The sequence below is a fragment of the Nerophis ophidion genome, linkage group LG07 (genome assembly GCF_033978795.1).
Source record: "Nerophis ophidion isolate RoL-2023_Sa linkage group LG07, RoL_Noph_v1.0, whole genome shotgun sequence".
NCBI classification, from domain to species: Eukaryota; Metazoa; Chordata; class Actinopteri; order Syngnathiformes; family Syngnathidae; genus Nerophis; species Nerophis ophidion.
In genome coordinates, this window is record NC_084617.1 from 25,184,249 (window position 1) to 25,328,427 (window position 144,179).

General features: G+C 40.5%; 7 protein-coding genes across 13 annotated transcripts in view; 2 read left to right on the forward strand and 5 right to left on the reverse strand.

Moving 5' to 3' along the window:
- Positions 1–2,737: 2,737 nt before the first annotated feature.
- Positions 2,738–34,342, reverse strand: LOC133556522 (tryptase-like). Its single transcript, XM_061906514.1, is given in 9 exon segments — positions 2,738–2,913; positions 2,949–3,219; positions 3,279–3,424; positions 3,493–3,755; positions 7,807–7,969; positions 8,096–8,116; positions 29,444–29,561; positions 34,026–34,061; positions 34,220–34,342. Coding segments are annotated over 9 exon segments (1,317 nt in total).
- An 8,371-nt stretch (positions 34,343–42,713) lies between these two features.
- On the reverse strand, positions 42,714–49,524 carry arl6ip1 (ADP-ribosylation factor-like 6 interacting protein 1). The gene is made up of 6 exons (XM_061905749.1): positions 49,343–49,524; positions 46,891–47,024; positions 46,699–46,818; positions 46,470–46,587; positions 46,315–46,399; positions 42,714–42,994 (listed from the first exon to the last, which is right to left on the reverse strand). The coding sequence occupies exons 1-6, from the start codon at positions 49,376–49,378 to the stop codon at positions 42,876–42,878; spliced, it is 612 nt and encodes a 203-aa protein (XP_061761733.1). The 5' UTR covers positions 49,379–49,524; the 3' UTR covers positions 42,714–42,875.
- A 4,502-nt stretch (positions 49,525–54,026) lies between these two features.
- srrm2 (serine/arginine repetitive matrix 2) lies at positions 54,027–74,248 on the forward strand. 2 transcript variants are annotated; one of them, XM_061905781.1, is made up of 14 exons: positions 54,027–54,229; positions 55,633–55,887; positions 59,065–59,160; positions 59,235–59,420; positions 60,243–60,326; positions 60,916–60,975; positions 61,055–61,084; positions 61,153–61,281; positions 64,212–64,326; positions 64,426–65,948; positions 69,021–69,704; positions 70,170–70,232; positions 73,929–74,018; positions 74,094–74,248. In XM_061905781.1, the coding sequence occupies exons 2-14, from the start codon at positions 55,640–55,642 to the stop codon at positions 74,134–74,136; spliced, it is 3,351 nt and encodes a 1,116-aa protein (XP_061761765.1). In that variant the 5' UTR covers positions 54,027–54,229; positions 55,633–55,639; the 3' UTR covers positions 74,137–74,248. The 2 variants fall into 2 exon arrangements, with proteins under 2 accessions (XP_061761765.1, XP_061761766.1); XM_061905782.1 differs by having other exon boundaries at positions 74,097–74,248.
- Positions 74,228–82,663, reverse strand: si:ch211-198p11.6 (uncharacterized). Of its 4 annotated transcripts, XM_061905797.1 has the most exons (6): positions 82,429–82,655; positions 82,261–82,357; positions 77,700–77,740; positions 77,517–77,627; positions 74,641–74,778; positions 74,228–74,575 (listed from the first exon to the last, which is right to left on the reverse strand). In XM_061905797.1, the coding sequence occupies exons 3-6, from the start codon at positions 77,703–77,705 to the stop codon at positions 74,489–74,491; spliced, it is 342 nt and encodes a 113-aa protein (XP_061761781.1). In that variant the 5' UTR covers positions 77,706–77,740; positions 82,261–82,357; positions 82,429–82,655; the 3' UTR covers positions 74,228–74,488. The 4 variants fall into 4 exon arrangements, with proteins under 4 accessions (XP_061761781.1, XP_061761782.1, XP_061761783.1 ...); XM_061905798.1 differs by having other exon boundaries at positions 82,261–82,655; XM_061905799.1 differs by lacking the exons at positions 77,517–77,627; positions 77,700–77,740 and having other exon boundaries at positions 82,429–82,660.
- Positions 82,664–84,730: 2,067 nt separating this feature from the next.
- On the reverse strand, positions 84,731–87,348 carry LOC133556147 (eukaryotic translation initiation factor 1). Its single transcript, XM_061905796.1, has 4 exons — positions 87,163–87,348; positions 85,495–85,658; positions 85,330–85,431; positions 84,731–85,149 (listed from the first exon to the last, which is right to left on the reverse strand). The coding sequence occupies exons 1-4, from the start codon at positions 87,191–87,193 to the stop codon at positions 85,105–85,107; spliced, it is 342 nt and encodes a 113-aa protein (XP_061761780.1). The 5' UTR covers positions 87,194–87,348; the 3' UTR covers positions 84,731–85,104.
- A 4,565-nt stretch (positions 87,349–91,913) lies between these two features.
- Positions 91,914–101,449, reverse strand: srsf2b (serine and arginine rich splicing factor 2b). Of its 2 annotated transcripts, XM_061905794.1 has the most exons (3): positions 100,856–101,448; positions 92,362–92,622; positions 91,914–92,290 (listed from the first exon to the last, which is right to left on the reverse strand). In XM_061905794.1, coding segments are annotated over exons 1-3 (627 nt in total). In that variant the 5' UTR covers positions 101,221–101,448; the 3' UTR covers positions 91,914–92,289. The 2 variants fall into 2 exon arrangements, with proteins under 2 accessions (XP_061761778.1, XP_061761779.1); XM_061905795.1 differs by having other exon boundaries at positions 91,914–92,622; positions 100,856–101,449.
- Positions 101,450–112,523: 11,074 nt separating this feature from the next.
- taok2a (TAO kinase 2a) overlaps positions 112,524–144,179 on the forward strand; it is a 34,428-nt gene continuing 2,772 nt past the window's right edge. For both annotated transcript variants that reach the window (XM_061905750.1, XM_061905751.1), the window contains exons 1-17: positions 112,524–112,984; positions 124,301–124,441; positions 126,312–126,383; positions 126,469–126,570; positions 126,633–126,678; positions 126,749–126,845; positions 126,907–127,020; positions 128,825–128,916; positions 129,311–129,404; positions 129,471–129,552; positions 131,743–131,913; positions 132,100–132,309; positions 132,371–132,499; positions 132,570–132,806; positions 135,528–135,656; positions 135,740–135,943; positions 142,555–142,794. In XM_061905750.1, the coding sequence (XP_061761734.1) occupies positions 124,310–124,441; positions 126,312–126,383; positions 126,469–126,570; positions 126,633–126,678; positions 126,749–126,845; positions 126,907–127,020; positions 128,825–128,916; positions 129,311–129,404; positions 129,471–129,552; positions 131,743–131,913; positions 132,100–132,309; positions 132,371–132,499; positions 132,570–132,806; positions 135,528–135,656; positions 135,740–135,943; positions 142,555–142,794 (2,151 nt within the window). In that variant the 5' untranslated portion in view covers positions 112,524–112,984; positions 124,301–124,309. The remainder of the gene's footprint in view (positions 112,985–124,300; positions 124,442–126,311; positions 126,384–126,468; positions 126,571–126,632; positions 126,679–126,748; positions 126,846–126,906; positions 127,021–128,824; positions 128,917–129,310; positions 129,405–129,470; positions 129,553–131,742; positions 131,914–132,099; positions 132,310–132,370; positions 132,500–132,569; positions 132,807–135,527; positions 135,657–135,739; positions 135,944–142,554; positions 142,795–144,179) is intronic.

Below are 144,179 nucleotides of genomic sequence, written 5' to 3' on the forward strand. Positions count from 1 at the left end.
CTATAAGTGAGAGCTTTGAATAGTTGACCAAATACTTCTTTCCCACCATAATTTACAAATAAATTCTTAAAAATTCCTACAATGTGAATTCCTGGATTTTTTTTCACATTCTGTCTCTCCCAGTTGAAGTGTACCTATGATGAAAATTACAGACCTCTGTCATCATTTTAAGTGGGAGAACATGGACAATCGGTGGCTGACTAAATACTTTTTTGCCCCACTGTATGTATAATATTCTATTTACAGAAAAATCACTGGTAGCAGTTATATTTGCTATCAGAATAATTAAAATCTATAAAAATATTACTGTTTTGGTGAAAATAATTTGGACATATTGGCTATAATTTTATTATGGTTTTAATTTAATTGTAAACATTCAATAAAATGTACCATATGTCTGTACTTTGAAAAAGTGAAATCATTATTTAAAAAATGTTGACTCACTTAGAAAATATTTTAACACAAGAGCAAACAAATCCATAAATGATAAGTAAAATCAAACTAATAAAAGACTTGAACTTGTACGGCAGAAAAATGAAGCAGAAAATGATAAATTATTTTAAATATATATATATATATATATATATATATATATATATATATATATATATATATATATATATATATATATATATATATATATATATAAATATATATATGTAGGTGTGGGAAAAAATCACAAGACTACTTCATCTCTACAGATCTGTTTCATGAGGGGTTCCCTCAATCATCAGGAGATTTTAATGGAAGCATTCACATACAATGGTTTATATAGAGCACAGAGTGGGTGGGTACAGGCAGGCGTAGGGTGTGGTGATTGGCTCATGTGTTACCTAGGAGGTGTTTCCGTCTGTGGCGGCATGTTGAAATGATTTCACTGCGCTTGTTGAGGGATAATAGCTCTGGATGATATATAATAAACAGTTTCTCTTTTAAGCATAGGTTGCATCTTTTATTACCACTGTTGTAAGGTGTGCTGGATGCAAGAATTTGCCATGTTATTGAATATTCAACATTATTGTCTTTGAGGTTCCAAATGTGTTTGCTGAGTTCTGTAGAATTCTGCAAAGTCTGGTTTCTAAAGGAGGCGTTGTGATTATTCCATCTTGTTTTGAACGCTCCTTCGGTTAATCCTACGTACGTGTCGGATGTGTTAATGTCCTTGCGTATTACCTTTGCTTGGTAAACGACTGATGTCTGTAAGCACCTTCCGTTGAGAGGGCAATCAGGTTTCTTGCGACAGTTACATTCATTATTGGTTTCAGAGTCGTTTAGTCTGGGGGTAGGCAGTCCTTCTGCAATTGCTTTGTTGTGGTTTGAAATTATTTATTGCATGTTATTCATACAGCTGTAGCTCAATTTAATGTTGTTCTTGTTGAATATTTTTCTTAGGGTATTGCCTTTGGGGAAGTGTTTGTCGATCAGAGTGAGGAACTTGCGGCCGATGTTGGTTGAGACGTCTTTGCTGAATGGCGGATTGTACCAGATGATCTTGTTTCGTTTTCTGCTCTTTTTTGGTTGGTTTCCTGGAGTGGGTTCATAGGTGAGGGTGAAGTTGTATCCGCTTTCATCAAGTGCTTTCTGGTACGGGGGGGTTGCTTGGTCGAATTCAGCTTTGCTGGATGACAGCATCGATAGCCTTTTATTAATTCCGGTAGGTATTCTTTTCGTGGTGGTGGGTGGGTGGTTGCTGTCATGGTGCACGTATTGGAGTGTTGTGTTGGGTTTCGTGAATGGTTGGTAGCTGTTATTTCTCAGGTTGAAAGTGACGTCGAGGAAGTTGACGGTTTGCTTGTTGGCTTCAATCGTGATCCGTAGGCCGTTTTCTTTGAAGATTTGGCATATGCGCTTCTTGGTGTTCTCGCTGCTACAGCTGTATGAATAACATGCAACAAATCATTTCAAACCACAACAAAGCAATTGCAGAAGGACTGCCTACCCCCAGACTAAACGACTCTGAAACCAATAATGAATGTAACTGTCGCAAGAAACCTGATTGCCCTCTCAACGGAAGGTGCTTACAGACATCAGTCGTTTACCAAGCAAAGGTAATACGCAAGGGCATTAACACATCCGACACGTACGTAGGATTAACCGAAGGAGCGTTCAAAACAAGATGGAATAATCACAACGCCTCCTTTAGAAACCAGACTTTGCAGAATTCTACAGAACTCAGCAAACACATTTGGAACCTCAAAGACAATAATGTTGAATATTCAATAACATGGCAAATTCTTGCATCCAGCACACCTTACAACAGTGGTAATAAAAGATGCAACATATGCTTAAAAGAGAAACTGTTTATTATATATCATCCAGAGCTATCATCCCTCAACAAGCGCAGTGAAATCATTTCAACATGCCGCCACAGACGGAAACACCTCCTAGGTAACACATGAGCCAATCACCACACCCTACGCCTGCCTGTACCCACCCACTCTGTGCTCTATATAAACCATTGTATGTGAATGCTTCCATTAAAATCTCCTGATGATTGAGGGAACCCCTCATGAAACAGATCTGCAGAGATGAAGTAGTCTTGTGATTTTTTCCCACACCTACATACTGCGCTCTACCACGGTATCGAGCACTATTCTCTGGATAATCCAATCAAGACATATATATATATATATATATATGTATATATATATATATATATATATATATATATATATATATATATATATATATATATATATATATATAAATAAGTGATCCAGTGTGCAGCTAGAAAGTCTCACCGCGTGAAGCAGTCGGCGCTACTCAGTACGACGTCCTCGGCCACCAAAGTGCCGCCGCAGACGTGACTTCCGTTCCAGTGCAAGCTCGCCATCCATGGCCACACCCCTTCCGTCGCCACCGAGGATCCCCCTGAGATGCGCGTGTTCAAGTCGGTGCGCCCGCACAGCACAGCTGGAGAGACAGAGCACGTCAACCCGCAGCTGAACACATCCTTTGGGGGGTGTGCGGCTCACCTGGGGCGAGAGGCGGGAGGCCGGGACAGCTGACGCCGAGGTCGGCGTCTACTCCCGCGGATGTGAAGGTGACAAAGCCTGGCGTGTCGGCATCGATTTGGCTGCTGATTCACGCTTGGTAACGCGACACTCGGGTGTAGACGCCTGGCAGCTCTGGAAGTGTACAACCTTGTCCGAAGCTCACCACCCCGCTTTGAACCCAGATGCCATCTTGTTCGCTTGCCAGCGCACCGCCCGAGTCCCCCTTGGAGGAGACGTGTGTCAGCGACACGGACGTCTTCTTCCTTTCCTGACCAGACTCACCTGGCAGACGTCTCTGCCGCCAGCACGCGGACCAGCGCAGATCATGTTGTCTGTGATCCTTCCCACCTCAAAGTCACAGTTGCATTGATGGTTACCCACCAGCGGAAGCTCCACTTCCATCAGGTTCTGTGGGCGGGGCAACGGCTCTGCACAGAACACAAGACTCGTCAGCGCCCGTTTTTACTTCAGCCTCGTCAAATATCTCCCGGTGCACCTCCGGAACCGACGTTGCCCCAGCCGGTGACCCAGCTGTGTGTTCCGCTGAAGAAGGTGCTGTCGGACGCCGCCAAGCAAACGGGCCTGATGAAGTCGCTGAAGACCACAGGCACCGACAGTCTCAGGAAGACCAGGTCGTTGTCCATAACCCCGCTTGTGTAGTTGGGATGGATGATCCTCTGAATGATGCCGCGAGACACCTCGTTGGGATTGGAGCCCTGCTGGCTCTGACGACCCAGATACGCTATCAAGGTCCTGGAACTGTACACACACCAAAGGGCGGCAACCAAATGTTATACTAATGGGCTTTGATCCATCTCTGTCAACATGAAAGGATCTAGTACAGAGGTGTCCAAACCTAAGGACCACATACTTAAAAATGGAAGGCTCCCACTTCGATACATTTTGAAGGTGAAAGATACTCCAAACAACCCAAACAAACCCAAACAACTTTTCATTTGATGCGTTTACTTTATTTTCATGACTATTTACATTGTAGATTTTCACTGAAAGCATCAAAACTATGAATGAACACATTTGGAGTTATGTACTTAACAAAAAAAGGTGAAATAACTGAAAATATATTCTAGTTTCTTTAAAATAGCCACCCTTTGCTCTGATTAGTGCTTTGCACACTCTTGGCATTCTCTGGATGAGTTTTTAGCACACCTGTGAAGTGAAAACTATTTCAGGTGACTACCTCTCGAAGCTCATTGAGAGAATGTCAAGAGTGTGCAAAGCAGTAATCAGAGCAAAGGGTGGCTATTTTGAAGAAACTAAGATATAAAACATGTTTTCAGTTATGTTTACACAAGTTTAACTGTTAGCATGCTAACTTTTTTTAAATCTTATTTTACATGCTTATGCGTCACAGTCATATAACTTGGTACTTGACACATGCTAGCTGTTAGCATGCTAACATTAGCTTTTATGTTCGGCTTGTGCATTTTCAGCATCCACACACAATTTCTCCCAAAATTGGATATTCTATTTTTGTTTTGTTTAGTGTTCTAATCTGGGATGTGTTTATTTTGTCTTTAGAATTTGTCGCAGGTCAATAAAAAACAAGCCGCGGGCTGCAAATGGCCCCTGTGCCGCACTTTGGACACCATTTATCTCGTACATTTAACGTTCTTTTTAAATAAGTGAAGTCTCCATGTTTGAACACACTCACAAGCAAGATAAAAATGATTTCAAAATAAATAATACAAATGATAAAACCATGATTTTTCGGTTTAAATGAATGAAATTAGATTAAAAGCTAGCATAAAATGTTAGCATGCTAATGGTCACATAATATATGAAAGGTTTGTGTACTCAAAAACAATAGTTTGAATAAATAAAAAAAGTAGCATAAAATGTTGCCATGATAAAATGTTAACATTAACGTGTTAACAGTTAGCATACTTGCAAGGTGGATACAAGTCTTAAAATCCATGAATTTTAGGTGTAAATGATAGAAATTGTCTGAAATTCTAGCATAAACAGTTAGCATGCTAATATAAAATAAAAAGTTAGCATACCTCTTAGATGGTGCCAAGTACGAAATTTATGATTTTTAAGTTCAAATGATAAAAAGTGTAAAAAATACTAGCATAAAAAGTTGGCATCTGGCATGATAACGTCAGAAAAAGTTAGCATACTTTTAAGATGAAGCCACGTTTCAAAAATTATAATTTTTAGCTTAAACTAAAAGAAAATTTGATAAAAGGCTAGCATAACATGTTAACATGCTAATGTTAGCATGTTAATGTTAAAATGGCAACAGCTGGATGACAAGATGTAGTGCAAAATCGAATTTTAGGTTTAAATTACATCAGGAGTGTCCAAATATTTAGCTTCTCAGTGCCAAAGTCAAACTGCCCTAATGGGCTGCGGGACAAAAGCAGCCATTTTAAGCATTCAGCATCTTTAAAAGTGAAGTGTTTAGCACCATTCAACATATTTAAAGCAGTGGAGCTTGTCTCATTCCATAGATAGCTAATTGAAATTAAAATTAATTGATTGTAGCTGAGATAGGCTCCAGCGCTCCCCGCACCCCGAAGGGAATAAGCGGTAGGAAATGGATGGATGGATCAAATGTTCCCAATTTAAAATACGCCCATCGGCGCAAAGGAGACCTTTCCGACGGTATAACATATGTGGGGGTTTGTTGGCCGGTTCGTCACGTATTACACAAAAGGGCCATACCCATTCAATTGGCCCATTTATTTTTTTATTTATTTTTTTGTTCGTGAATAGTGTTGCCATCGTAACACAAATGGTTCCCAATTTAGATTCCCGCCATCGGCGTGAACGAGACCTTTCCGACGGTATAACATATGTGGGGTTTTATTGGCCAGTTCATCTCGTAGTGGATGTAAGAGAAACGTGCGGAACAAGAAATATAATAAAAAGGATAAAAGTTGGAAGTATGAGCAATAATAATATGGGCTGCTTGCATTGCAGCAGGCCCATAATAAAAGTTGAAGTATGAGCAATAATAATATGGGCTGAGGACTTCATGGTGGGAGAGGGATTAGTGCGTCTGCCTCACAATACGAAGGTCCTGAGTAGTCCTGGGTTCAATCCCGGGCTCGGGATCTCTCTGTGTGGAGTTTGCATGTTCTCCCCGTGAATGCGTGGCTTCCCTCCGGGTACTCCGGCTTCCTCCCACCTCCAAAGACATGCACCTGGGGATAGGGTTGGGTATCGAGTATCGAGTATTGATTGGAACTGGGACTAATTTTCCGATTCTCCCAGAATCGTTTAAAAGTTTAAATTTCGATTCCTAGTTTCGATACCCAGTCCGCCGACCGGAAAAAAAGAATAAGTCTGCCGACCGGAAGAAGAAGCCGCTGACGACCAACGAAGAAGTGCCCACCGCCGGAAGTGTTAGTATGTAGCCGAGTGAGTCAGTCAAGCATGGAAAGCGGGCGTCGGCGGTCGAAAGTGTGGCTTTATTTTACTAAAAAAAATGAAATATCGGCAAAATGTAACACGTGCGACAGTACTGTTTCGTGCTTAGGAGGGTGCACGTCGAACATGATGAAGCACCTCCGAGTTCATGGAGTTCAAATAAATGCGTGTCCCGTCTTCGATGCGCTGCGCCGACCGTCCTCCTCTGCCTCTTCCTCTGGCTCCAGCTCCGACGCCCAGCCAGGCACCTCGGTGACTGAACTGCAGCCCGAATCCGGTAAGTAAAACAATATAAATGCAATAAATAATGTGTTTTGCGCCAACGTTGAGGCAGCTAACAATTTAGCCCGCATATTTTTTCATAGACAATTTACAACCTGCTAGCCAGGCTAGATGTGCTCAGCGTACTCCGTTCACCGTAGCGGCAATGGAGAAGATGTCGGTGCCACAGACGGAAGAGTGCCACAGAAAGGTCACTGCACACATAGTCAAAAGACTGCATCCCTTTTCAGAGGTGGAATCTCCAACATTTGGGTTGGTTAAGCAATAACATTAGAGCTAAGCTAATTGATACTGGGCTAAACAGTATCAGCAACATTACATGTGTGTTTATGTTTGCAGGGATATGGTGAAAACTCTCAACCCAAAGTACATACCACCTTCCAGGGACTACCTGGCAAACACATTGATCCCGGCATGGTACAAGAAGAATCGAGAATCGTCGGGAATCGGAATCGAAACAAAGAATCGGAATCGGAATCGTTCGAATTCAAACGATACCCAACCCTACCTGGGGATAGGTTGATTGGCAACACTAAATGGTCCCTAGTGTGTGAATGTGAGTGTGAATGTTGTCTGTCTATCTGTGTTGGCCCTGCGATGAGGTGGCGACTTGTCCAGGGTGTACGACGCCTTCCGCCCGATTGTAGCTGAGATAGGCACCAGCGCCCCCCGCGACGCCAAAGGGAATAAGCGGTAGGAAATGGATGGATGGGTGGAATATGTGCTGCTTGCGTTGCAAGCGCCCATCAGTGAATGGGCGCTGGCATTGCAGCAGGCCCATAATAATAATAAATACATGAATTTTGGTGTAGAAAAACATATTTGTGAATGCTTTGGAGCATTCACACAATTAGAATCCAACAGTTATTTTTTCTAAAGTAATTCTGTACTTTTTTTAATCGATTAAGAATCGTGATTCAATAGAATTTTTTTTTTTTTTTACACCCCTATTAGTCAGCTACTGCAGGAATTCCCGATCTTGCAATCGACCCAATTCACCAAAATTCACCTAATCTGTGCATTGGTTCTCATACTTTGTCCGATGACCGCAACTTCCTGACACATTTTAACCAATCAAATGACACCAAAAGTGTAGTTCATATTTGGTGTAATAGAAGAAGAGGGCACTCACCTCCCAAAGCAGTGGGCGGCAGATAGAACCCACTCACTGTTGACCAGAGACCCCGCACAGAAGTGACGCCCAGATCTGTGCATACTGACCTACCAGGGCCACGCCCCCGCGTGGGCCGTCTGACCGCCCACGATGCGATTGTTGAGTGGGGGTCTCCTGCACTCTGCACACACACAACCGCACGCTGTGTCAGGCTCAATGTGACCTTAAATCCCATCAAAGTTCTCACGTGCGTCCTTCTGTACATGGCGTTTTCTTCAAAGTCATTAGTCAAACAGGTGACACTTACCGTTTATCTGCGCCGCACACCCTGAGGACACACAAAGGCAAGAAATAAGTGCCAATCCTGATCAATCAGCAATAATTAATGCAGCAAGGACATGGAAGCCACCATCAGAAGAAGAAAAAATATTTTCATACATTTAAAAGTAACAAGATAGTGTATTTTGATTTTTTTTAAGTGTTTGCATGAAAAATGGATGGCAAAACAATCAGAGGTGTAATGTATCCATCCATCCATCCATCCATCATCTTCCGCTTATCCGAGGTCGGGTCGCGGGGGCAGCAGCCTAAGCAGGGAAGCCCAGACTTCCCTCTCTCCAGCCACTTCGTCTAGCTCTTCCCGGTGGATCCCAAGGCGTTCCCAGGCCAGCCGGGAGACATAGTCTTCCCAACGTGTCCTGGGTCTTCCCCGTGGCCTCCTACCAGCTGGACGTGCCCTAAACACCTCACTAGGGAGGCGTTCGGGTGGCATCCTGACCAGATGACCGAACCACCTCATCTGGCTCCTCTCGATGTGGAGGAGCAGCGGCTTTACGTTGAGTTCCTCCCGGATAGCAGAGCTTCTCACCCTATCTCTAAGGGAGAGCCCCACCACCCGGCGGAGGAAACTCATTTCCGCCGATTGTACCCGTGATCTTATCCTTTCGGTCATGACCCAAAGCTCATGACCATAGGTGAGGATGGGAATGTAGATCGACCGGTAAATTGAGAGCTTTGCCTTCCGGCTCAGCTCCTTCTTCACCACAACGGATCGATACAACGTCCGCATTACTGAAGACGCCGCACCGATCCGCCTGTCGATCTCACGATCCACTCTTCCCCCACTCGTGAACAAGACTCCTAGGTACTTGAACTCCTCCACTTGGGGCAGGGTCTCCTCCCCAACCCGGAGATGGCACTCCACCCTTTTCCGGGCGAGAACCATTGACTCAGACTTGGAGGTGCATATTCTCATTCCGGTCGCTTCACCCTCGGCTGCGAACCGATCCAGTGAGAGCTGAAGATCCCGGCCAGATGAAGCCATCAGGACTACATCATCTGCAAAAAGTAGAGACCTAATCCCGTGGCCACCAAACCAGATCCCCTCAACACCTTGACTGCGCCTAGAAATTCTGTCCATAAAAGTTATGAACAGAATCGGTGACAAAGGACAGCCTTGGCGGAGTCCAACCCTCACTGGAAACGTGTCTGACTTACTGCCAGCAATGCGGACCAAGCTCTGACACTGATCATACAGGGAGCGGACCGCCACAATAAGACAGTCCGGTACCCCATACTCTCTGAGCACTCCCCACAGGACTTCCCGAGGGACACGGTCGAATGCCTTCTCCAAGTCCACAAAGCACATGTAGACTGGTTGGGCAAACTCCCATGCACCCTCAAGAACCCTGCCGAGAGTATAGAGCTGGTCCACAGTTCCACGACCAGGACGAAAACCACACTGTTCCTCCTGAATCCGAGGTTCGACTATCCGGCGAAGCCTCCTCTCCAGTACACCTGAATAAACCTTACCGGGAAGGCTGAGGAGTGTGATCCCATGATAGTTGGAACACACCCTCCGGTCCCCCTTCTTAAAGAGCGGGACCACCACCCCGGTCTGCCAATCCAGAGGTCCCGCCCCCGATGTCCACGCGATGCTGCAGAGTCTTGTCAACCAATCAATTCAGAGTATGTTGGCTCTTGAGTTGAGACCACAATAAAATGACATGATGAATGGAGGGCTGATTCTACGATTCAAACTGGGGCTGGAGAAGGCTGCCTTCTTTACCCACCTGGAACTGAAAGTGTGTATGTGCTCAAGTACGCCGTCTGCTCCACATTTCCTGAGGCTAACACTCTGCTGCTGCTGCTGCCCTGAGGAGGCTAACACTCTGCTGCTGCTGCTGCTGCCCTGAGGAGGCTAACACTCTGCTGCTGCTGCTGCCCTGAGGAGGCTAACACTGCTGCTGCTGCTGCCCTGAGGAGGCTAACACTCTGCTGCTGCTGCTGCCCTGAGGAGGCTAACACTGCTGCTGCTGCCCTGAGGAGGCTAACACTGCTGCTGCTGCTGCTGCCATGAGGAGGCTAACAATCTGCTGCTGCTGCTGCCCTGAGGAGGCTAACACTGCTGGTGCTGCTGCTGCCCTGAGGAGGCTAATAATCTGCTGCTGCTGCCCCAAGGAGGCTAACAATCTGCTGCTGCTGCTGCTGCCCTGAGGAGGCTAACAATTTGCTGCTGCTGCTGCTGCTGCCCTGAGGAGGCTAACACTCTGCTGCTGCTGCTGCTGCCCTGAGGAGGCTAACACTCTGCTGCTGCTGCTGCTGCTGCCCTGGGGAGGCTAACACTCTGCTGCTGCTGCTGCTGCTGCTGCCCTGAGGAGGCTAGCACTCTGCTGCTGCTGCTGCTGCTGCCCTGGGGAGGCTAACACTCTGCTGCTGCTGCTGCTGCTGCTGCCCTGAGGAGGCTAACACTCTGCTGCTGCTGCCCTGAGGAGGCTAAACATTTGCTGCTGCTGCTGCTGCTGCCCTGAGGAGGCTAACACTCTGCTGCTGCTGCCCTGAGGAGGCTAACACTCTGCTGCTGCTGCTGCTGCCCTGAGGAGGCTAACACTCTGCTGCTGCTGCTGCCCTGAGGAGGCTAAAAATTTGCTGCTGGTGCCCTGAGGAGGCTAACACTCTGCTGCTGCTGCTGCTGCCCTGAGGAGGTTAACACTGCTGCTGCCCTGAGGAGGCTAACACTCTGCTGCTGCTGCTGCTGCTGCTGCTGCCCTGAGGAGGCTAACACTCTGCTGCTGCTGCTGCCCTGAGGAGGCTAGCACTCTGCTGCTGCTGCTGCTGCTGCTGCCCTGAGGAGGCTAGCACTCTGCTGCTGCTGCTGCTGCTGCCCTGAGGAGGCTAGCACTCTGCTGCTGCTGCTGCTGCTGCCCTGGGGAGGCTAACACTGCTGCTGCTGCCCTGAGGAGGCTAACACTGCTGCTGCTGCCCTGAGGAGGCTAACACTGCTGCTGCTGCTTCTGCCCTGAGGAGGCTAACACTGCTGCTGCTGCTGCTGCCCTGAGGAGGCTAACAATCTGCTGCTGCTGCTGCCCTGAGGAGGCTAACACTCTGCTGCTGCTGCCCCGAGGAGGCTAACACTGCTGCTGCTGCTGCTGCCCTGAGGAGGCTAACAATTTGCTGCTGCTGCTGCCCCGAGGAGGCTAACACTCTGCTGCTGCTGCTGCTGCCCTGAGGAGGCTAACACTCTGCTGCTGCTGCCCTGAGGAGGCTAGCACTCTGCTGCTGCTGCTGCTGCTGCTGCTGCCCTGAGGAGGCTAACACTCTGCTGCTGCTGCCCTGAGGAGGCTAACACTCTGCTGCTGCTGCTGCTGCTGCCCTGAGGAGGCTAAAAATTTGCTGCTGCTGCTGCTGCCCTGAGGAGGCTAACACTCTGCTGCTGCTGCTGCTGCCCTGAGGAGGCTAACACTGGTGCTGCCCTGAGGAGGCTAACACTCTGCTGCTGCTGCTGCTGCTGCCCTGAGGAGGCTAAAAATTTGCTGCTGCTGCTGCTGCTGCCCTGAGGAGGCTAACACTCTGCTGCTGCTGCTGCTGCCCTGAGGAGGCTAACACTGCTGCTGCCCTTAGGAGGCTAACACTCTGCTGCTGCTGCTGCCCTGAGGAGGCTAACACTCGGCTGCTGCTGCTGCCCTGAGGAGGCTAACACTGCTGCTGCCCTTAGGAGGCTAACACTCTGCTGCTGCTGCTGCCCTGAGGAGGCTAACACTCTGCTGCTGCTGCTGCTGCTGCTGCCCTGAGGAGGCTAGCACTCTGCTGCTGCTGCCCTGAGGAGGCTAGCACTCTGCTGCTGCTGCTGCTGCTGCCCTGGGGAGGCTTACACTTTGCTGCTGCTGCCCTGAGGAGGCTAACACTCTGCTGCTGCTGCTGCTGCCCTGAGGAGGCTAGCACTCTGCTGCTGCTGCTGCTGCTGCCCTGGGGAGGTTAACACTCTGCTGCTGCTGCTGCCCTGAGGAATTAGCAAGCATTCACTAACATCAATTTCTCCAACTCCAGTACAGCAGCACCAACCACCAACAGATCAAGCAGACTGCCATAAAGCCTGCTGATCAAGGTACTCCAAGGTCAAACTACCAACAGTAACAATGCCTCCTAGGAAGGCACAGGTTGACGAGCTGGAAGAAATAAAACTCTCGCTTAACTTTATGTCTGAAGAGTTGTCCAGAGTGGAAAACCAACAAACTGCATTTAGTCAACTAGTGGAGGAAGTTAGAGAGCTAAAAAAAATAATTGTAGAAAAAGACAAATCAATTAAAATATTGGAAAGACGTGTTGATGAACTTGAACAATGCACAAGAATGGATGATGTGATTGTCAGTGGCTTGAACACCAAACACCGCTCATATGCTCGAGCAACTGCAGGTGAAAAGAATGGTGGGGATGAGTCCACGACGGAGCTAGAAAACCTGGAGCAACAGGTCCTGCAGTTTTTTCGGTCTAAGAACATTGAAATAGACAGTAATGCTATCTCTGCCTGTCATACCCTCCCTCGAAGGGATAACTTGGCAAAACAAGCAATTATTATAAGGTTTACGAACAGGAAAGTAAAAACTGATCTTTTGAGACAGTCTAAAAAGTTAAGAGGTACGGCAGTGTACATTAATGAGCACTTAACAAAAAAACAACTCGGACATAGCAAGACAGGCTAGGGCCCTAAAGAAACAAGGGAAAATTCAGTCCACGTGGACACGGAATTGCAAAGTCTCGATAAAACTACAGGGCACGCCTGAAGAAGCAAAGGTTCTAGTAATCAGAGAAATGGGGGAGCTTGAAAAGTACAAATGATGAAACCAGAAATCATGTTGCCAACTTGGTAATTGAATGTTAATATAACAGCAAATGAATGAGTGAAATATGAACTTTGCACTATGTTTGAAAACGATATAGACCCTGAAAAAAATTTCTTCAATGGCATAGCAATGAATTGCAAATATTATACAGATGAACAATATAATGACAGTATAAAATTAAGTAACCAATTAACAATTATACATATTAATAGTAGAAGTCTGTCTGCAAACTTTCACCATATAAAGGAATTTTTAAGTCAATTTGTAAAACCTTTTAGCATTATAGCAATATCAGAAACTTGGATAACTCAAGAAAAAAGTGTAGATTTTGGTCTGAATGGATATGAATTTGTGCATTTGGATAGAATAGATAAAAAGGGAGGAGGAGTAGCACTCTATATTGATAAAAATCTAAACTTTATTAAAGTTGAAAATATGACATCTATCATTGAACAAGTAATGGAATGTATAACGGTAGAGATCATAAGAGAAGGAAGAAAAAATATCCTAGTTAGTTGTATATATAGAACTCCGGGATCCAAAATAGAAACCTTCACCAAAGCTATGGAAGGATTATTTTATAAATTGAATAACAAAGAAATATTTATTAGTGGAGACTTTAACATTGACTTAATACATACAAGTAGCAATAGAGAAACAGCTGAATTTATAGACACAATGCACAGTATGAGTTTGATATCTTTGATAAATAAACCAACAAGAATCACATCACATAGTGCCACCCTAATTGACAATATATTTACCAATATAATGGATGACAACCTAATATGTGGAATCTTGTTAAATGATATAAGTGATCATCTCCCAGTCTTTGTGGTCTACAACTGTGCCAGTAAAATTAAAATCAAGAATGAATGTGAAACTGTCTATAAAATAATCATAACAGAGAAAACGCTCAACAAATTCAAGAATGAACTACAAAAGCAAAATTGGAATACTATTTATGATAAAAAAAAGAAGTTAATACAGCTTATGAAGAATTCTTAAACACATTTAAAATACTATATGATGGAAATTGTCCAGTAGTAAATTATAAAAGGAAGTCAAACTACGGCGAGTTTAAACCGTGGATGACTAAAGAACTCCAAAATGCCTGTAAAAAAAAGAATATTTTATAAAAGGAATTTATTAAAAATAGAACTTTAGTAAAAGAAAATAAATATAAAAAATATAAAAATAAACTAATCAATATAATCAGAATGTGTAAAAAAGATTATTATATAACTAAACTGGAATATAACAAGAATAATATAAGAGGTGTATTGAAAATATTAAATGGTATTATTAGAAATAAAAATTATGATAATCAATACCCACCATACTTTATGGAAAATAACAACATGATTAAGGATAAGGAGGTGATAGTAAATACATTTAATAATTATTTTATAAATATTGGACCGAAACTAGCAGAAGAGATAAAGGTAGAAGGGACAAAAATAGATGCAGCAGATTATATCAACCCAAACCCTAAAACAATGTTTTTAAAACCAGTAGTACAAAGAGAAATCAGGGACATAGTCAAAAGTTTTAAGAACAAAACAAGCAAAGATGTGGATGATATAGACATGCAAACTTTAAAGTATGTGATAGATGGAATTAGTGCTCCATTAGCGTATCTATTTAACCTTTCATTTGAAATGGGAGTATTTCCTCAACTAATGAAAATTGCAAAAGTTGTTCCTATTCACAAAGCGGGAGACGGACACTTATTCACAAACTACAGACCAATCTCAATATTACCACAGTTCTCCAAAATATTAGAAAAAATATTTATAAATACATTCGATGGCTTTGTAGAAAAAAATGAATTATTAACAGATAGGCAGTATGGTTTCAGGAATAATCGATCAACAGCACAAGCATTAACAGATTTTATTGAAGAAATAACAATAGGAGTATTCTTAGATCTTAAGAAGGCTTTTGATATAGTATTCTTATTAGAAAAATGGAAAAATATGGTTTTAGGGGTATTGTTCTGGAATGGATACAAAGTTATTTATCTGATAGAAAGCAGTTTGTACAGATGTCACAAAAAAATCATGTTGGTTAAATATTAAATGTGGGGTACTACAGGGGTCAGTCTTAGGGCCCAAGATGTTCATCATGTATATAAATGATATTTGTAAAGTAACTGAAAACCTTAAATATGTGTTATTTGCGGATGACACCAATGTACTCTGTTCTGATGTGGACTTGCAGCAGCTCCTGAGGACCGTCACCATGGAGATGTGTAAACTAAAAAAATGGTTGGATGCTAATAAATTATCATTAAACCTAAATAAAACTAACTTTATGTTATTTGGAAATAAGAGAAATTATATAGATGTCAAATTATATATAGACAATGTTAGTATAGAAAGAGTAAAGAAAATCAAATTTTTGGGTGTGATCTTGGACCACAGGATCTGCTGGAAGTCACACATTACATACATCAAAGGGAAGTTGGCGAGAAGTATTGCTGTCCTGGGTAAAACAAGGCACATTCTTAATCAAAAAACATTACACACTCTTTATTGTACACTTGTTTTACCATATTTGAGTTACTGTCTAGAAGTTTGGGGAAATACATATAGGACGAACATCCAACCACTATTCATAATGCAAAAAAGGGCCATCAGACTGATACATAACACAGGACCCCGAGAACACACTAATGGATTATTTATAAAAACATTTGATTTAAAACTACCAGATCTCATCCAACTCAAGACTGCCCAAATGATTTATAAAGCAAGTAAAGATTTACTTCCAACAGGGTTACAGAGAAGATTTTTACAAAGAGAAGGGAATTATAATTTAAGAGGAGAACTACTTTTTAAGATCCAATATTGTAGAACAACGCAGAAACGAATGAGTATAACAATAGCAGGGGTTAAAATATGGAACTGTTTAAAGGATGAAATAAAACACAGCACCAACATAAACCAGTTTAAAAAGCTTTTTAAATCATTTATCATTAGTAAATATAAGAAAGAAGAGCAAACATTGTTTTAGAAAGACAATAATATATATGTATATAAATACAATTTATGATTTCATAATTATACATATAGGTTATATTAAAATGTATATATTATCACTTTATATGGAATTTAACTAAATTGTGTATATATAATATATATATATATATATAAGTGTACAAATATATATGTTTGATTTAAATGTTAAACTGTGTATATGAGACGTGTGCTACATATATGTTGCTTATATATTGTTTAAAAAAAAAAAAGTAATATAAGTGAAGCATGTTTTAGATTTTATATATTTTGAACCTTGTTCTTGTTGTGATGGGGTAGGTTTATATAAGGGTTGCTTCAACCTACACCCTTTCGGCTCAATCATTGCTCAAAGACAGCCCCACAGCATCCAGAGCCTTAAGGAACTCCGGGCGGATCTCATCCACCCCCGGGGCCTTTCCGCCGAGGAGCTTTTTAACTACCTCAGCGACCTCAGCCCCAGAAATAGGAGAGTCCACCACAGATTCCCCAGGCACCGCTTCCTCAAAGGAAGACGTGTTGGTGGGATAGAGGAGGTCTTCGAAGTATTCCCTCCACCGATCCACAACATCCGCAGTCGAAGTCAGCAGAACACCATCCGCACCATACACGGTGTTGATAGTGCACTGCTTCCCATTCCTGAGGCGGCTTATGGTGGTCCAGAATCGCTTCGAAACCGTCCGGAAGTCGTTTTCCATGGCTTCCCCGAACTCTTCGCATGTCCGAGTTTTTGCCTCCGCGACCGCTAAAGCTGCACACCGCTTGGCCCGTCGGTACCCGTCCACTGCCTCCGGAGTCCTATGAGCCAAAAGAACCCGATAGGACTCCTTCTTCAGCTTGACGGCATCCCTCACTGCTGGTGTCCACCAACGGGTTCTGGGATTACCGCCACGACAGGCACCAACAACCTTGCGGCCACAGCTCCTATCAGCCGCCTCGACAATAGAGGTTCGGAACATGGTCCACTCGGACTCAATGTCCCTAACCTCCCTCGTGACATGTTCAAAGTTCTCCCGGAGGTGTGAATTGAAACTCTCTCTGACAGGAGACTCTGCCAGACGTTCCCAGCAGACCCTCACAATGCGCTTGGGCCTGCCAGGTCTGTCCGGCATCCTCCCCCACCATCGCAGCCAACTCACCACCAGGTGGTGATCGGTAGAAAGCTCCGCCCCTCTCTTCACCCGAGTGTCCAGAACATGAGGCCGCAAATCCGATGACACAACTACAAAGTCGATCATGGAACTGCGGCCTAGGGTGTCCTGGTGCCAAGTGCACATATGGACACCCTTATGTTTGAACATGGTGTTTGTTATGGACAATCCGTGACGAGCACAAAAGTCCAACAACAAAACACCACTCGGGTTTAGATCCGGGCGACCATTCTTCCCAATCACGCCTCTCCAGGTTTCACTGTCGTTGCCAACATGAGCGTTGAAGTCCCCCAGTAGGACAAGGGAATCACCCGGGGGAGCACTCTCCAGTACTCCCTCGAGTGTACCCAAAAAGGGTGGGTATTCTGAACTGCTGTTTGGTGCGTAAGCACAAACAACAGTCAGGACCCGTCCCCCCACCCGAAGGTGAAGGGAAGCTACCCTCTTATCCACTGGGTTGAACTCAAACGTGCAGGCTTTGAGCCGGGGGGCAACGAGAATTGCCACCCCAGCCCGTCGCCTCTCACTGCCGGCAACGCCAGAGTGGAAGAGGGTCCAGTCCCTCTCGAGGGAACTGGTTCCAGAGCCCTTGCTGTGCGTCGCGGTGAGTCCAAATATATCCAGCTGGAACTTTTCTACCTCGCGGACTAGCTCAGGCTCCTTCCCCCCCAGTGAGGTGACGTTCCACGTCCCAAGAGCTAGCTTCTGTAGGTGTAATGTAGTCGTCGTAAAAATATTTTACAATTACAGTTTGTTTTATTAATGATTGTAAACAGCACTGCCCTATGACTAGGTGTGACAGTCCCCTTCTCAGTGCTGCTGAAGTGATCGCCAAGTGGTGAGTATCGAAGAGATTAGCATGGCACCGTTGGATTTCACGCGTGTGCTTGGTAGGGTTTGGCGTCCGAGCCAGGCATAAGGACGCGGCCTACCAACAGGTTTCATCCAGCTCGCAAGATGAGCTGCATTTTTTTTTTCTAATGAAAAAAAAAACTGCATTTCTTAATGTGTCCACTGGATGTCGCAATAGCGATTCAAGTGTCACCCTGTTCAAAGATGTGGCTGTCAGCAAATATTTCCTTTCATTGTGAATTATCCACTCAACGGACAAAATAGCAAAAAGGTAAGATGCAAACACTTAAGTTTTTGTGCAACGCTCCAAATTGGTTGACGGCACGATGCGCATCCTGAACTCCATCATAAATTGTGTGTTTCTACATTTGTTGTGTGTTCTATTGTATTTTATGCTTACATCTACTATGTTGACATTGGTTAAGTTATGTTACCGTGACTTCGGCTATGGTGTCATATGGATAATTGTTGCGTTTGTATTACAAGTGCAATAATTTAAGGATGATAAATGAATGTGTTGCGGCAGTGGCGGATGTCACCAATGCGACGGTTGCTTGACAAAACACATCTTAAATGGCGAAATGCCAAAAAGCAAGTGCTTGAAGTTGAATGGCTTTGTAAGTGCACTGAGACAAAGTCTAAGTTCATTGCGTTCTTCTTGGTGTTTTTGAAACGGCACCATTTTTTTCCTCTCAATTTACAATTAACTTGTAGTGTTTTGCCAAGACAATTATTTATAATGTGTACATTTTCATAATATGCTTGTTCTACTTTTGGCCAAAGTGAGCCAAAGAAAACCATGTTGAATTTGTCTTTATTTTTAAGTTACCACGCCATGATTTTCCGCCATGCGACCGTTGAGCTCAAGTGAGTTTGACACCAAATATTTCCTTTCACAGTAAATTATCCACTCAACGGATGAAATAGCAAAACGGTAAGATTTAAAGACTTAAGTCAAGATGCCCAACATCTTTGAAATAGTTAGAGTTCCGTGCAACACTCTAAATTGGTTGACGCACCCTGAACTCCATCGTAAATATGTGTGTTTCTAAATTTGTTGTTTGTTCTATTCTATTTTATGCTTATATCTACTTTGTTGACATTGGTTAAGTTATGTTACCTTGATTTCGGCTATGGTGTCATTTTGATAACTGTTGTGTTTGTATTATAGGTGCAATATTTGAATGATGATAAATGAATGTGTTGCGGCAGTAGCAGATGTCACCAATGCGGCGGATGCTTTACCAAAGACGTCTTTAATGGCAAAATGCTAAACGGGAAGTGCTTGAAGTTGAATGGCTTTGTAAGTACACTGAGACAAAGTCTAAGTTCCTTGTGTTCTTTGTGGTGTTTTTGAAACGGCACCATTTTTTTCCTCAATTTTCAACTCACTAGAAGTGTTTTGCCAGGAGGATTATTTGTAATGTGTACATTTTCGTAATGTGCCTGTTCAACTTTCAGCCAAAGTGAGCCAAAGAAAACCATGTTGAAGTTGTCTTTATTTTTAAGTTATCACGCAATGATTTTCCTCCATGTGTCCCCTGAGCTCAAACGGGTTTGACACCCCTAAACTAAGATGGTGCACAATGTGCCAGAGGCTCTTTCAATGCGATCTCGACAACAGCGCCTAATTTGTGCACACCCAAAGTGCATTTCGGGAGAACATGGTGTCCTGAAATGAACCGAATGCAACAACAACAAAAATGCCATGTTGCTAGAGTTTTTCGATAGGAGCAATGGAATGTTCCTTTTCATGTCATCTGCCTCCAACTAAGCCCTGTAGGCATTTAGCAGGCCAAAACTGTCTGTGATTGGGTCTATCGCCTTGACAGTTAGTACATACATTGCAAATGAGCTACATGTAGACACTAAATGATTGTGTGCATTCAGACGTAGACAATTCTACACCAAAAAAAAACAAAAAACATTTTTTTGCTATTTTCCAAAGCCCAGAGTTTTCAAGTCGTTTCAAGGACCAAAATATCTTAGGTGACCTCAAATTCATGATTTTTCGGGACATTTTTCCAATTGAAAAGGAATGAGTCTTTTTTCCAACTTGCACAATTCCCACATTTCTCACCATCCACGCACTCATCTCACCTCGAACAAGCAAAGTTTTAAAAAAGTGTAGCAATTTCCAGAATTCATGCTTTTCCAAAGCCTTACCACTTCCTGAAAATTGTTCCCAGTCCACATTTTTCAACCCTTTCCGACCATTTTTACCTTCAAAACATTTCTCTTAGTTGGGACAATGGATATCTCTTTTTTTCTGTACAAGTTTCGTTTTTTTCCCCAAATTCCAGGAATTTCTGAAAATACCAATTTAAATTCTGTTACTACGGCAACAATTTTTATCCGATTCCAATAAGTCTAACAAATACCCATTCATATCATCCAGGACAATTGTGCCAGTATCAATATTTTTAAAAATCCTACTTTTCCCAAAATTTCCAGGAAATTCCCATTCAAAAAAATGGACGTATTTATAGTTCTACAATGCCCTAAATTCTCAAAAGGTTTTTTGACCTGATTCCGACCTTGTAACCATCCACCCACACTACTCTCTCGATATATCGAACGCAAAACATGTTTAGCATTTCCCCAAAATTCCTGGTTTTCCCATATTTCCCGGACTTTTCTCCCCATTGGGAATATACTGTACAATCTACTGCACGTCCCACATTTCTCATCTGATTTGATTCGTTTCACCATCCACACACTCCACCCACCCTGGACATACAAGCCAGCAGCATGTTTCCTAATACTAAAAAATTCTCTGATTACCCGGAATTATCAGGAATTTTCACCAATTGAAAATATCTGGGCAATGTACAAACCTCTCCATAGCCTCCATATCCTACATTTCTCAGCTGATTAGAACCGTTCCAACACGCACACAATTCACTCACCCCAGTTCATAACAATATATTTATTTTAATGGATTTATTATTTTACTCAATTAATTTGTTTATGGTTTGAAAAAACATTTTCGTGGGCTTTGTCTATATTGTTATTCACGCCACTACCTCAATATACTTCAGCATTTGAAATATATAAATAACTCTATCTTATATTCTTTATGCTATGAGACATGTTTAATATTTGAAATACACAACTTTTGAAATTATAGCAGACACATTAGATAGACACGTCGAAAAGAAAGATTTTTTAAATGATTTACGATTATTTTTCACCAATTCTTAATTAATTCCAACAAATCAAAAATCAATTTTTTATTTTATTTTAATTTGTTTTAATATTTAATTTACAAAAATCACACAGTATACAAATCAGTACAATACATAATAATACATCATAATATAATTCCAATGCCAAACCAATCCCAACCCAGCGATGCTCCAAAAAACATGACATAAAAAATTCAAAAGAGACAAACAAAACTGAATGACAACAACAGTACCAATAATATTAATAATTCCACCATAACATTGACTAAAACAATATTAAAAACAACAAGCAAAATACATATATGTATTTTGCTTAAAAACGTATATATATATATATGTATTTTGCTTAAAAACGTGTGTGTGTGTGTGTATATATATATATATATATATATATATATATATACATGGTTTTTTTGATTGATTGATTGCTTGAATGATTGATTGAAACTTTTATTAGTAGATTGCACAGTACAGTACATATTCCGTACAATTGACCACTAAATGGTAACACCCGAATAAGTTTTTCAACTTGTTTAAGTCGGTGTCCACGTTAATCAATTCATGGTAAACAAAACAGGAAGACTGACAAGTCACTAGAAGGGCAATGTTTCTTGAAAAGATAGAAAAAAAGGTAAAAGAGTGTCTGAGTTTGAGACCAGGAAAACAAAACCTTGTAGACAAGAAACAATCTAACACCTGTTTGATTTTGGTTGTAAATTTGTTTTCTTCCTTCATTTATTGTTTGTCTTTCTTTAACGTCTCCACTTTTTCACAATATTGAACAATTTAACTTTGATCACACTTATTTTTTTAATTATTATTCCAGGGGTGTCAAAACTTTTTTACTCCACTGCATGTAAATTAACAGTATGTATAGCCTATACATATATATGTCTACATATTATATTGATTTAATGGATATAAAGTTCATAATATATTTAATTGTTTATTATGAGTATGTGAAAGTTACTTATGTGATGACCTCCTTTTTTGTAATCAGTTAAAAATATCAAGCAGCTAAAATGTGCCAAACATGGATAAGTGTGGAGAGTGTTTTGCATTTTTGCCATCATGCACTGCAATATATTCAAATGGGTGTAATCTAGATGTGTTTTATGGTACTTGGACTATTTTAATAACGTACACAAAGTTCAATGAGCAGGTTGCGGTATTTTTATTTTTTTTTTTTAAATGTTGCGCCATGAGTAGGGATGTTGTTTGGGTTGGGTCATGCAAGTGCATGCTGTGCAATATTTGCTGCAATGCACTATTAGCAGTCATTGAACTGATTTGCTCACGCTATCCACAATATGGTGGAAAAGTTGCTGTAATCAGAGAGGAATTTACAACCAATGTGGAAACCACCCAGATTCTTTATTGAACTCATGGCCATAGTTTGGACACCCTTGGCTTACTCCCTCCTTTTGCTTAACACTGTACAAACTATAAGCTGTCATTTGCTTATGCTGTTTCTTTTCATTGAGAAGATTTCTGTATGTAAAACACAAAGTTATGGTTAAGACGGAATATAAATGGTTACAGTGATGAATGCTGAAATACTGAATCAGCAGACTTGGAAGATGCTCATTCAGTTCTTTTGTTTAGTAGAAAAACATCAGATAACAGACATGGCACAAAACTAGAATCGACTCAAATGGTGATGTTTGGCCGTTAATAATTCAATAAAATAAATTCTGGTTGTAATAGTTTAAATTTTAGACCAACCACAGTTAAAAAAAACAATGAAATCCCTCAATTCTGATAGAAAATGACGGAATTACCCCAAAAAATGTTCATATCCAAAACCAACACCTAATCAGGTTTGATGAAATATGTTCATTAGTTACAGTTGAATTGGAGTGTTAACACCTATTACGGTATACCGTACTAGTGGGGACCCATCAGTGTTCCTGTTCTGTGTACCCTGCATGACGTAGAGCAGTGGTTCTCAAATGGGGGTACGTGTACCCCTGGGGGTACTTGAAGGTATGCCAAGGGGTACGTGAGATTTTTTTTAAATATTCTAAAAATAGCAACAATTTAAAAATCCTTTATAAATATATTTATTGAATAATACTTCAACAATATATGAATATAAGTTCATAAACTGTGAAAATAAATGCAACAATGTAATATTCAGTGTTGACGGCTAGATTTTTTTGTGGAAATTTTCCATAAATATTGATGTTAAAGATTTCTTTTTTTGTGAAGAAATGTTTAGATTTAACATGCACCTGGGGATAGGTTGATTGGCAACACTAAATTGTCCCTAGTGTCTGAATGTGAGTGTGAATGTTGTCTGTCTATCCGTGTTTGCCCTGCGATGAGGTGAAGACTTGTCCAGGGTGTACACCGCCTTCCGCCCGATTGTAGCTGAGATAGGCACCAGCGCCCCCCCCGCGACCTCAAAGTGAATAAGCAGTAGAAAATGGATGGATGGATGTTTAGAATTAAGTTCATTAATCCAGATGGATCTCTATTACAATTCCCAAAGAGGGCACTTTAAGTTGATGATTTTTTTTATGTGTTGAAATCTTTATTTATAATTGAATGACTTGTTTATTTTTCAACAAGTTTTTAGTTATTTTTATGTCTTTTTTTCCAAATAGTTCAAGAAAAAAAACAACAAATGAGCAATATTTTGCACTGTTATACAATTTCATAAATCAGAAACTGATGACATAGTGCTGTATTTTACTTCTTTATCTCTTTTTTTCAACAAAAAATGCTTTGCTCTGATTTGGGGGTACTTGAATTAAAAAAAAATGTTCACAGGGGGTACATCACTGAAAAAAGGTTGAGAACCACTGACATAATGTACAGTATGTCTGATGAGTGTTTTGTGAAAATGTCATGTAGTTGTACTTCTTAACACTTGAGGCACCTTTGACTAAAAAACAGATGTGTTCTGCATTATCTATTTTTTTGATTTCCAACAAATCAGTTAAATTTAAAGGGTACCGGGGCTTAAATTTTACCACATAGTTTTGAACAAGCTTATCTTTAAAATGGATTTACAGCACTTTTTGCAAAGTTCTTCTAAATTGGAGACATTCATTTACTATACACTTAGCCCCCTTTGGCCATTTTGGTAACCCATTGACTGCTATTGTAACACATGTTTTTCATGATACTGAAAAGCTGACATGCTTATATACATATAATGCTTTCACCACAAATACTGAATGGATCCAAGCAGCTCTCTTTGAAATACAACGGAAAAAATGTTTTGGGTGTGATAACACTTTCTCAACCACTAGTTAATGCTATTCATACATATACAGCGTTTTTGCATAGTTGTTCATTCAACTTGAAAAATTTGCTAACAAACGACTTGAAGGCGCCAACCACCATGTTGCCCCATGCCAAAACCTCGACTCGAATATCCCACTTTGAAACAAAGTCTGGGAAAATACTGTATATTTTATGGTTTTACCTAAATACTTATTTTTTATTTTCATTATAGTTATTTTTATTTTATTTTTTTTTTACAAAAAAAAGCATAAAAAAATATTACAAGTATATATTAAAAAAAAGTTTACATCTATGGATAGGTCTGAAGCTGTTAGAAAATTCTAATATATGACAAATATAAGTGTGGAGAGTGTTTTGTATTTTTCCCATCATGCATTGCGATAGTCAATAGCAAATCAAAATGGGTGTAATTTAGAATGTTTTATGGTACTTGGACTTTTTTGAAAACGTCCACAAAGCAGGTCGCCGGTATTTATTTATTTTTATTTTTTTTGCGCCATGAGTAGGGAAGGTTGTTTGGGTTGGGTTATATAAATTAATGCTGTGCTGTCAGTTGATCAATGCACACTATTAACGATTATTGAACTGATTTGCTCACGTTATCCACAATAAGACATGCATAAAAACTTTTTTTTTTTTAAACTTTACCAATATATATTAAAAAAAATATATCCACGGATATGTCTGAAGCTGTTAAAAAATTAGAATATTTGACAAATATAATTGTGGAGAGTGTTTTGCATTTTTACCCTCATGCATTGCAACAGATTCAAATGGGTGTAATTTAGATTTGTTTGTTTTTTTGGTACTTGGACTTTTTTATTAACGTGCAGAAAGCAGTTAAAAAAATAGTAGTTTGAAAAATTATAACATTTTTAACACTTTTTGAGCACATCTGTTTTTCGGCTAAGGAGGGATTGATAGTGTGAGTTTTTGGGAAAAAAAACTGGTATTGTTCCAAAAATTATAAGGTATCAAAATCAGTATTGTTATGAATTATTGACCTATTAAACGCTGTAATTACCTCATCCAAAGTATTCCAATTTGCATTATAATGTTTTGGTTTTCCCATTGTAAAAAATGTTTTGTTTTGTTTTTTGAATAGCATACAACATTTAAAAAAAAACATTTAATATATATAAACTTTATATCTATGGATTAATAATTTTCAGTGTTGAGATTTAAAAAAAAATAACACATCTTACTTTTTGTCGCTTTTTTTTTATTAAATCGACTCGGATTAAATGCAACGACAATCAAGTTCCATCCAAGACTATTGAAGCAGAGTACTTGTTGGCACTGATTAACTCAATGCCTCACACACTGCACGCTCTTAGAAAAGCCAGAGGTGGTGCAACAAAGTACTCCTCCTGTCTTTGTTGGTTCATTTTTCATTATTTGCTCCTCAGAATTGACTGATGCTGTTATCTGATGTTTTTCGACACAATTAAAACACCTGCTTGAACACCCTCCCAAGTCTGCTGACTCATCATTTTTGCTAGGGCTTGTAAAAAAAACACAGTCAAATGAATTAAGATATTCTTTTTCCTACTCCTTTTCAGACATGTTGGATGTTACAACTCCTCTCTGAGCTGCTACCTTACCGTGGTAGAGGAGTTTGCGTGTCCCAATGATCCTAGGAGCTATGTTGTCTGGGGGTTTTCATGCCCCCTGGTAGGGTCTCCCAAGACAAACAGGTCCTAGGTGAGTGATCAGACAAAGAGCAGCTCAAAGACTTCTATGGAATTACAACGAAATGAACCCAGATTTCCCTCGCCCGGACGTGGGTCACCGGGGCCCCGCTCTGGAGCCAGGCCCGGAGTTGGGGCACGATGGCGAGCGCCTGGTGGTCGGGCCTGTTCCCATGGGGCCCGGCCGGGCACAGCCCGAAGAGGCAACGTGGGTCATCCCTCCAATGGGCTCACCACTCATAGGAGGGGCCATAGAGGTCGGGTGCATTGTGAGCTGGGCGGCAGCCGAAGGCAGGGCACTTGGCGGTCCGATCCTCGGCTACAGAAGCTAGCTCTTGGGACGTGGAACGTCACCTCACTGGGGGGGAAGGAGCCTGAGCTAGTGCGCGAGGTAGAGAAGTTCCGGCTGGATATAGTCGGACTCACCTCGACGCACAGCAAGGGCTCTGGAACCAGTTCTCTCGAGAGGGACTGGACCCTCTTCCACTCTGGCGTTGCCGGCAGTGAGAGGCGACGGGCTGGGGTGGCAATTCTGGTTGCCCCCCGGCTCAAAGCCTGTACGTTTGAGTTCAACCCAGTGGACGAGAGGGTAGCTTCCCTTCGCCTTCGGGTGGGGGGACGGGTCCTGACTGTTGTTTGTGCTTACGCACCAAACAGCAGTTCAGAATACCCACCCTTTTTGGGTACACTCGAGGGAGTACTGGAAAGTGCTCCTCCGGGTGATTCCCTTGTCCTACTGGGAGACTTCAACGCTCATGTTGGCAACGACAGTGAAACCTGGAGAGGCGTGATTGGGAAGAATGGTCGCCCGGATCTAAACCCGAGTGGTGTTTTGTTATTGGACTTTTGTGCTCGTCACAGTTTGTCGATAACAAACACCATGTTCAAACATAAGGGTGTCCATATGTGCACTTGGCACCAGGACACCCTAGGCCGCAGTTCCATGATCGACTTTGTAGTTGTGTCATCGGATTTGCGGCCTTATGTTTTGGACACTCGGGTGAAGAGAGGGGCGGAGCTTTCTACCGATCACCACCTGGTGGTGAGTTGGCTGCGATGGTGGGGGAGGATGCCGGACAGACCTGGCAGGCCCAAGCGCATTGTGAGGGTCTGCTGGGAACGTCTGGCAGAGTCTCCTGTCAGAGAGAGTTTCAATTCACACCTCCGGGAGAACTTTGAACATGTCACGAGGGAGGTGCGGGACATTGAGTCCGAGTGGACCATGTTCCGAACCTCTATTGTCGAGGCGGCTGATTGGAGCTGTGGCCGCAAGGTTGTTGGTGCCTGTCGTGGCGGTAATCCCAGAACCCGTTGGTGGACACCAGCAGTGAGGGATGCCGTCAAGCTGAAGAAGGAGTCCTATCGGGTTCTTTTGGCTCATAGGACTCCGGAGGCAGTGGACGGGTACCGACGGGCCAAGTGGTGTGCAGCTTTAGCAAAAACTCGGACATGGGAAGAGTTCGGGGAAGCCATGGAAAACGACTTCCGGACGGCTTCGAAGCGATTCTGGACCACCATACGGCGCCTCAGGAAGGGGAAGCAGTGCACTATCAACACCGTGTATGGTGCGGATGGTGTTCTGCTGACTTCGACTGCGGATGTTGTGGATCGGTGGAGGGAATACTTCGAAGACCTCCTCAATCCCACCAACACGTCTTTCTTTGAGGAAGCGGTGCCTGGGGAATCTGTAGTGGACTCTCCTATTTCTGGGGCTGAGGTCGCTGAGGTAGTTAAAAAGCTCCTCGGCGGCAAGGCCCCGGGGGTGGATGAGATCCGCCCGGAGTTCCTTAAGGCTCTGGATGCTGTGGGGCTGTCTTGGTTGACAAGACTCTGCAGCATCGCGTGGACATCGGGGGCGGTACCTCTGGATTGGCAGACCGGGGTGGTGGTCCCTCTCTTTAAGAAGGGGGACCGGAGGGTGTGTTCCAACTATCGTGGGATCACACTCCTCAGCCTTCCCGGTAAGGTTTATTCAGGTGTACTGGAGAGGAGGCTTCGCCGGATAGTCGAACCTCGGATTCAGGAGGAACAGTGTGGTTTTCGTCCTGGTCGTGGAACTGTGGACCAGCTCTATACTCTCGGCAGGGTTCTTGAGGGTGCATGGGAGTTTGCCCAACCAGTCTACATGTGCTTTGTGGACTTGGAGAAGGCATTCGACCGTGTCCCTCGGGAAGTCCTGTGGGGAGTGCTCAGAGAGTATGGGGTATCGGACTGTCTTATTGTGGCGGTCCGCTCCCTGTATGATCAGTGTCAGAGCTTGGTCCGCATTGCTGGCAGTAAGTCGGACACGTTTCCAGTGAAGGTTGGACTCCGCCAAGGCTGTCCTTTGTCACCGATTCTGTTCATAACTTTTATGGACAGAATTTCTAGGCGCAGTCAAGGCGTTGAGGGGTTCCGGTTTGGTGGCCACGGGATTAGGTCTCTGCTTTTTGCAGATGATGTAGTCCTGATGGCTTCATCTGGCCGGGATCTTCAGCTCTCACTGGATCGGTTCGCAGCCGAGTGTGAAGCGACCGGAATGAGAATCAGCACCTCCAAGTCCGAGTCCATGGTTCTCGCCCGGAAAAGGGTGGAGTGCCATCTCCGGGTTGGGGAGGAGACCCTGCCCCAAGTGGAGGAGTTCAAGTTCCTAGGAGTCTTGTTCACGAGTGGGGGAAGAGTGGATCGTGAGATCGACAGGCGGATCGGTGCGGCGTCTTCAGTAATGCGGACGTTGTATCGATCCGTTGTGGTGAAGAAGGAGCTGAGCCGGAAGGCAAAGCTCTCAATTTACCGGTCGATCTACGTTCCCATCCTCACCTATGGTCATGAGCTTTGGGTCATGACCGAAAGGATAAGATCACGGGTACAAGCGGCCGAAATGAGTTTCCTCCGCCGGGTGGCGGGGCTCTCCCTTAGAGATAGGGTGAGAAGCTCTGCCATCCGGGAGGAGCTCAACGTAAAGCCGCTGCTCCTCCACATCGAGAGGAGCCAGATGAGGTGGTTCGGGCATCTGGTCAGGATGCCACCCGAACGCCTCCTTAGGGATGTGTTTAGGGCACGTCCAGCTGGTAGGAGGCCACGGGGAAGACCCAGGACACGTTGGAAAGACTATGTCTCCCGGCTGGCCTGGGAACGCCTCGGGATCCCCCGGGAAGAGCTAGACGAAGTGGCTGGAGATAGGGAAGTCTGGGCTTCCCTGCTTAGGCTGCTGCCCCCGCGACCCGACCTCGGATAAGCGGAAGATGATGGATGGATGGATGGATGGATGTTACAACGTAACTTGTTCCATCATAAGAAACCCCTGCTGAAGAGCACCCCACACCCATCTGTAAGCTGAAACATGACCTTTCACCTCCACCCAGCTGGAAACTACATGGCCATCACTTCCTCGCTCACCTGCCACCAGCATCACCACCAGCGTCCACGTGAGGCCGTACACATCCATCGCCAAGTACCAACTCCTCAGCCTCGTCAGAGTACAAATACATGTACACTTGCCTCGCCCCTTTCCTCGCTGCACCCCCATGACCTGACTCACTCACCGGCACAAACCACGCCCACCACCCTCACACACACACACACACACACACACACACACACACATACACACACACGAACACACACACACACATTTGGATGTATGATGGAGAGGTGTGATGAATATGTGTGTGTTTGAATAATAAGTGCAGTAAATGAATTAATGAATAAATGAATCATAATAATAAGTGCATGAATGGATGAGCAAACTAATAAGTAAATCAATGAGCGTGAACATATGATTAATGTTTAAATGAATGATCCTGTGTGTGTGTGTGTGTGTGTGTGTGTGTGTGTGTGTGTGTGTGCGTGTGTGTGTGTGTGTGTGTGTGTGTGTGTGTGTCTGATCAAAGTGTACAGTAAATGAATGCAGGAGTGAATAAATGAATGAGCAAATATGTCAATGAATGAATAAATCAACTAATAAGTAAATAAGAAATGAACAGCGGATGAATGAACAAATTAATAGGTGAATGACTGGACAAATGAATAAGTAACATATACCTTCATGACAATATGTAATATGTTTTGTATTCACACTGCAAGTATATATATAATGGAGTAACAGACACCTTCATAACAATACACACACTGCAAAAATACAGTGGGGCAAAAAAGTATTTAGTCAGCCACCGATTGTGCAAGTTCTCCCACTTAAAATGATGACAGAAGTCTGTAATTTTCATCATAGGTACACTTCAACTGTAAGAGACAGAATGTGAAAAAAAATTCAGGAATTCACATTGTAGGAATTTTAAATAATTTATTTGGAAATTATGGTGGAAAATAAGTATTTGGTCACTTAAAACAAGGAAGATCTCTGGCTCTCACAGACCTGTAACTTCTTATTTAAGAAGCTCTTTTGTCCTCCACTCGTTACCTGTATTAATGGCACTTGTTTGAACTCGTTATCTGTATTAAAAGCCACCTGTCCACAGCCTCAAACAGTCAGACTCCAAACTGCACTATGGCTAAGACCAAAGAGCTGTCGAAGGACACCAGGAAAAGAATTGTAGACCTGCAACAGACTGGGAAGAGTGAATCTACAATAGGCAAGCAGCTTGGTGTGAAAAAATCAACTGTGGGAGCAATTAACAGAAAATGGAAGACATACAAGACCACTGATAATCTCCCTCGATCTGGGGCTCTACACAAGATCTCATCCCGTGGGGTCAAAATGATCATGAGAATGGTGAGCAAAAATCCCAGAACCACACGGGGTGACCTGGTGAATGACCTACAGAGATCTGGAACCAAAGTAACAAAGGTTACCATCAGTAACACACTACGCCGACAGGGAATTAAATCCTGCAGTGCCAGACGTGTCCCCCTGCTTAAGCCAGTGCACGTCCAGGCCCATCTGAACTTTGCTAGAGAGCACATGGATGATACAGCAGAGGATTGGGAGAATGTCATGTGGTCAGATGAAACCAAAATAGAACTTTTTGGTATAAACTCAACTCGTCATGTTTGGAGGAAGAAGAATACCGAGTTGCATCCCAAGACAACAACAACAACAACAAAAACAAACAACAACAAAAAATATATATATATATATATATATATATATATATATATATATATATATATATATTTACATATATAGTACATACAAAATTACCAGCTTGAAATGTACTCTGTATCCAATCGGAAAAAAATTCAGTGGTATTAGACATCACTACTTAGTATTAGACTTTGTATTCTTGGTACAATGTCAACATGAAATATTAACAAGGAACTAAAATGTAAAAAAATACTTCAGAGAGTAATATGTGCAAGGCTAATATAATGATAGTACAGTGGTGAAAAGGGCAAAAGGATGACATGCTGAACATGAGTTAGTACATTGACAGTGACAAAGTTATTTCACACTCCAAGTGGGACATTGTGTGACTGTTTAACGTTTATCAGAGACAGCCTGGGGGAAGAAAGCGCTCTTATGACGGCTCGTTTTGGCATGCAGTGAATCAATAGAATTGAGCTCTGAGTTCACCTGTATATAGATTGGCTTTATCTTGTGCATTTCATTGTTTTTCTCTATGACGAGGGTGAGTCCATAACTTGCTAAATGACTAACTGAATACTCTGAGTTTAATATAATGTGAACTATTTCATTAGTCCACCATGACCCGTTCTGCAATTTCAGAGGTCTAATTTGTCGCTTATTTGTGGCATGTGAGGCTTGTGAACCCTTAAAAATCCTTTAATTAGCTATGCCACTGTGTAAAGTGCATGGTTCACCTGTCAGTTTGTATTACTGGATATACAGTACTCTCAAAGGACAATACGATAAAATAAAACTTGGATAATAACTTCAATCATTAATGGTTGGAAAGCAGTATGACTTTCCTGTTCTCTGAAAATAACAAGACACAAAACCAAGAACATCTGAATAGCTGGTACAAAATCTAAGCTGTCTGCTGTTTGTACAAGCAGTTTATCTGCCACACTTTTATCCAGATTCTCACTAAATCTTAGTTAGCGTGTACAATATTTTGTGGGAGGCACCACAGTAGACAGAACAGGAAGACTGACGAGTCGCTACAACAACGTTCCATCAAAAGATAGGAAAAAAACGGTAAAAGGGTATCTCAGTTTGAAACCAGGAAAAAAAAACCTTGTAGACAAGAAACAATCAAACACCTTCTTTTTTTTGGTTGTAAAAAAAATTCTCCCCTCATTTATTGTGTCTTTCTTTGATGTCTCCACTTTTTCTTAATATTGAACAATTTCAAAAAGAGAGTTCTTCAGTGTTTGCTCTTACAATAACAATGTTGCTACAGTTTGGTTTTTATACAGGTTACGGTAGGTAAATTAAGTATTGTTGACGGTTTTTGGATGCATTTTTAAAGTGATTTAGAGGTTCAATTGATTGCTGCTATTAGCTGCATTGCTAGCCGCCTAGAATGAGCCAATTTTAACACGTTAGAATGAAAAAAAAACCTTTGTCTTCTTGTCTCTCATATTGATTGTGAACGATAGGAAACATTCTAAAAAAGGTGCAGTTCCCCTTTAATGCAGATGTGAATAAATGAGTGAATGAACATGTACATGAATGAATACATCAATTAATAAGTAAATGAATAAATGAGTAATAAATAAGCAAATTAATAAATGATCGTGAATGAATACATGAGTATATATAGAATAAATGATTAATATGTAAGTACATGATTGTGTGTGTTTGTTTAAACAAAGTGTACAGTAAATGAATGAATACGTGAATGCAGATGTGAATAAATGAATATGTAAATGAATGAATAAATCAAATTATAAGGCAATTAATAAATGAGCACTGGACAAGTGAATGAATGAAAGAAAACATTTCAATAAATGAATGAAAGTGTTCCTGGAGTGGATGGGTCCTTAAGGTGAGACATGACAGACATCAAGGTCACATGTCACCACATGTTGACCTTGAGGGAACTGGATGGCCCTGCCCTCTGCATGAAGTCAGGAATGTGTGTGTTTATTCCTCTCCTTTCCATCTGTGCAGTAGAATCGTTGTGAACACGTGTCTTGTCCTCCTATGACTTAGTGCAGGGGTAGGGAACCTATGGCTCTAGAGCCAGATGTGGCTCTTTTGATGACTGTACCTGGCTCTCGGATAAATCTTAGTTGACATTGCTTAACACGATAAGTAATTAATAATTCCGCTGGTAATCACAGTGTCAAAAATAATGTGCAAAATATAAAACATTCTCATGCATTTTCATCCATCCATCCGGTTCCTACCGCACCTGTTCAAGAAATCGCAATAATGGTAAGAAGTATTTTATTTGATTTTGGTTACCCTCAGAATAACAATGTTATTAAAAAGAATAAGAGATTTATTATACTCTAAACATGTTGGTCTTTCTTAAAAATGCACGCATATAGTTTTATTCAGTGTTAAAAAAAAAGTAATTATATGGCTCTCACGGAAATACTTTCTAAAATATTTGGCTTGTATGGCTCTCTCAGCCAAAAAGGTTCCCGACCCCTGACTTAGTGGGTGCCACGTCTCAGAGGTCCCAGAAGGTTCCTCCTTGTTATAAGGGCAAATTAGGTCAGAACTCATCAAGCAGAAGGATGTTTGTAGTTGCAACTTGAAACTCTTCTTGCAACTCTTCATTAAATTTGTTAAGCAAAGCATCTTTGAAGTCTGCGAACTTTTTGTGGCAAACACTCAATAAAATAAATAAAGTATAAAAATAAAAGATTACTTACACCGGGTGTGACACATTGTTGCCTTTTGAGTTCATTTGTTGTTTTTTACTTCAATTCATAAGCTCTAATCATCATAACTTACAATGGTCAGGTCAGGTCGGTTAGATCTGCTACTGGTAACCTGTAATCCAGTACAACCTGTTTCAGGGTCGGGCTGCCGGAGACTCAGTGCCCGACCTGGGCTGTTGAGCAGGTGGCTAGAAACCCTGGTGAAAGAAAAAACAAGACTCACCAATGGGCGTGGATAAGGCGAGTCATTGACGGCCACCTATCAGGGCAGGAAGAGCTCAAAATCCTTGGCCAGACGTCTTATGATACTTCGAATAATAAAGCACCACCTGCCGGGGTTGTCTTACATGTGGTAGTTTTTGCACCTGTTGGACATTAAGCGTCGGTAAGCAAGACAGTGGAGAAGGATCTGCCCACCTCTTCCTCTTGGCCGAATACCAAGCGAGGCACTACACAGTACTCAACTGTGTTCAAGCCCTGCGGTGATGGAGAAGTGGTGACGGGAACAGGCAGAGGATGTTGCTGGGAGTTCTTAGTCATGACTCTGCACGCAGGCAGCTGTGGGGTGATGGTGGTCTACGGTACAAAGGGGTAGCTACAGTGCCCGTATTCTCCCACAGCGACAGAGCAGCCCTCGACTGATGACCCTGCGTCTCAGACTCACAAATGACTGCTTTGCCACTGTCATCAGCACCTATGCTCCTACCATGACAAACCCTGATGACATCAAAGAAGCTTTCTTTGAGGACCTGAACCGTGTTCTCTTAGAAGATACAGCTACCCGAAATACATAGCGTTTGTCTATCTACCGTGCTGCTGAAGAATCAATGGGATTCACTAAGAAACGTCACCAAGACTGGTTTGACGAACACGCACCTGCTATTCACGACCTTTTAAAGGAAAAACGCAAGGCACACTCAGTTGCTCTAGCCAACCCTAGATCAGCAGTCCTCAGGAAGAAATTGTCAACTATCAAAGCAGAAGCTCAAAGAGCCCTACGGCAGATGGAAAACGACTGGTGGGTCATGAAAGCGGAAGATATTCAATCTCTTGCAGATGCCAATAACACGCACGGCTTCTATGATGCAACCAAAAACATCTATCGGCCCCAGAGCAGAAACATCGCACCAGTCAGATCTGCAGATGGCACCACCCTCATAAAGGATCAACAACACATTTTAGAACGTTGGACAGAGTACTTCAGCACCGTACTAAACCAGAGCAACCCCACAGACCAAACCATTATGGACTACCTCTGCAGCTTGTCCTCTGTCCCTCAACTTGATGAAGTTCCTAAATTTCATGTAGTTCGGAAAGCAATTAATTGCCTTAAAAACAATAAATGTGCAGGTTCAACCCAACTGAAGTAGTCAAGTGTAGAAGTTACTTCCTCACTCGCCGGCTACATCAGCTCATCTGTACTATCTGGACAAATCACAATGTCCCGCAAAACTGAAAAGACGCCACCATTATCAGCATATATAAAAAGAAAGGTGATAAACCGTCTTGTGACAACAGCAAAGGTATCTCACTCCTTTCAGTTGCAGGCGAAATCCTGACAACGTTCATGTTTTCCCGTCTGGCTGGGCACATTTCAGAGAATATCTTGCCAGAAACCCAGTGTGGATTCCGTAAGGACTGTAGCACAATGGGCATGATTTTTGCTGCCAGGCAAATACAGAAGAAAGCCAGAGAACACAAACAAGGCTTTTACCGATCTGTCGCAGGCTTTCGACACTTCTCTGGAGCATACTCAGCCGGTTTGGAGTACCATCCAAATTTCTAACGGTTCTCCAACAGTTTCATGATAGCATGCAAGCCAGGATTTGAATTGTTGGACAACTGTCCGACCCCTTCTATGTCAAGATTGGAGTGAAACAAGAATGCGTCTTAGACGCGGTTATTTTCAACATATTACTTACCGCAGTCACCATCATTTCCCATAAGCATCTGAAGACCACGGATGGAGTCGGCATTCATTTCCGCCTGGATGGCAACCTATTTAACATTCGACACCTCCAGGTAACCACCTAAACTACTGCCCTTCAGGTCTATTAACTGCAGTATGTCGATGACTGCACTGACTAGCCATGATTGCTCTCACCCCAGGTACCCTTCAGAATGCCCTTAAATGTGGTAGCTGCCACCTACAGAGCTGTTGGTCTTCAGATTGACATCAATAGACACCAATTGTCCTCCAGCCAAGCTCTGCACATACTCCTACATTGACAATACCCCTCTGGAAACGGTACCACACTTCAAATACCTCCGCAGTATACTCTCTGACAGCTGTAATGTTGACGCAGACATTGAAGCCAGCATCAACCTTGCCTCCACCGCAGTTGGTCGCCTAAGTTCCCGGGTCTTCATCAATAAGAACCTGAAGACAGCAACCAAGGCAGCAGTATACCAGGTAGTGTGTGTGTCCACACTCCTGTATGGCTCTGAAGCCTGTACACCATACAGACGACACATCAAATCGCTGGAGGCCTTTCACATCCACTGCCTCAGAAGGATCCTGGGCATCACATGGAAGCACCACATGACCCACGCAGTGCTCTACGAGCGTACCAACTCATTTAGCATAAAGCTGCCTTTGGCACCCAGACAACTACGCTGGCTAGGTCATGTCTTCTTGTCTCTCATATTGTGAACGATAGGCAAAATAAAATTAAAAAAAGGGCCATTCCCCTTTAATGCAGAGGTGAATAAATGAGAGAATTAACAATATTTAAATGAATGAATAAATTAATTAATAAGTAAATGAATAAATGAGTAATAAATATGTGAATGAAAGAATGTGTGTGAATGACTACATCAATTAATAAATAAATGAATAAATAAGTAATAAATAAGTGAATAAATAGAATGAGTGTGAATGAATTAATGAGCGAAAAAATGATAAATATGTAAATAAATGATTGTGTGTGTTTGTTTAAACAAAGTATACAGTAAATGAATGAATACATGAACGTGTATGGGAATGAACTAATATGTAAATTAATGAATAAATCAAATAATAAGTCAATGAATAAATGAGCACGGAACAAGTGAATGAATAGAGTAACACATTTAAATAAATGAATGAAAGTGGTCCTGGAGCAGATGGGTCCTTAATGTGAGACATGAGAGACATGAAGGTCACATGTCACCACATGTTGACCTTGAGGGTCTTTGATGGCCCAGCCCCCTGCATGAAGTCATGCCCATATTTGATGAAAAATCATACAGGTTGATGTGATCGCCAGAGAAAGATTGAAATGTGGCCCACCCGGATCAGACCCTGCTTCCTTTCTGCCCGGCACTCCAACCTTGGTCCTGAAGAAGAGAGCAGAGCGCACTAGTCAATGAGCTAAAAGCTGAAGTGTCAACACGGTTTCCAGCGCAAGCTGCTATATACACATCACAATACACCACTGCAACCCCAAGGTGACTTACCAACAGGGTGGACCACATAGGTGCCAAAAGGAATGTGTGCGCCTATTCCTCTTTACCATCTGTGCAGTAGAATCGTTGTAACCTTGTGTCTTGTCCTCCTATGACTTAGTGGGTGCCACGTCTCAAAATGTTCCTCTTTGTTATGAGGGCAAAGTAGGTCAGAACTCATTACGCAGAAGGATGTTTGCGAGTGAGGCTTGAAACTTTTTGTGGTTTGCAGCAACTCTTCATTATGTGATGATGACGCATGTGTCAATCAAAGCATCTTTGAAGTATGCAAACAAAAAAAGTCATCTGCGAACTTCATGTGTCAGCCGACACTCAATAAAATAAATAAATCAAGTATTTAAAAAAAAAAAGATTACTTACACCAGGTGAGGCATATCGTTGCCTTTTGAGTGTATTTGTTATTTTTTTATTTAAATTCATAAGCTCTAAACATCATAAGTTACAATGGTCAGGTCAGGTCGGTTGGATCTGCTACTGGTAACTTGTAATCCAGTACAATCTGTTTCAGGGTCGGGCTGCCGTAGACTCAACAGCGCTCCCATCAGTGCTGTTGAGTTGGGTGGCTAGACACCCTGGTGGAAACAAAAACAATTCTCACCAAAGGGAACTGGCTCAGTTGAGCCATTGACGCCCATATATCAGGGTAAGAAGACCTCAACATCCTTGGCCGGACGTCTTCCTACACGATACCCCGAACAGTGAAGCTCCACCTGCCGGGGTTGTCTTACATGTGGTAGTTTCTGCACCTGTTGGACATTAACCGCCGGTAAACGAGAGGGCGGATAAGGGTCTGCACACCTCTCCCTCACTTAAAAAATTAATGTGCTGGTCATGCATACAGGTCGCCGAATACCAAGCAAGGCACCACACAGTAGCCAACCATGTTCAAGTCCTACGGCGATGGAGAAGTGGTGAAGGGAACAGGCAGAGGATGCTGCTGGGAGTTCTAAGCCATGAGTCTGAACGCAGGTGACTTGTGGGGTGATGGTCGTCCACTGTACACAGGGGTAACTACAGTGCCCATATCGTCCCACACAGACAGAGCAGCCCTTGATAACACTGCTCCATACGGAGAAGGGGAGATAAAAGGATGCTTAAAAAAACTTACCTCCAACCAAGCGGTCGAAATAACAAAAATAACAAAACGAAGCCCCGAACCCTTGGGCCATGTAATGTTCAGACTCTGCAAGATAGAGGATATAGAACAGAACAATGTACTGCACTCATTTCCAGGTTGTGAGGCCAGGACCAGATTGGCACAGCAGCCGTGAGTGAAACATTGCTCGAGGAAATTGGTGGAGGTTACATCTTCTACTGCATCAGGAAGCCTAAAGACAACCTCTGGGGTTGGACTTGCTATTCGCACCAAGCTTGTATGACAGCTTGACAGCCTACCTCAGGCAGGGATCAATGATCGACTGATGACCATGCATCTCAGGCTCACAAAGGACTGCTTTGCCACTGTCATCAGTGCCTATGCTCCCACCATAACAAACCCTGATGACATCAGAGAAACGTTCTATGAGGACCTGAACCGTGTTCTCTTAGAAGATACAGCAAGGACAAGCTTATCATCCTCAGAGATTTTAATGCACGAGTTGGAACTGACACCTCCTGGCGGAAAATCTTAGGGCCATAGGACTGGCAAGTGCAAATCCAACAAGCTGAAGCTGCTATCACTTTGTGCTCGGTATGAACTTTCCATCACAAACACAATTTTCCATTAAGCATATAAGTACAAGAACACGTGGCTGCATCTTCGATCAAGGCAGTGGCACATGTTAGACTATGCTATAGTGCGCCATAGAGATTGGTGTGATGTTCACTTTACACACTGCATGAGAGCAGCAGACCGCTGGTCTGATCATCACCTGCTTCGGAGCAAGATGAACATACAGCTAGCCTGGAGAAGGAAAAGGGATCCAGCACCACAGGAAATTCAATATCGCTCGGCTAACCCCCAACATAGAAGCATTGCAGCAGAGCCTCCAGAAATCCCTGTCCAACAAAGAACAGGAGCAGTGTAGCTTGGAAGAGGAACGGAAGTCCTTCCGAGAGGCCGTCTACAGTGCTGCAGCTGGTACCCTTAGGTTCGTGGGGAGGAAACAAAGTGATTGGTTTGATGAAAATTAAGATCACATTCAGAGGCTAATCAAGGCCAGGCTGAGGATTACCTTGATGACAAAATCAATAGCAAAAAGAAACAGGACTACCATCGGGCAGGGCAACTTCTCCAGTAGAAATTGCGGAAGATGAAGAACGACTGGTGGGAAAGAAGACTGAGGAACTACAAGCAGCAGCCGAGAAATACGACATGAAGATACTTCATGATGGCCCTCGTACCGTGAGGCATCTGGGTAAACCCCAGTAAAATCTTCTGACCAGTCCACCTTGCTAACAGAGGAGGCAGACATACTTGCTCACTGGGCAGTACATTTCAATAGTGTCCTAAACAGAGAGTCAACCTTTTCTGAAAAGGCAATTGAATCGCTGCCTCAACTACCAGTGAAAGAATTGATGGCACCCAATCCTACTTGTGTCGTGGTTGCCGAGGTTTTTAAGTAGACAAGTCCAGGAAAGGCACCTGGTGCCGATGGAATTCCTGCTGACATCTACAAGCATGGAGGTGGCATACTCCTTGAAAAGCTGAAGTCCCTGTTCATGTCTATCTGGATATTTGGAGGAGTCCCATAAGACTTCAAGGATGCATCCATAGTGCACATACAGTATACAAGGAGAAAGGAGACAAGACATCCTGTGACAACCATCGTGGGATACCACTCCTGTACATCGCTGGGAAGATTCTTGCCAGGGTCATCCTCAACAGACTCATCCCACTTATCACTGACATCATCGTCCCTGAATAACAGTGCGGTTTTCGTGCATGCAGGGGCACCACTGTCATTGTCTTTGCTGTCCTCCAGCTAAGAGAAAATGCCTTGAGCAGAATCTACATGTGGTATTTGTAGACCTCACCAAGGCATTTGATCTTATGAACCGGACCGGTCTATGGAAGATTTTGCAGAAATTTGACTATCCACAGAAGTTGACAGCACTGATTGCGTCTTTCCATGACGGCATGCAAGCCAGAGACCAAGAAAAGGGTGAAGCCTCAGATCCCTTCCAGGTGAGCAATGTAGTGAAAAAAGGGTTGGGTGCTTGCCCTGACCTTATTCTCTCTCCTGTTTTTGGCGATGTTGCTTGATGCCTTCAGTGACTGTAACAGAGGTGTGTACATTCAGTTCCGCACTGATGGGAGACTCTTCAACCTGCAAAGACTTCAAGCCAAAACCAAAGTGTTTGAGGCCACACTACGTGAACTTCTCTTCGCGGATGACTGTGCATTGGTTGCACACTCCCACAAAGACTTACAGTTCTTGATGGTGCTTTGCAGGTGCCTGCAAGCGATTCGGACTGACAATCAGTCTTGGAAAGACTGAAGCGATGGTTCAGCCCTCTCCATTACAGGCTTCCACTGCACCACAACCTTCTAATCTTACCATTAACAATACAGAGATCAAGACTGTTGAAAATGTCTGCTACCTGGGTAGCACCTTCACGAGCAGCGGATCCCTGGACGCTGAGATAATGCAGCGCATCGTAAAGGCAAGCGCGGCCTTTAGTGGAATGACAAAGAGACTCTGGTGAATTCAAAGCATCCGTTTCTCCACCAAGCCGTTTACAGAGCCGTGGTCCTGAGCGCACTACTCCATTGTTGAGAGACATGGACCACCCTGAGCGCACTACTCCATTGTTGCGAGACATGGACCACCTACCGTCGACACATCAAACTGCTGGAGCAGTTTCACCAACCTTGTCTGCAGAGGATCTGCAAATTCAAGTGGCAAAACAGAGTGTCAAACCGTTTCTTTCATTTGCAGCACTAAAACAAAGCATGTGACAAAAAATACAAACACTAGCTTCTTGCAATAAAAAATACCATGTTTGTTACAAATAAAGTAGTTTAAAATTTGCTCATTTCCTTATAAAAAAATGTCACGTTCGTTATATATAAGGTCATTTGAAAAAACGATGGCTTCCTGTATTAAAAATATGCCATGTTGTTTTTAAAAAAGCACTTGATCAGAGTGTTGATGCGTCCATGAATCACACAATTAAGTCTTGTACCTTCAAGAATGTATTATGTTTGTAGAAGACACAAACTCCTCATTTAATCATTACTGCCAGGGGACCAGAAACTTTTTGACTTGAGGGCCGCATTGGGTTAAAAGAATTTGGCCAGGGGCCGGACTATCTATTTGTGTGTGTGCATAATATATATATATATATATATATATATATATATATATATATATATATATATATATATATATATACACACACACATACATATATATATATATATATATATATATATATATATATATATATATATGCCTCCGGGTACTTCGGCTTCCTCCCACTTCCAAAGACATGCACCTGGGGATAGGTTGATTGGCAACTATAAATTGGCCCTAGTGAGTGAACGTGAGTGTGAATGTTGTCTGTCTATCTCTGTTGGCCCTGCAAAGAGGTTGCGACTTGTCCAGGGTGTACCCCGCCTTCCGCCCGATTGTAGCTGAGATAGGCGCCAGTGCCCCCCGCGACCCCAAAAGGGGAAAAAGCGGTAGGAAATGGATGGATGGATATATATATATGTTATACATATATATACATATATACACATACACACACACACACACATATATATATATATATATATATATACATATGTTATACACATATACATATATATACAAAACTATTTATACACATATATATACATACGCACGCACACACACACACACACATATATATATATATATATATATATATAAATAAATATATAAATAAAAGGCCAGCTTAACCTCCCACGTTCTCAAAAAAAAATGGTAAAAACGATCACTGTCAAAGAAAATATAAATGTGTGACCTGATATTTTTACTTGCTTTTATCTTACGGTTATCCTACACATTTTATGTACCTTGTTTTATTTATTTTTAGTGCATGTTATTTTATACTCCTTTGTGTGTATTGTAGTTTTTAAAATAAAGTTTTTGAAAATAGAAAAAAAAACTTTCATATTTCCCGTGTAGATCACGTGAGGACACAAAAATGTTTTTCCTTTAGTTTCTGTGTATGCAAAAATCGAAACCTGTCTCGTTGTTACCGCCATCTCCTGGACACTGGTGGTAACATCATTGGAGTCACAATGGAGTTGAAAATAGAAAGTGGAAGGAATTGACTGTCCCTTTTGGGGAAAAGCGGTGAAAAATGAAAGGATGGATGGAATTGACTGATTATGAATGCTTTAACCGCACAAATTGCTAACATTCACTATATATAATGAATATATTAATATTACCATTATATGACTGCTGGGGATAGGTTGATTGGCAGCACTAAATTGGCCCAAGTGTGTGAGTGTGAATGTGAATTAAAAGACCAAAAAGGACCAAATAAGCATCTTTTAAAATTACCTTTATTCACATTGGTAACAGGACACATAAATAAGATTGACAGGAAGTAGGTGTGTGTTTACATGAAGAGACATGGGACACAATGGAGGACACGAAGTCAGTAGTCAGTTTCCCCAAGGGAACGCAGGACACTAACAGGACACAAACTACTCATTCTTCTTCTCCTTGTGCTTGAGCAGCTTGTTGATCTCCCTCTTGGCCATGCAGGCGTACTTGGACAGGACGCCATGTTGGTTGAGGCCAGGAAGCAGCAGCAGGAAGCTTACTGCAAACACGAAAGCGTTACATTTCGTCACACAGACCTCTGACAATGTGTTCAGATCAGTGGTTCTCCACATTTTTCATGGAATGTTTTTTCCAATATTTGTTTTGAGCTGATACATGCTAATCCAGGGCATGGCAATTTTTCCTGTCACTTTACTTCCACTGCAGGAAAATAGTCTGTAAACAACAAAACTGTGATGTGACGGTACATGAGGAGATATTAAACCATAAAGATGTGAATTTTACAACCTCTCATGTTTAAGTTTGATTCCAATTCCTGGAGTGAAGATTTGATTCAGAATTGATTCTCTCTATGCAGCGCATCCAGAGTATTCACAGCATTTCACTTTTTCCACATTTTGTTACATTACAGCCTTGTTCCAAAATTTGATAAACTCATTTTTGTCTACAAAATTTTACACACAATAACCCATGATGACAATGTGAAAAGGGTTTTTTAGTGGTAATTTTGTTAAAATAAAAAAAATACATAAGTATTTCAGCCTTTGAGCAATACTATGTTGATGCACCTTTGGCAGCAATTACAGCCTCTAGTCTTTTTTAATACGATGCCACAAGCTTGGCACACCTATCTTCGAGACATTTCACCCATTCCTCTTTGCAGCACCTCTCAAGCGCCATCAGGCTGGATAAAAAACATTGGTTTTCATCCAGGATGTCTCCGTACATTGCTGCATTCATTTTTCCATCCATCCTGACTAGTCTCCCCGTACTTGGGCTGAAAACAATCCGGCAGCATGATGCTGCCACCATCATGCTTCACTGTAGGAACATGACACCAGGCATTCACACCAAAGAGTTCAGTCTTTGTCTCATCAGACCAGATAATATAGTTTATTATGGTCTGAGAGTCTATTAGGTGCATTTTGGCGCCATTTTTTTTTTTTTTTTTTTACTAAAAAATGCTTCCGTCTGGCCACTCTACCATACGTGAATGGATGGTTGATCTTCTGTCAGCCATCGAGAAAATTGTGCTTCGATATGATCCGGACTCGGGGTCTACACACCATTCCTTCGACTTCATTCTTGGTATATGCTCTACCTCATATACTGTATAGACAGGTGTGTGCCTTTCCAAATCATGTCCAACCAAATAAATAAATCACAGGTGGACTCCCATTAAGCTGTAGGAATATTTCCGGGATGATCAGTTGAAACCAGATGCACTTGAGCTCACTTCTGAGCTTCATGGCAAAGGCTGTGAATACTTATGTACATGTGATTTCTTAAGTTTTGTATATTTATTACATTTCAAAAAAATCCTGAAAAACTGTCACGTTGTTGTTATATGGTATTGTTTGTAGAATGTTGAGGACATAGATAAAATGTATTCCATTTTGGAATAACGCTGTAACATATACATATGTGAAAAAAGTACCGCCCTATAAATACTTTCCAGGTGTATTCCATGTTATTTGGTACATAGTGTAAATGATTATAAAAAAAATCTTAAGACAATACAAAGAAAACGTGAAAACAACAACAATGGAATCATCCAAAGTGTCCAGAATTGACTTAATGATGGCAGTTGTAGTTGATTTATTTGGACAAATATTCACTAAGGAAAGTAGCTTTTGGCTGTCCTTAATGTTGCCCAATGACATCATCACCTCATTTGCATAATTGATCGCAATGAAGGGAATAACATCACAGAAGAGATAAAAAAGATAAAATGTTTAAAAATGCAAAGAATGAATCGAACTGCAAATGAAATTGATTTTGTTGATCCGTTGTTAGTTTAAATCAAATTTGATGAAAAGACTGCAGGGTTGTGACATTTCGCAAACAAACCGAGGCTACTTAAGGCGGAACATTATCACCAGACCTATGTAAGCGTCAATATATACCTTGATGTTGCAGAAAAAAGACCATATATTTTTTAACCGATTTCCGAACTCTAAATGGGTGAAATTTGGCGAATCAAACGCCTTTCTATTTATCGCTCTCGGAGCGATGACGTCAGAACGTGACGTCACCTAGGTAATAAAGCCGCCATTTTCATTTTCTCAAACACATTACAAACACCGCGTCTCAGCTCTGTTATTTTCCGTTTTTTCGACTATTTTCTGGAACCTTGGCGACATCATGCCTCGTCGGTGTGTTGTCGGAGGGTGCAACAACACTAACAGGGAGTGATTCAAGTTGCACCACTAGCCCAAAGATGCGAAAGTGGCAAGAAATTGGGTGAAATTTGTTCAAAATACGAGGGTGTGGGGAAAGCCGACAAAATAGTCAGTCGTTTGTTCCGCACACTTTACCGACGAAAGCTATGCTACTACAGAGATGGCAAGATTGTGTGTCTATCCTGCGACACTCAAAGCAGATGCATTTCCAAAGATAAAGTCAAAGAAATCTGCCGCCAGACCCCCATTGAATGTGCCGGAGTGTCTGCACATTTTACCGGCGATGCTAAGGCAGACATGGCACAGAGATGTATGGATAACCTGCAGATGCATTTCCAACAATAAAGTCAAAGAAATCACAAAGGTGAGTTTTGTTGATGTTGTTGACTTATGTGCTAATCAGACATATTTGGTCGCGGCATGACTGCCAGGTAATCGATGCTAACATGCTATTTAGGCTAGCTGTATGTACATTTTAAACTATATTTACATCCAGCGTTTCCCCCCACCCACATTTAATGCCAAACAAACCCTTACCGATCGATGGATTTAAGTTGATCCAGTGTCACAAGATGCGAAACTTCCGATCGTTGGTCTGGACATTTTACCGGCGATGCTAAGGCAAACATGGCCGAATAGCGTCAATAGCTATTCGCTCAATAGCTTCAGTTTCTTTTCTTCAATTTCGTTTTCGCTATCTGCCTCCATACTCCAACCATCTGTTTCAATACATGCGTAATCAGTTGAATTGCTTAAGCCGCTGAAATCCGAGTCTGAATCCGAGCTAATGTCGCTATATCTTGCTGTGCTATTCACCATTTGTTTGTATTGGCATCGCTATGTGACGTCACAGGAAAATAGACGTTAGCTTCACAGATAGCGAAAATCAGGCACTTTAAAGCTTTTTTAGGGATATTCCGGAATGGGTAAAATTTTGAAAAAAACTTCAAAAAATAAAATAAGCCACTGGAAACTATTTTTTATTGGTTTTGACCCTTCTGAAATTGTGATGTTCCCCTTTAACTCGTTAACGAGAAAGAAGGGTTGAAAATGTTTCGCAGTTGTGAGACGTTTTTCTTCCCTTTTTTCTTCTCTTTATGGCTGTGTCCCACACTGATGCAAACACAAACTCCTCTTTCCTTGGTTTGTCGTTGCCATGGCAACAATGGTCACTCACCAATCACGTAGGTGAGAAATAGGTTGTGCACTTGCTGTCCGATCCACGCCACCGCCAGCAGGCTGCTGATCACCGATGCAAAATACTGCAAACACACCGAGTCACGGGGTTACAACTTGTGTCCGACGGGAGGCCATTTTTGTCTTTTCTCATACCATTTTTGGCCTGTCCTCCTTGAGCGCGCACAGACGTCGCCACCAGCCCAGCACGCGACGCTGCGTCTTCACCAGGTTACCGCAGATCTCGTGGAAGCGCTGCTGCTGCTCTGTGGTCCTGTAGAACGTGCAAACACACGCGCATGTTAAAATAATGCATGTACACACACACACACACACACACACACACACACACACACACACACATTCTGCCCGTGTCCCCGCTCACCACTTGTTGGAGCCAAAGACCCTGGGGGCCAGCGTGGGCACCAGGTAGTCGGCCAGACACAGCAGCATGACGGTGCTGGACAGGCCCGTCAGCACCGAAGGGTCCAAGTAGTAAATGAGCCTGAAAGACGAGGAATTGGGTGTATTAACAAAGCCAGAGAAAGCGCGGGATCTGTGCGACGAACTGACTCACAGGAAGAGCACGCTGATGGCGCTCATCAGGGCTGCAGGGAACCACGGCTTCTCCCAGCGTAGGACACGGTCCCCCACCAGGATCACTTCCCCCCAGGCCTGGAGCTGCTCTTCTAGCTGGGCCGTCTCCTGAGCCTTATATTACACAACATCATGTTACGCAACATCCTGCCGTTACAAGAAATCATGCCACGGTACACGACATCCCTGTACACAACATCATAATGTTGCTACATGACATCATACTATGTTGTTTGACATGTTACGCGACCTCATGCGGTTACATGACATCATACCAGAATAAACTAGAATGCTTTGTCATCCATCGAGAGGAGCCAGATAAGGTGGTTCGGGCATCCGGTCAGGATGCCACCCGAACGCCTCCCTTGGGAGGTGTTTAGGGCATGTCCGACCGGTAAGAGGCCACGGGGAAGACCCGGGACATGTTGGGAAGACTATGTCTCCCGGCTGGCCTGGGAATGCCTCTAGATCCCCCAGGAAGAGCTAAATGAAGTGGCTGGGGAGAGGAAAGTCTGGGCTTTCCTGCTTAGGCTGCTGACCCGCGACCCGACCTCGGATAAGCGGAAGAAGATTGATGGATGGATGTCCTTTTTGCATAGTCATCCAACTGTGCTAAAAGCCATGATGCTATGTTATATAGACGCATTTGTTTAATGTTGTGACATCATGCTTTGTGACATCACAGCATGTTACATGATATTGTGCCATGTTACACGACATCATGCTGTTACATGACATTCCAAAAGAATAGAATTCTGTATTGTCATCAAAATACAATGGGGCAAAAAAGTATTTAGTCAGCCACCGATTGTGCAAGTTCTCCCACTTAAAATGATGAAAGAGGTCTGTAATTTTCATCATAGGTACACTTCAACTGTGAGAGACAGAATGTGAAAAAAAAATTCAGGATTCAGGATTTCACATTGTAGGAAATTTAAAGAATTTATTTGTAAATTATGGTGGAAAATAAGTATTTGGTCAACCATTCAAAGCTCTCACAGATGGAAGGAGGTTTTGGCTCAAAATCTCACAATACATGGCCCCATTCATTCTTTCCTTAACACTGATCAATTGTCCTGTCCCCTTTGCAGAAAAACAGCCCCAAAGCATGATGTTTCCACCACCATGCTTCACAGTAGATATGGTGTTCGTGCGATGCAACTCAGTATTCTTCTTCCTCCAAACACAATGAGTTGAGTTTATATCAAAATTGATACATGGATGATACCGCAGAGGATTGGGAGAATGTCATGTGGTCAGATGAAACCAAAATATTACTTTTTGGTATAAACTCAACTCGTCGTGTTTGGAGGAAGAATACTGAGTTGCATCCCAAGAATACCAAACCTACTGTGAAGCATGGGGGTGGAAACATCATGCTTTGGGGCTGTTTTTCTGCTAAAGGGACAGGACGATTGATCCGTGTTAAGGAAAGAATGAATGGGGCCATGTATCATAAATTTTGAGCCAAAACATTCTTCCATCAGTGAGAGTTTTGAATGGTTGACCAAATACTTATTTTCCACCACAATTTACAAATAAATTCTTTAAATTTCCTACAATGTGAAATCCTGGATTTTTTTACACATTCTGTCTCTCACTGTTTGAGTATACCTACGATTAAAATTACAGACCTGTGTCATCATTTTAAGTGGGAGAACTTGCACAATCGGTGGCTGACTAAATACTTTTTTGGCCCACTGTATGTATACATGCTACACGACATCATGCTACGTTACATGACATCATATTATGTTGAATGACATCATACTATGTTTTGTACACATTTTACATGACGTCATGCTATGTTGTATGACATGTTACATGTCATCGTGCTACATTACGCAGCATGATGCGTTCGCATGTCGTGTTACCATCATTCTACGTGACATGACATCATACTATATTGTATGACATCATTTCACAAGACATTACACAACACCATGTTGTTACACGACATCGTGTTAACATTAAATGGTGCCGACGTTACACAAAAGACATCATGCTCTAATTAATTTTCATGTTTAGAATTTTACACAAGGTGGATTTTTTTAAGTTATTGTATATTATATGTGTAAGTAATTAAGAAAAAATCCATGTGTTGAACTAAAGCATGCTGGATTCAACTTTAAGCAGACTGCAAGTCACGCCATTAGCTTAGGAAAACAGGCGGCTAACTGGTTAGCATGTTAGCTTGTTAACACTCAAATTCGAGCAGCAGCGGTTCTAAAGCTTTGCTGAGTATATAGCAAGTCAGTGCAGTCAGGGACGAACACAATAAAAAAACATTAAATCCTAAAGTCGTCTACTTGCCAACAGCAGGGCAGCTCATGGATGCCATCAGAGGCCATCAGATGCAACAAAAGCAGCAACACAACACGCTAACCACGCTTCCACACCCACAATCGGTAACTAAACTTCAGAGTACACACCAGCATATTGGCGCTTTTGTTGTCTCCTTCGACCATCGCTGCCGAGATACAGTGGAGTCTTGTTTTAAATGATTGAAATGTATAAATATGTTTGTTTTTTTTAAAAAGGACCAGGCGGCTCCTCAGGCGAGCCTCGTCGTCATTAACGGTCGAAGTGGTACTGTTTGGATCCCGCAATGATGCCTTCAAGGACACATGGTCTTTTCCGAGTTTTACATTTCCTACAGAACATTGCCCATAATCCCTATTGATAACGGCACATGGATGGAAAGATTCTTATAAGTATGTTTTGTTAGTTGTAAATACTCATCTGCCGTGTAATTATATCTAATAACACTTTTGATTCATAACAATTTACCATTAATTGATTTACGTGGACCCCGACTTAAACAAGTTGGAAAACTTATTCGGGTGTTACCATTTAGTAGTCAATTGTACGGAATATTTACTGTACTGTGCAATCTACTAATAAAAGTTTCAATCAATCAATCAAACCACCGATCATACCGAGAAGTCTTTCTAGTATTTCTGCACTTCGGCCAGGCGAAAACGCTTAAATTCCTCATTTTCTGCAGTGCTTTGAACGCATCTTAATTTCGAATGCGTCTGTGTGACGTCTAGTCACGAGGTTTGGCATCGCTAGCTTCGACGGGTCTCGCGAGACTTAGGGGAGACGTTCACGTTATAGTCGACGTGTGAATATCGGATTCAATTTGATATTTTGACTGTTTTGGGCTTAATATGATTTGTCACTGGATCGAGATACAAGTGTAGAATTAGTTTTATTGCATATAAGTAAAACCAGATGTTTTGGGCGGGATTTACTGTGACAATATAATGCTTGTACTGTAACGCAAATTTGTACTCCATATTTAAAGCGTAACAATCAGCATCATATCTCAAAACGCTCTTAAAATCGCGTAACTCTGGACATTTTATAAACTAATTTGAATAAAATGTGATTAATCATGTTTACATTTAAAGTGTATTACCTCAGAATCAGAATAGTTTTTTTTAATTGTTAACTTAACATTATTTGTTGGTGGAAAAGTTAATAGTTCATGTTCACTGTATGTAATAAATTAACACAGTATTTCTCAAGTATGGGGTCAGGACCCCCTAGGGCTGGGGTGGCAAACGTACGCCCCGAGGGCCGGATCAGGCCTGCGAACAGGTTTTACCCGGCCTGCGGGATGAGTTTGCTAAATATAAAAATTGACCCGAAATTTTTGAATGAAAGAAACAGCTGATCTAAATGTGTCCACTGGATGTCACAATAGCTTTTTTTTTTTTGCATCTTTGTAGATGATGCTACATACTGTATGTACAAAATAAACCACATGTTAGTGCATCAGTCGAGGAAAATGATCAAACTACATAAATAACATTGTAAATTGATTTTGATATCATTTTTTTTTTAATCTTGATGGATTGATAATTAACACCAATGAGTTGACTGAAGGTTGATTGGCAACACTAAATTGGCCCTAGTGTGTGAATGTGAGTGTGAATGTTGTCCCTAACAACAACATTATGATTTGTACAATTTTAGAATGTGTTTGTTCTACTTTTAAACAAAGAAAACATTCTGAAGTTGTCTTTATTTTTAAGTTATCGTGTAGTGATTTTACCAGTCCGGCCCACTTGGGAGTAAATTTTTCTCCATGTGGCCCCCAAATTTAAAATGAGTTTGACACCCTTCACCCCTGCCCTAGGGGTTGTCAGAAGGGTCGCAAGCAGAAAGCGTTACACTCTAGTATTCATGTTGGAACGATACTCAAGCCTGCAGTTAGGTGGGAGCAGTGCTTACAGTATAATCAACATGCTCCCTCGTGAGTACACAAGAACACATGTACTTACTACCTCTGCCCAGTAGAAGTTTTAAATACGCAGGAACATGTGTACTTACTATCACTACCCAGTAGAAGTAGTAAGTATTAATACCCAATATATTTCAAAGTGGAATATTTGATGTGTAGTAGTTGGAGCTTTAAATAGAATAGAATAGAAAGTACTTTATTTAACCCTGGGGGAAATTCAGCACCACAGTTCGCTCACAATAAACAATAATAATAATAAATAATATATGACATACAGTATATCTTTTATATAATATATAACATATATTATATATATAATATATAATATATGAATAATAGAAATATATTCTACGTATATTCTACATACAGTTGTGAGCAAAATTATTTAACCCCCACACAATTTTGGTGTTTTAGCAAGTTGGACATTTATTCCGTATTTTGTTTATAGTCATATCAAATAAAGATGCATTAAATAGACAAATGCAACTTGAATTACAACATTGTATTTTGTAACATTCCAAACAGTGTCATTTCTCTTAATATCTCATTGACAAAATTATTCAACCCCTTGAAGATCATAACTCTTAAGAACCGAATTTGAATAAGGTCTTTTCAATCAGGTGTTGAAAACACCTGTAGATGTGATTGGAACCATAACGAGCAACAATTAAACTGATTGAAAAAGACTGTGACGCTCAGCTTCTTGTAGATGGTCAATGGTGTATTTGCAACATGGTGAAGTCCAGGGAGTGGTCAAAGAAGTCAAGAGAGGAGGTAATTTATTTTCATAAGAAAGGATATGGATATAAGAAAATAGCAACAACATTACACATTCCAAGAGACACAGTTGGGAGCATAATTCGCAAGTTCAAAGCTAAAGGCACAGTGGAAACACTACCTGGGCGTGGTAGAAAGAGGATGCTGTGTGCAACTGCTGTACGGTATTTGAAGCGTACAGTGGTGAAAAACCCCCAGGTAACAGCTGAGGAACTACAACAGGACATTGCAGAGGGGGAAACGCAGGTTTCGTCCGAGACAATAAGGCGCGCACTACGAGATGAAGGCCTCCATGCCAGAACTCCCAGACGCACCCCACTTCTGACCACCAGGCACAAGAAAATAGACTCCAGTATGCCAAAAATCATCTGGACAAACCCCAAAGGTTTTGGGAAACTGTTCTATGGAGTGATGAGACCAAACTGGAACTCTTTGGGCCTATGAATCAAGGTTATGTCTGGAGGAGAAAAAATGAAGCTTACAAAATGAAAAACACCTTGCCTACTGTTAAGCATGGTGGGGGGTCAATCATGCTCTGGGGCTGTTTCTCTGCCTCAGGTACCGGGAATCTCCAGCACGTTCAAGGCATTATGAATTCTATTTCCTACCAGGATATCCATCCATCCATCCATCTTCTTCCGCTTATCCGAGGTCGGGTCGCGGGGGCGGCAGCCTAAGCAGGGAAGCCCAGACTTCCCTCTCCCCAGCCACTTCGTCTAGCTCTTGAGATGAAGTCAGTGATGAAGCTGAGGCTTGGGAGACGTTGGACCTTCCAACAGGACAAGGATCCCAAGCACACCTTCAAATCAACATCAAAGTGGTTGCAGAAGAAGGGCTGGAAGACTCTGGAGTGGCCTTCACAGTCGCCAGACCTAAATCCTATAGAAAACCTGTGGTGGGACTTGAAGAAGGCAGTTGCAGCATGCAAGCCCAAGAATATGAATGAACTGGAGGCCTTTGCCCAAGAGGAATGGGCTAAAATACCTGTAGATCGTTGCAAGAAGCTTGTGTCCTGTTATGTATCACGTTTGAAGGATGTAATTACTGCCAAAGGGTGTTCTACTAATTACTAAAGATGCATGTAACTAGGGGGTTGAATAATTTGGTCAATGAGATGAATGGGGTGAAAAAATGTCCTTTTTTGCCATTTTGTAAAATACAGTGTTACAATTTAAGTTGCATTTGTCTATTTGACACATCTTTATTTGATATGACTATAAACAAAATACGGAATAAATGTCCAACTTGCTAAAACACCAAAATTGTGTGAGGGTTGAATCATTTTGATCACAACTGTATGTGTGAAGCCCTACAACTCGTGACATCATGCGCACATACTTCCGGTAAAGGGAGGGCTTTTCTATTAGCGACCAAAAGTTGCTAATTTTATCGTCGATGTTCTCTACTAAATCCTTTCAGCAAAAATATGGCAATATCGCGAAACTATCAAGTATGACACATAGAATGGACCTGCTATTCCCGTTTAAATAAGAAAATCTCATTTCAGTAGGCCTTTAACTAGTCATTATTATAACCCAAACACTCTAACCCTGACCCTAACCCTAACCAAATAACTCTTAATTAAGTCTTTATTACTTAGAATATGTTCCTCTTGTGTCCAAATAACTCTAAATTAAGTCTGTGTTACTTAGAATATGTTCACCAAACTAAATTGTTACCAAAAACATATAACTTTTTATTGAATTTGAAAAAACAAACATTTTATTTTTCACTATAGAAGGGATCGGTCAATGCGCGTAAAAAACTGGTGGGGTTCGGTGCCTCCAACAAGGTTAAGAACCACTGAATTAAACATTGCTAGCCATAGGTAACCAATGTCAAAGTACATAAGACTTCTCGCCAAAGGCTATTTTGCAACCGTCGTCCCTTGCTAGGCTTTTAAATAAAAGTTAAGAATAGTGAAAAACACCTACAAAAAGATTAAGATTATGTCAACATTTCAACTTTGTTTTCTCGTTAAATGTATCCTGTTTGCTCTTTGATTCACTTTTTTTATTCAATATTATAAAGTCAGTACTCCGGTCCAGTAGGTGACGCTATGCACCTTTTCAGTAAAAAAAACGCCTGATTGGACTAAAAGACGAAGCAGTTTAGCTCGTCCTCCTTTCGTTTGAGACGGACTAGTTACAGGAGCAAACCAGCCTCCCTTCTTTGCGAGCAAACATTTGAAAGAGACCGTGATTACACAAGCAGGGATTAAGAAGCAGAAAAATATAATTTTATATTCCTCTCGGTGACGTGTCTGTCGGCTTCAAGGAGGGAAGACCTGGTAGGTAACAAGCCCGCTAGCTTATTTGCTAATAGTTCAGCTAAGTGATTGCCGGGCCTACTAATGTTGTGACCCATGACGACATTTTTACTAGGTACATCACACATTTTAGCAATTATTTCCTGGTGCGAGTGTTATTATGACCGATCTACCTACCTACCTACCTAATAGAAGCGTTTCTCATTATTATTCTTCTGACTCGACGTCGTGCGTCGTATGGTTTAGGCCTTTTTTGCGCATGCGTAATAGGGTGCGCTTGCATGTAGTAAAACATGAAAATACATGTATGCGATTAAATTTAAATGTGTCTGATCGTCTGATATTACACCCACATTATGTTCTGTTTGCATACATGAAACAATGTTTGTTTGTTTCCGGTGTGGATCAGTTTGTGTGTGAAATAAATGTAATACGAATATTTACATGAACTAGGATTATCAGACGGGTCTTGTAAAGACCATTACAGATATATAAGTATTATTTTCCTGTGATAAATATTAAGAAAGTTGTGGACTTTTAAACCGGGGATAATGCACTAATTTCTTGTTAACTTCATCAGTTAAAAGTCAATGGGTCAATACTTTAGGTATGACTTTTTGTAAAAAAAAAAAAACGTACCTTTCTTAATATTTAGCCCATTTTAAAAATGTAAGTATTGTTTGAAAGCTTGTTAAACTAAGAAATAGAAGTAATAGCCTATGCTAATAAGCAACGGTGTATTTTGGATCGATTCCATTCATAAAATTAGTATTGAAGTGATGGAAAAGTTGAGTAAACATGGCTGGTTGGACTCCACATGGAGTCACGAAACAAACGACCGGGCAATTAATGTGTCAGAAAATTCGGTGTACAAGTCAATCAATTTCAAATATATTTGTCAGACTTGCAGATGAATATTTAACTTTTATTTTAATAAGATTCCAATGAACATTTTACTCATGGTAGATTTTTTTGCAGGGGAGTTGTTGCATGAACACTTGTCCAGTCCGAAAATTTTGATATTGTGGATAAACTAGGATATGTGTTCTACGTCATGAGTATTGGTGTAGAGTTGTGATGAAAACAATGCAAACGCAATTGAACTCTGAATACAGCGGCCCGGTCGCTACTCACAATGGCGCGATCAGACGTGGAACTGTGAGCGACCACTGTGGTGATCTAGTCTGCTGCAAAAACATATACCTACAACATGTGCTCAATTTGAACAGCAATTTTTCCCGCCCTAACACCTGCAAGCTATATAAAAGTTTGTGGCTGCCTAAAACTACTAATGTGGCCTTGCTTTTAAGTTTGCGTGAGCTGATCCTCCGGAGGAATGCAATCAATGACAATATTTCAGAATGGAATCTATAAGAATATTTTAGAATTGAATATGTGACTATAATCAATGTTTGCGTTTACAGAGCCGCCATGTACAATGGCATAGGCCTGACCACTCCTCGGGGCAGCGGCACCAATGGTTACGTGCAGCGGAACTTGTCCACTCTGCGGGCCAAACGGCCGCGAGATGAACGTGGTGGTGAAAGGGACGAAAAGGATCGGGAGCGGCTGGAGAGTCAGCTCAACAGGCAGCCCAATGCCGACATCCTGGAGCACCAGAGAAAGCGACAGCTGGAGGTGGAGTGTGCCAAGCTGCAGGACATGATGGAGGAGCAAGGGTGAGGAGAATACACCCCGCTAGCAAATGGACTGTTTTTACAGTCGTCACTTGTTTATCTAGGCTAATTGGTTCCGGGCAATGTTCCTCCTAATTTTTAATGTTTCTGAGCAAACGCACAAACTACCTGATTATTCCTTGGACCACATGTGAGCAACATCAGAAATGTGCACTGTCTCCACACCAGCATCCCACACACCTGTCCCAAACCTGACAAGTTAAATGTTTTATTATACAGTAGTAATCAAATAACAGCAGTTATTTTCATTCTAAAATTTTCTAATATAAATGATTTAGCCCAGTGACAATGAAAACAAAAATCTTATTTTTCATGAGCTGCATTTTGAATGTCTGGGTGGGGGGTCCTCCCGTGGAAGAATTTGAGACATGTACTCCTTTCTGAGATCTATTTATTCCACCTGTAAACATTCACATTTTGCATAATGAGATGTGTGCTGTACCACAAACATGGGATACAGCACACAACTTTGTGTCTGTAAAATGCATCATTGCAGAGTTGTTTAATAGCAGTAATGTAATCTCAGGACAGCAAGTCATAATTTATATCCATAAATTAACATTCTTAATACATGACACTAGAATAGGCACACATGTTTGGGGAGTCTGGGTGAACAGTGCTTGTTCGTTTTGCCAAAATAAGACTTTATGCACACATAACACACTGTTAATGAAATTGATTGGCTGCGTGTGAATCGTATCATAGCGTAACAACCTTGTTCGGGGTTTGGAGTTTTCTGACTTTTTGTGGCCCTGAACGCATTACTGGCTGAACAGAGTGTGTGCGTCTTTAGGCGCAAATGAAAGAGCGCGAGCAGTTGCTGTCAATGCTACATTTATTTGTTTGTTTTGGTGTGATCACGGCAGAAAGTGAACAGTTTGCTAGATAGTAGTTTTTTTGTGAATGTTGTTTTATTGTGGTTGTTGATGCAGACAACCTCCTTCTTTTCAAAATGTCTCGGCTGAAGTAATTGTTTTATCTGTTCTGATCGATCTTTGAAAATAGTACAAAAAAAATTGTAGGATTGGTTGGATTTTGTGGACTGCATAGATTACTGAGCGTGAGGACACAGGAGCAGTGCGTAATTGCCTGATCGCAAAGTATGATGATTATTGAATAATAAAATATTTTTATAGTTTGACCAAGAACATTCTGTGTATGACCTTCTAAATATTTTTAACATAGCTAAGTTTACTCTAGACATGAAACAACCATATAGTCCCCTTTGCATTTGTTTTACCAATATAGGAGCCTTGAGTGGGTTCTACCTAGGGGTGTAACGGTACACAAAAATTTCGTTTCGGTAGGTACCTCGGTTTAGAGGTCACAGTTCGGTTCATTTTCGGTACAGTAAGAAAACTACAAAATATACATTTTTTGGGTTATTTATCTACTACATTTGTAAACAATGGCATAACATACATATACACACAGGGTCCATTGCCAGGGTTAATGTGGTCAACATATATAAAATAAAAACTAAATAAATGATAAATGGGTTGTACTTGTATAGCGCTTTTCTACCTTCAAGGTACTCAAAGCGCTTTGACACTACTTCCACATTTAGGCTCGGAATGGTTTCTTAACAAAACATTTCTACATATAAAGTGCTCTTTTTGATTGATTGAGACTTTTATTAGCCTGACTGACTTGGCAGTAAGAGGATATGTGGGCTCATTGTTCTTCCACCATTTAAGTGTGTCAAAATCTAGTTTTTAATGCAATATGGACTTAAATCTGCTGCTAGAAAAACATTTGTTATTGCTTTAGTCCTGCCTGACTCGCAGAGGAGAGGCTGCTTGAATGCGGTGGTGACGCTTCAAATGGGTTAGCATGTGTTATGAGAGTAGCTTATGTGTGTGTGTGTGTGGCCCTTTAACATGTGTGGGTGAGCGAGGTGAGGGAGCTTAGTGCGGGAGTGGCTGGTATTTTGTTGGGTTGGCTGTGTGCAAAACCTCAATAAAGCCACGATTTGCAACTAATCGCCGGACTCTTCATTTACCCTGATGCCCAGAGCTGTAGAGACCCATTGCCGGGTAGAGTGAAGGGTGTTGCCCCCGAGAACACATCAGCTCTGGAGGAGTATCTCCCCTACACTGCTCGACTACGGTCTTGGAGCCGGAAGCAGGAAAGGTGCAACACATGTTTGACGTGTGGTCACAAGCAGCTGCTGAACAATATCAGCTAACCTCTGTCCTACATTGTTGTATCGCGCAGCCAAAGTGTTCCGAAACGGGAGTTCAGAACGAGGCAGGAGCGTCTTCTAGCTCTGGCTTTTACATGTTGTCCTAGCCTGACATGTGTACTCATTGAGTACACCTCCGAACCGATCCGAAACCCCCGTACCGAAACGGCTCAATACAAATACACATACCGTTACACCCCTAGTTCTACCGTAGATTACAGTACTCACTGGTAACCCGGAGGATCCTCCTTGAGTCATTGCTATGGTCGTCACCCGGCCACTACAACACAGCCACAACGTGGAAATACTTAATCACATCCTGGGTAATTCCTCTAATTTAGTACTGGGTTTCCATGTGCTTAAAACACAGGCGCAAGTTGTTCCGTAAAAACTTGGTCAACTTGACAGTCGCAGCTACAAAAATTAGCTGTTGTAAGCATTGCTGATGTTCATCTCCATTCAGCATGTCCTGGAAAGTTGCCGATAGCATTAAGTGGCAAGTACTGGTCTGTCTTGTATTTTGATATAGTTCACGTTAAAGTGGAGAAGTGGTATTGATGAGGCAGAGGTCAAAGATGAAGCACATCAAAATGTTGGTTGACTGGAATGTTGTGGTGAAAATAGCGCCAAAGTTAGCTGTCATGTGTTAGTGTTGTTCACCCTGAACCTGGAAACAGAATGTCTGCTTTGTGAATATCTTTATCCATCACTACAACATAACACAAAATAAGGCAAAACCCTGCAGATATGCAAGACATAAATATGATTTAAATTCTTAAATGTAGGCCAAAAATATATAGAATATGTTTAAAAAAAATCAGTGATGTAGTGAAGCTGTAATATTTGAAGCGCAATGGACGACTGTAAATTGTTAAAGTGCAGCACAGCTGAGCATTATACTTCTTGGCCTGGCTGTACTTGTAATATTTGTTTAGTAGAAAGGTTCTAATATTTTTTTATGCTTGCTTGGTCAGATACTCTGCAGAGGAGATTGAGGAGAAGGTGAATAGTTTTCGAATGATGCTGCAGGAGCAGCAAGAGAAGCCCCCTGCCTCCACCGACAAGACGTCGTAAGTCAACAATTAAGCAGCTACTGTTCTTTCGCCATCTTCACGTTTGACCGTTACTGATTCCTTTTGCTCAGCGTAACAGAAACTCACGCTCTGGCTGCGGCCAACCAGCAGAAGAACGATCGTCTGCGGGAGGCCTTTGGAATCTCCAGCGACTACGTCGACGGATCGTCGTTCCATGCCGATCGCAAAGAGAAGGAGAAAGAGAAGCGAGAGCAGGAGCGTTTGGAGAGAGAAAAGCAGCAGCAGCAGCAATACACGTGAGTGCAAAGCAGCTTTTTAACACAAGCACACTTGGGTTGTACTGGTACTAATAAAGTACTGCGGTACCTAATAATTAAAAAAAAAAGGTACTATACTGCTTTTACCCCCCAAAAAATACTGGTCCTGTTTTTTTATGTTAATTGCAAATATCGACTGTAACGATACCAACTCTAAGAGCCTTATGTAGTTGATACTACAGTGATTACATCCCCAAACATTTTTATTATCACAAAATCTTCTTTATTGTTTATAAAGTCTGGAAATATGTCCCGGGACACAGGAGAAATTTAATTTTGACCAATGAAAGATCTTGTAAATACTTGGTATTGGATCCATACCCAAATTTGTAATAGTACCCAAAACTTATATAAAGTATCCAAACATTAGAATAATAAGTGCTTATTACATTTTTACATAAATGTAGATAAAACATGTTAATACAGAAACTAAGCAAATATAAGCAGTAAATAAACAAAGAGATTAATAAACAATTTTCTACCGCTTTTCCCTCATAAATTTGACAAAATAATAGACAGGAAAGTCACACAATATGTTAATGCATACGTCAGCAGCCAGATTAGGAGAATTTGTATCACGTTTGCTTACTTACTACTGAAAGAGAAGTTATGTTCTTATTTGATGCCAAAATGTTTATTTTCTTGCAATAAAAAATGTTTAATGTAAGATTTTATGTTTAAAAAGGCCAATAATGACATTTTTGTGGTCCCCTTTATTTTGAAAACTTTATAAATATATTTCAGTACCAAAATAATTATTGAGTCTTGAGGTCTTTTCTCGCTTCGCTGTCCTCCTGACAGGTTGATAGAAGACTCGGATGACTCTGATTCCCCGCCAAAGAAACGCAGTCGGAAGAAAAAGAAAAAGAACCAGAAGAGGGCTGGGTGAGTTCTTTGATGAGCACACAACAGCCATCTCCTAATGGTGGAAACATTTCTGTAGTTTTTGCAGTATTTGGGAAAAATATAATATACACACCAGTAGGGATGGGAATTGATCAGATTTTTCCGGTTCCAATTTCAATTCTGCTTAACAATTCGGACCCTAATGGATTCTTATTTGGGAAAAAAGGTGGATTAGCATACATTTTTAGGTTTGAGATAACATGACCTTAGAAATCCAACAGTGAGGTCTTTAAAAGCACACATAGCATAGAAAATCTTTATCGTTAAAGGAATCGTTTGAAAAAATTACAAGCGATTCCAAGGAACTGATACACTGGAAACCGGTTATGAACTGGAACCGGTTTTCGATTCCCATCCCTACAATCCAGGCGACTCGTTGGCTATGTCTCGTTGTAAAACGTCTTTTAAAGGGTCTTTATTCATATTGGAGCATATGTACGTCTATGCTATGTGATAAGATAAAGTGTGATTGGCTGCTTGGTGTGTCCATCAAAATAAAATGTCCTAATATAAAACACAGTTTCAAGTGTATTGATCAAGCAATTGTTTTCACCGTGGTCATGTGCAGGTCGCAGAGCTGCTCGCCATCTCCTCGCCGAGAGAAAAGATCTAAGAAAAAGAAGAAACGGTAATTGACTTAGCTCTGCCCACACTGGTTACAAGTTGAAGTTGAGTGTAGTTAAATTTGTTGTTTTAAATGATTCCAGAGAGTCGTCAGTGGAAGAGCAGCAGGACGGGTAAAGACATGTGGAACATTGGCCTCCTTTTTATTTTCTCCTAGTTTCATATTTTCTCTCCTTCCAAGTTCCCCAGATGACAAGCAGAAGGCGTCCAAGAAGAAGAAGAAGAAGAAGACGACGAAGAAAGCGAGTAAAAGTCCTGCAAAGACAAAGACAGCGCGGCACAGGAGCGTCTCGTCCGCTTCAGCTCACAGGTGTCTCATAGTTCCTTATTAGGACAAAACAATATGGCCGATATTTGGATATTCATTTGCAGTAAAAGTTTTATTTAAACATGAATAGTATGTCAGTGGACAAGGCTTTGAGTTGTTTAACATTTGTTAGGAAACTTGGGACCAGTAGCAAAATAATATTTTATGCGGCGTTAATGTTGTGGTTAATTTAGCAGCCAAAAACACCTGTATACATGTGTCTAAGTGGAGCATCAGCATTTGCTTTTCAAACTATGGGAAATCTCCTGGGAAAATATGTAAAAATGTAGGATTTTTCTACATCATAATAACTGGCCATCTACCCCATTTTATAAAAAAAAATTAAAGGGGAACATTACCTCCAAACCTATGCAAGCGTCAATATATACCTTGATGTTGCAGAAAAAAGATCATGTATTTTTTTAACTGATTTCCGAACTCTAAATGGGTGAATTTTGGCAGATTAAACGCCTTTCTGTTTATCGGTCTTTTAGCGATGACGTCAGAACGTGACGTGACCGAGGTAACACATCCGCCATATTCATTTTCACATTACAAACACCGGGTCTCAGCTCTGTTATTTTCCGTTTTTTTCGACTATTTTTTGGAACCTTGGAGACCTCATGCCTCGTCAGTGTGTTGTCGGAGGGTGTAACAACACTAACATGGAGGGATTCAAGTTGCACCACTGGCAAGACATCTGCCGCCAGACCCCCATTGAATGTACCAGAGTGTCTTCACATTTGACCGACGATGCTAAAACAGACATGGCACAGAGATGTATGGATAATCTGCAGATGCATTTGCAACGATTAAGTCAACGAAATCACAAAGGTGAGTTTTGTTGATGTTGTTGACTTATGTGCTAATCAGACATATTTGGTCACGGCATGACTGCCAGCTATTCGATGCTAACATGCTATTTACGCTAGCTGTATGTACATTTGAAACTAGATACCCACATTTAATGCGAAACAGACACTTACCAATCGACGGATTTAAGTTGCTCCAGTGTCACAAGATGCGAAAGTCCTGATCGTTTGGTCTGCACATTTTACCGGCGATGCTAATAAGGCAGCCATGCTATGGGCCACTTCATTAGGTACACCCACGCTATGGCTGAATAACGTCAATAGCTATTCGCTCAATAGCTTCAATTTCTTCTTCAATTTCGTTTTCGCTATCTGCCTCCATACTCCGACCATCCGTTTCAATACATGCGTAACCCTGTTGAATCGCTTAAGCCGCTGAAATCCGAGTCTGAATCCGAGCTAATGTCGCTATATCTTGCTGTGGTAACCGCCATGTTGTTTGTATTGGCAGCTCTGTATGACGTCACAGGGAAATAGATAGTGGTTTCGAAGATAGCGAAAATAAGGCACTTTAAAGCTTTATTTAGGGATATTCTGGGACCGGTAAAATTTTGAAAAAAACTTAAAAAAATACAACAAGCCACTGGGAACTGTTTTTTTTATTGTTTTTAACCCTTTTGAAATTGTGATAATGTACCCCTTTAACAGTTAATGGATTTTTTTATGGATACATTGTAAGGGTTCCTCGTGAGCAACCAAATAATGGTTGGTTGTTCTACATCACCTTTTTTAATACTAACTACTGGTGTGTGTGTGTGTGTATGTATATATATATATATATATATATATATATATATATATATATATATATATATATATATATGTATATATATATGTATATGTATATATATATGTATATGTATATGTATATATATATATATATGTATATGTATATATATATATATATATATATGTATATATATATGTATATATATATATATATATGTATATATATATATATATATATATGTATATATATATATATATGTATATGTATATATATATATATATATATATATATATATATATATATATATATAATCTGCCAGAGGAGCAGCAGATGGGAGGTCCTCTTTTCTGCTCTACAACCCAATAAATAACCATCTAAAAAAAGGCCACCATCATCCATTTATATTTTATGACTGGAATATTAAAAAGTATTAGGGATATTGTTGTTATAAGCGCTACCGCAGACAAAGTATTTATAGCGTCACCGTGATCACTAGCTTGTTTGCCGCTGTTGACGTCACCCAATTGTGAGCTGCTTCCTCGCCTCGGTGATCATGAAAGTTTATTTTAGATCATAAATCATGCCTCTCGCCTGAATAGTAGAAAGATGAGGATGTATTCCGACAAGTTGATACACACAGTCAATTTAGACATGGCGAGAAAGACCCGAAAAGACACTTGGTTCCACTCCTCTTTTCCTCACAAGAATTGTGAGTCATTCTTCATCTAAACAGGAAAATAACGAGATTCTATATTGCGGTATTCTAATGACAGCAGACATAGTAAAGTAAGTAATGTTTGTTGGTTCTGATGAAGTCTGCAGTGAACAGTGATATTGTGGAAGAAAAAAGCCAAAGTCGTGTTGCGTTTTTTAATTTAATGCGCCTTGTTTGCTTAAAATGAGCTATATACGTAAATATGACATATTTCTATAAATATGCCTGTTAATACATTACATAAACTTACAGTTTGTATACAAAACCTTCTTGGAGGTGTTTTTTTAGGGCTTTGTATGCAGAATATAGTGACACCATAGGCTCCATTGTAAGCAGACTTTTGATCACATGTATTTATGAGTTAGAATGTATACAAAAAGAAAAACATATGTTCTTGTTTTAAATAAGGATTGTGAATGATAGGCAAAATTCCAGGGACAAAAGTGCTGTTCCAATTTAAGCACACTGCAGCTAGATCTGGATAACTAAACCAACCCCCACTCCTCCAGTCACACGCAGGATTCTCACGGGAATGAGACCAAAATTAATCCAGTCCTACCGTAGTCGGTTTTCTAAAATACTTTTCTTACAAAATGTGTTTCCCCATTGCTAACAGTCGCTCACCTGCACCGCCAAGGTTGCGTCAGCATCAGCACAAAGAAGACAGTGCACGCAGACCAGTGTCTCCACACCGGAGGGCAGATCCCCCGGAACAAAGAGCACCTCGTGAGGTGAGGAGCATGATGCCATGACTGTTTATTATTATTATTATTATTATGATGATGATGATGTTAATGCTGACGGCTCTTCTGTCTGCTGTGTCTTGTTAGAGACGACAAGAGAAGGTGACAGGGAAGGCAAAAACCTCCACCACCAAAAGACGAGACTCCTCATCCTCGTCCTCGCCTTCACAGACGGACCGAAGCCGAGACGCGCAGAAGAGGAGCTCCATGAGCAAAGGGACTGAGAAGAGGAGAGCGAAGGAGGACCCGCGAAGAAGATCAAGGAGCAAAGACGCAGAAAGTCCGGGAAGTGCAGAAGGTGGAAAAGAGAGCAAAAGCAGAGACAAGAGGAGCGGAGCTCGGACGTCTCCCCCCCACAGGATGAGACATGACTCGTCCTCTCCCTCTCCTCCTCCCAAGGTGGACAGCAGGGGTGGTGGGAGTAGAGCACGCGAGGAGGACAGGAGCCTCAAGAAACATCAAGACACTAAGACGTCCCCCTGGCCGCCTCCTGACAGGACGAGAAGAGAAAGCAAGTCTCCTCCTCAGAGGACCAATGACAAGACCAGACTTCAGCAGCCGCGCCTCCGCTCACCCCCCAGGGAGGATGAGGACACGAGACGCAGGATGGAAGACCGAGGGCGGGCCCTGCAAGGAGGCAGGAAGCCCGATGAAGCGGCAGGAAGTAGGAGCGACAGCAGGAGGACAGAAACACTAGAAGACAGGAAGAGGAAGCTGGCGGAGAAAAAAAGGGAGGAGAGCAGCGACAGTGACTCTTCCTCCTCCTCCTCTTCATCATCCTCTTCCTCCTCATCCTCGTCCTCTGAAGACGAGGACAAAACCAAAACGACTTCCAGCAAAGACAAACGTGGCTCGTCTGCTATCGGAGCGGCCGTTCAACGGTACATTGCCAACGGACGCGTGGAAAGCTCCGCCTCCCCTACCAAATCCCAGAAACAGCCGGAAGGCAATGAGCGACGCCCCCAACCAGCACCTGTGCCCGCCCCTCCAAACAAGGGCCAGCAGCAGTGCAGTCCGAGTCCACTGCCCTGCCCCCGCCTAGTTGGACTTGACAGGGTGAGGGGGTCAGAGGTCAGAGTTGACCAATCAAGACGCGCCACAAGGACCAGTCCTGCATCCAGGAGGTCACGCTCGCCCCCGTCACGTGCCACCCCGCCCAAACAGTACCAGGACCCACTCCCCCGCCACAGGAGAACCAGTCCTCCTTCAGACTGGGACAGAGACCGCCAGAGGGACAGAGGACGTGAGCGTGCTGCCAGACGGAGCAGGTCCAGGAGCAGAAGTCCCATGAGGACTAACGGGTCCAGGTTTAGGAGTCCCATCAGGACCAGGAGTCCCATCAGGACCAGGAGTCCCATCAGGACCAGGAGTCCCATCAGGACCAGGAGCCCCATGAGGACCAATGGATCTAGGACCAGGAGTCCTAGGAGGCGTAGTGGATCTAGAACCCGGAGTCCGAAAAGGCGTAGTGGATCCAGGACCAGGGGCCCGAGGAGGCGTAGTGGATCCAGGAACAGGAGCCCGAGGAGGCGTAGTGGATCTAAAACCAGAAGCCCGGGAAGGCGTAGTGGATCCAGGACCAGGAGCCCGAGGAGGAGCCCTGTTGTCAGGTAAGCAGCCTGGAAAAACGTTAAAACTCTGATGTCTGGGCCAATTGTCTAATGATCCAATGATAATGAACCCAATAACTTTGCACACACGTCCGGGGTTTTTCTCTTTGTCGCTTTCAATCAGCTTGCAAGAGGGTTCACTCTGCATTGTTCTCAGCACCTGAGTTTGTTTAAAAGCAGAATTTAATGAATGGAGTGAACCCTCTTGTCGGCCATTAACCTTTGTCTGTGTCTCACCATAGCAACGAGCTATAGTGAGAAGCACCGCAAAGTTAACACAAATTACGAGGAAAAACAATACTTGCAAAACCAAATGTTTAGTGTGGAATTATTTCTGCTTCAAACGTGATCAACAAGAACCAGAAACACTGACAAACAAGTAACTAATGTCCAAATTGATGGAAAATGATGGCAACAAAAAAAGATAAAACAAGCCACTCGAACCAGTTTTACTAACTAGGGAAAATACTAAATATGTTTTTTTTTCAGGGCTGATATCGATACTGTTTATTAGTAGTCAAGGAAGCCGATGCCTGATATTTGGAGCCGTTATTAATTTGCAGTCAAAGTTTATACGTCAGTACACAGCTGGACAAAACTTGTAAGTTCTTTTTAACATTATTTTTTAGGAAACATGGGACCACTAGGTGGAAAGTTGCATATAACAAAAATAAAAATAAACACCTGAATGGTGGTAAGTTATATTTAATAACAATAACAAAGACTTTGATGGTGGCAAGCTACATTTAATAATATTAATAAACACATTTATAGTGGCATGGTACATTTAACAATACTATTAATAAACACCCTGATGGTAGTAAGTTACATTTAATAATAATAAACTCTTTGATGGTGGTAAGCTATACTTAATATAATGATAAACACCTTGATGATGGTAAGCTATATTTAATAATTATAACTAAAACATAAGAGTAAGCTAAAATAATAATACACCAATTGATGGTGGTCAGATACATTTAATAATAATATTAAACACAATGATGGTAAGATACATTTAAAGGCCTACTGAAATGAGTTTTTCTTATTTAAACGGGGATAGCAGGTCCATTCTGTGTCATACTTCATCATTTCACGATATTGCCATATTTTTGCTGAAAGGATTTAGTAGAGAACATCAACGATAAAGTTTGCGACTTTTGGTCGCTAATAAAAAAGTCTTGCCTGTACCGGAAGTAGCAGATGATGTGTGCGTGACGTCACGGGTTGTAGGGCTCCTCCCGTCCTCATATTGTTTATAATCATAGCCACCAGCAGCAAGAGCAATTCGGACCGAGAAAGCGACGATTTCCCCATTAATTTGATCAAGGATGAAAGATTTGTGGATGAGGAAAGTTAGAGTGAAGCACAAAAAAAAAAAAAGAAAAGACGACTGCTCCAGACGACGACAATGTGAGCGATTCAGATGTTATTAGACACATTTACTAGGATAATTATGGAAAATCCCTAATCTGTTTATTGTGTTAATAGGGTTTTAGTGAGATTATAAAGTCATACCTGAAAGTCGGAGGGCTGCGGTGAACGCCTGTGTCTCTGAGAGAAGCCAATGGAATGACGAAGATCATAGCTGCCTTTTTGACACCTGCAGTAGAAGGTCGCATAATCCACTCAAGTAAAATTTTCCCATCGAAAAACTTGCTGGTTGACGTAGAGAAACATGTTCGCTTGACCGCTCTGTGTTAAAGCTTCACAACAAACAACGAAACACCGGCTGTGTTTGTTTTGCTAACGGCAGCTGCAATCCACCGCTTTCCACCAACAGCATTCTTCTTTATAGTCTCCATTATTAATTGAACAAATTGCAAAAGATTCAGCAACACAGATGTTCAAAATACTGTGTAATTATGCGATGAAAAGAGACGACGTATAGCCGTGAGTGGTGCTTGGCTGAAATGTCCGCTCCAACCAATAACGTCACAAGCACGCGTCAACATAAGCGCCATCATTCCGTGACGTTTTCAACAGGATACGTCACGGGAAATTTAAAATTGCAATTTAGTAAACTAAACCGGCCGTATTGGCATGTGTTTCAATGTTAAGATTTCATCATTGATATATAAACTATCAGACTGCGTGTTTGGTAGTAATGGGTTTCAGTAGGCCTTTAATAATAATAAACATGACAGTGGCAGGCTACATTCCAATAAAATAATAATAAAAATACATTGATGTTGGGAAGTTACATTTGATTATATTAATAATAATTGTAATCACATTCATGGCAAGATATGTGTAGCCACAGCTGCTTGGAGGTAGGCTGAAAGAAACATGGCTGCCAGTTTGCGCCTACAGCCTCTGCGGCCACCACCAAACATTCATATGCATACACCAAACATTAATAATATACACAAAACATTATTCATATTCATACACCAAACATTATTTATATTCATACACCAGTGTGAGTGCCACTGGAGTCAAGGTGGGTGAAGTGTCTTGCCAAAGGACACAACAGCAGTGGCTGAAATGGTGATGGCTGGATTCGTACTAGAAACCCCTAAAGTTGGCCACAATATTTATTGATGTGCAATTTTTGCTGGCAGAGAATTAGAGTCCATTTTATTTGTATTGTTTACTTATTAGGACAATTAAAAGTTCTTAATATTCTAATTTCAAATAAAATGTTTATTGAGTTTGATAGAAAAACAAGCGTTATTATGCTTGATTAGGTGGGGGAATAATGCTGACAGTGTGGTTTATCTGCAATCATACTTGCATTATTATAATCAATAATACTATTACTGATATTGCTATTGACATTAGTGTTTATTTATAGCATGAGAATAATGCTAACATTATCTGCCATCAAATTATGATTATTATTGGTTTTGACATTAGTGCTTCATTGAGTGTGGGAATAATGCTGACATTGTGTTTTTCTGCAATAAATATTGCATTATTATAATTATTGAGATTGACATACATTTTTCATTTCGTGTGAGAAAAATGCTGACAGTGTGGTTTATCTGCAATCATTTGTGGGAGAAAATGTAGTCTTATCACGGCTTCTGGTCCCAGATGTGCACATGACCCACCATCTTTGTTCTTTAGGTGCCGCCGCCCTCCTTCTCTGCCACGCAGAAGATTGGACAGTCGTTCGCCATCACCTTTGCTGAAGAAGCCAATCAATCGCTCTCCTTCACCGATACAAAAGATTCAGAGTTATGGGCCTGCGTCCACAGAAAGAGACGGAAAGAGTCTGAGAGAGACGGACAAAGAGCGAGGGAGAGGGAAGGAACGCGTCGTCGTGAAAGACACTCGTCAACCCAGTAGATCTTCGTCCTCGTCTTCCTCGTCTTCTTCCAGCTCGTCCACATCCTCATCATCATCATCATCCTCCTCCTCCTCGTCCTCGTCTGGACACAGCAGAGAGAGAAGCGCTGTGGCCAAAGACAAGAAGAGCAAGCAGGATGACAAAAGTCGTAAAGACAAGATGCAAAAAAGTAGCTCCGCTTACTTGGCCGCTCCTTGCAAAGACTCAGCTGTGACCTCCATGTTGCCGCTTGGCAGCCAATCAGAGCGCAAGGATTCCTCTCGCTCTCTGGACAGGAAGCCATCGCCACCTGCGTCCCGCCAGTCTCAGGAGGAAGTGCGACTTAAGCGTGTCGTCAACGGCAAGGAGGCCAAGACTGACAAGAAAGGAAGCAGCAGCTCTAGCTCATCTTCATCCTCGTCCTCCTCGTCCTCGTCATCGTCCTCAGACAGCTCAGACTCTGAGGACCAACAAGCAAAAGGGTAAGCAGGAAACAGGAAGTGACAAGTGTATAGGGTAAGCAGGAAACTGGAAGTGACAAGTGTATAGGGTAAACAGGAAACTGGAAGTGACAGAGGTAATTCCAGCTCCAATAGCAGGAAACAGGAAGTGACAAGTGTATAGGGTAAGCAGGAAACTGGAAGTGACAAGTGTATAGGGTAAACAGGAAACTGGAAGTGACAGAGGTAAAGGGCAAGCTGGAAACAGGAAGTGACTAAGGTAAAGGGTAAGCAGACAACCAAAAGTAACAAATGTAAGGGGTGAGCAAAATAACAGGAAGTGACAAGGGAAATAGTAAGCAAGAAACAGGAAGTGACAAAGTTAAGGGGTAAACAGGAAGTGACTAGGGAAAGAGTAAACAGGAAACAAGAAGTGACAAGGGAAAGTGTAAACAGAAAACAGGAAGTGACAGGCTGCTGGTTTAATGTTATTTTTTTTTTTTCCAGGAAAAAAAAAGCTGAGCGTTCACGCTCTCCATCAGGCGGTGATAAAAACGAGAAGAAGAAAAGGTAAGAATGAACAGATAATGTGTATCTGGATTCACACCAGCATGTAATGTAACTCCAAAATATTAAAAAAACTTAATGAGCGGCATCACAAAAATTGAGGGGTTTTTTTACAACAAAATTCATACTGCCTTGTTAGCAAGATGGCTGTCACCTCAATTTTAGCTGTGCTGGCTGTCACTCATCACTTGTCTGTCTTACATACAATTATGTCTGTAAACACTTATTTTCTAAACAAAAGCACGCACTTCTGTCAGGAAAAAAATGGTCCTACAGAACAGCAATCAATTTATCCAAAGTAATTTGGATTCTCAGTTGAGCAGCTGTGATAAATGTAATACTTATGTGAGTACACTGTAAAAAGTAGTGTACTACTGTACATCATCATTACAGTCATCGGACTCTTACTTAAAATAACGCTAACAATTGGGCTGGTTCACAACGAGTTGTGCTCAGTCGTTATGTAAACTTAGTCCCGCCCCTTCTGCCACGTACACAGCATGGTGCCTATTAAGAGTCAAGTGTCCACCTAAATACAGTGTACTGCATTTTGCTGTATTTTAAAGCGTGAACACACTTACGTCCTCAAAAAACTAGGTTTCCAATCCTGGTCTGTGCTTTAAAAAAAATACAATTATTAGTGAGTACTAAAGCAAAACTACGGATAAATGTACAAAGATAAGCCATGGAGCAGGTAAAACCTGAGATAAAACACAAATTGCAGCAGTTTGTTACCAAATTCAGTTATTAATCATATTAACTCAGCTAATATTTGGCATCAGGCCAAGCAGCTGTGTGTGAGTCTAGTATCAACATGTGATGTATTTGCATGTGCACAACTTGGTTAACTTATGAGGGAGTTTTCTGAGAATGGCAATGTGTTGTCTGAGTGACGTCCGCGAGTGAGTGGGCGAGTAGAGAGAGGGAGAGGTAGCGCATGCACTTCGCAGTAAAAAAAATAAGCGGGTCCAGTTGTGTCCTGCAAAACTAATAATAAAGAGACCGAAAAGCAAAGCTTAGCAGACACATTGTGAAGTGAATTGTGTTAATGCCAACGAAAACTTCGACCCTGAAGGGAACGTCTGCCCTGTGCTCCTTGATTACAGTCTGCACTGGAGCAGAACAGGTGTAACAACAGCATTAATACCTGTCACTCTTTATACTCCTTGTGCAGATTTGAATCTTCAATATTTCAATGTTGACCTAAGTTTCAAGCAAAGGTGGTAATACTAATCACCACATTTGGCGAGGCGTGTTTTAAAGCAACACTTGAAGCTTCCTTGTTTAAAGCCTCACCTTTACCGTTAGTTTTGAAGCCCGAATACCTCCATATTGTACTTCACCACCCTCTTTATTAACCAATAGAATAGTAGTTTTGTGCCATTCTTCCTCTCCAAGATGTTATTGCTTGTATGCACTTTTTGTGCCTGTTTTGACACTCAACATCATGCGCCTCAGCTCTGTAGTCACCCCGCCGCAGATGAAAGAACGGGATCAGTACTTTTCAAAGGCAGTACAGTACCGATTTCAATCAATTAGTATTGCGGTACACTATTAGTACTTATATACCGTACAACTCTAAGTACCAAACACATATATGCACTCAAAAAAACCGAACTATGATTACCGAACACACTTATGCACTCAAAAACCAAGTACATGTTCTGAACACTAACGCACTCAAAAAACAAGTATATGTACTGAACACACCTACAGTGGGGCAGAAAAGTATTTAGTCAGCCACCGATTGTGCAAGTTCACCCACTTAAAATGATGACAGAGGTCTGTAATTTTATCATAGGTACACTTCAACTGTGAGAGACAGAATGTGAAAAAAAATCCAGGAATTCACATTGTAGGAATTTTAAAGAATTTATTTGTAAATTATGGTGGAAAATAAGTATTTGGTCAACCATTCAAAGCTCTCATTGATGGAAGGAGGTTTTGGCTCAAAATCTCACGATACATGGCCCCATTCATTCTTTCCTTAACACGGATCAATCGTCCTGTCCCCTTAGCAGAAAAACAGCCCCAAAGCATGATGTTTCCACCCCCATGCTTCACAGTAGGTGTGGTGTTCTTGGGATGCAACTCAGTATTCTTCTTCCTCCAAACACGACGAGTTGAGTTTATACCAAAAAGTTATATTTTGGTTTCATCTGACCACATGACATTCTCCCAATCCTCTGCTGTATCATCCATGTATCCATTTTGGTATAAACTCAATTTGTCGTGTTTGGAGGAATAAGAATACTGAGTTGCATCCCAAGAACACCAAACCTACTGTGAAGCATGGGGGTGGAAACATCATGCTTTGGAGCTGTTTTTCTGCTAAGGGGACAGGACGATTGATCCGTGTTAAGGAAAGAATGAATGGGGCCATGTATCGTGAGATTTTGAGCCAAAACCTCCTTCCATCAGGGAGAGCTTTGAATGGTTGACTAAATACTTGTTTTCCACCATAATTTACAAATAAATTCTTTAAAATTTCTAAAATGTGAATTCCTGAATTTTTTTTTCACATTCTGTCTCTCACAGTTGAAGTGTACCTATGATGAAAATTACAGACCTCTGTCATCGTTTTAAGTTGGAGAACATGTACAATCGGTGGCTGACTAAATACTTTTTTGCCCCACTGTATGGACTCAAAAACCCAAGTATAGGTACCCAACACACTTGCGCACTCAAAAAAACAAATGATGTACTGAACAGACTTATGCACTCAAAAACCAGGTATATGTGCTGAACTCTAACGCACTCAAAAAAACAAGTATACGTACTGAACACATCTATGGACTAAAAAATGAGAGTATAAGTACCGAACACGCTTGTGCACTCAAACAAATATGTACAGAACACACTTATGCACTCAAAAACCAGGTATATGTGCTGAACTCTAACGCACTCAAAAAAACAAGTATACGTACTGAACACATCTATGGACTAAAAAACCCAAGTATAAGTACCGAACACGCTTGTGCACTCAGAAAGCAAATTCACGTACTGAACACACGTATGCACTCAAAAACCAAGTATATGTGGTGAACTCTAACGCACTCAAAAAACAAGTATACGTACTGAACACATCTATGGACTAAAAAACGCAAGTATAAGTACCGAACACACGTATGCACTCAAAAACCAAGTATTTGTACTTAACTAAAAAAAAAACAAATATACGTACAGAACACACCTATGGACTGAAAAACCTAAATATAAGGATTGAACACACTTGTGCACTCAAAACCAAGTATATGTACTGAACTCTAACGCACACAAAAAAACATGTATACGTACTGAACACATCTATGTACTCAAAACCCAAAGTATAAGTACCGAACATGCTTGTGCACTCAAAAAACAAATATACGTACTGAACACACTTATGCACTCAAAAACCAGGTATATGTACGAAGCACTCAAAACACAAGTATGCATACTGAACACACTTGTGCACTCAAAAAACCAAGTATACATACGGAACACATTTATGCACTCAAAAAAATAAGTGTAAATACCAAACACGCTTACTCACTCAAAAAAACAAGTACCAAACACCCTTATGCATTAAAAAAAAAAAAAGTACAAGTACTGAACACATTTACCAAAAACACATGTACACTAATTGAGACAGGAAGAGGAAGTCCTAAACAGGAAGTGCTGCCTGTGCTCTTCGTAACAACGCTTGTTTTCCGTCAGGCTGCCGGCAGACTCGCTGCGAGATTCGCGCTCGCTCAGCTACTCTCCGCCACGACACATGCGAGGAGACCACGCTTCCTCTCGCCGCAGGTCAGATGACAGTGTGCACCCACTCACCTGAGCATGAACTTTGACCTTTCAACATTTGTCTCCCCTCGCCGGCAGCAGACCGTCACCTGGCAGCACGTCCAGCAGCAGGCGGAAGTAATGAGAGCTTTTGAGTGGAGGAGGTTCACGTGTGGGTCATGTGACTTTGTTGTGTAGTGTAGATGTTCTTTCATGAAGTTTCCTCAGAAGAATAAAGATAATTGTACATTTTATTCTCAAGTCTCTTCAATGTCCACATTTAGCTTTCAAATGGGTCTCATGGTGACGTCTTAAAAAAAACATAAAAAATACACATTTGTCATAAAAACAGGTCAAAGAATTGAAATGAAAAGGTAAACAGATGCCGACGTATGACGTCATTGTCAGATTGGGAACACTGAAGGCTTCACTGTCGACTTTGGCGCCTCCTAGTGGCCACGATACGTATGACTTTAGCTTCCGTGTTCGGGATGTTATTTGACGCGGATCTCGAAGCAAAGGCAGTTGCAGGACTCGCACTCGGGAGGCTGACACGTGCACGCGCAATCCCACCTGCCACACTGAGATGAAAGAAGCATGAAGACACGTGACACCTGGCTCGTCTCACCAGGTGTGCGCGACTCACGGAGGGGGAGGCGCACATGTCCCTCAGACAAGAGCGCAGCGAGGGCAGGCGACAGTCACATGACTGCGCCACGTTGAAGCAAAGTTCCCACAGCGACCAGCTTGGACAGCCGCAGTCGCACGCCAGCGCATATCTCTCCTGCAACACAACGGCGCCATCATTATTTCATTAACACCTCCATATTCGTTTCATTACCACAGCCATGTTTTTTTGTTTCACAGCAAATACGGTATTTCCTAGTATGCGCCTGCCTTGAATTACTGCCGGGTCAATCTCGCTTCCCAAAATAATTAGCGCATGTTTAGTATTACCGCCTGGTCAAACTTGTGACATCACGAGTGACACTTCCCCTGTATCATTTTCAAAATGGAGGAGGCTGATTTAAATACCGGTAATTTGAAATCGCATAAAGGGAAGAAGATTAAGAGCTATTCAGTAGGATTTAAAGTCCAAGCTTACATCAGACTCAAATTTTTACTGCATGCCTTTGCTAAGTGCCGGAGTGAGAAGAGGTTTTAAATTAAATTCAAGGAAATATGGTATGTCTCCTGCAACAGAACACCGCCGCCATATTTATCTGTTTCATTAACGCCACCATGTTTGTTTGTTTCATTAACACGCCATATTTGTATCATAATGCGCCATGTTTGTTTGTTTCATTAACATCTCAATATTCGTTTCATTAACACCTCCATGTTTGTTTCATTGACGCCACCATGTTTGTTTGTTTCATTAACACGCCATGTTTTTTTTTTTCATTAACACCACCATATTTGCTTCATAATGTGCCATGTTTTTTTTTTCATTAACAACTCCATATTTGTTTCATTAAAGACACCCCCATGTTTGTTTGTTTCATTAACACACCATGTTTGTTTGTTTAATCCAAACCGCCTTGTTTGTTTGTTTCATTAACACCGCCATGTTTGTTTCAAAATGCGCCATGTTTGTTTGTTTCATTAACATCTCCATATTTGTTTCATTAACAACGCCACCCTGTTTGTTTCATTCACACTGCCATGTTTGTTTCATAATGCCGCCATGTTTGTTTGTTTCATTAACATCTCCATATTTGTTTCATTACTTCTGCCATGTTTGTTTCATTAACATCGCCATATTTGTTTCATTAACAAATCCATGTTTGTTTGTTTCATTAACACCGCCATATTTGTTTCATTAAAGGCCTACTGAAATGAGTTTTTGTTATTCAAATGGGGATAGCAGGTCCATTCTATGTGTCATATTTGATCATTTCGCGATATTGCCATATTTTTGCTGAAAGGATTTAGTTGAGAATATCGACGATAAAGTTCGCAACTTTTGGTTGCTGATAAAAAAAAAACCCTGCCTTTACCGGAAGTCGCAGACGATGACGTCACCCGTGTGAGGGCTCCTCACATCCTCACATTGTTTATAATGGGAGCCTCCAACAGCAAGAGCCATTCGGACCGAGAAAACGACAATTTCCCCATTAATTTGAGCGAAGATGAAAGATTTGTGAATGATGATATTGATAGTGAAGGACTAGAAAAAAAAAATTATAAAAAAATTAAGTTTAAAAAAAAAAAAAAAAGGCAATTGCATTGTGAGCGATTCAGATGTTTTTAGACACATTTAGTGGGATAATTCGGGGAAATACGGCGTGGCGCAGTGGGAGAGTGGCCGTGCGGAACCCGAGGGTCCCTGGTTCAAATCCCATCTAGTACCAACCTCGTCACGTCTGTTGTGTCCTGAGCAAGACACTTCACCCTTGCTCCTGATGGGTGCTGGTTAGCGCCTTGCACGGCAGCTCCCTCCATCAGTGTGTGAATGTGTGTGTGAATGGGTAAATGTGGAAGTAGTGTCAAAGCGCTTTGAGTACCTTGAAGGTAGAAAAGCGCTATACAAGTACAACCCATTTATCTTTCTTTTGTGTTGCTAGTGTTTTAGTGAGTTAAATAGTACCTGATAGTCGGAAGGGTGTGTCCACGGGTGTGTTGACGCCAGTGTCTGAGGGAAGTCACGGCAGCTGCATGGACGGTGCAAGCTCCGCAGATCTCCGGTAAGAGGCGACTTTTTACCACAATTTTCTCACCGAAACCTGCCGGTTGATAAGTGGTCGGGAACCATGTTCGCTTGACCGCTCTGATCCATAGTAAAGCTTCACCTACGGGAATTTTAAACAAGGAATCACCGTGTGTTTGCATGGCTAAAGGCTAAAGCTTCCCAACTGCCTCTTTCTACTTTGGCTTCTCCATTATTAATTGAACAAATTGCAAAACATACAGCAACACAGATGTCCAGAATACTGTGTAATTGCGCGATGAAAACAGACGACTTTTAGCCGCAAGTGGTGCTACGCTAATATGTCCCCTCCAACTCGAGACGTCACGCGCACGCGTCATCATTCCGCGACGTTTTCAACAAGAAACTCTCCGGGAAGTGTAAAATTGTAATTTAGTAAACTAAAAAGGTCGTATTGGCATGTGTTGCAATGTTAATATTTCAGATTGCGTGGTCGGTATTAGTGGGTTTCAGTAGGCCTTTAACAAATCAATTTTTTTTTTGTTTCATTAACACTGCCATGTTTGTTTGTTTCATTAACATCTCCATTTTTGTGTCATAAACACCGCCATGTTTGTTTGTTTGTTTCATTACCTCCGCCATGTTTGTTTGTTTCATTAACACCGCCATATTTGTTTCATTAACAAATCCATGTTTCTTTGTTTCATTACACCGCCATGTTTGTTTGTTTCATTAACATCTCCATATTTGTGTCATTACCTCCACCATGTTTGTTTGTTTCATAACGTTGCCATGTTTTTTTAGTTTCTTTACCACCGCCATGTTTGTTTGTTTCATTAACACCGCAAAGTTTGTTAGTCTGTAAGGCCAACCTTGAGGCAGAATCGTATCCAGAGTGCGAGCGCCAAGACAAGCATGTAAATCGAGACGCCGATGAAGATGACAGCAGGTAGTGGGATGGACAGCCCCCAGGCAGGAAGAACCTAAAGATGACAAACTTCATGACACAATCATGGAGGCTCAGGTAGACTTTTACATCAGCAAACTTTTCTTACGCTCATTTTCTGCCAGCACAAACGTCACATATCCTCCACGTCTGCAGGGAAACACACACATCTGTCAATTTTATTTCTACTTACTTTAGCAATGAAGTAACAAAACTGTTGGAATAAGTTAACTAACCAGTTTTTACCAGGTCGCCATTGTAAGTTAACTAACTGGTTTGTATTAAGTCACCATGGTACTAACCAGTTTGAGTAAGTTGACTAACCAGTTTGTATTAAGTCGTCATGGTACTAACCAGTTTTAATAAGTTAACTAAACAATTTATATTAGGTTGTCATGGTAGGTTAACTAACTAGTTTGAATAAGTCAATTGCCCAGTTTATATTACATTGTCACATTAAGTTAACTTATTCAAAGTGGTTAGTGAAGTTAACTAACCAGTTCATATTCCATTGTCATGGGAATGTAACTAACCAGTTGGAATAAGTTAACCAACCAGTTTACATCAGGTTAACTAAACAGTTTGTATGAAGTTGTCATGGTAAGTGAACAAACTAGTTTGATTATGTAAACTAACCCGTTTATATTAAGTAGTCGTAAGTTTACCAAACAGTTTTAATAAGTTATTTGACAAGTTTATATTGATTTGTCATGATAATTTAACTAACTAGTTTGAATATGTTAACTAATCATTTTTTTAAACTGTCATAATTTTACTAACCAGTTAATATAAGTAAATGAACCACTTTATATTAAGTTGTAATGCTAATTTAACTAGTTTGAATAGGTTAACTAACCAGTTTATATTAAGCTGCCATGATCAACTTGCTAGCCTGTTTGACTAAGTAACTAACCAGTCTAAATTATGTTATTGTGTTAAGTTAACTAACCAGGTAATTTTAAATTAGTTGGTATTGTTTTTTTATAGGAAGTTAACTAACCAGTTTGACTAAGTTAACTTACCTGTTTGTATTATGTTGTGGTAATGTAACTAACCTGTTTGAATAAGTTAATCAACAAGTGTGTCTTAGGTCGCCATGGTAAGTTAACTAACCAGTAACAATAAGTGAACTAACAAGTTTATATCAAGTCGACTAACTAGGTTCTATTAGGTTTTCATGGCAAGTTAACTAATCAGTTTGAATAATTTAATTAACCAGTTCATATTACATTGTCATGGTAAGTTAACTAACCAATTTGAATATGTTCATTAACCAGTTTATATTAGGTTATCAAGGTAAGTTAATTTACCAGATTGCAGTTTGAATCAGTTAACTAACCAGTCGTTTTCATGAATGATGTTTACCTTTTTCATAAATTATGTTTATTGTTTTCATAAATGTTCCTTTTCATAAATGAAAAACGATGTTCATCGTTTTCATAAATGATGTTAATTGTTAAATTTTTATGAATGGTCATCGTTTTCATAAACAATATTTTCGTAAATAATGTTCATTGTTTTTATAAATAATGTTCATTTTTTTTTCCTAAATTGTGTTTGTTTTCATAAATAACGTTAATCGTTTTCATTGATGAAAAACTATGTTAATCGTCTTTATGAATTATGTTCATCGTTTTCATGAAATATGTTAATCGTTTTCATGAATTATGTTAATCGTTTTCATAAATTAGATTTGTTTAATAAAAGTTTTTGTTTTCGTAAATTAAAAACGATGTTCGTTTTCATAACTGATGTTTTCATAAATGAAAAACAATGTTCATTGTTTTTATAAATGATGTTCATCATTTTCACAAATGATGTTCATCGTTTACATAAATAATGTTCATTTTCATGATGTTCATCGTTTTCATAATGTTTATTGTCTTCATAAATTGTGTTCATCGTTTTCATAAATAATGTTAATTGTTTCCATAAATAAAAAATGATATTCATTGTTTTCATAAACGATGTTAATTGTTTTCATGAATGAAAAGCGATGTTCATCGTTTTTATAAATGATGTTCATAGTTTTCATAACTGATGTTTTCATAAATGAAAAACGATGTTCATCGTTTTCACAAATGATGTTCAACGTTTACATAGATAATGTTCATCTTGATAAATAGTGTTCATAATTTTCATGAATAATGTTCATTGTCTTCACAAATTGTGTTCATTGTTTCATAACTAATGTTCATCGTTTTCATTAATAAAAAAATAAGTTCATCGTTTTCATAAATTATGTTAATTGTTGTTAATTTTTAATTGTTAATTGTTTCATGAATTATGTGTACCGTTTCATTAATGTTTGTTTTCATAAATGAAAAACGATGTTCAATGATTTCATGAATAATGTTCATTGTCTTCACAAATTGTGTTCATCGTTTTCATAACTAATGTTAATCGTTTTCATTAATAAAAAAAATACGTTCATCGTTTTCATAAATTATGTTAATTGTTGTTCATTTTTAATTGTTAATTGTTTTCATGAATTATGTTCACCGTTTCATAAATGTTTGTTTCCATAAATGAAAAACGATGTTCAATGTTTTCATAAATGATGTTCATTGTTTTCATGAACGAAAAACGACGTTCATCATTTCCATAAATGATGTTCATCGTTTCATAAATTATGTTCATTGTTTTCATAAATCATGTTCATCGCTTACATAACTGATGTTTTCATAAATGAAAAACGATGTTCATTGTTTTTATAAATGATGTTCATTGTTTTCACAAATGATGTTCAACGTTTACATAGATAACGTTCATTTTGTTAAATGATGTTCATCATTTTCATAAATAATGTTCATTGTCTTCACAAATTGTGTTCATCGTTTTCATAAAAAATGTTAATCATTTCATTAATAAAAAATATGTTCGTTTCATAAATGATGTTAATTGTTGTAAATTTTTAATTATTTTCATGAATTATGTTCACCGTTTCATAAATGTTTAGTTTTCATAAATGAAAAACGATGTTCATTGTTTTCATAAACGAAAAACGATGTTCATTGTTTTCATAAACGATGTTCATTGTTTTCATAAACGATGTTAATGGTTTTCACAAATGATGTTCATCGTTTACCTAAATGATGTTCATTGTTTTCGTAGTAAAGCGTTAATATGGTCCAGTTTGAGGTTCTGAGGATGCCATCGTTTGCCGAACTTCACCAGAACGAATCCGTTCGTTTGAAGGTTTTAAAGGCCTACTGAAATGAGATTTTCTTATTCAAATGGGGATAGCAGGTCCATGTTTTGGGTCATACGTGATCATTTCGCAATATTGCCATATTTTTGCTGAAAGGATTTAGTGGAGAACATCCACGATAAAGTTCGCAACTTTTGGTGTTAAGAGAAATACCCTGCCTCAACCGGAAGTCGCAGACGATGTCGTCACACGTGTGGGGGCTCCTCACATATTCACAGTTTTTAATGGGAGCCTCCAACAAAAAGTGCTATTCGGACGGAGAAAACGACATTTTCCCCCTTAATTTGAGCGAGGATGAAAGATTCGTGTTGGAGGATGTTGATAGCGACGGACTAGAAAAAAAAAAAAGATTTGAAAAAAAAATAAGTTAGAAAAAAAAAACGTGATTACATTGGGACGGATTCCGATGTTTTTAGAGATATTTACTAAGATAATTGTGGGAAATCCCTTATCTTTCTATTGTGTTGCTAGTGTTTTAGTGAGTTAAATAGTAGCTGATAGTCGGAGGTGTACGTCCACGGGTGTGTTGACGCCAATGTCTCAGGGGAGTCGACAGCAGCTTCATGGACGGCACAAGCTCAGCTTTTTTCCGATAAGAAGCGACTTTTTACCACAATTTTCTCACCGAAACCTGCTGGTTGACATTCCGTCGTGATTCATGTTTGCTTGACCGCGCTCTGATCTATAGTAAAGTTTCAGCTACGGGAATTTTAAACAATGAATCACCGTGGTTTTGTGTGGCTAAAGGCTAAAGCTTCCCAATTCCATCTTTCTACTGTGACTTCTCCAATATTTATTGAACAAATTGCAAAACATTCAGCAACACAGATCTCCAAAATACTGTGTATTATGCCGTTAAAGCCGACGACTTTTAGCTGTGTGTGTGTGCAGCGCTCATATTTCCTTAAAACCTGTGACGCCTTGCCTACACGTTTTCAAGACGAAACTCCCTTTAAACTTAAAATTGTAATTTAGGAAACCAAAAAGGCTGTATTGGCATGTGTTACAATGTTAATATTTCATCATTGATATATAAACTATCAGACTGCGTGGTGGGTATAGTAGTGGGTTTTAGTAGGCCTTTAAAGCACATGGCACTTATTATATATTCCTTTAGAAGGAGGAAAATATAAATATGAATATAAATGTATGATCTCAAAAAGGTTGATTATGTTTGCTCCTTAATATACTTTTCAATGTTCTAGTCCGACAAGATTTTCGGTACAATGGTTGGAATGTTTACCTTTTACCTAACTCCTAGGTTAAAAATAAATAAAAATTAAAAAATCCATCCCTCGCACCGAAAATCTGTCTGATGGGTTGCAGCTGAGATAGGCTCCAGCAAACCCCCCCCCCCGCGACCAAGAATGGGACAAGCGGTAGGAAATGGATGACTGGCTTGTGGGAAACAAATCTCAGACAGGTAAATGTAACACACCCCCTGTAGAACTGCGCTCACCTGGTATTGCAGGTTATGTGAGAAAGGCGACAAAGCACTCCGGAAATAAGACGCTAGTCCGTGTCCTTGTTGTGTGGCGGGAAACATTGACGTGAAACTTTAAAAGAAAGAAGAAAAAGTCAACCATCGTCATTTCAACGTGAAGCAGCTAGCTAGATAGCTTGTTACGTTAGCCTGCTCGTCACATTTCACGGCCACAAGTCATTTCACTGCTGGGTGCGCTTCCGGACGGGATTGAAAGATTCATCTAAAACGAGCCAACGAGACCACGTGTGTTTAACTTCACGTTAAAAAAAAAACTAAAAATGCATCGAAACCAGAAGAAGCAGCTCGCGTTTTGGCCGCCACAAAACAATATGGCGGCAGAAGTGTTGTCATAGAGACGGACGGGTCACGAGAAGGCTCCAAAAAAATTATTCGAAAGCATTTTGAACTAATTGATTGGACGATTTCCCTCTGAAAAACAATTGGTTTCAGTATATATGACGAAATGAACTGAATAAAGAAATTAAAGATTTGATATTGTCTTGTAGACCAGTGGTTCTCAACCTTTTTTCAGTGATGTACCCCCTGTGAACATTTTTTTAATTCAAGTACCCCCTGATCAGAGCATAGCATTTTTGGTTGAAAAAATAGATAAAGAAGTAAAATACAGCACTATGTCATCAGTTTCTGATTAATTTAATTGTATAACAGTGCAAAAATATTGGTCATTTGTAGTGGTCTTTCTTGAACTATTTGGAAAAAAGATATACAAATTACTATAATCTTGTTGAAAAATAAACAAGTGATTCAATTATAAAGATTTCTACACATAGAAGTAATCAACTTAAAGTGCCCTCTTTGGCGATTGTAATAGAGATCCATCTGGATTCATGAAATTAATTCTAAACATTCCTTCACAAAAAAATAAATCTTTAACATCAATATTTGTGGAACATGTCCACAAAAAATGTACTTGTCAACACTTCATATTGCATTGTTGCATTTCTTTTCACAGTTTATGAACTTAAATTCATATTTTGTTAAAGTATTATTCAATAAATATATTTATAAAGGATTTTTGAATTGTTGCTATTTTTAGAATATTTTAGAAAAAAGCTCACGTACCCCTTGGCTTACCTTCAAGTACCGCCAGGGGTACGCGTACCCCCATTTGAGAACCACTGTTGTAGACCATTGGTCCCCAAACACCGGCCTGGGGACTGGTACCGGGCCGCACAGAAACAATAATTGATTAATAAACTAACTTAACTTTCACCTGTCCCACTAAGCACAGTAAGCTTGTTAATAGATGTATATTACAACTCCTGTTATAGTACATGGGACAGTGCACATTAATGGACATGTATAATGTTAATGTGCCAGATTGTAGCCAAAGGAACATTTTTCATCCTCATTTATTGGCGGGATCTATCTGCCACATGTCGAAAGGTGGTTTGTGAAAATAATGCATACATTAAACCGGTTCCTGGGGGGAATAAGGTTGGGCAACCCTGTTGTAGACTATTGGGAAAAGTGCCAGCCCTGTGATCGATAGGTTGTGAGTTCAAACATGGGCTGGGTCATACTATCCATCCATCCATCCATTTTCTACCGCTTATTCCCTTTCGGGGTAGCAGGGGGCGCTAGCGCCTATCTCAGCTACTAAAGACTATAAAAATGGAACCTATCTATTACCTCCCTGCTTAGCACTCAGCATCAAGGGTTGGAATTGGGGGTTAAATCACCAAAAAGGATTCCCGGGCACAGCCACCGCTGCTGCTCACTGTTCCCGTCACCTTCCAGGGGGTGATGGGTCAAATGCAACTAGTGTGTGTGACAATCATTGGTACTTTAACTTTAAGTTTGCTATATTTTAGCTGCGTGTGTGATCGTCTTTTTAACTCTTAACTGTGGCCATTTATACTTTTAGTAAACTGTAGAAATGTAATAAACATTGTTGGATGCATTTGTAATATTTTGTCCAAAAGCACTAATTTTCATCTTTAAAAATCGAAGATGTGGTTTGACGTATGTTTCTTTAAATCCAGGCTATGATAGTTGAACACAGACATTAAGTAATTGATCAGAAACCACTGGTATTTAAGTATTCCTTATGTTAATGGTATCAACCTGACACACCTTTAGTGTCACAAGAGTCAACATAACTTGGGACAGATTCTACTAAGGCATGAAGACTAGTTTCAGGTAAGTACTAGAACTGAAGTCTTTACAAATAGTATTTCACTGCAGAAATGTTTAATGATTCTGGCGCCTACTCAAGCTTACTCCTTTGAGGAAAACATGTGGTACCAATATTAATTATCATCCAAAGAAATGTCACCTTTAACTGAAATATTTGGTAGTCACCTTTGACTGAAATATTTGGCAATTTAAAAAAAAAACGTAAATGTCAAAAATGGCTACATGTCATTGGGACTTTTTCAACAAGGACCATCCTGCCCACAGAACACCACTCAAAGGCAGATGGAGACTCATCGTTTATTGAAACACCTTAAAGTACAAAACAAAAAAAGTTACGAGTAGTGCCTCTTACTGAGGCAGAGACCTAAAAAGGAACAAAATAAAAGCAACAAGGAAGGAGGAAATGTGTAGCCATCATCACCATTCATCCCTGATGTCACACTGAACCATGGTGTGTCTACGCCAGATCACTTCTGCCCCCTGGTGGTAAAGGGTGGCAGTGGTGTTACAGAGTCCCATGTTAGAGGTCAAGGTTCCCCTTAGCTAGGAGATGGTGGGCAGCATGGTAGGAGGGGGACTGGGGGAAGCAAGAGGAACAGCAGCACATAGAGGGATGGGGAGTGATGGTCTTCCAGGTGCAGGGGCTGCCGCTCGTCTCTAGAAGCCGTGGACTTTGAGCTGCTCTTCCTTTGCCAAGTCAATCTGCACAGAAAGAAACACGATCAGAATCTATGGCTGCATCAGTGTGTGAATGGGTAAATGTGGAAGTAATGTCAAAGCGCTTTGAGTACCTTGAAGGTAGAAAAGCGCTATACAAGTACAACCCATTTATCATTTATTTATTTATCATTTGTAGACCCATACTGACACCGATGAGCTCACCTCAACAAGGAACTGGCAGATATTCTTGCGCTGGTCTCCCTGCAGTTGGATCACTTCACCATACTCTGGGTGCTCGATCACTGTCCCATTGCAGGCAAACTTCTATGGGTGACAAAAACAAAGCCATGAAACGGCAACACAACCAAACGAGGAGCGTGAACGGACCTTTTTGAAGGCTTTGACTAGCTTCTTCTTATCATAGTCTGCGGCGATGCCCTGGACAGTTGTGAGGGTCTTTCTGCCGTTCCGCTGTTGAATTCTTATGTGGATGGAGTCCTCTGTCCCAACTGGGATGCGGTCATCACCCTTAGTTGCATCAGCAAAGGGGTCTAAAAAGACAGTGACAGACCTTAGCTCAGTGGTTCTTAACCTTGTTGGAGGTACTGAACCCCACCAGGTCATATGTGCATTCACCGAACCCTTCTTTAATGGAAAAATATATATATATTTTTTTCAAATTCAAGTCAAAGTTTTTTTTTTTGTTTTTTTTTTACCGGTGGACAAAATGAGTCATGCGCAAAAACCTTGTTCAAAGAACAAAACCAACAGTGCATGAACTCACAACAAATTACACACCTGCAATTCAGTGTGACTTCTGCTGTGGCCGTATCCATAAAACGCCGATATGGAGAAGTTTTTATTTGCATGATGAGTCGGGTGTGTCTCGACCTCCGCGGCGGAGGGTCCGTCGAACCCTTGAAGCCAACTCACCGAACCCCTAGGGTTCGATCGAACCCAGGTTAAGAACCACTGCCTTAGCTTCACAATTATATTTATAAATATATTAATTTTGAGCAAAAGGTCAGAGGTGCCAACTTGGACTTTGTCGCTAAATCCGGCGACTTTTGTGTAAATAGATTATGAGCGACCAATCTAGCAACTCATTTTGATGTTATTGTGAGGCTTTCCTCGTGTCTTCGGGCCTTTTCTTGTGTCCGTGACACAGTTCGCAGTGTAAAAAACTCAATGCGGAAATAATTATTGCTTCAAAACTTAAGGTGTGTGCAGTCACATGACCCAAACTTGACACTTAATTTGGTGCCATGGCGACAGGACAGATTGCTTGAGTCTTAATTTACAGCAAGTTGGTCTTAAGTATACACAGAATTTTAATTGGTGGTAAGAAATGTAGGAATTTTTAAACCAAGTATTTTCAATTACATAGTCAGCATAATTCGTTGTAAGAACTGTTAAAATAAAAAGAAAAAAATCAGTTACACCTCACTTACATAAACTCAAGTGTCTGAAAAAAATCGATCCCCATATTAAACACTCAAAAAACATCCAGGGCAAAAATGTATGCAAATGAGGCAATGACGTCTTCTGGCAACTTCTGTGACAGCCAATTGCTACTTCCCTTACTGAGGAGTTGGCAACGTTGCGCATGCGCATTCACTAGATGTGCTACAAAACAGCTTACTCAAGAGTAGCGAGCATTCTGGCCAGTAGCCACCGAATACTTTAACTATCGACCAGCGACCGCATAGGCAGACATGTTGTAACGAGCTGTTAATATACCGCGAGTAAACTTCCAACCAAAGCTAAAACTGGGTGAATTAAAACTCGCCGTGAATAACAAACCTACGAGCCGCCAGCTTCCTGAAGGCCTAATGGCGGCCTCATGACCCTAGCTAGGTTTGGCCGGCTACCCTGGAAAATCAGCCCTTGGCATCTCTCTTTCTGGACAAAACCAATATTCACCATTTCAGACAGTATAATGCTGATATTATAACTGGCAAAAAAAACTAACACCGGCTGATTAACCGTTAGCATTAGCTGTGCGAGCTATCGCCCTTCCCCCACCCTCTCGCGCACAAACGGTCAAATACTCACCAAAAGTTTGGAGGTTCTGAATAGCGGACATACGATAAGATTTGCTTTCCTTTCGGATAGTAACTTGGTTAGCGAGCTGTTCGTCGGCTAACTCAGACTTCTTTGTGCTAGAGTTTGGGGTTGAGACGGGACGACGTTCGGCGGCTTCGGCAAGCTGTCTCAAAATGGCGACCGTCGAGGGCGATGACAAGAAAACAAGCCTTTATAGCCCCGCCTACTGTTACGTCACCACACCCCTGACGTCACGTGGTGCGTGACTCATCAGTGCTTTGCTCTGTGAAACAGTAAACAACTCCTATTTCATCAATCATACATATGCATACACGCACTTTATATATAAATAATCATCCAACTTTCATCACTATCGTTACCACGGAGCAGATCTCCACTCAGTGCGCTCAATGTCTCCAAGCTATTTTGTTCATGAAATACACCCATCGTGTGGGTTTTGAGCACTTATACCAATAATAAAATAGTTATAAGCAGGTATTATACAAATACATGTATACCATTAGGACATCTGAAAAATATGAACATATGTAGTAGTTTATTAGTCTGGTTAAATATATTTCGGGAGAAAAAGTGTTTGAACCGTACTGACTTTAGTATATGAAAAGTACAGACTTTTAATGGTTGTTTTATTGGTCCTGAAAAAACATTTAAAAAGGTTATAAAATATTTTTTATTTGATTTAAGGAAATATGTATTTGATTAATGTACCAATCAGCAAGCATATTGACCTCCCATTGCAGTGATGTGTATATTTACTTATTTATGTAAACACATGAGTACCATACCTTAAAGAAATTGCTACATGAATCTGAATTTACAAAGTGGAAATTAATAATACACTCTTTGTTGTTCTTGACGTTTGTGGCTTTTGGGACTGTGCAGCAATGAGTGGTGCAACTTTTGGATGTGCCTCATGGGAGCCTTCGGGCCATGTTTGCACCGACACCATGCTACTGGCTCTGTGCTACACCGGAGTCGGCGTGAAGAGAACGAAGCTCGCGTTGAGCAGAGGGATTAACTGGCTTTACTGAGCTGAATGAGCATGAATCGGACACTTGAGTCTCCCTGGACGGATTACCGCTCATCCGCACAGACTGGACATTAGCTGGGGGCTAGTGGCGGCCTAGGACGGAGTCGGCTCTCTTGGTTGCTTTGTTGGGTCTTTTTCTGTTTCATCCCTCCAGCAGACGATGCCATGGAGCACTGTAGAGGCAAGCGCAGGGTATGTGCACATGGTTGTTGGAATTTTGTTTTTGTTTTGTCTCCAGGGTGCAATTGTATGTATGCAATACGTATTTATTGCTCAATTGTTGTTTTGCTCAATTTTTATAGCTGTATGTAGAAATGGCGCCGTTGAAGTCGCAACTGTTTACATCACCTCTGTGCTTTTTCAATGTAGTTTGTGTTATTTAATGTTTCCCTTTATGCGTACTTTTTGTATCTGCACTGCAACCACATCATTTCCCCTTAGTAGGATAAATAAAGTAAATTCCTTCATTCAAACCTTGAGTCTACACAAACATGGACAAGACTGTACGGTTAATGGATGTCCTGATCTTGCTGCCTGCAAAACAAGTTTACCTTCAGGTACTGATATAGTAACCTAACTTAACTATTTAAAAAAACTACAATGCACTACACTAAACTACAATACAACGAAAATAAACTGCAATGCAATACACTACAACAACAATAAACTAAAATACCCACTACAGCTACAATACACGACTACAAACACTACAATGCATTAACACACTACGCGAAACTACAACACTACTACAACTACGAATAAGTCCAACACTTTACTACAACTACAAAAGCAACAGTGCACTACACCTACAAAAAACTACAATACACTATTACAACTGCAATAAACTATGACACACTCCTATGACGACAAAACATTACTACACTTACAAGAAACTACAACACTACTACAACTAAAGTAAACTACAACACATTACTACAAAAAGACTACAGTACAATACACCTACAATACACTACAGTACACTATCACAACTACGATACACCTACAATAAATTACTATACACTCCTGCAGCGAGAAGAAAATAAAGTACCACAACTACAAAACATTACTACACCTACAAGAGACGACAAAAGACTGCATGACATTATTACAACTACATTACACTATTACAAATACAATACATCGTAATACACTACTACAATTACACCATCTACAATAATTACTATACTTACACTACTTACTACAACTACAGTACACCTAGAATAACTTACAGTACACTATTATAAATGCAATAAACTACACCTACATGAAACTACAATACACAATTACAAATACAATACACCGTAATACACTACTACGATTACAAAAACTACAATAATTCCTATACTTACAAAAAACAACTACAAAAAGGTCAGTACACTAGTACAAATTACAATGCGTCACTACACCTACAAAAACTACAGTACACTACACCTACAATAACTTACAGTACACTATTACAGCTGAAATAAACTACAATACACTATTACAAATACAATACACCGTAATACACTACTACAACTACAAAAACTAGAATAATTACTATACTTACAAGAAACAACTACAAAAAGGTCAGTGCACTACAACAAACTACAATGTTACAGTACAAAAACTACATTACACTACACCTACAATAACTTACAGTACACTATTACAACTGCAATAACTACAATACACTACAACAAATACAAACGCTACTACATACACATACAATTTACACTGTACTAGTAAAAGCTACTGTACACTACGACAATACACTAGTTCTCCACCTAAAATAAACTACAATTATAAGAAATAAAAAAAACACTACTGCGCCTAGAAGAAACTACAATACACTACAGCGAGTATTACAACTACTAGAAACTTGAATACACTTTAGGTACTGCAAGAATAAACTACAAATCCACTTTGCTTGCCAACAGGTGAAATACTTATTTCCCTCAAACACAAAGGAATGCATCATCTATACTGAATGTATTTTTTTAGGATTTTGCTTAATATAACGATCATTCTTGTTATCTCTGAAAGGGCGCAAACTTCTAAAATCGGCAGGGGATGGAATTCTTTTCTCACCAAATACACACAGTATTTCCATCTTTTTATGGTTTGTGCAGAGAAATGCATGGAGAAGATCTTCTAAAAATTGTTTTTGATTATTGGAGTGTGCATTAAAGAGGAATTATGATAATCTACATTTAAGCACTTCCTTGTGGTTTAGATGTTATTAGATACACTTTTTGCGTATTTCTGCAAACTGTTCATATGTTCTCTTTAGATTGCAAATAAAACTCTTTACACTGCACCCTCTCCAGAAGTATCAAAATGTATCTTTTGAAAATGTGCCTTGTTACATATTTTTCTTGACAAAAATCACCGCTATTTAATTTTGTGAACATTATACAGATTCACCTTCCACGACAATAAGAACACCTGCACGTGCATTTATGTGACTGCATGTCGTATATTACTGTGTGCGTGCCGAGATTATATGAAAATAATACCTAATAAACTTTCTCATGCGATCCCTCAAACCAAGTAGTAATGTCACAAAGGGGGCATTTTTTCTCTCCCCATTCCATTCAAATATTAACACCGAATTATTAATCTTACTCTTGAGTTTAATGACATTAAATAATATCTAATCTACTTACAGTTTACACCCTTGTCAAATGATATGAAAGCATGTGTTTAAGAAAATTATTTAATTAACAAGTAAACCTTAGGCTTAGATGAGGCTGATTGTAAAAATAAAAATGAAATATACTGCAAAGGCAAAACATTAATTTGAATACAAATATGATGTGCTAAGATAAACTAAATGAAAATGTTTCTTAACTACTGTCAATGAAATTAAAAATGCAAATGACAAAAACAGTTTTACAACTTTAATCATAATTCTTGCGCTTAAGAAACTTCTGAGTTTAGCGCCAGAGTTCTTCTGTTTGTTTGAGATTGTCATTACTGCCACAAGTGGTGGAAAAGTGCATTACTAGACTGCCACTGCGAAATATTATTTGGCGGCCCTCTAGGGCAGTGGTCCCCAACCTTTTTGTATCCGCGGACCAGTCAACGCTTAATAATTTGTCCCGCGGCCCTGGGGGGGAGGTTCTTTTTTTTTTCTTCTTCTTTTTCATGAAAAAGGGAGGTTTTTGTCATGAAAGGGGGAGGTTTTTGTGGTTGGTGCACTAATTGTAAGTGTATATTGTGTTTTTTATGTTGATTTAATAAAAAAAACAAAAAAAACAAAAACAATTTTCTTTTTTTTTTAAATAAAAAATTATTCTGCGGCCGGGTACCAATTGGGCCACGGCCCGGTGGTTGGGGACCACTGCTCTAGGGGGCACTCATGGCCCAACTATGGTTAAGACATATTGTACTTGAGTGCCCAATTAAGTACGTTAGTCAATTAGTGATATCACAAAAAGCATACAATTGTAAAAGAGCGTTCGGAGGCATCCAAAAGTGCTTGTAAGCTCACGTCTAAAAGGCAAGAACCTTATAATTTGATGCTTCACCGATAACGCAATTATTAAATATAGCAACCATATTTACAAGTGGGAAAAGAGGAAAATTACCATAGGTGAAAAATGGCGACTGGAAGGATGCTTACGCATCTCGCATATAATATAGCGAAGGTTTGTGTTGAGCAAGATTTATGTTTGAAGACGTTCAAAAAGCGATACACCTAAACCGTGTCATAAAAAAGACAACATTGAGAAAATCTTTAATGAAAAGCAAACAAGTCCTTATACAAAAAAGGTGTGGCACCTTGAAGGCCACGCAACGACTGCTACTCGAGTGCGCCTATGGCACGGAAACTAAACTGAATCGTGCGTTACGGATCAACATAAAAAAAAAAAAATTGTGTAGCTGTTTTGTCTAGTATGAAGTTTTAAATCACGCCAACGCCCTTGGCTTTGTGTGCAGCCTGGACAGGAAGTGGAACTGCTAAAAAGTGTCCCTGCCGCACGAGCACGCTCACTTGAGAGCAGATGTTTAAAATCGAAGGGGGATAAAGACGTCGGAATCAAGGACTGGAGCAAGGACAACCTTGTCAGGGAGTGAGCGTGTCTTCTCCAACGTCCACACCTGAAGACATAGGGACACATCAGCTGTATGATCACGACAGCATGGCGTCCCGTTATATGCGGCCAACCTACTATGGAGAGTTTCCTCCATTTTCCGCTGACCAATTGGGGGGGCTTTTGGACCTGGACCTGGACACTCTTTTGGGAGAGGGGCTGCGGCTGACAGACTTGGACCGGGATTTGGACCGGAACTTGGCATTGGTCTTCTTGTTCCTGGGGGAGCGGGACTTGGATCTGGAGTAAGACCTGGAGCGGGATCTGCTGTAGCGGGATCGGCCTCGGGAACGAGAGCGGGATCTGCTGCGGGACCTGCTTCGTCTCCTGGGTCTCGGGCTGCGGGAAAGACCGGCAAAATGAGTCCAAAGGCACCTTAAGTCACGTGACTTACAAAGACACGCCTATGATGATGTTTTAAATATTGTGATTTTACTACATGTAAAGTAGGGCTGGGTAATTTTTTTATATTGATCGATAACTATATTTTTTATGCCTTATTTAAGCCTGCCAATAAATACAGAAATTAATTTCCAACTTACCCAAAGGTGCTATTTATCAGTGGAGAAGGTGTTTGGTAGCCAGGTAGGATGAGTGCAGCTAAGATATTACAATAATTCAAGTAGATTTGAAGGTAGTTGCAGTTCTGAGAAACTAGGTGGCAGTAGTGCATACGCTATTGAACACTACAGAATAGTTGGGGAAGCTACTCATTACATTAAAAGTTAAAGTACCCATTATTGTCACACACACACACAGTAGGTGTGGCAAAATTATTCTCTGCATTTGACCCATCACCCTTGATCACCCCTTGGGAGGTGGGGGAGTAGTGGACAGCTGTCGTGGCCGCGCCCGGGAATCATTTTTGGTGACTTAACCCCCAATTCCAACCCCAATCCTGAGTGTCAAGCAGGGAGGTAATGGGTCCCATTCTTATAGTCTTGAACCCACGACCTACCGATCTCAGGGCGGACGCTCTAAATTAAACGCGAGATATATATCGCGATACTCGATATATATCTCGATATTTTGCCTTAGCTTTGATTCATATAATCACAACAGTATGATGATTCTATGTGTCCACATTAAAACATTCTTCTTCATACTGCATTAATATATGCTAATTTTAAACTTTTATGCAGAGAAAGAAATCACAACTGAGTCAATTGACCAAAACTGTATTTTTTAAACAGTTATTAAGCAGTGGCACACACATTCATGTCATTTCCAAAACAGAAAGTGCAAGATTGTCAGAGACAGTTTAAAACAAGCTATTAGTGCACTTTTGTGCAAGATGTCACTAAGATGACATATCAAAACACTAAATTAAAGTGCACTTTTTGTACAGAACGCCACTACAATAGTTTGAAACCAATAAAGTGCACTTTTGTGCATGAGTTTGTGGGCGTGTGGCACCGAATGGAGATGTTGATACGCGAAGTAAGCACTCTTCATTCTCCAGCGGGTGACTTTTCAAATGATGCTACATATTAGCAGTAATGCTACTTTTGGTAGCAACGCCTTAGCACCACACTTGACAAATTACGGCTGATTGTTGACATATTCTCACTTGAAGTCAAACCACCACCAGACGATGGAGCCACTGCTGTTTTCAAATAAATAAATGATAAATGGGTTGTACTTGTATAGTGCTTTTCTACCTTCAAGGTACTCAAAGCTTTGACCCTACTTCCACATTTACCCATTCACACACACATTCACACACTGATGGAGGGAGCTGCCGTGCAAAGCGCTAACCAGCACCCATCAGGAGCAAGGGTGAAGTGTCTTGCTCAGGACACAACGGACGTGACGAGGTTGGTACTAGGTGGGGATTGAACCAGGGACCCTCAGGTTGCGCACAGCCACTCTCCCACTGCGCCATGCCGTCCCATTTTTCTTGGGAATTAATTCTTCCTTCATTTGTTACCAGATTTGCACCTTCTTTCTCTCCTATAACCAGTCGCACCACAGCTAACGTAACCCATGCCACTACTTCTCCTTCCGTGAGGGCGTATATGTATGTGACGTATGACGTGACAGTATGTGACGTGTGTAAAAAGGTGCGCTTGCTCTCTGTGAGGAAAGACAAGAGTGGGAAGAGCCTGTAGTGTAATGACAGCAGCTAAAAGCAACTGCGCGAGAACGTATACTTGAATACCACGATAGTCATTTTCTATATCGCACAGAGACAAACCTGCGATATATCGTGTATATTGATATATCTCCCAGCCCTACTTGTTAGCATCAAGAAAATATCCTAAGTAGAATTAATAAACTAAATGAATACAACTTTGTTTTCAAAGTACTACTATGATGACCAACATTTACATACAAAAGCTTAATAGCTGTTCAGTAAAAACAAGGCAGAGGTTTGATTTAACAAATATCCTTAGTAGAATTAATAAAATAAATGAATACAAATTTGCTTTCAAAGTACAATTATGACGACCAACATTAAAATACGGTAGCTTAATAGCCCTAAGTATTCAGTAAAAACAAGGCAGAGGTTTGATTTAACAAATACATTAAATATTTATGGGCACTGTAACAATACACACAGTTTGAAGAGTAACACTCTTTGAATATAGGAAAATAAAACACTATTTCAATTGAGTGACTCTTTTGCCTACAACTCCATTGAACCTGCATACCACTAGATCCAGCCCTTTGAGACACTTGTGATTTAGGGCTATATAAATACTTTGATTGTTTGATTGAGTAGTTGTACATTTACCACAGTTTGAGGATCACCACTCGAGAAGTACATTTGGTTTGAAACTAAACGTGTTTGGATTGTAATCATCCAAATATGACTAGCATCTGAGCGCAACGCCGTCAAAGTCGTGGCTTAGAGAGCTAAAGCAAGTAAACTAGGTCAATGGTTAGCTAACTAGCGAGCTTGTTTCAGTGCTTCGATTGTCGGCCTGACCTGCACTTGAGAGTACCTGCGGCTGCTTACATTTTGTTTAGACCGTGGTTCTTAACCTGGGTTCGATCGAACCCTTGTGGTTCGCTGAGTCGGCCTCAGGGGTTCGGCGGAGCCTCCGTCGCGGAGATCAAGACACACCCGACTCATCGTGCAAATAAAAACTTCTCCCTCTCGGCATATTATGGACACGGCGACTGCAGACGTCACACTGATTTGCATGTGTATAATTTGTTGTGAGTTCATGCACTGTGTTCGTTTTGTTCTCTGAACAAGGTGACGTTCATGCACGGTTAATTTTGTGCACCAGTAAAAAAAACAAAAAAAAACCCCACATAACTTTGTCTTGTATTTGAAGAAAACTAAACGTTTTATTTTACATATGCACTTATGAAATTGGTGGGGTTTGGTATCGGGCTGAGCGATGTATCGATATGTCGTGGGTTTGTCTCTTTGCAATATAGAAAATGACTATAGCGTGATATTCGAGTATACATTCTCACGCAGTGGCTTTTAGCTGCGAGCATTACACTGCATGCGTTTCCCACTCTTTCTTGTCTCTCCTTCTCACAGAGACATAAACCAAGTGCACCTTCGTACATACATCACCCATGCAACGTCACACGCTCGCACGGAGCAAAGAGGTAGCAACATGGTGACATTAGCTGTGATGCTAGCAGAGTGGTACGGTTGGTAGTATGAGAGAGAGAAGGTGCCAATCTGGTAACAAATGGAGAAATAATTAATTAGCAAAAAAACAGCACAGGATCCATTGTCTGGTGGGGGGGTTGGCTTCAAGCGGGAATACATTCAGCATTTATGCGGCAAAACCGTTGCTACAACAAGTAGCAGCACTGCTACTGTAGCATCATTTGAAACGTCACCCGCTAGAGAATAAGGAGTGCTTGAAACTCATGTCAACATCTAAGGTCGGTGCCACACCAACAAAATGCTGAAGCAACTATTTCCAGATCAACACCATATGAAAAAAAAGTCAAGGAGATAATGTCCGCAGGAACTTATTATGCAGCTCATTATTATTTGACAGTTATTTAAATATCTTGTGTGACATCATGCACAAAAGTGCACTTTATTTGTTTTTAACTATTGTAGTGGCGTTCTGTACAAAAAGTACACTTTAATTTAGTGTTCTTTTGATATGTCATCATGGTGACATAATTGACAAAAGTGCACTTATAGCTTGTTTTAAAATGTCTCTGAGAATTTAGTACTTTATATTTTGGAAATGACATGAATGTCTGTGCCACTGATTAATAACTGTTTAATAAATACAGTTTTGATAATTTGACTTAGTTAGGATTTCCCTCTCTGCATTAAAGTTTAGAATGAGCATATGTTATAAGTGTGAACAAGAATGTTTTAATGTAGACACATAGAATACTAATACTGCTGTGATTATATGCATCAAGTGTTAAAGGCCTACTGAAATGAGATTTTCTTAATTAAACGGGGATAGCAGGTCCATTCTATGTGTCATACTTGAGAGTGGCCGTGCGCAACCCGAGGGTCACTGGTTCAAATCCCACCTAGAACCAACCTCGTCACGTCCGTTGTGTCCTGAGCAAGACACTTCACCCTTGCTCCTGATGGGTGCTGGTTGGCGCCTTGCATGGCAGCTCCCTCCATCAGTGTGTGAATGTGTGTGTGAATGGGTAAATGTGGAAGTAGTGTCAAAGCGCTTTGAGTACCTTGAAGGTAGAAAAGCGCTATACAAGTACAACCCATTTATCATTTATTTATTTTATACTTGATCATTTCGCGATATTGCCATATTTTTGCTGAAAGGATTTCGTAGAGAACATTGACGATAAAGGTCGCAACTTTTGGTCGCTAATAAAAAAGCCACGCCTTTACCGGAAGTAGCAGGCAATGTGCGCGTGACGTCACGAGTTGTAGAGCTCCACACATCCTCATATTGTTTACAATCATAGCCAGTAGCCGCTAGAGCTATTCGGACCGAGAAAGCGACAATTTCCCCATTAATTTGAGCGAGTATGAAAGATTTGTGGATGAAAGAGAAGGAATGGAAAAATAAAAATAAAATGAAAAAAGTAAAAAAAAAAAAAGTTAAAAAAATTAAAAAAAGGCGATTGCAGATGTTATTAGACACATTTACTATGATAATTCTGGAAAATCCCTTATTTGCCTATTGTGTTAGTGTTTTAGTGAGATTAAAGAGTACCTAAAGTCGGAGGGGTGTGGCCACGGGTACGTGTGTTGACTCAGTGTATCTGAGGCAAGTCACGCTGCTGGAAGCTCCACTGATGTTGCCGCGAATCGCCGGTAAGAGCAAAGTTATTACCACAATTTTCTCACCGAAAACTGCTGGTTGACATTTGGTCGGGATCCATGTTCGCTTGACCGCTCTGATCCATAGCAAAGCTTCGCCTTCGGGAATTTTAAACAAGGAAACACCCTGTGTTTGTGTGGCTAAAGGCTGAAAGCTTCCGACCACCATCTTTCTACTTTAACTTCTCCATTATTAAATTGAACAAATTGCAAAAGATTCAGCAACACAGATGTCCAGAATACTGTTTAATTATACCGCTCTGATCATAGTAAAGCTCCGCCTTTGGGAATTTTAAACAAGGAAACACCGTGTGTTTGTGTGGCTAAAGGCTAAAAGCTTCCGACCTCCATCCTTCTACTTTGACTTCTCCATTATTAATTGAACCAATTGCAAAAGATTCAGCAACACAGATGTCCAGAATACTGTTTAATTATGCAATTAAAGCAGACTACTTATAGCTTGGATCGGGCTGGAAATTAATGTCCGCTACAACCGGTGACTTCAAACGCCCGCGTTTTCAACACGACACTTCGCGGGAAATTTAAAATCGCAATTTAGTAAACTAAAAAGGCCGTAGTGGCATGTGTTGCAATGTTAATATTTCATCATTGATAAATAAACTAACAGACTACGTGGTCGGTAGTAGTGGGTTTCAGTATGCCTTTAATTCAAGGCTAAGGAAAAATATTGAGATATATATTGTCCATCGTGACATGGCCTAAAAATATCAAGATATTAATAAAAGGCCATATCGCCCAGCCCTAGTTTGGTACCTCCAACAAGGTTAAGAACCAGTGGTATAAACCCCCTTTCTATTAGTATTTCATTTAAAAATCGTGTGAGTGATATGACACGAATATGAATATTTTAAGCACGTTAGTACTTGACGCTGCAAAATGAGCAAAAAAGCTAGCATACTAGTATCAAACTGTAAACGATTGGGCCTTTAAAGGCCTACTGAAACCTACCACTACCAAACACGCAGTCTGATAGTTTATACATCAATGGTGAAATCTTAACATTGCAACACATGCCAATACGGCCGGTTCAGTTTACTAAATTGCAATTTTAAATTTCCCGCAAAGTTTCCTGTTGAAAACGTCGCGGAATGATGACGATTATGACAACGCGTGCGCGTGACGTCACCAGTGTTAGCGGACATGTTCTCCCAGCACCAATCACGGCTAAAAGTAGTCTGTTTTTATCGCATAAATACACAGTATTCTGGACATCTGTGTTGCTGAATCTTTTGCAATTAGTTCAATTAATAATGGAGACTACAAAGAAGATTGCTGTTGGTGGAAAGCGGTGTATGGCAGCCAGCTGTATCAACACAAACACAGCCGGTGTTTCTTTGTTTGTTGTGAAGCTTTAATATGGAATAGAGCGGTCAAGCGAACATGTTTCTCTACCACATATCAACCGTCAGGTTTCGGTGAGAAAATTGTGGTAATAAGTCGGCTCTTACCGTAAACATGAGCTGAGCTTGTGTCGTTCTTTCTGCAGCTGTCAATGAGGCAGCTGCGACTTTCTTGGCTCGTCCGTGGCTTCCCTCAGAGACACTGGTGGTCACCACACCCCTCAGACTTTCAGGTATGACTATATAATCTCACTAAAACACTAGTAACACAATAAGCAGTAGGGTTGGGTATAGAGTATCGATTGTAACCGGGACTAACTTTCCGATTCTCCCGGAATCGTTCAAAACTTTAAAATCGATTCCTAGTTTCGATACCCAGGCCGCCGACCCGGAAGAAGAAGCCGCTGAATACCAACAAAGAAGCGCCCACAGCCGGAAGTGTTAGCATAGCCGAGCCTATGTAGCCGAGCGAGTCAGTCAAGCATGGATACCGGGCGTCGACGGTCGAAAGTGTGGCTTTATTTTACCCCCCAAAAAAAGAAATATCGGCGAAATGTAACACGTGCAACAGGACTGTTTCGTGCTTAGGAGGGTGCACGTCGAACATGATGAAGCACCTCCGAGTTCATGGAGTACAAATAAATGCGTGTCCCGTCTTCGACAGGAGACAGTACTGTATCTGTCCAGAACGCTCACGCATCCTGCCTGAGAAGGCGGATATGGTCATTTTCCTAAACAAAAACCGTCTCTGATTTTATACTGTACCTGCTGCTAATCTGGACTGGGTTTTGCAAGGTGTTTCTTATTGTTTATTTGCTTTTCTGCACCAGGTTAGCCCATCAGTGGGAGCACGGTAACATGTTTAATTAAGTACCTGCAGCATCATAAACTTGTGTGTAAATGTGTTTTCATGAGGTTTTCAAAAATAAAGCTCTCTTGATAAAAGTGTACTACACATGTAAAAATGCATTCATAATTTATAATATTTATATTCAAGTCCATAGATTTGATATTCATATTCTAGTTGAAAACAGCCCTGTGAGGAATTTATAGTAAAGTTCAAAAAAAGTTAATAGAATTAAAATTGATGGAGAATGTCAGACTATTTCATTCAGAAAGACCGTAGGTTAGCTAGCTATTTAAAATATCCTAAACTTTTTTTTGACCCTGCCTTTTTTTTTTTTTTAAGGAAAGAATCGGAATCGAGAACAGTCAGGAATTGGAATGGAATCGTTCGAATTCAAGCGATACCCAACCTTAATAAGCAGATTTTCCAGAATTATCCGAGTTAATGTGTCTAATAAGATCTGAATCACTCCCACTGCCCTTGTCATTTTTTTTCTTTCTTCTAGTCCTTCACTCTCACTATCCTCATCCACGAATCTTTCATCCTCGTTCAAATTAATGGGGAAATTGTCGCTTTCTCGGTCCGAATCATGCTCTCGCTGCTGGTGGCTATGATTGTAGACAATGTGAGGATGTGAGAAGCCCTACAACCCGTGATGTCACACGCACATCGTCTGCTACTTCCTGTACAGGCAAGGCTTTTTTATTAGCGACCAAAAGTTGCGAACTTTATCGTCGATGTTCTCTACTAAATCCTTTCAGCAAAAATATGGCAATATCCCGAAATGATCAAGTATGACACATAGAATGGACGTGCTATCCCCGTTTAAATAAGAACATCTCATTTCAGTGGGTCTTTAAAATTCTAGTTATGGACCGCTAATGGCCCCCGAGCCGTACATTGTACACCCATATCCAAAACCACCCAAACATAAAACTTGTTTTCTTCACTAATTTGATCTTTTATAAAGATAATTTTAATGCACTTTTTGCCCAAAAAAAGCACAAAGCTTAAAAAATTGTTTTGCTGACAAGATGTACTTTTAGGAATAATTGGTCTATTGTGATGGCGAATATGGCGCCCAAAATACTTAAGATATCTGGCAAATGTATAATTTCCTCTCACCTTCTGCTTCGGCGACCGGAGCCCCCGTATCTCCTGGGGGGTCCGCCACGGCGACTGGAGCCCCCTTGATGTGAGTCGGGGGGTCGGCCGTAGCGAGCCATTTGAACCCGCAGCTCGCGGCCGTCCAAGAGCGCGCCGTCCATGGCATCCATGGCGTCCTCAGCGTCCAGCTTGTCGTGGAAGCGGACAAAGGCGAAACCCCGGCTGTCTTTGGAGTAGCGGTCCCGGGGGATGTAGACGTCCCCGACCCGGCCGTACTTCTCGAAGACGTGTCGCAGAGTTTCGGGCGTGGTTCTGTACGTCAGGTTGTCCACTTTGAGAGAAGTCATGCCGTCGACGTCGGGCGGAGGCCTTCCGTAACTCATGATGCTCCAGTCAGGCCTTCCTTCCACGGAGTGAAACTTTTACACGGCGTGTACGTGCTTGTTGGTGGATATTACGGAAGGGTCTTCACAAGGAGATATTCTCAAAGCAATACTTTGAGGGGCAGACGTGGTCCAAGTAACACTTTCACGCTGCACTCGATCCAAAATGGACAACAGCCTCAAACCTTCTTCTATTTTTCCCGGTAATGGCCGGCTCGTAGCCACCGCAAGGGGAACTTTGCTGCTACCTGGCGGCCTGGGGTGGAACCATGGATTTATTTTGTATTTTTTTATAAACCTTTATTTATAATATGCAACATTTACATAAAAGCAAAGAAATAATAATAATCAAAACAAGTACCAAGTACAGAAACAGTACAAAAACAGTACAAATCAGCGCCAGGGGGTTGTAAACTCAATAAAGTAACTAAAAAGAAATATATATATGAATAAATGATAAATGGTTTGTACTTGTATAGCGCTTTTTTACCTTCAAGGTACTCAAAGTGCTTTGACACTACTTCCACATTTACCCATTCACACACACATTCACACACTGATGGAGGGAGCTGCCGTGCAAGGCACTAACCAGCACCCATCAGGAGCAAGGGTGAAATGTCTTGCTCAGGACACAACGGACGTGACGAGGTTAGTACTAGGTAGGGATTGAACCAGGGACCCTCGGGTTGTGCACGGTCACTCTTCCACTGCGCTACGACGTCCCTATATATATATGTATATATATATATATATATATATATATATATATATATATATATATATATATATATATATATATATATATATATATATATATATATATATATATATATATATATATATATATATATATATATGTATATATATATATATATATATATATATGTATATATATATATATACACAGTGGGGGAAAAAAAGTATTTAGTCAGCCACCAATTGTGCAAACTCTCCTACTTAAAATGATGACAGAGGTCTGTGAGAGACAGAATGTGAAAACAAAATCCAGGAATTCACCATTGTAGGAATTTTAAAGAATGTATTTGTAAATTATGGTGGAAAATAATTATTTGGTCAACCATTCAAAGCTCTCACTGATACATGGCCCCATTCATTCTTTCCTTAACACGGATCAATCGTCCTGTCTCCTTAGCAGAAAATCAGCCCCAAAGCATGATGTTTTCGCCCACATGCTTCACAGTAGGTGTGGTGTTCTTGGGATGCAACTCAGTATTCTTCTTCCTCCAAACACGACGAGTTGAGTTTATACCAAAAAGTTGTATTTTGGTTTCATCTGACCACATGACATTCTCCCAATCCTCTGCTGTATCATCCATGTATCCATTTTGGTGTAAACTCAACTCGTTTTCTATTATTTTGTCAACATTATGAGTGACAAGTGGTAGAAAATTAATCATTAATCTACTTGTTCATTTACTGTTAATATCTGCTTATTTTCTGTTTCAGCATTTTCTGTCTACACTTACACTAAATGAGGCTAGAATTCAGGTTTTAGAATGGCCTTCCAAAGTCTTGACTTGTGTGAACAATGCTTAAGAAACAAGTCCATGTCAAATTTGGCTGAACTGCACCAATTTTTTCAAGAGGAGTGGTCAAAAATTTAACCAGAAGCTTGTGGATGGCTACCAAAAGCGCCTTATTGCAGTGAACCTTGCCAAGGGACATGTAACCAAATATTAACATTGCTGTGTGTATACTTTTGACCCAGCAGATTTGGTCTTTGTGAATGTTTTTTGTAACCAACAAGTATGTGTTCCAATAACTCTATCACAAAACAAATTAGAGTTGTAGAAAGTATTGGAAACTCAGCCATGACATTATGTTCTTTACAAATGAATGTAAACTTCTGATTGCGAGTGTATATGTGTGTGTGTGTGTGTGTGTATATATATATATATATATATTTATATATATATACATATATATATATATGTATATATATATATATATATATATATATATATATATATATATATAATAAATAAATACAAATAAATAAATAGAATCTTGCATAACTAATAGGATAAAAAGTAAAACACAAATGACTTCAACAAAATAATTAATATCACGTAAAAGCCAAATCAAATGTCACGTGCCTCATGTGACGCATTCAAATGCAAAATAATTCAAAGCAATTGATACCATTTTAAATACCTTGGAAAAAATGTTCAATGGTACTTGCACCATTGTAATAGGCCAATTATTAAGGGAGCTGAGGATTTTCTATTTAAAGAATCAGTTAATTTTTTTTGTCTCGAATCATCCAATAACAATAGAGAAATGTGTGACCTTCCATCCATCCATTTTCTACCGCTTATTCCCTTTCGGGGTCGCGGGGGGCGCTGGCGCCTATCTCAGCTACAATCGGGCGGAAGGCGGGGTACACCCTGGACAAGTCGCCACCTCATCGCAGGGCCAACACAGATAGACAGACAACATTCACACTCACATTCACACACTAGGGCCAATTTAGTGTTGCCATTCAACCTATCCCCAGGTGCATGTCTTTGGAAGTGGGAGGAAGCCGGACTACCCGGAGGGAACCCACGCATTCACGGGGAGAACATGCAAACTCCACACAGAAAGATCCCGAGCCTGGATTTGAACCCAGGACTGCGGGACCTTCGTATTGTGAGGCAGACGCACTAAACCCTCTGCCACCGTGAAGCCCCTATGGATGACACATTTCACAATTTTTGTGGATTTTCCTGGCGGAGGGCTCAGACAGATAGTTTTAGCTAGCAGAAAAATAATGTTTCATGGCTCAGATTGACTTCATATTTCAGGATGATGAGGACAGATATGCATATGACCAGGAAATAAAAATTAAATGAAATTAGTTTATTTCGGTCATATAATCAACCATTTTGTGTGAACAATTTAACAGTATAAATTATATATATAGTAACAATCATATAAATACACACACAAAAAGAAAAATAATGATTGATAAAGGAATAGGCTGCAGCCAAAGCTTATATTTGCTTATCCTTTACAATTCACTGAAAATTAGATTGCCTGGAACATCAACGTTAAAAAAAAATCAATGGTGGGAGAGCAATCGTTGCTATATTTTATAATTTCCTATTATTTCACCTTTGAAGGCTTTCTTAAACCTTAACTAAGAACTACATGTCTTCAACTCATCACTGAGCTTGTTCCACCATTTACTGTAACTGCTTTAACTGAAATACATTTGCATTTATATTCATTCCTACTTTACATATTTCAAAAATCAATATCTCCTGTAAATTATAGTTTTCTCCTCTTCATTTAAATAACCCAAGAACACAAGCTGGAGGGCTGTGTTTCTTTACACAAAACACAAATTCCATTGTTTTTAAAAACACAATATTTTAAAATTTTAACACATTAGAACTTATGAACAATGGATTGGTAGGTTCATAGTCGCACACTTTGTGTATTATTCAAATGATCCTTTTTTGAAATTTATTTATTGGGTCTATGTTTGTTTTAAAAACATTAACCTAAACTTCAACACCATGTGTTAGATATGGAAAAATAAAACAATAGTATAACGTATGCAGACATTTCTTTTTCAGCATGTGTCTTACTTTATAAAGAATAGCAATGGATTTGGATGTTTTTCCCTTTATATATTGAATTTGTGGTTTACAACATAATTTCTGATCAATTATTATTCTCAAGAACTTAGTTTCATATACTCTATCGATTTCGACTTGATTTAATTTTAATTTTGCTACACAATTTGTCCTTGCACCGCTAAACACCATAAATTTAGTTTTCTTATCATTTAATGATAACTTATTAATATCAAACAATTTTTTTAGCTGAAGCACCTCAACCTCTATTATCCTCAACACTTTAGTACAATAAGAAACCCCCCCAACACAGAAAAAAATCCACGGACATCTCAAACCACCTTGATCTGAGCAGGCACAAGCCACTGCTGCAATGGAGATAAGGTGGCAGCTGTCCTAGGCGGCCCACTAGCTCTCGGCCAATGTGGAGTCCGTGCAAATGAGCGAGAATCGCTAGGGCTTCGCGAAACTTGTCCACCCGACGCTCAACGCTAAGGCCGCATCTCCTGTGTCCAATGTTTGCAGCCGATCTTCGGTGCAAACATGGCCACGGCTCCCCATGAAGTAGATTCACAAATTCCTTAAAAAGCACAAAAAGTCAGCAATAGAAGCCACACAATTACCAAATGCGCGCAGCACTATAATGTAATTTATGAGTTTAGTTTGAATAACAAAAATAAATCAGTGTTTGTGAATAACGTTGACATGATCAAGACATAATTTATGAGTATGAATGCTTTAAACTATCTTCTATTGAAAAACTAAACATAGTTTTCGTTTTTTCTTTTTTGAAGTGGAAGTCTTACCGAAAGTAGAGAAAATAGTTTGAATAACAAAAATAAATCAGTGTTTGTGAATTAAGTTGACATGATCAAGACATAACTTAAGAGAATGAATGCCTCAAACTTATCTTATTTAGAAAAACTAAACAGAGTTTTCGTTTTTTATTTTTTGACGTGTAAGTCTTACCGGAAGTGGAAGAAATAGTTTGACTAACAAAAATAAATTAGTGTTTGTGAATAGAGTTGACATGATCAAGACATAATTTGAGAGTATGAATGCAGTGGTTCTCAAATGGGGGTACGCGTACCCCCGGGGGTACTTGAAGGTATTTTAAAAATATTTTAAAAATAGCAACAATTCAAAAATCATTTATAAATATATTTATTAAATAGTACTTGGTAAAAATGGTAAATGGTTATACTTGTATAGCGCTTTTCTATCCCTTTTTAAGGAGCCCAAAGCGCTTTGACAGTATTTTCACATTCACCCATTCACACACACATTCACAGACTGATGGCAGGAGCTGCCATGCAAGGCAATAACTACGACTCATCAGGAGCAAGGGTGAAGTGTCTTGCTCAAGGACACAACGGATGTGACTAGGATGGTAGCTGTCAACAAAATATGAATGTAAGATCATAAACTGAAAAGAATTGCAACAATGCAATATTCAGTGTTGACAGCTAGATTTTTGTGAACATGTTCCATAAATAGTGATGTTAAAGATTTCTTTTTTTTGTGAAGAAATGTTTAGAATTAAGTTCATGAATCCATGTGGATCTCTATTACAATCCCCAAAGAGAGCACTTTAAGTTGAAGATTACTTCTATGTGTAGAAATCTTTGTTTATAATTGAATCACTTGGTTATTTTTCAACACGTTTTTTTTTCCCCAAATAGTTCAAGAAAGACCAGTACAAATGAGCAATATTTTGCACCGTTATAAAATTTAATAAATCAGAAACAGATGACATAGTGCTGTATTTTACTTCTTTATCTCTTTTTTTCAACCAAAAATGCTTTGCTCTAAATAGGGGGTACTTGAATTAAAAAAATGTTCACAGGGGGTACATCACTGAAAAAAGGTTGAGAACCACTGCTTTAACTATCTTATTTTTATTTTTTGAAGCGGAAGTCTTACCGGAAGTAAAGGAAATAGTTTGAATAACAAAAATAAATCAGTGTTTGTGAATAAAGTTGACATGAACAAGACATAATTTACGAGTTTGAATGCTTTAAATCAGTGGTTCTCAAATGGGGGTATGCGTACCCTTGGGGGTACTTGAAGGTATGCCAAGGGGTACGTGAGATTTTTTTAATTAATATTCTGAAAATAGCAACAATTCAAAATCCTATATAAATATATTTATTGAATAATACTTCAACAATATATGAATGTAAGTTCATAAACTGTGAAAATAAATGCAACAATGCAATATTCAGTGTTGACCGCTAGATTTTTTTGTGGACATGTTCCATAAATATTGATGTCAAAGATTTCTTTTTTGTGAAGAAATGTTTAGCATGAAGTTGATGAATCCAGATGGATCTTTATTACAATCCCCAAAGAGGGCACTTTAAGTTGATGATTACTTCTAGGTGTAGAAATATTTATTTGTAATAGAATCACTTGTTATTTTTCAACAAGTTTGTACTTATTTGTATGTCTTTTTTTCCAAATAGTTCAAGAAAGACCACTACAAATGAGCAATATTTTGCACTGTTATACAATTTAATAAATCACAAACAGATGACATAGTGCTGTATTTTACTTCTTTATCTCTTTTTTTTCAACCAAAAATGCTTTGCTCTAAATAGGGGGTACTTGAATTAAAAAAATGTTCACAGGGGGTACATCACTGAAAAAAGGTTGAGAACCACTGCTTTAACTATCTTATTTTTATTTTTTGAAGCGGAAGTCTTACCGGAAGTAAAGGAAATAGTTTGAATAACAAAAATAAATCAGTGTTTGTGAATAAAGTTGACATGAACAAGACATAATTTACGAGTTTGAATGCTTTAAATCAGTGGTTCTCAAATGGGGGTATGCGTACCCTTGGGGGTACTTGAAGGTATGCCAAGGGGTACGTGAGATTTTTTTGATTAATATTCTGAAAATAGCAACAATTCAAAATCCTATATAAATATATTTATTGAATAATACTTCAACAATATATGAATGTAAGTTCATAAACTGTGAAAAGAAATGCAACAATGCAATATTTAGTGTTGACAGCTAGATTTTTTGTGGACATGTTCCATAAATATTGATGTCAAAGATTTCTTTTTTTGTGAAGAAATGTTTAGCATGAAGTTGATGAATCCTGATGGATCTCTATTACAATCCCCAAAGAGGGCACTTTAAGTTGATGATTACTTCTAAGTGTAGAAATCTTTATTTGTAATAGAATCACTTGTTATTTTTCAACAAGTTTTTACTTATTTTTATGTCTTTTTTTCCAAATAGTTCAAGAAAGACCACTACAAATGAGCAATATTTTGCACTGTTATACAATTTAATAAATCAGAAACTGATGACATAGTGCTGTATTTTACTTCTTTATCTCTTTTTTTCAACCAAAAATGCTTTGCTCTGATTAGGGGGTACTTGAATTAAAAAAAAATGTTCACAGGGGGTATCTAGATTCCTAAAGTAGCCTTAAGCTTGACGCTCCTCTACTATCACATTCACTCCGCTTGCTGCGGCAACAACAAAACAAAACTCCAGACGTTCTTCTTTGTTTTTATGGTGTACTTGTGATATTAATAATTCAAAACATAAAACAGTCACGATGTGGGAACAAATGAATGACAAAATAAAGAGAGTTTGTTGCAGTACTAGTTAGAAAAAGTATGAATGAGAATAAGTATGAGTGAGGTCAAAAAACTGTGTGGCTCGATTCCACCGCACCTGACAGCAATTACCCATGACACCTTGCGTCCAAAAAACCCCCTTCCCACACAGATCCTTCCGCCATATATGCACTTAAAACAGTTACGTCATCAAATCATTTTGACAAATGTAATATTTACGATTAAAGTGAGATTTATATAATTACTCTAAGCATTCAATATATACATTTTCTTATCATGCAAATAAAGTAAATAGTCCCCTTTTGGCTGAATAAACATAAAGCACCTTCCATAAAATGTAAATGAACTTAAACAGTATTTAGGCTCCTACAGGGTACATCACTGAAAAAAAGGTTGAGAACCACTGCTTTAAACTATCTTATTTTTATTTATTGAAGCGGAAGTCTTACCGGAAGTAAAGGAAATAGTTTGAATAATGTTGTAGGCACAATACCAATGTGAGCAATTTGCAAAATGCGCTACCGCAATTTGCAAATTTGTATAATGCGCAATCTTTTTGCAAATTGCTTCCAGCTATATATTTGTATAATGTGTGGTGCACATTTTGCAAATCAATGGGCGCAAATCTATGTTTTTGGTGTCAAAATAATTCATTAAATACTTATGTAAATCTATTCATTTGTAGTCGGGACAATATATCTGAGTATTGCCCTCAAATAAGTCCAACCCTAACCCTAACCCTAACCACTATACAGTGTACATCCACGACTAAACTACTGACTAAACTACTACCACAACTTGGTTTACTTTTTATAAAATATAAATAATGTAGGGTTACTGACTAAACCATCCACAAAATCTCGTCTTAAATCTCGTTTTGCGATTTGCAAATTGCTTGCGCACAATGGAAATGACGTATAATTTGCAAAGTGAGCGAGACAATTACAACAATTACCAAAATAAATCAGTGTTTGTGAATAAAGTTGACATGATCAAGATATACTTTCTGAGTTTGAATGCTTTAAATCAGGGGTAGGGAACCTATGGCTCTAGAGCTAGATGTGGCTCTTTTGATGACTGCATCTGGCTCTCAGATAAAACTTAGCTGACATTGCTTAACACGATAATTATGAATAATTTCGCTGGTAATCACAGTGCTAAAAATAACGTGCAAAATATAAAACATTCTCATGCATTTAAATCCATCCATCCGTTTTCTACCGCACCTGTTCAAGAAGTCGCATTAATGGCAAGAAGTATTTTATGTCACGATGGGGGGGTCGCAGCTTGCTGCAGGGTCGTTCCCCCAGGAAGGCAGACGGACAACTCGGGACATGGCATTTAGGTAAAAACATGATTTAACTTAAACTAAAAAAAGATACAAACAAAAATCGCTCACAGTGGAGGCACAACTTGGGCTAAGGAACAAAGCTAACGCATAAACAGACTATGAACATAAATCAAACAAAACTTACTTGGCATGGAATGAAGCACGAAACTATGGCTAGGCATAAAACAAGTCAGCACAGAGCAGGAAAAGATCACATTGACGCCAGGGCGACTGACTGGCAAAGGCGAGCTTAAATACTGCCTCTGAATAGTGCTGGGGAAGCAGGTGAGCTGGCATTTTGTCCACCAGAGACAGGTGGACAAAATGAGTAACCAAGGAAACCAGACAAGGGAGTGGAAAAAAAACAGGAACTTAAAGAGTCCAAAGGACAAACAGCACATGGCCAAACAAAAACATGATCAACAGACATGACATTTTATTTATCATTGGTTAGCTTCAGAATAACAATGTTATTAATCAATCAATCAATCAATGTTCATTTATATAGCCCTAAATCACTAGTGTCTCAAAGGGCTGCACAAACCACAACACAAACCACTACGACATCCTCGGTAGAGCCCACATAAGGGCAAGGAAAACTCACACCTAGTGGGACGTCGGTGACAATGAGGACTATGAGAACCTTGGAGAGGACCACATATATGGGCAACCCCCCCGCACCCCCCTCTAGGGGTTTAAAAAGAATAAAAGACTTATTATACCCTAAAGATGTTGGTCTTACTTAAAAATGCACACATTTAGTTGTATTCAGTGTTAAAAAATATGATATGGCTCTCACTGAAATACATTTTGAAATATTTGGCTTTCATGGCTTTCTCACCCAAAAGGTTCCCGACCCCTGCTTTAAATGATCTTATTTGGAAAAACTAAACGTAATTTTTGGTTTTCATTTTTTGAAGTGGAAGTCTTACTAGAAGTAGAAGAAAAAGTTTGAATAGCAAAAATGAATCAGTGTTTGTGAATAAAGTTGACATAATCAAGACATAATTTATAAGTGTGAATGTTTTAAATGATCTTATTTTGAATAACCAAACGTAGTTTTCGGTTTAAATTTTTTGAAGTGGAAGTCTTACCAGAAGTAGAGGAAATAGTTTGAATAACAAAAATAAATCAGTGTTTGTGAATAAAGTTGACATAATTAAGACATAATTGGTGTACTTTGACTATCAAAAATATATCAGTGTTTGTGAATAAAGTTGACATGATCAATACATAATTCAGAAGTATGAATGCTTTAAATTATCTTATTTTGAAAAACTAAACGTAGTTTTTGTTTTTTTATTTTTTGAAGTGGAAGTCCTTCCAGATGTAGAGAAAATAGTTTTCCGGCTTGCACTGGAGTCCCGCCCCATCTGTCTGTGCCATCTTGAACAAAAACTGTGGCTGAATCAAGGCCAAATGAAAAATTGGCCTTATGTTTGAAATAAATGGCTTCACGGTGGCAGAGGGGTTCGTGCAGGGCTGTCAAACTCATTTTAGATCGGGGGCCACATGGAGAGAAATCTACTCCCAAGTGGGCCGGACTAGTAAAATCCCTGCACGAGAACTTAAAACTAAAGACACCTTCAGATTGTTTTCTGTGTTCAAAAATACAAGAAGCACATTCTGAAAATGTACAAATCATAATGTTGTTGTTCTTTTACACTTACGTGTCGCGGTTAATAGTATTTATCTTTATTTGTCATTATTTGTATTTTCTGAATGAATGATGTGATAATGTTCATCAGTCAACTCAATGGTGTTCATTTTCAATCTATCAAGATAAAAAAATATCAAAATCAATTTACAGTATGCCATGTATGTAGTTGGATAATTTTCCTCGATTGATGTACTAATATCATGTGGTTTATTTTGTTATTTATTATGTTATTTATTTGTTTATTATTAGGGGACGGTGTGGCACAGTGGGAGAGTAGCCGTGCGTAACCCGAGCGTCCCTGGTTCAAATCCCCACCTAGTACCAACCTCGTCACGTCCGTTGTGTCCTGAGCAAGACACTTCACCCTTGCTCCTGATGAGTGCTGGTTAGCGCCTTGCATGGCAGCTCCCTTCATCAGTGTGCGAATGGGTAAATGTGGAAGTAGTGTCAAAGCGCTTTGAGTACCTTGAAGGTAGAAAAGCGCTATACAAGTACAACTCATTTATCATTTATCATTTGTACATATGTACCATCATCCAGAGATACAAAGAATTGCTATTGCAACACCCAGTAGACACATGTAGAAGAGCGGTTTCGTTCATTAAAAATGTTTAGGTTAATTTGTATACTTAGCAAACTCATCCCGCGGGCCGAATAAAACCTGTTCACGGGCCGTACGTTTGACACCCCTGGGTTAGTGCGTCTGCCTCACAATACGAAGGTCCTGCAGTCCTGGGTTCAATCCCAGGCTGGGGTTCTTTCTGTGTGGAGTTCGCATGTTCTCCCCGTGAATGCGTGGGTTCCCTCCGGGTACTCCGGCTTCCTCCCACTTCCAAATACATGCACCTGGGGATAGGTTGATTGGCAACACCTAATTGGCCCTAGTGTGTGAATGTGAGTGTGAATGTTGTCTGTCTATCTGTGTTGGCGATGAGGTGGCGACTTGTCCAGGGTGTACACCGCCTTCCGGCCGATTGTAGCTGAGGTAGACGCCAGCGCCCCCCGCGACCCCAAAAGGGAATAAGCGGTATGAAATGGATGGATGGAATGCTTTAAATTATCTTATTTTGAAAACCTAAACGTAGTTTTCGTTTTTTTTATTTTTTGAAGTGGAAGTCCTACCGGATGTAGAGAAAATAGTTTTCCGGCTTGCACTGGAGTCCCGCCCCATCTGTCTGTGCCATCTTGAACAAAAACGGTGGCTGAATCAAGGCCAAGAAAAAATTAGGCTTATGTTTGAAATAAAGTTGCAAAGGATAATTATCCGATCATCGATGGGACATTAGACCCAGAGCTGGAGCATCGTGGCCAAACACCAGCCACACCCCGCACAGGCGCTAACGTTGCAAGCTAGCAGGGCTAAAGCTAGCAGTCTATCGGATGTTAGCAGCGGAGAGGAGAGCGGAGCTAACGGGCGAGTCAAGAGCGACCGGCGGGCCTTTTCTGAAGCACAGCCCGGTCAATTTCATTGGAGGAATTGTGGTGAAGATGAGCAAATGCCGTGTTGATTTTCTGCTGCAATGAGGACACTCGCTCGTTAGCCGGACTGCTAGCGCTGGTTTTTCGTTCCAGAGCGGAACCACAATAAGCCGCGGTAAGTAAAGATACTTTTTGCCAGTTAGCGTCTAAATGTTTTCTAAAGATAATTGTATGATTACATCAGGATGTTGTTGGCACGACAGTCCGCACTTCGCGAAGGTAGAGTGGAATAAGACAAGCTATATCCATGAGTTTTGCAACAATCATCTATTTATATTCGCTCTTGTCCTATATTGTTATTGTTCTCACGTTCTGTTTCAATGGAAGGAAACCAATGACATGATCCAGACAAATTGGTCATTTTGGACGTCATCGGCATACTTTGAGAAAAAAATTGCTCCAATTCCCTCCCCCCCGCCTAAAACCAAATCCCCAGACCAAGCAGTCAGAGAATTGACAGACATGTTTCGTATATGAAAGTTAAAAATAATTCACAGCTGTCAGGCTACTAGTAGTGTGTGGAGTTGTCAGCTTCCATTATCCAAATGTGTTCCTGAGTCATGTGATGCTCATTCGGCATCACTGACTAACCACATGTCATGCAACACTGAATGGCTAAGAACAAACGAATAGTGTCTCTTTGTTTCCATTTTGATTTCTCTGTTTTAGAGCAGAGATGTCCAAACTTTTTCCACTGAAGGCTGCACACTGAAAAATAAAAAGGTTGCGTGGGCCATTTTTATATTTTTTTAATTATCAAAACCATTATGGCTTCACAGTGGCAGAGGGGTCAGTGTGTCTGCCTCACAATACGAAGGTCCTGAGTAGTCCTGGGTTCAATGCCGGGCTCAGAATCTTTCTGTGTGGAGTTTGCATGTTCTCCCCGTGAATGGGGGGGGGGGGGGGTTCACTCCGGGTACTCCGGCTTCCTCCCACTTCAAAATACATACACCTTTGGATAGGTTGTTTGGCAACACTAAATTGGCCCTAGTGTGTGAATGTAAGTGTGTGAATGTTGTCTGTCTATCTGTGTTGGCCCTGCGGGGCGACTTGTCCAGGGTGTACGCCGCCTTCCGCCCGATTGTAGCTGAGATAGGCACCAGCACCCCCCGCGGCCCCAAAGGGAATAAGCGGTAGAAAATGGATGGATGGAATATGGCTCCCCTCAAATTTGGCGAATGTCCAAGTACCAGTACAATGGAAAAGCAAGTTAACTCTATATTATAACAATTATCATATACACTCGTAGTCAAACGTTTACATACACTTGTAAAGAACCTAATGTCATGGCTGTCTTGAGTTTCCAATAATTTGTACAACTCTTATTACTTGTTGGTCACAAAAATATATCATGAACATGAATTTTTTATGGGTCTACTGAAAATGTGACAAAATCTGCTGGGTCAAAAGTATATATACAGCAATGTTCATTTTTGGTTACATGTCCCTTGGCAAGTTTCACTTCAAAAAGGTGCTTTGAGTTGCCATCCACAAGCTTCTGGTTGAATTTTTGACCACCCTTCTTGACAAAATTGGTGCAGTTCTGCTAAATTTGTTGGTTTTCAGACATGGACTTGTTTCTTCAGCATTGTTTACATATTTAACTCAGGACTTTGGGAAGGCCATTCTAAAACCTTAATTCTAGCCCAATTTAGCCATTCCTTTACCACTTTTGACAAGTTCTCACATGCCATTGTCCTGTTGGAACACCCAACTGCGCCCAAGACCTAACCTCCGGGCTGATGATTTTAGGTTGTCCTGAAGAATTTGGAGGTAATCCTCCTTTTTCATTGTCCCATTTACTCTCTGTAAAGCACCAGTTCCATTGGCAGCAAAACAGGCCCAGAGCATAATGTTACCACCACTATGCTTGACGGAAAGGATGGTGGTCCTGGGCTTAAAGGCCTAGCCTTTTTTCTCTAAATATACTGCTTGGTATTGTAGCCACACAGCTCAATTTTTGTTTCATCTGACCATATAACTTATCTTATCGTATCTCATCTCATCTCATCTTATCTCATCTCATCTTATCTTTGTCCATGTGATGTCAGATGAAACAAAAATTGAGCTGTTTGGCCACAATACCCAGCAACATGTAACCAAATATTAACATTGCTGTATGTATACTTTTGACCCAGCATTTTTGGTCACATTTTCATTAGACCCACAATAAATTCATAAAAGAACCACGCTTCATGAAAGTTTTTTGTGACCGACAAGTATGTGTTCCAATCACTCTGTCACAAACAAATAAGAGTTATAAAAATTATTGGAAACTCAGGACAGCCATGAAATTATGTTCTTTACAAGTGTATGTAAATTTTTGACCACAACTGTGTATATGATTTATGACACCAAAAGACTTACAAAGTTTGCAAGATATGATCAAAATAGTATAAATCTCAGGGAAATTCCCACACCATTTTGAGAGTTAATAAGCAAGCCAGTCACGTGATCCATTAGGTCAAGGGGCAAACCACAGATCCCTTCCCCAGTTAATCAAGCAGAATTTCTGAGAGCCGACAACGATCATCATACTTGCCAACCTTCCCGGGAGTCTCCCTTTTCCCGGAGACTCACGAAATTCAGCATCTCTCCTGAAAACCTCCCGGGACAAATTTTCTCCCCACAATTCCCGAAATTCAGGTGGAGTTGGAGGCCACGCCCCCTCCAGCTCCATGAGAACCTGACTCAGCAATGTTGTGACCCTCTTAAACAGGACAATACTGCCATTTACTGTACATGAATAGAATAGAATGTAAATATATTCTACATACTGTATATTCTATATTTAAGTGCAGTCAAGGAACATGCATTAGGGAGTCTGTTCTGAAGCCCACAGTAAAGAGATGTAGCTTCATCACGTCGCCTGGTTATTGACTCCAACCCAATATATTACACCAGTGGTTCTCAAATGGGGGTGCGCGTACCCCTGGGGGTACTTGAAGGCATGCCAAGGGGTACGTGAGATTTTTCAAAAATATTCTAAAAATAGCAACATTTCAAAAATCCTTTCTAAGTATGTTTATTGAATAATACTTCAACAAAATATGAATGTAAGTTCATAAACTGTGGAAATAAATTCAACAATGCAATATTTAGTGTTGACAGCTATATTTTTGGTGGACATGTTCCATAAATATTGATGTTAAAGATTTATTTTTGTGTGAAGAAATGTTTAGAATGAAGTTCATGAATCCAAATGGATCTCTATTACAATCCCCAAAGAGGGCACTTTAAGTTGAAATCTTTATTTATAATTGAATCACTTGTTTATTTTTCAACAAGTTTTTAGTTATTTTTATATCTTTTTCCAAATAGTTCAAGAAAGACCACTACAAATGAGCAATATTTTGCACTGTCATACAATTTAATAAATCAAAAACTGATGACATAGTGCTGTATTTTACTTCTTTATCTCTTTTTTTCAACCAAAAATCCCTGTGTCCTTGCACTTTCTCTAATGCAACCATTGGTTATACGCAGTATGCCTCCCGTACACTGAAGAACCACTTATTTCCTTTTAGCTCGGTTAACTTGTTTATTTTCCGGTTGACTGATATAACGTCACAATAGGCGTCTGTGGCTTCTACCACGTTAACAGCCTAGCTCTGTTGTGATGTCCTCTGTGATATTGACACAGATTACAAATATTACGTCTCTAATGGCTATGTTGATGTTAAGTAGCAGAAATCATCAAGAAATTATATTGGATTGCGCTGCACACATGACGCTACTACCAAGAATGTATCGGGGCGGATGAAGGTCGGATGCACTGAAAGACCGGCGGAAAAGTTTTTTCGAAGAAATATTTGGACGAAAATCATGGAAACAAAACTTTTGAATGTCTCAGAGTTAATTCAAAAGGCTCTGAGGTTTGATGGAAGGAGATTAAAATCCGGAGTTCCCCGACTGATATCCAGAGGAAGGTTGCTATTCTTCTGGACTACCTTGCCAGTTGAATGGAAAGGGAATCATTTGGCTTGCACAAATGCTGTGTGAAGAGGTTTGTGTACGCTTTATTATTTGCCTTTAATATACCTGCTTCATAGGGCTGGACGAAAAAGTATATCTCGATATATTTTTGCTTTTCCGGGGAAAGTATGCATATAAAGATATTAATTGTTGAGCGAGATTCACTGAAATGACAACTGTACTGGGCTTCACGGTGGCAGAGGGGTTAGTGAGTCTGCCTCACAATACGAAGGTCCTGCAGTCCTGGGTTCAAATCCAGGCTCGGGATCTTTATGTGTGGAGTTTGCATGTTCTCCCCGTGAATGCGTGGGTTCCCTCCGGGTACTCCGGCTTCCTCCCACTTCCAAAGACATGCACCTGGGGATAGGTTGATTGGCAACACTAAATTGGCCCTAGTGTGTGAATGTGAGTGTGAATGTTGTCTGTCTATCTGTGTTGGCCCTGTGATGAGGTGGCGACTTGTCCAGGGTGTACCCCGCCTTCCGCCCGATTGTAGCTGAGATAGGCGCCAGCGCCCCCCGCGACCCCAAAAGGGAATAAGCGGTAGAAAATGGATGGATGGATGGACAACTGTACTGTAAACAGTCAGTGGCACTTTTCTTAACCAGTTAGTCAAGAAGGGTATTAACAGCACAGAAAAGAAACGGTTTAAGTAGCACAGAATTACATAACATAAATGAAATAGAAAATATTCTTTCTACGTAAAATATAAAAACATAGATGTAGATTAAATAATATCGTTGTGCAAATATTACATTTTTGGCAGCATTTCTCATGCAAAATATGAACAGTTTAAATTTGGGCTTAAATGATAAACAACTCAAATTGATTCCAGACACATACATTTGTCCAAATCTGGTCAAGTAGACGCATTGTGGGTTTCCTGGACGTCGTCTACGCCGCAAAAAAAAATCTAAATAACATCTTCCACTAGTTTTTTAATATATAAATCACTCTGCTCTCCTATGACTCATCGTCATTTGGGATGTCTGTTGTGATTTCCTTTCCTGGTTTGATGACCTGCCCTATCTTGCCTGTGATTGTCCTAATCTCAACCAATCGTGCCTCATCATAGTAAAAAAAACACCAATCATGGATGTTCTAATACTGCAAGCATGTCTTGGAAAGAGGAAGGGGAGGGGTTTGGTAGCCCATGAGAGGGAGCGAGGAGAGGGGGAGAACAATGAACACAACAAATAAGCGGCGTTTGGTCATTTTAACATGAAATCAGTTATATTTATATCCATCCATCAATCCATCCATTTTCTACCGCTTATTCCCTTTGCCGTCACCTTTTTTTTTCTTTTTTTTTCTAGTGCTTCACTCTAACTTTTCTCATCCACAAATCTTTCATTCTCGCTCAAATTAATGGGGAAATCATCGCTTTCTCGGTCCAAATCTCTCTAGCTGCTGGTAGCTATGTTTATGAATAATGTGAGAATGTGAGGAGCCCTACAACCCGTGACATCGTCTGCAACTTCCGGTACAGGCAAGGCTTTTTTATTAGCAACCAAAAGTTGCGAACTTTATCGTCGATGTTCTCTACTAAATCCTTTCAGCAAAAATATGGCAATATCGCGAAATTATTAAGTGTGACACATAGAATGGACCTGCTATCCCCGTTTAAATAAGAAAATCTAATTTCAGTAGGCCTTTAATTCATATCTTCTTTAAAAATATATGGATATATCTTACAAACTCAATATATTGCCCAGATCTACTGCTTTATTATCTTTCATCTCATTCGTATTTCGTTCAGGAGCCCGATTGACGCCGGCATTTTACATTTCCTTTGCTACCTTCTTAAATACATCTCCGTTTCTATTTTTTTACCATCAATGCACTTCAAAATATCTTATTCTTTTAATTTGTGAAGCAAATAAACCGGCTTCTCTTCTTCTTCTTCTCTTTTTTTTAATTTTTAATTTTAATTTTTTTATTTTATTTTATTTTAATGTTCTATTTATTTCTCCCATTCCCCCCTGCTTGTTTACCTGTACCTCACCTTTTTCGTAAGGGGCGCTGGAAGCCAGCAGACCCGTCAGCGATCCTCTTCTGTCTCCCTGTTAATGTTTGTCTGATCTTGAATGGGATTGTGCTGAAAATTTTAATTTTCCTGAAGGAATAAATAAAGTACTATCTAATCTAATCTAATAAAAATTGTTGCTACGTTTTTCTTTAATGATATCTGCTTCCGGGTTGTTTCCCGCGCCTGGAGACGGGAGCATGGGAGATACTAAGGGTCCTCTCCTTCCGCATTCCCACTCCCCCACCCTGCTCAAGAGATCTGGTTTCCAATCGCATAGTCCAGGTGTGTTAGTCCGACTTCTCAAAAAACGAACACGATCGGATTAAGGTGTTTCCATGCGCTGTAGGAGGCTTATTTAGAGCCCAACTATTTGAGAAGTCGGACTAATTTAGTGCACGGATACGTACTGATTGCTTGTGCGGAGTGTATTGTTATGTGATGCTTCACAGGCGCTGACTTTTCCTAGCAGCTGCATGCGTCCGCTTCCTCGCACTGTGTCGAGCTGCATCAGGCCGCTGAAGGCCACAAAATGTATAAATGGAAATTGGTTGACCGCATTTTGAAAGAATGTTGGGTGGGGGGTGATGCGCTGGTTGACGTAGGCCCAAAGGCTCTCTTTATGCATTGACTGAATCACTAAGACCCGCTGATGCTGTCTGCACGCTTCTCACACACACACACACACACACACACACACACGCACGCACGCACGCACGCACGCACACAAGTACATCTGCTTCACATCCGCCTTCTTACACACACTTTTCTTTTCACACTGCAGTGAGAAAAGAATGGATGATGATGAGAGCAGGATGAAAAAGGTGGGACATAATCCTGTTAGAGCAGATTGTCCGGAAACTGGAGGGTTTTGGTTCGAACCCGGGTCCATCCAGTCCAGTGTCTTCTGTCGGAGAGGCACATATTGGCAACCATATTTTGTTCAGTCTACCTTGGACAGCTGTATCTTACCAGCATTAACATGCGATTGTGGACTGAATTAATGATTAGAATTGATCTACTATTAAACACGTAAAGTTGCGAAAATTAATGTAATTTGAGTGAAATTGTGTCTGTGAAGAGAAGGAATGTTTGTTTGATAGGGCTGCAAATTAATCCATTAATTCAATTAGTAAACCATTTCTATTTATATTCTGCTGCTTCAATTAATTGTTTTAATGTGTAACCAAAAAAAAAAAGCCAAAATCTGGACTGCTTGGAGTGCCCAGAACTTTAATAGGCAGACATAGGGCACACTTTAAAAAGGTGGTGTGTGTTTGTGTGCGTGCACACGGAGCTGTGTGGAGAGTTGTTTTTTTCTTACATTTTTATTAATGCACACAAAGGCCTGGGCGATAAAATTATACATAATATCAGGATAGACACGTAATCGATAAAAGAAGTGCGATAAAACATTCAATATATGTATATTTGTTTCTTTGTTAGAAACAAAAAGTTGCAAAGCAAGGTTGGTTGTATGAACAAAGGCACTCGGTCTCTGAAAACCGACCAACGCAGGAAGTGATCACTGATCAGTGGGAGTGACACGCTAACAACCAATCAGGTAAAAGTATTTACTACCAAGTTTGGTTGTGCAATCTTCTTGTCTGGCGGTTGATTCTTTGCATGGAGTTAGAAGAGAAAGTCAAAATGAAGAAATTGTGGATAGAAGAGGGAAAGTCACCTGGGCAGTATGGGACGTTTTGGATTTTTTCAAAGGGATCGTAGTCAGACCTATGTGGTCTGGAAATAATGCAAGGCGCTTGTCCCCACCAAGACCGGTAGTACCACACCACCTCAGCCATGTTTACCCTTTAGAGCACAGTTGTAACTTTCTCACACTAAATATGCAGAAAATAGTTCTTTTCAGGTTTCCCTATGTTTACATTTTCACACTTTGCACTATTTTCTGAGACATTTATTACATATTCCTACTTTTTGCACCTACATATTAAGAGCTTATTGTTAAGTTTTCAATGTGATTTTACAATGTTGTTTACATTTTTTGAGTGTTTTGAGTGTTATGCACACATGTTAAATGTACAACTTTAATGCTGATCGTGTGCATTCACCAGAAAAAAAAGAATGTAAATTATGACATTAAGGACGGTGTGGCTCGGATGGTAAAGCGTCTGTGCCAGCAACTTGAGAGTTCCAGGTTAGATCCCTGCTTCCGCCGCTAGTCCCGTCCGTCTGTTGTGTCCTTGGGTAATATACTTCACCCTTGCTCCTGTTGGGTCGTGATTAGGGGTTTGCATGGCAGCTTCTGCCATCAGTGTGTGAATGTGTGTGTGTGAATGTGGAAATAGTGTCAAAGCACTTTCATTACCTTAAAAGTAGAGAATATAACATATATAATCCATTTACCACTGTGCACATGGTTGGAGTCTGTAATGAATGGATGAAGTTGACAAGCTAAATAGTCATAAAGTGTCATAGTTGCTCACTGCAAATACTTCCCCTACTGTTTGTGCTGAGAATTACATGAATGATCTTTGAAGGATCAAGCCAGCATTAGAAGGAATGGTGCAGTATTTTGACACTTTTCAAAAAATATAGGGCATGATTGCTAACACCAAAATTGGCCCTAGTGTGTGAATGTGAGTGTGAATGTTGTCTGTCTATCTGTATTGGCCCTGCGATGAGGTGGAGACTTGTCCAGGGTGTACCCCGCCTTCCACCTGATTGTAGCTGAGATAGGCTCCAGCGACCCCGTGACCCCAAAGGGAATAAGCAGTAGAAAATGGATGGATGGATGGAGGGCATTATTAGCTTTATTTTAACATAAAATCCTATGATGCATTAAATATATGTTTATTAGTTAACAGTGAACATACTAGATAGACTGTAGACTACAAAATTGGAATCCTCGATCTTGGAACTTATTCCGAACAATAACACAAACTGCAAAGAAAGGGTGTGATATAATAATAACAAGACAATGTGTGTCCTAAATATTTAAAATGTACTTCCATCCCATCCATCCATTTTCTACCGCTTGTGCATTTTGGTGTCGCGGCGGGGGCTGGCGCCTAGTTAAATTAAATTGATGTGTTGTTTTAATGAATACTTAAACCTACTACGATGGTATGGTGGTACTCGGAGAGCCAAGTGTTTTCTTAGATAAAAACTTTGAGAACCTGTAATCCTTCACTGCTAACGATACTTTTTAGAAACATAGTTTATTTGCTACCATGAAAGCCAGGATGAGTAAATTGAAAGCTGCTTCTGTGGATGGATATTAGCCGTTGCAGCTTCTGTTCAAATTGCAGCTGGTGTTCTGGAAAGACATGCACTCTCACCCACACCGCTTGCATGTGTGTAACAAAGAATATGGAAAGGTAATTGTTAAGGGTGTAACGGTACAAAAAAAATTTGGTTCGGTACGTACCTTGGTTTAGAGGTCACGGTTCGGTTCATTTTTGGTACAGGAAGAAAACAACAAAATATAATTTTTTGGGTTATTAATTTACCAAATTTGTAAACAATGGCTTTATCCTTTTAACATTGGGAACACTATAATAATTCTGGCCACGTTAATCCACATTAAACTGCCTCAAGTTGTTGCTTGGATTAAATAAAATGACAAAACTTTTCTTCTACATATAAAAAGTTTAACATTAAACAGTTTCAAATCAACTCACCATGCTTAATTTATTACAGCATTTGGGAAGCCTGTAGTTGATTTTTATTATGTAAATGTTATATTTGTATCAACATGTGATAACAGGGACCCTGCCATTCAAAACTAGGCTACTACATTACTAATGATTAATGTAACTATAGCTGAAAAAATAGTACAATAGCAATAGGAGAGACTATTCATCCCTGAATTCTATGGAGTTCATGTAGGTTTTATAATGAACTTACATTATTATATCAAGTAACTATGACTCTTCATTTAACATGTCCTTTTTTGCTGCTTCAACACCGCTCAAGCAACACACACACACACACACACACACACACACACACACACACACACACACACCGCAAAATGAGCTAAAGTTACGCTAAAAGCTAATTAGCATTCCCCTTGAGCCAGGACTGCGAGATAGCTGAGCTGCAGTTTGTTTCTAGAAGGTCAACGGGCTCATAGTGATGTTAGTAGTAGTTGACTGGGAAGTGTTTATTATCATTTGGGGAGAGTACGCAGCCTTATGCTCACCTGCTAAAGACCTACCTGCTCGACGCTGAAGCACAGACTACATGCGCTCTGAATACGCACTGCTGATTGGCTGTTACCGCTATGGTTGTAACCAATCAGAGGGTTGTGTGGGTGGGACAATGCTGGGTGCTGTGTAGGAGACAGAGGCAGAAAGCAGAGCAGCTTGTAAAGGCTTCAGCTTCAGCGGCTACTTCATATAGTCGTGTGAAAACTTGTTTGGTACACCTCTGCACCAAACTGTTCAATACAAATACACGTACCGTTTATACCCCTAGTAATTGTGCTGCCCTGAGTGTGCATTACTTCAATCAATCCATTAAGGTGCATTTATATATCCCTTAATCACAGTCCCTCAAAGAGCTTCACAAACTTACGACGACATCCTCCGATCTAAACCCACATCCGTGCAAGGAAAAACACAAAAGAGCCTAGTTGGGGAAAACGAGGAAACATTGAGACAGGATCACAGATGTAGGGACCACCCTTACAGGGTAATCGGCTGCCATGGATGTCGAGTGGGTATAATGATTGAATTGTTACGTTAATATTGTTAGATTATTGAATTGTTAGATTAATAGGTCATGTGGGAGTCCAGTCCATCATCACAGGGGATCTTCTTCAGGGCTCAGCCAGGTCAGCCCACAAATGTGCAAGGAAGAGTGGTCCACCTTGGGGTACAACTTTTTGAAGAAATATTTCACAATCTACAGCCTTGTGAGCACCACCACATGTCAATATCAGCTGTCTCCATTCATTCATTCATCCATCCATCCATCCATTTTCTACCGCTTGGCCCTTTTGGGGTCACGAGGGTGCTGGTCCGTTTAGAAAAGGCACAACTCTTTAATGGTCTAAGAAAAACTGTCAAATGATTACGTGATAATTGCAATTATTCTCTCTCATGATGAGTATTGTAGCATCACACCTGTCTTTAGTCCCCCCCACACGTCAGGCGTTGCAATGGTGGGTTAACGTGACAACACGACTCGCCACCCATGATGAAGTACGCTTTGTGAGAAGCAACTGCCATTTTGTTGCTCCCACGCTGTTCTTCATGCTCCTCTACCTCTCCAGTCTTCCTCCTCCATCACTTCCACATCCCACTTCTGTGGGAGAGGATCCAGCTGGAGGATGCATGATACATTGGAGTGTTAAAGCACATCAGTAACATGATGATGATGCAATATTACTATTCTTATATCCTGGTTGTGAGCTCTTATGTTGCACTATTTATTCATGCTGCGTGAATGTCGCCCCTCCAGGCCCTGGCCATGCCCTCGAGCGCACGGGCGGGCAATCTTAAGGACCCGGACGTGGCGGACCTTTTCTGCAGAGATGACCCAGAGAAGCTGTTTGCTGACCTCAGAGAGATCGGCCATGGCAGCTTTGGAGCTGTCTACTTTGTGAGTACTTTTTTCAACTGTTGTGTACTTTGCAACACCAAACCAAGTACAAAACCTTTCTGCCAGCTCATTTCTGTGTTGAAACAGAAGCTGTGTGTCCAATGGAATACTCTTAAAGAGAGTTTGCGGCTTCTGGCGTCATTAGCACTAGAGATCGACCAAATATCGGCGTCAATATTTGGCATTTTTTAAAACAACAACAACAGAACTACATTAGATGATACAATATGTACACATATGGTACCAGTATTTAGTATGTAAAGGGGAACTGCAATTATCGTTCACAATCATTATGAGAGACGAGGACAAAGGTTTAGGGTTTTTTTGTATCCTAATTTGTAATAATCGTCTCGCTCTAGGTGGCTAGCAATGCAGCTAATTGGATCAATCCATTCTGCCTCTAAATCACTTTAAAAATGCTTTCAAAAACCGCCAACAATACTTAATTTACATTCCCTAACCTTTATAATAACCAAGCTGTAGCGACATTGTTGTGATAACAGTAAATACTGAGATAGGCTGCAGCACCCCTCGCTACCCCGTAAGGGACAAGCGGTAGAAAAATGGATGGATGGATGGATGGACCCCGATACTCATTTTCTTGTGTAGTAACACATTGTTTTGCGACGTCATGCTTATGCTGTAAGCTAGCTCCTGCATCAGCAGCTGAATGGCTTTTGAATTTGCTATGCACAACACCATGCAAGTCACAAGTCTGCATTGACTGAAAAACATGATCACATTACAGTACCTGTAAAGAGTTGGCCCACATTTCATGTTTTGTTTGTACACAGCTTGATCGACAGCTTATGTACTGTAGTTGTACCAACAAGTTTGTTGTGCTGCATGTATCATGATCGATGATATAGTGACTCACTTGATGCACAGTTTTCCGCTTGGTCCAGCTGGCCAGGGAAGTTTTTTCTTCCAGTTCATTTTGGGTAAGCAGTCCATAGGTTGTCCCCAAGTTCCACATTCACACTATCAAGTCACATTGACCTCACTCGCTCGGCTTCCGTATGCTTCAATGTTTCACCCTCTCTTTTTGCTCGCTTCTATTATAAGTAGTTATTCCTCCGTATATTCAACTTTAAAAAAAAAATGAAGATGTGAATCCTCATTTTTCAAAAAAAGTCATCTTCTGTTACCAAGCCTGCCATGATTAGAACACAAAGGTGTTTGTTTTCGGAAGTAGGAACATATATTTGTTGCCGGGGGTCGGAAATGCGTTTCTATGGGAATGGAAATAAATGCGCTGAGGAAATAAGTTCCGGTGTTGCTTAAAGTGATCAAAATACTGTAAATATTGAACATAGTACATATAGTTATGAACGTGTCAGTTACTGCATTATACAGTTTATATGCTTGCAGTGTGTATATACAGTGTGTATATAAAACCTTGAGGGTTTTGAAGTTATTTTAGAGGACTTTCGAGGGTACAATGGTGAATTCTATGAGCCGCATTTTGCTAGCGTTTTGCATCTTTAGAATCCAAAAAAAAAAAAGACAAGTCTGTTCTTGTCTCTCATAATGATTGTGAGCAAAATTCCCCAAAAGTGCATTTAGCGTTTAAAAAAAATAATTTGTGAAGTTGATGGTAATAAGCACTGCATAAGCACCAGCCCTTTGCCCTGCATGAGAAAGGTTCCCTTTTTCCTTTCTTTTTTAAATTGCAGCACTCATGCAGCCATACCACGCACACAAAGTACAAGGGGAATTATTCCATTAAGGGACTGTACAGCTGGGTATTTGGCCACATAGTGTTGCATGTTGACATGAACCTCCATCCATCCATTTTCTACCGCTTATTCCTGAACCTGAAGTGTGTTAATAATATATCAAGTCTTAAACCCGTATGTTCTTATTACAGGCCAGAGACGTGTGCAACAATGAAGTGGTGGCCATCAAGAAGATGTCGTACAGCGGCAAGCAGACAAACGAGGTGAGCGTGCGGTGGACACGGCCGTGTGCATGCGGCTATACACAGCATAAGAATGCTGACCGAGGGTTGTTGCTCTTGTGTGCAGAAATGGCAGGACATCATCAAGGAGGTGAAATTCCTGCAGAAACTTCGCCATCCAAACACTATTGAGTATCGTGGATGTTACCTGAAGGAGCACACAGCATGGGTATGTCCAATTAGTGTGTGAAACCTTTGTGTATTTTGAGACATTTGTCTTGTTCTTTGCAGCTGGTGATGGAGTACTGCTTAGGCTCCGCCTCCGATCTCCTGGAAGGTCAGAAAAGCAGAAAAGATGGTCATAATGTTTTCTTGGGTGTCTTTTTTGACCTCCTTGTCGTTTGCAGTTCACAAAAAGCCCCTGCAGGAAGTTGAGATTGCTGCTATTACCCACGGTGCACTGCAGGGACTGGCGTACCTTCACTCTCACAACATGATCCACAGGTATCGTCCAAGCTCTTCTCTGCATCGTCATGCTTCTGTGTTATCATGATCTTGCCCACAGAGACGTGAAAGCAGGCAACATCCTGCTGACGGAGCCTGGCCAAGTTAAACTGGGCGACTTTGGCTCCGCCTCCATCGTGGCCCCGGCCAATTCCTTCGTGGGTACACCCTACTGGTGAGTGGCACATTGTGCAGCAACATGGAGCGCACCAGTAAAGAAACATTAGTGTCAATAGGGATGTGGCAATAAGCGGTGTTAATGATCACCACTGAAATATTACCACTTTAAATTCAAATAATTCGTATCGGCTATCACAAATATTGAATCATTGTTCAAATTAATCCTTACACCCATACTATATGTACATCGTAGTGTCTTCAAAGCGCGCTTTTTATCAACAAAATAGCAACTTTTGTCGAGGCTATAACCAATTATTCATGTTTACATTGTTTCTTTTGGGGAACTCTGCTTCAGTACACAAACTTTTTGGGTCGCAAACCATACTCAAGAATCAATTAAGTTTGTAAAACGAGGTTCCATTGTATTCACATTGAACATAAAGACTGTGTTGCTTTAGAGTAAAGTGTTCTAAAATAAACTCCACGGCGTCGCGTTGAAACTGACGGACGTCCAAACAACAGAAAGCAAACTCACGTGATGTGAAATAAACCGATCACCAAATTTGCATTTATTAAAAAAACATTCTTAATGGTTACACATTAAAATAGAAGATACACATATTTGAACACATAAATAATCATGTGGCTTTTATGAAGCCAGAACAATATTTGATGTTTCTTTCCTCTGCCAAGAAAATATATTGTGTGTCTATTTATTTTAGTTATTGAAAGAACAACTTGGTCAAAAGATTTTGGTGTGCGCCTCAGTACATTATGAGCACATTCAATATTAACCGTGATAATTTTGGTCACGATAATGTCATTTGAAGATTTTATTTATTGTTTTGGCTGTGTATATTTGATGGTCCTCTAGCAATTCCTTCACAAAAATAGAACTTATTTTATTGCTTTTGATACTAATTTTATATTCAAGTGCAAAATTTCGCTTACACAGCATTTTTTTTTTTTATTATTTGTTTGTTTTATTTGTTATCATTATTGGTATTTAAAACTTTGCATTCCAATTACAATTTTAAAATATGCAAAAAATACAAATGTTTTGCATTTTAAAGTTTATACGCACATTAATATTATGTATTAACATTAGTGGTTAATTTGGTCACAAAATAATGTTAAAAAATATTGTATATTGGTAATACTTTGTAGGTCAATATATCCTTGAGCAAAATGTGATATTGGGCCAGGCCTAGTATTTCCCCATTAAGACAAAACATACCCCAATCTAAATGTATATAAATATATTACTGTCAAGATATTCAGTTTGAAAATTGTAACGACAAGCTGTGCACTCTTAGCACACAGTAATCATTGTATACTCTGAGCAATATGAGACAAAGGTGTTTTTATACGGTGCCTTCAAGGACCGCTGAACAGAACGCCCGCCATAATTAATGAACAATAATATCAATAAGAGATTTAATTTGTTATGCATTTTTAATTTAAATAAATCTTAAAGTGCTACAGTCCAAAGCAATTTTTAAAACAATAAAAGCTTATCCATTAATGCATATAAAACTATGTCAGTGAAGCATCAGAAACACAAAATATGCAAAATAGTGGCTTTTCTAACAGTGTGTCTAAAAAAATAATATATAACTTGGTTAAAAGATTTCAGTGCATGTATTAGTACTTTTTGAGCACATTCAACTATACTACGATAATGATAACTGTGATAATTTTACTCACAATAACCATGATAAGAAATGTTCATATCAATACATCCCTAGTGCCAAATAATACATACGGATGAGAAAATGTGACAGAAGCTAACTTCTGACACCTCTCATTGAATCTGAAGATGCTGCATATGTTGCCCTACCTGTGCTGTGCTTGTGCAGGATGGCTCCAGAGGTGATCCTGGCTATGGACGAGGGTCAGTACGATGGAAAAGTGGACGTGTGGTCACTGGGAATCACCTGCATAGAGCTGGGTAAGAGATGCACTCGCTCTTTTGTCAAGCACTATTGTGTACTTGAAGAAATATGTCGTTGAAACAATAACGTGTCAGCAGTAATAAGCAGAGATATCAATATGGACACATGCAAACTCATTAAGATGAGTTCAAGAAACTTTTCCTCATTTATCAGATTTCACTTGTTTTTGTTGACTTAGACACATATTCGTTGAGTTATTGTGCCAGTATTCATCAAAAGAGTTGATCTTATTTCGAATCATATGTTGAGTGGTTGAATGGAGATGTAGCAGATGAAAGGAAAAGTCTAACATGTGTACGCAATATCTGAAGAGCATGGAAACAAGCATTTCACTCTGGTGTACTCTGCACATGACGAATAAACTTGAACTTGAATGTATTGTGGTCACAGCGGAGAGGAAGCCGCCCCTGTTCAACATGAACGCTATGAGTGCCTTATACCACATCGCTCAGAACGAAAGCCCCGTCCTGCAGTCCAATCACTGGTGAGACAGCATGACCCCGTATTGACCCTCCTCATTGCTAACCAACTCATTCTGCAACTCACTAAGGTCCGACACCTTCCGCAACTTTGTGGACTCGTGTCTACAGAAGATCCCGCAGGACCGGCCCACCTCTGACGTGTTGCTCAATGTGAGAACTGGAACACTTTGATTGTTTAGTTTGCATAGATTTAATGTGGAATCCTGATGAATTCACCTGTTTACAAGAATCTAATATATATTGAGTAGGCATATCACCATATGAAAATGTCATATCACGGTTATTGTCAGCAAAATTATCACAGGTATAATTTTTTTCATGGTATTCCTAAACAAACGCTGAAATATTTTAACCAAGATTTATTAAATAAATAATTATAATAAATTGACACAATTTTTTCAATTATTATTTTTTTGTACAATATATATTTTTTTATTGATAAAGGCAACATTTTCACTTTGCTTCACGTCCCGCGATTTTACAAACTGTTGGAGAAAGCTTCATCTTTGTTCAAAAAGTTGTAAAAGAAAACCAATACAACAGAACTGGAACACTCCCAACTCGACTGTGACATTATTCCAAGCTCCTACTTTATCAGAATCAGAATAATGTTTATTGCCATTGTTTGGGAACGGGTTCACAAACTAGGAATTTTTCTTGGTGCAATCGTGCAACATAAAACACATATGAGACAGAATAGGTAATACAATGAGCTGCAACTGAGCTATCAGATCTTGTTATTGTTCATGTGCCTGATGGCGGAGGGGGAAAACTGTTCAGGTGGCGGGAGGTGTGGGTCTGGATGGACTGTAGTCTTCTGTCTGAGGGGAGAGGGGAGAATAGTTTGTGTCCAGGGTGAGAAGGATTTATAGAAGGCTCATTCTGCTTTAAGAGAGCACAACTTGTAGGTTCAATGTGCACAATTGTACAGACAGTAATTTGTTTATATAAGTTGAGATTGGGTTATGTCCTTTCTTAATGGAGGAAGACATTAATGTCTATGGTTTTCATGTTAGGATTTAAAGAAGAACTGCATTTTTGGGGAATTTTTTCTTATAATTAACAATCCCTATGTAAGACAATAACACATACTTTGTTAGTTTTTTTTATGCTTTCCAACATGTAAAATACGGCAAGTATGAGGTTGCTATCAATGCAGCCAATGGGAGGAATCTATTGTGCCCATAAAGCCCTCTTAAAAACATTCACATCTTGTGAAATGAATATTAACCAAGTATTAGCCATATTGATAGAATAAGCGCTAACGCAGAGGATCTATTTTTAGCGGCGCCGTAATCACATAGAGCCAACTTGAGTTGGTGAAAGTTACTTCTAAATTATAAATCATGCCTCTCACCTGGATAATATAAGATTGTGGCCATAAACAGAGAAGTTAGTCAACTTTGACATCCAACTTAGACCCGGAAATGGCAAGAAAGACACAAAAAGACTTGAGGAACCTTTTTTTTAAGCTGCCTGAAGATTATGATTAATTATTCATATTAACGGGAAGTTATAAACATCCCACCAGTCGGCATTTCAGTGGGAGCAGAGATTGTACAGTAAAATATTGTGTTATTATGTTCATAGATCATGTTTAGTACTTAGCAATACTACTACATGATGCTTAGTGTTTCACTAAAACTGGATCTGTTTCACATGAAACTTAAAAAATGTGTAGATCATTCTCCTTATAATCTGGATCAAAAATATACGTTTCTGATCATCATTTGTCCCAAAGTAGTTTTTGCTGTCTCTCATTAAGTCTCCTATGGTTAGTAGTGGTGTCGTTGTTAAAGGGAAAAACGACTGTTGCTTTGCGTCTGTGAAATTAAAACGTTCATGTTATTATGAATGTTACTACATTACGTATATACTTAAAAGGTGGATATAAACCCTTAAAGGAGGTATTTGAATTTTTTTTACAGTGCTTTATAGGCGGAACAGAGCGACTCCTATTGGCTACCCTGATTGTGCTTATTTATGAGTTAGAATGCATAAAAAATGTAAAACGTGTTGTCTTACATAAGGGTTGTGAATGAAAGACACAAATCCAAAAAAAACGCAATTCCCCTTCGAGCTCGTGATCTAGCCCTAGTGAGTCGGTGAGTTTATCAGAATGCAGTTATCAGTCATGTCTTTTTCCATCACGTTAATTTAAAGTGGTAATACTAACCGTCAGAAGTTTTACAGCGGCACAATTTATGTCTATTGGAGCAGCTTATGTTTCGAGTCACTATTTTTGTCAGCTCCACTTGGGTGTTAGTCGAGCTGGTCTTGGGTGAAGAGGATGCAGAACATTACTTGAACTCCATTTCTCCTCCTCTGCTGCGTCTTCAGCATCGCTTCCTGTGTCGCGAGCGCCCATTGACTGCAGTTATGGACCTGATCGCTCGCACCAAGGATGCTGTACGAGAGCTGGACAACCTGCAGTACCGCAAGATGAAGAAGATTCTCTTCCAGGAGACCCAGCAGAATGGCCCTGTGTCTGAGGGAGGAGAGGACGAGGAGGTGATTTGGGAGAGAGAAGGCGAAGGCGGAAAGAGCTGAGTGATGTACTCTGTGTGTGTGTGTGTGTGTGTGTGTGTGTGTGTGTGTGTGTGTGTGTGTGTGTGTGTGTGTGTGTGTGTGTGTGTGTGTGTGTGTGTGTGTGTGTGTGTGTGTATGTGTGTGTGCGTGTGTGTGTGCGTGTGTTAGGAGGCGGAGCAGTACTTGTTGAGGACAGGTACAGTCAACAGCATGGAGAGCTCCCAGTCCGTACCCAGCATGTCTATCTCAGCCAGCTCCCAGAGTAGCTCCGTCAACAGCCTGGCCGACGCCTCAGACGACAGCAGCGGCGAGATGGCCATGATGCAGGAGGGCGAACACACGGTCACGTCCAACAGCTCCATCATCCACCGGCCCACGGTAAACACCAAGTCTTCTCATGTTGCTGGGAAACTTTTAAATGAATCCTGTCACTAATCAGGCTCAGGACAACATCTACGATGACCCTTACCAGCCAGAGCTCGAGCAGCCACAGGCGCCCTCTGCGGGTCGCCACCGAGCCTACTATCGCAAGCGTGACCACTTTGCCACCATCAGGACAGCCTCTTTGGTAGGTCTGAGTGCGAAGTGCACGTCTCGCCCACGCTCGTGACTCCAACTTGTCCCAAACCGTTTTGCAGGTGACCCGGCAGATTCAGGAACACGAGCAGGGCTCTGCGCTCAGGGAGCAAATGTCTGGATACAAGCGCATGAGGCGACAGCACCAGAAGCAGCTGATGGGCCTGGAAAACAAGCTGAAGGCGGAGATGGATGAGCATCAACTCAAGTTGGACAAGGAGCTGGAGAACCAGAGGAACAGCTTCTCCTCTGAAACCGACAAGTTGGTCAAGAAGCACCAGGCCATCTTGGAGAAAGAGGTAAGGAATATTTACACCAGTGCCCCCACTGTGTCTTCATCATCACACTTTCTTACTGGTAGCACAGCTAAAAGAGTGGGGGCTTGACATAGTGGGAGAATGGTCACTTGCAGAATGAGGAAAAAAACATGTCCTCTATTGTTGTGTATGCGTGTGTGTGTGTGTGTGTGTGTGTGTGTGTGTGTTTGTTTGTTTATTTCTCCTCCATTGTTGTTGGCAACACCATGACATCACAGATGGGGATGATCCTGCCTGCAGACACACACACACACACACACACACACACACACACACACACACACACACACACAAAAGTGATGTGCAATACCACTGATTTTCTTTCCGATCCAATGCCGAGTAAAATTCAGACTGGTATCAGCAATACCAATCCGATACTTTGTGCAAATATACCTTATGTGTCTTGTAAAATTTGAAAAGTAGTGCACTGTTGATGCTCTTAGGGAACCCTCATTAAATTATATAAAATTACAGGGTGAAACAAATGATAGCGTTATTCTTCACTGAATGTGTTGTCTAATTCACATTCAATGCTGTGTGTAGTGTCTCTAAATAGTATACAATAAAAAAAATACATACACTTGCTGTTTTATAATATTGACTGCATAGCAATGTAACAATATCAAAATATCACAGTATTATAACCACGGTAGGATATTATTGTGGTATGTGTCAAAAAAAAGACTTAAAAATGCCATAGTGTGTCAAATGAAGTGGCAGGAATGTTTAGGATAAACACTCTTACTATTTCGCACCCCCACTATCCACAGTTATTGTGGTACGATGAAACGCATCGCACCACGTCCCCCCGTGGGGCCGGCTTCACTATTTGAGAAGGACTGTTATTTAACACAAACATAATGTTCAAGTGTTCTAATCATATTTTTTTAAGTATAAAGAATTGTGCGGAAATATCCACTCATTCTAACAAATATATATGACAATGTAACCTTTGATCATGTAAATACCTTTAAAAATTGATATTTAGCTTTGCTGGCTTCAAAACTATTTTCTGCTTGATGGTTCATCAAGTACAGTAGCTTCTCATTTTTGCCGTGGTGTGCAGAATCCGCGCTCCAACTGAATGCTTTCCCTTAGTTTGTTTTTAGTCTGTTCAATACATAAGCGGCAGACAAAAACAACACTCACTAAGTTTTAGTTTCATATTGTCAGACATCACGGCATTATTACCATGATTTTGAAACCGCACTACCACGGTACCTACAATACCGTTTCACCCCAGGGTTTCCGCAGTATTAAAAAGTATTAAAAGTCATTAAATGGACTGTGTGAAAATTTAGGCCTTGAATTGCATTAAAAATCATTAAATTCCATGTCTCGAAGCATGAAATGCGGAGAAATCACACATGCTATTAGTTAACCTACTCAGTGGCCTAGTGGTTAGAGAGTCCGCCCTGAGATCGGTAGGTTGTGAGTTCAAACACCGGCCGAGTCATACCAAAGACTATAAAAATGGGACTCATTACCTCCCTGCTTGGCACTCAGCATCGAGGGTTGGAATTGGGGGTTAAATCACCAAAAATGATTCCCGGGCGGGCCACCGCTGCTGCCCACTGCTCCCCTCACCTCCCAGGAGTGATCAAGGGTGATGGGTCAAATGCAGAGAATAATTTCGCCACACCAAGAGTGTGTGTGACAATCATTGGTACTTTAACTTTAATCACAAATCGTAAATTAAAGGCAAGCATCAGTTAACAGTGCCAAATTTATTTGGTGTGACCAATAAAGCTACTTCTCCTGCCACCACGATGCCACCACAACTGGCAGCTGCTGCTACCACTATGGTGGCATTAAAAGGCATGAAATTAGATTTGCTAAAATCTGCAATAACCCCTTGAGTGGCTTATGTTAATTGTCAGCAGTTAATTTGCTTGCGCATCACATACTTACCTCAGCGGAAGAAAAAGTAGTTTCCACCAATCCCGTTTCATTGAGACAAGATATATATGATAGACTGTCTTCCTGTTAATGATATATATTGTAGGCAAAAAAGACAAGTGTTAGTAAATAGTGCCACATTTCTTTGGTGTGACCAACAAAACTACTTATGCTGCTGCTACGACGACTGGCAGCTGCTGCTACCATGACAGAATAAGAGTTAACAGTTTTGTAAGACAATTCTAATCCATTAAAGATTAACAGTTAATGTAAACATTTCAAATAGTCAAGATTATCATTGTCAAATACTTACAATGTTGTCTATACAGACGGTTGTAAGCTTTTGACTGTTTATAATAACTCTTTGCCGTAGGACATGGGGATCACATTTGTGGCAATAAAAAAGCATTAAAAACAGGAACATTTCGATTTGCTAGAACCTTCAGAAACTCTGTATGAGTGACTAATTTTAATTGCCAGTAATTTTCTTGCTTGAGCGTACTTACATCGGCGGAAGAAAAAGTAGATCCCACAAATCACGTTTCATTTAGACAAGATATCAATGATACACTGTCTTCCTGTTAATGATATACATTATTTTAAATAACGTAAGGATCAAAAGCTGTGATATTTAGATTTTTAGAATGGATATTAAAGCATAAAGATCTGGTAATGGCGGTATCAATGTTTGAGTTTCAATCCGCACATCACTAAGTCACACACACACAATTCCAAACCTTTACTTGGACTGAACTGCATGGTGGGCATGTGACCCTAATACACTGCCTTGATGTTCTCCTGCAGACAAAAGCTGCTCTGGCAGAAGAGAAAAAGTTCCAGCAGCACATTTTGGGCCAGCAGAAGAAAGAACTTACCAGTTTGTTGGAGTCCCAGAAGCGTCAGTATCGTCAGCGCAAGGAGCAACTTAAAGAGGCACGAAGCTTCAGCCGCGCACACGTCACGCTCTTTTTTTTCCCCCACCACTGACGTTGTCTCCTTGCACCGCCCCTAAGCAGGAGCTCAACGAGAACCAATCCACTCCCAAGCGCGAGAAGCAGGAATGGCTGATCCGCCAGAAGGAGTGTCTGCAGCAGATGCAGGCGGAGGAGGAGGCCAGTCTGCTGCGCCGGCAGAGGCAGTACTACGAGCTGCAGTGTCGCCAGTACAAGAGGAAGATGCTACTGGCTCGACACAACCTGGAGCAGGATTTACTCCGTGAGGTACGCTACTTCTGAGCTTGTCAGTTTGTGCAGGACTAGAACTGTACTCAGCAGACAGAAAAATGAATACTCTATCCAAAGTAAAATATTATTAATTGATATGTTTCCCACAGAACAGCAATCTATTTGTGATGATGGGCTCTCTCAAGATGCCGTCATCATATAATTTGCATAATTGCCCTTATATATATTTTTTAAAAGGCTAAGCAAAAATGGTGTACATATATTCAAAGATAATTATTATTATCAACATGTATTTTTCTCATATTACATCGTTGTGCTGTGTTTTTCAATTGTTACTACTTATTTCAATACAACAATGTAACACCGGCTGCACTTAGTACACCCCTGTTTTAATGTTGGAATTTAGTTTGCCAAATATATTCTTTAAATTAGAGAGAGAAAAGGTTATACATTGAGGTTGTTTACTGATAGTCACCACAATGAAGTGACAGTAAAAGTAAGCACACAAAGGCAAGTACATGAATATTCATATGAAGTACACGTTCATTTAGGAATCTTGTTAAATCAACAATACAGTTTGGTTTAAACCAGAGGTGTCCAAACTTTTTCCACTGAGGGCCACACACGGAAAAATTCAACCATGCGGGGGCCGTTTTGATATTTTAAATTTTCAAACCATAACAAAATATATGGATTATTTTTTTGTACCTTTAGGACTCCCAGGGACCATAGAGGGTCTCCGTCATTAACATGTTAAAAATAAATCAAATTATTATTTTCATTTTATATGTAACACTTACAATAAATCTCTATATTAACTTCAGGTTGATATATAAAAAAAAAAGGTTTTATGCCTTTTCAGTCAAAGAAAACTTAGTTTTTTATAGTAAAACTGAAATATGCAGTATTTCCCCCCGTGCCCAAAACATTCAGAAAGCAGTGTTTGATCTGAAGTAATTGGAGCCCTAAAAAGATCAATAATGCAGGACATCATTGATTCAAATGTATTATTATTTCTGAGTAATCACAGTGACAAAATAAATTAAATCCCACTAAATATCTTTGAGATCCAAACGGGCCCCCACTCATAAAGTGATACATCCATCCATCCATCCATCTTCTTCCGCTTATCCGAGGTCGGGTCGCGGGGGCAACAGCCTAAGGAGGGAAACCCAGACTTCCCTCTCCCCAGCCACTTCGTCTAGCTCTTCCCGGGGGATCCCGAGGTGTTCCCAGGCCAGCCGGGAGACATAGTCTTCCCAACGTGTCCTGGGTCTTCCCCGTGGCCTCCTACCGGTTGGACGTGCCCTAAACACCTCCCTAAGGAGGCGTTCGGGTGGCATCCTGACCAGATGCCCGAACCACCTCATCTGGCTCCTCTCGATGTGAAGGAGCAGCGGCTTTACTTTGAGTCCCTCCCGGATGGCAGAGCTTCTCACCCTATCTCTAAGGGAGAGCCCCGCCACACGGCGGAGGAAACTCATTTCGGCCGCTTGTACCCGTGATCTTATCCTTTCGGTCATGACCCAAAGCTCAAGACCATAGGTGAGGATGGGAACGTAGATCGACCGGTAAATTGAGAGCTTTTCCTTCTGGCTCAGCTCCTTCTTCACCACAACGGATCGGTACAACGTCCGCATTACTGAAGACGCCGCACCGATCCGCCTGTCGATCTCACGATCCACTCTTCCCTCACTTGTGAACAAGACTCCTAGGTACTTGAACTCCTCCACTTGGGGCAGGGTCTCCTCCCCAACCCGGAGATGGCACTCCACCCTTTTCCGGGCGAGAACCATGGACTCGGACTTGGAGGTGCTGATTCTCATTCCGGTCGCTTCACACTCGGCTGCGAACCGATCCAGCGAGAGCTGAAGATCCCGGTCAGATGAAGCCATCAGGACCACATCATCTGCAAAAAGCAGAGACCTAATCCTGCGGTTACCAAACCGGAACCCCTCAACGCCTTGACAGCGCCTAGAAATTCTGTCCATAAAAGTTATGAACAGAATCGGTGACAAAGGACAGCCTTGGCGGAGTCCAACCCTCACTGGAAATGTGTTCGACTTACTGCCGGCAATGCGGACCAAGCTCTGGCACTGATCGTACAGGGAACGGACCGCCACAATAAGACAGTCTGATACCCCATACTCTCTGAGCACTCCCCACAGGACTTCCCGAGGGACACGGTCGAATGCCTTCTCCAAGTCCACAAAGCACATGTACACTGGTTGGGCAAACTCCCATGCACCCTCAAGAACCCTGCCGAGAGTATAGAGCTGGTCCACAGTTCCACGACCAGGACGAAAACCACACTGTTCCTCCTGAATCCGAGGTTCGACTATCCGACGTAGCCTCCTCTCCAGTACACCTGAATAAACCTTACCGGGAAGGCTGAGGAGTGTGATCCCACGATAGTTGGAACACACCCTCCGGTCCCCCTTCTTAAAGAGAGGAACCACCACCCCGGTCTGCCAATCCAGAGGTACCGCCCCCGATGTCCACGCGATGCTGCAAAGTCTTGTCAACCAAGACAGCCCCACAGCATCCAGAGCCTTAAGGAACTCCGGGCGGATCTCGTCCACCCCTGGGGCCTTGCCACCGAGGAGCTTTTTAACTACCTCAGCGACCTTAGCCCCAGAAATAGGAGAGTCCACCACAGATTCGCCAGGCACTGCTTCCTCATAGGAAGACTTGTTGGTGGGATTGAGGAGGTCTTCGAAGTATTCCTTCCACCTATCCACAACATCCGCAGTCGAGGTCAGCAGAACACCATCCGCACCATACACGGTGTTGATAGTGCACTGCTTCCCCTTCCTGAGGCGGCGGACGGTGGTCCAGAATCGCTTCGAAGCCGTCCGGAAAAGTGATAAATTTTTATTATTATTTGTTTTACTTTCAACACTTAAGTTACGAGATCAACTTCAGGTATATCTGTCGATTTTACGTTTGAACTATTATTTTGTTGGTTTTATGCTCTTTTGTCAAAGAAAAACACAGTTTTTATATGGCAACCACACAGTATAAGCACATAATATTTTCCACATAAAACATTATAAATTGACATATTTGAAGTAATTGGAGCCTTAAATAGGTCAATAATTAATTGTTTAAAAAAAATTACCTTTTTTTTTTAGCATTGGTAATAAGAGCAAAATAAAGAAAGACAAAAAAAAAACAGACAGCTTGCATGGCAGCTTTGTGTCAACATTGCAACTTTTCCCTGTTAGATTTCACCTCATTCTACTTTTTTAGTGTTTTCATTTTTATTTTTGCAATAGCATTTCCAGAAAGTGTGGCAGGCCGCAAGTGGCCCCCGGGCTGCACTTTGGACACCCCTGGTTTAAACTAAAAAAAATAATAGTTGTAAAGAATAAAGTTTTGGCTCTTATGCCGCCAGCTTAATGCCGACTTACCGATCAAGCCGATGATCCGTCTGACAGGCTAAGGAAACAAATATGACAAACAATCGAATATTGATGCTAACTTTTTACTACAGGCGTCTTCTGCTCTGCACTCTGTGCTGACTAACTACAGAAGCTTGTAGCTGAAACCTGAAACTTTCATTGGAAGACAAATAACGTTGTTGATGTTTTGTGTAACATAGTTGGTAGGAGAGGACAGCACATTTATCACCCGATAAGTGAAGTTCAAACATTAGTTTTTGTATTTTTTGCGGCCTACAATGTGTCCCACTGGGGCATCATTGTCACCGACGTCCCACTGGGTGTGAGTTTTCCTTGCCCTTATGTGGGCCTACTGAGAATGTCGTAGTGTTTTGTGTTGTGGTTTGTGCAGCCCTTTGAGACACTAGTGATTTAGGGCTATATAAGTAAATATTGATTGATTGCTTTGTGGTGGGCCGCAACAAACAAATCAATGAATGTATGGGAAACATTGTTGATGGGTTTGGTGACTATATGTCTGTAAGTACAAATATATTTAATGTTTTATTTCAATTTGTTAAACATTTGTACAAATTTAAGACGATAACTCTGCTAATTTTCATTAGCTTGTCAATGGGTTTGTCCACTGTAAGTTAGCATTAAGCAAGCGGCATAAGCGGCAGTTTTTGGGCTTTGTTTTTTTTAATCACTATTTGACAATAGTCTACTTTATGGCCATTTGTATACATGTGCTATTAGCTGCAAATGACACAATATGAATACTTGTACAGTATTGTTGAAATACTTCACTTTGTTGGTTAATGTGTAGAAGAGGGGTGTCCAAACGACGGCCCACAGGCCAAGTGTGCCCGCAAGACATTATGAGTTCAATACAGCATCCAACATGGAGTACTCCCCCAAAAAAAAATTACACATCCGGTTCTCTGTGAATGCTGAAGATTTATTGTCATCTTGTAGATGATGTGAGCAAATCAGATCATGACCGTTGAATGTACTATAAAATAATAGCACATTATTCACTAAAATGACACAATCCGAACAACTTCCCCCAGTCATGGTGCAAAAAAAAATGAGGAAAAGTGCAAAACACTCTCTCCACACTTATCCTTCTTTGGCACATTGTAGCTGCTTGATGCTTCTGATTGATTACATAAGTTTAAGAAGGTCGTCATGGATATAAACAAGCTCAGAGTCGAACTTTCACATACTGTTAATATGCAATTGTATTAATTATATATCCATTATGCGTCCATCCATTTTCTACCGCTTGTCCCTTTTGGGGTCGCGGGGGGTGATGGAGCCTATCTCAGCTGCATTCGAGCGGAAGGCGGCGTACACCCTGGACAAGTCGCCACCTCATCAGAGGGCCAACACAGATAGACTGACAACATTCACACTCACATTCACACACTAGGGCCATTTTTTAGTGTTGCCAATCAACCTATCCCCAGGTGCATGTCTTTAGAGGTGGGAGGAAGCCGGAGTACCCGGAAGGAACCCACGCAGTCATGGGAGAACATGCAAACTCCACACAGAAAGATTCTGGTACTAACGCATTTCAAAGTAACGCATTACTGTGACGCAGTTATTTTCGGAGGTAACTAGTAGTCTAACGCGTTATTTTTTATATTCAGTTACCGTTACTACATGATGCTTTACTGCGTTATTTTTTATATTCAGTTACCGTTACTACATGATGCTTTACTCCGTTATTTTTTATCTAGTATCGGCTAAAAACAGAGAACATCTGAGTATGTTTTACTTCGCTTAGTTCTGCCTCTGCCTCTGTCAGTACGTCTCTGCAGCACCCAGCATTGTCCCACCCGCAGAGCGGTGACAGCCAATCGGCAGTGCGTATTCAGCGCGCATGTAACAAGCTCATTTTGCGGTGTGTGTGTGTGTGTGCGTGTGTGTGATTGTGCGTGTGCGTGCGTGCGCTACGGTCAGCAAAACCCTGTCTGTCTGAGAGAAAGACAAGCATTATTGGCCTATAGTTAACAACCAAGTTATTTCACTTTACCTTTTTCTGTGTTGATTGAGCTGTGTTGAAGCAGGAAAAAAAGACATTATGTTAAATGAAAAGTTTCTGTCTCTGATAGTTGATATGATAATGTAACTGCATCATAAAGCCTACATGAACTCCAGGGTGTTCAGGGATGAATAGTCTCTCCTATTGCTATTTTACTATTTTTTCAGCTTTAGTTACATTAATCATGAGTAATGTAGCAGCTTAGTTTTGAATGGCAGGGTCCCTGCTGTCACATGTTGATAAGAATATAACATTTACATAATAAAAATCAACTACAGGCTTCCCAAATGCTGTAAAAAATTAAGTATGATGAGTTGAACATATGTCAGCATGTGGTCCCACTTTTATCTCTTGTTTTTCAAACGCTTACTTACAGTAAGTCATTAATTTGACTTTGTAAGTCAGTATTTTGATTTAGTAAGCCATTATTTTGTCATTACTTCGACTTAGTAAATTACTAAGTCATAATAATGACGTACTTAGTATCTCAGGTAACTAGGACTGTTTTGTTTTTACTCTACGGAAAAAACATTGAGATATATATCGCATATCACCATTCAGCAAATTGAGCGGAAAACATAACAAAACGTTTTAGGCTTCTTGAAGCCGGCCTACTTCACCGCAGTCTGTAGTCTAATGCCCCCCGCCCCTCCCAGGCTGGGGTGGCAGCGACGAGGTGGAAACGTGATGGCGACAGGCCGAGTTACACTGATCCTTACACCTACCCACTGTACTTTATAGTGTATTGTTATTTTACATGCAGACGGCTTTTGGCCCCTGGCCAAATTTTTTTAGCCCAATGTGGCCCCCAAGTCAACAAGTTTAGACAGCCCTGGTGTAGAATATAAGACGTGTATGTTCACAATAGGATTTTTAAAGATCATAAGTCCAAATGACAGCAAGGGGCATGCACAGTCAAAGTAAGTAATGATTAAACAGCAGTAATATTAAGTTAGATTTAAGAGTTGTGTTGGTGTTATGCAACTTGAAGGAAATAAAAGATAAAGTAAGGAAGTCTTGTATTTTCATAATAAAATTACCCATTCCAAATGGATTGGATACATGATTATTATTGTTACTGTTTTTTAGTTTTTTGATAATTCAGACTATCCTGAATTTAGGGATTTTATTGTGGCTGCCAGACGAAAAGTTGACAGGTTTCTGCATCCGCTTGTAAAAGTAGTCTCATCCAATGAGCCGCAATGTGCCACCAGGACCTGAACAAGAAGCAGACTCAAAAGGATCTAGAGTGCGCCATGTTGCTGCGCCACCATGAGTCAACGCAGGAACTGGAGTTCAGGCAGCTGGGCTTGGTGCAGCGAACGCGGGTGGAGCTAATCCGAACGCAGCACCAGACCGAGCTGACCAACCAGATGGAGTACAACAAGCGGAGGGAACAAGAACTTCGACAAAAACACACGGTGGAGGTCCGGCAGCAGCCCAAAAGTCTGAAGGTGAGTGGGGCCGCTCATCATTCAAGAAGCGTTAGTTCAAAACTATTGATGGGATTTATGGCTCTTTAAAAAAAAACGTTTAAAAAACTGGCTTGTAATTATATAGTTGCTGTTGTTTTTTGTACTGTTTTTATCAAGGAAACCATCACTAGCATCAGTTATACAATAAGATGTATATCAGAATCATTTAGTTTAGGGCGGACACTCTAACCACAAGGCCACTGAGCTGGTTGATTAAATGAAATCAAAATGATTAAAGAAAAATATAAAAAATCAACAGCGCCAAAGTTTGTGACTTATTTTTAACACTTAGGAGTCGGGCCCTTTTAAATCTATGGGATTTTTTTACGCTGTCTTGCTCAACAAATAATAATGAATAAAAATCAATGTTGTTAGGAATATAAGGCTCCCATTACTTCACATCAAATATTCTACTTTGGAAAAAAAGGGGTACATTGCACATTTTGTGTTTTTGCCAAAAAGTGCATTAAACATAAATAAAATGTATATCGACAGATAGATCCAAAGTTGATTTTGAGATTTAAGCATTGAATAACAATATCCATCCATTTTCTACCGCTTATTCCCTTTCGGGGTCGCGGGGGGCGCTGGCGCCTATCTCAGCTACAATCGGGCGGAAGGCAGGGTACACCCTGGACAAGTCGCCACCTCATCGCAGGGCCAACACAGATAGACAGACAACATTCACACTCACATTCACACACTAGGGCCAATTTAGTGTTGCCAATCAACCTATCCCCAGGTGCATGTCTTTGGAAGTGGGAGGAAGCCGGAGTACCCGGAGGGAACCCACGCATTCACGGGGAGAACATGCAAACTCCACACAGAAAGATCCCGAGCCCGGGATTGAACCCCAGACTATATATATATATATATATATATATATATATATATATATATATATATATATATATATGATACTTTTTTTAAACATTTTTTGACTGACACCCTTCCGGGTGCCTGAAACAAAACTTGAAGGGAGCCTTAAAAGTAAAAAAAATATATATATTGTATTGGTTTTGAAAATGATTAATATCAAAATGGCCCCTGTATTCTTTAGTTTTTCAGTGTGCGGCCTTCAGTGGAAAAAGTTTGGACACTGTTTTGGAATAATTAACCTCAAAAGTGAATCCAAATAAAAACAAAACAACAATAAATACCATTAAAAAATAAAATTTAAAAAGTGTGTGTGTGTGTGTGTGTAGGTATGTATATACATGTACAAATAACTTTATTTATTGAAATATGTAAAAAAAAAAAATTGGTTTGAAGTTAGGTTAGAATGCTGCTATGTTTCTTTTAACTCTGACTCGTTTTGTAGTCCAGTTGACTATTGTGTGGCACGCAATTTGCATAAAAAAAAA

What these genes read in the sequence shown, in the direction of transcription:
- LOC133556147 (XM_061905796.1), bottom strand. Translation starts at nt 87,193, where the DNA reads ATGTCCGCTATTCAGAACCTCCAAACTTTTG. An exon ending in TCAGAACCTCCAAACTTTTG is followed by an intron (nt 85,659 to 87,162) that starts GTGAGTATTTGA and finishes CTGTCTTTTTAG; the next exon opens with ACCCCTTTGCTGATGCAACT. An exon ending in TAGTCAAAGCCTTCAAAAAG is followed by an intron (nt 85,432 to 85,494) that starts GTCCGTTCACGC and finishes TGTCACCCATAG; the next exon opens with AAGTTTGCCTGCAATGGGAC.
- srrm2 (XM_061905781.1), top strand. Translation starts at nt 55,640, where the DNA reads ATGTACAATGGCATAGGCCTGACCACTCCTCGGGGCAGCGGCACCAAT. An exon ending in GCCTCCACCGACAAGACGTC is followed by an intron (nt 59,161 to 59,234) that starts GTAAGTCAACAA and finishes CCTTTTGCTCAG; the next exon opens with CGTAACAGAAACTCACGCTC. An exon ending in AAGAACCAGAAGAGGGCTGG is followed by an intron (nt 60,327 to 60,915) that starts GTGAGTTCTTTG and finishes GGTCATGTGCAG; the next exon opens with GTCGCAGAGCTGCTCGCCAT.
- si:ch211-198p11.6 (XM_061905797.1), bottom strand. An exon ending in GGATACGATTCTGCCTCAAG is followed by an intron (nt 74,779 to 77,516) that starts GTTGGCCTTACA and finishes GTTGTGTTGCAG; the next exon opens with GAGAGATATGCGCTGGCGTG. An exon ending in ACATGTGCGCCTCCCCCTCC is followed by an intron (nt 74,576 to 74,640) that starts GTGAGTCGCGCA and finishes CTTTCATCTCAG; the next exon opens with TGTGGCAGGTGGGATTGCGC.
- arl6ip1 (XM_061905749.1), bottom strand. Translation starts at nt 49,378, where the DNA reads ATGGTCGAAGGAGACAACAAAAGCGCCAATATGCTG. An exon ending in GCCATCAGCGTGCTCTTCCT is followed by an intron (nt 46,819 to 46,890) that starts GTGAGTCAGTTC and finishes CTCGTCTTTCAG; the next exon opens with GCTCATTTACTACTTGGACC. An exon ending in ATTTCTCACCTACGTGATTG is followed by an intron (nt 42,995 to 46,314) that starts GTGAGTGACCAT and finishes TCGTGTTTGCAG; the next exon opens with TAAGCTTCCTGCTGCTGCTT.
- srsf2b (XM_061905795.1), bottom strand. Translation starts at nt 101,220, where the DNA reads ATGAGTTACGGAAGGCCTCCGCCCGACGTCGACGGCATGACTTCTCTC. An exon ending in TCCGGTCGCCGAAGCAGAAG is followed by an intron (nt 92,623 to 100,855) that starts GTGAGAGGAAAT and finishes TCTTTCCCGCAG; the next exon opens with CCCGAGACCCAGGAGACGAA.